Below are 144,179 nucleotides of genomic sequence, written 5' to 3'. Positions count from 1 at the left end.
AAGTCTCATGACTACCACGTGATTATGAGCAACTGCTTCCGGTTGCATTGAGGGGGCTTCTACCAGAAAACGTTCGATTAGCCATTGTGAAGCTATGTGCATTCCTTAATGCAATCTCTCAGAAGGTAATCGATCTAGAAATCATACCAAGGTTAGAGAATGATTTGGTGCAATGTCTTGTCAGTTTCGAGTTGGTGTTCCCACCATCCTTCTTCAACATCATGAAGCACGTCCTAGTTCACCTGCGAAGAGATTAACATTTTGGGTCCTGTATTTCTACACAATATGTTCCCCTTTGAGAGGTTCATGGGAGTCTTAAAGAAATATGTTCATAACCGTGTTAGGCCAGAAGGAAGCATCTCCAAGGGCCATGAAAATGAGGAGGTCATTGAGTTTTGTATTGACTTTATTCCTGACCTCAAGCTGATTGGTGTTCCTGAATCGCGGCATAAGGGCAGACTGTATGGAAAAGGCACGCTAGGAGGGGATCAAATAATATGTATGGACGGACATTCTCTCACTGAAGCACACTACACAGTTCTATAGAATTCCGCCTTGGTGGCTCCGTATATGGAAGAACACAAGAATTTGCTACGCTCCAAACACCCGGAGTGGTCTGATGACTGGATTACACGTGAACAAACCAGGAGTTTCGCCAGCTGGTTGCAGACACGTACCATGCATGACGCCTCTATTGAAGATGACCTGTACTTGCTGTCCCAGTTACCATCTTCGAATATAATGACTTTCAAAGGGTACGAGATAAATGGTAATACATTTTACACAATCGCCCAAGATAAGAAGAGCACCAACCAAAACAGTGGTGTCCGCTTTGATGCAAAAACCAAGACGGGAAAGGAAACATATTATGGTTATATACAGGACATATGGGAACTTGACTATAGACGTGGTTTGAAGGTCCCTTTGTTTCGGTGCAAATGGGTCAATATGACACGAGGCGGGGTAACGGAAGACCCGCAGTACGGAATGACAACAGTGGATCTCAACAATCTTGCGTATGCAGACGAACCATTCGTCCTAGCCAATGATGTGGCACAGGTTTTCTATGTGAAGGACATGCCTACCAAGCTGAGAAAAAGAAAAGATAAGGAAGCGAATGCGTCATACGATGAGCCAAAGCGGCACATAGTTCTTTCTGGGAAGAGAAACATCGTGGGAGTGGATGACAAGACAGACATGTCAGGAGATTATGAAAAGTTTGATGAAATTGCTCCATTCACAGTGAATATTGACCCGAGCATCCCGTTAAATGATGAAGATTTTCCATGGTTACGGCGCAAAGGGACACACGCGAAGAAAAAGTTTCACACCCAAAGATCTGGGATGTGATCGGCTTCACTATATATCATCACTTTCTTCTGTGTTTCACACCCAGGAGGGAATCTCTATAATAGTTAGGGGTATTTATGTGTTTTGGCATTTGAAACGCGAAGAAATTTTATGTGCAAACAAATTCTTTCATGCATTTACTGATTTTTTCAGCTAAATTGAAAAACACTTCAAATGAACTCTGAAAAGGTTGAAAGTTGGCATGGTATCATAATTTCACCCACATAGCATGTGCAAAAAAGTAGAGAGGGTTACGGCAAAAACTGGATGCACTTCGTGTACAAAATGGACAATCTCTTTTGAACTATCAGGGTTTCGGACGAAAACTCATCTGTTACAAAGGCATTTCATTTTTTAAATAACCTAAGCATTACCAAATTGAATATAATGATAAAACACACTAATATTAAACATAATAAAAAAGAATCACTGAAAAATGTATTTTTAAAGTTAAGTTATTCACAAACTAGTGATTCACACAAATTTCAAATAATTCAAAATTTAAACTATTCAAATTTGAAAACTACCGGCACTAACAGAAAGTTTCTAATTTTTTGTACCTAAAGCAAAAATATTCACAAAGAAACTCTAAATACAGCAAAAAACAACTAAAAATAAATAAAAGAAAATAAATAAAGCAGAAAAGAAAAAACTAAATAAAAAAGCCCACCTACTGGGCCACAGCGGCCTACATACGACTAGAAACCCAAATTCTAATTAGGCCAGGATGCAGGCCCGCTAGCCCAATAGGCCCATCAGGGCATAGCAGCAGACGTAGGCCCGGAAGGCCTGCTTATGAGAGGAGCTCGAGAGAGCTACCGCACTGGGGCTTATAAACCAGTGCGGGCACCCCTCGGCTAGCGAGGTGGGACTAAACTTGCCGCACCGCTCCTGCGCCAGCGCACCATCTTTAGTACCGGTTGGTGGCTGGAACCGGTACTAAAGGGTGGGTCTTTAGTACTGGTTCCAGCCACCACCCGGTACTAAAGGTGTGCTCTTCCCACCGCTTGGCCTGGCCAAAACAGGCCTTTAGTACCGGGTGGTGGCACCAACCGGTACTAAAGGTGTCCCCTATATAACAAACACTTCGAAAAATTTCAGCTTCTCATCTCCCACTTCTCTCTGCCGCCGCCCCGTCCCGCGCCGTCGCCGCCCCTGTCGCGCCGTCCCCGTCGACTCTGCGACGCACCCGCCCTTGTCGCATCATCCCCGTCGACTCCGTGCCGCCCCCGTCGCCGGCCCAGCCCCGTGGCCGCACCGGCCCGTCGCCGTCCCCTCGCCTCGTCGTCGCCGTCGCCTTGGATCGACCTCGCCGTCGCCTCGACCTTGCCCGCGCGCGCTGTGAGCCCCTCCCTCGGCCCCTCCTCCCTCCAATCGATCAAAGCCACCGCGCCGCCGGCGCCGGCCGTAGCTACTGCACACACGCGCGCGCGCGCACACACACACACACACACTACACACGCACACACACACAATTTTTTTGTTTTTAGTTTTTAGTTTTTTCTATTTTTCTGTTTTTCATACAAAGCTTTAGATGAATTAATTAATTAGATTAGATTAATGTCAAATAGTATATAGAAATGTTAGTTATAATATATATAATGTCAAAGGTTTTTTCTATTTTTATACAAATGTTATAGAAATGTTAGTTATATAGAAATTTTGGAAATGTTAGTTTTAGCTAGATGAATTAGATTAATTTCAAATTGTTAGACGATGATCGATGTTTTTTTAGTTTCTTATATTTTTAGTTATAAAATTTAGAATTTGCATATATGAAATCACAATCCATCATTTAAAAAATGCTACTTTACTTTTGCGGCATATATTATTTGTTGTCGACGATGCCCGGCCCGCATCCTCGCCGTCGACCCGTTCGCAATGACGTCCTGCTTCAGAGGACCCATGTCCGGGACTGGGCTCCGCCGGGCTGGCACTGGGAGGTGCTACCTTCAGGGGCGTGACGCTTGGTGAGGAACCCAGCCTCGGGTCCCGTCGTCGATCCTGATCTCCTTTGGTGGCGTTCGCGTGGGCCACTTTCGGTGCGGAGGGAGCCGGCCCCGCCGGAGGTGGTACGTTGTCGTGTTAGGGAGGAGGACGAGCACGTCCATCGCTACATGGTTGCTATGGACGTCAGGTTCTCCAATACCTGGCAGGTTCTTTGGGTAGATCACCCGAGCTATGATCCAGTGATGGTTCCTTCACTTTGGTTGTCCACCGCCCACGCCTCAGGAACCGCGAGTGGCCTAGATTACTCTTTAGTATTCGATCTTTATTAGCTAGCTAGCTAGCTAGTGATGTATTCGATATATATTATTCGAGACGATGTATTCAGGATTATATCTATTATTCGAGACGATGTATTCGAAATTATATTCGATGATGCTTATTATGTACTATGATTGATTCAGTTTTTCCTTATTAATTGATTGCATCCATGCATTGTAATTTGAATACTAAATTTTTTTATATTTCTTTTGGATTAGTTAAATAAAAGCTATGGCGGACAATACCGGCAAAGAGGGAGAAGAGACCCTATTCGATATCATACGCCATCCTCGCGGGCCAGATGATGATCAGAATGAAGAAGATTATGACTGCTCCGGATATCTAAACAACACCGGGGAGGGTGACATGATATTCGATCGTGACGACCGAATTGATGAAGTCATGAACTATAATTATGATATTGATGACGAAGAAAATGTTTATCTTGAAACAACAAAGACTGGCGAGGTATATTTATATAAGGAGGCATCTGGTGATCATCACATGTTTTAAATGACTTGAAGATATATTAACGAATCGATCTTTCTTCTTTCAGCCATCCGGATCGAGCAAATCTTCAGGCAGTAGGAAACGAGGCCCGAACAAAAAGTTGAAGGAGGGCGTAAAGTACAATATCGAGGCCATCAAACCTAATGGCAAACCATTAGCGCCTAAGAAGATTGCGGACAAGTTCATTCGTCAGTGCGGAGTTCTTGTGAAGGACCAACTCCCGATCTCCCTTCAAGAATGGAGAGAGCCAGCAAAGCCACGTCCAGATCTTACTTTTGTCGATGACAGACAAAAAGTTCTGCTTTGGGAAACTCTCATGGAACATTTCACCCTAACAGATGCAGATGTGGAGAAAGTCAAGGACCCTGCTCTTAGGAAGATGGCGGTTGCATTCAACAACCATAAGAATCGTGTATGGGACAAGTACGTTAAGGGAGGAAGGAAGACTCCAGTATTCGAGGGAACACTAGAGAAGCAAAGTGCTCATTGGGACGATTTCGTGAAATTCAAGGCTTCAGAATTATCTAAGGAACGGTCGAGAATAAACAAGTCCAATGCCGAAAAAAGGATAAGTTCCATAAGCTGGGGCTAGGTGGCTACGCGGTGGCAATGCCTAAGTGGGCTAAGTCTGAGAAAGAGATGGAGGATGCAGGTGTCACTCCAGAAACATTGAGCTGGCCCCCCAGGTGCAGGACTTGGTTCTATGCGCATGGGGGGAGTTGGACCCGAAGACAGGCAAAGTTTTGAAGAAGGCATGTCTGAACGGAGCCGAAGATAAGCTACTTGTTGCAATAGAAGAGGCTCGATTGGGGGTGTTCCAGCCCAACAGAGAGAACGACGAGCTTACGCGTGCCCTGGGAAATCATGAACACCCGGGAAGAACATGAGGCAAGGGCGCTATTCCGTGGTATGAGGGGTTTTCGGACTGGAACGCCGACTACAGAACCCGTGCGAGAAAGAAGATTGAGGAGGAGAAGAAGAGGAAGATGGAGGAGGAGCAGAGGAAGCTAGACTATGAACGCCTTCAAGGCCTAGAATCAGCACACGCGGACTTGGCAGTCAAATTCCAGCGGCAGCAGGAGCAGATCGACTCACTTAGCCAGCAAAGGAGGTCTCAGCATCTGCAGCAGCTAGCGGATGATCCAGCATTGGATAGCACCGTCCCATCCATGCCGAGAAGCAGCGTGGGTTCCGCCCCAGGCGACACATCATGAAGAACACTAACTGCGAGCTACACTTCAAAATGAAGAACATATCCATGAAGGTGGCGGACGCCGTTGCTTTTACAAATCCCCCCGAGGCAACCTTCCATTGCAACCTGATTCTAGCGGGTTGTGCTCGTGTCTTGGTTGATGAGGTGGTGGACCAATATTCGGGGCTAGAGCTTGACATTCCTAGAGGTGACGAGGAGCACACACTGGGAGAGGCCAAACATTGTATCATCCTATGGAGAAAGGATTGCATCATCTTTCGAAGGCCACCGACACCGCGTCAGCCGACTCCTCGTCGAAGTCCGCCATCGAGTTAGCAGACTCCCGCTCCTCCAAGTCCACCAACGCGTCAGGCCACTCCTCCTCCTCCAAGTCCGGCAAAGCGTCAGGCCACTCCTCCTCCAAGTCCGACACAGCGTCAGACCACTCCTCCTCCAACTCCGGCATAACTTCAGGCCACTCCTCCAAGTCCGGCACAGCTTCAGGCCACTCCTCATCGTCCAACTCAGCCACGTCAGCCGTCTCCGCTTCCTCAGCAATCACGGAAGAGAGCCGCTGCAGCTATGGTGCATAGCGGTACAAGTCGAGGTAGGACGGGAGGTACAGGCGGAGGCAAGCGGTTTCAATATGGTCCAAGCAGCCTCGCGCCTCTTCCGCAGAGGCCTTACGACAAGTCTGAGGAGGAAAACGCAGCCATATCGAAGGCCGAGGTGGAAGCCCATTTTGCACCGAAACTGCCACCGCCGCCAAGGGAGAAAGTGCCTGAGGAAAAGATTGACCACTTCATTCGTATGGCTAGACCACCAGCTCCCAAGCCTGTTGACACAGACTATGAGCGCCACCTCAGGAAGTTAAATCGAGCACGTCTACAGAATGAGGCAAGCTCGAGCTCGAGCAAATCAGCTGGCAAAAAATGCAGTAAAACTGTTCCCCAGCTGGGAGAACAGGCGGCGCAATCAATCCCCCCGCTTGTTGTGCCAACAACACATGAGAGTACGCGCGCCCAATATTATTATGGGCAAACCGTTAACGTTCCCCAGCTGGGCGATGTGGTAATAACCGAGTAGCATATTGAGCAGGCTGAAATGCTCAAGATCACTGTTGGACAACTCCTCGATATCTAGCCCATGTCTCCGCTTAGAGAGGATGAAATAAAATGGAAATATGTCTGAGGCCAACCTTTGATCGAGCCAGACGAGGTCAAGAAGCTCCCAACGAGAATGTATGAGTTGCATCAATGGTACATGGACATTACCAAGACTTCCAATCGAGAGTCCCTCATGGTGAATGTCAAGAAGGATCATTACTTCCATGAGAAAGCTGTGTCCGTTGAGTATTCAGAACTATTTCAGTTATACAATCAAGACGCACTCGACAAATCTATCGTCAGTTGCTATTGTCTGTAAGTGATTTCTTTCTGTAATTTAAGTCTCAAGCTAGCTGTAGTGATCATTTTGATCAATCCTTACATGTAATTATCCTCACTATATTATTTTCTGTGGTATTATGCAGGATGAAGATGTATGAAATGAAAAAAGGTGGACGCTATGGCATTGGGTTCATTGACCCAAATACCATTGATGAATACACATGGAAATTAGATGCATATTATGAAAAAAGTGTAGAGGAAAGCATGCTAGAGTTCTTCAAGCGCCTCAATACCAATGAAGATATACTACTTCCTTACAACTTCGAGTGAGTCACACTGTCTTGTACTACAAATTCTGTTTTTGCCTACTAGCTAGCTACATGTTTTTGCTTACATATGCCCGCTTAATTAAGACATGCAAACATGTGTGCATGCAGATTTCACTGGATCTTGTTAATCATTAAAGTTGATGAAGGAACAGTTGAAATACTGGACTCACTACTTAAAAAAGAAAGTGACTACACCATCTTGTTTGGGATAGTCAACATGTAATTTCAATCATTATTAACTATATCTCGGCCTATTTAGTTCGTCATTTCCTGATATGAACTATTTAATAACCCCTTTATTCATTTTCTTTGTCGGTGGGCAGGGCTTGGGCAAAGTTCATCAGCGTCACTCCAGGCCAATGGAAACGAAAGCTGAAATGGTATCGACCCAAGGTAAGTAATTAAGTAGTACTAGCTAGCAAGTTGCCATCTCTTTAATTATCATGCTTGATTAATTATTATCTGATCAAATTCCATTCTCGTAAAGGCCCTGAAGCAGGCGCCGGGGAATAATCCGTGTGCATACTACGTTTGCGAGAACATTCGCATGATGGCGTCTGAAAGGAGTAGATCTCAAAGACAGGAGTGGGTACGTTTATCAGAACACTATTCACAATTTTTACACCATTATCGATATCTAGTCACACAACTAATACACATGCATATTGATCTCATTCTTAACAGTTCAGAGAGGTGCGGGAACAGCTCCTAGCAGAGGAGCGCATAGAAGCAATTCAAGAGGAAATAGCGGGATTTTTGCTCGACCAAGTCATAGATCCCAAAGGAGAATACTATTACCCGCTACCGCCCCATGAACCACTTCCAATTGTCATCGTGCTCCGAAGGCACCAGTTAGGCTAATGCCACTGGCTCCGAAGGCACCAATTAGGAGAAATTGTATATAGCTAGCTAATTGTATATATATATATACATGTGTGTATATATGTGTGAATTAATGGTGGTTGTGAGACATTCGATGATATATATATATATGATCGGTTCTACTAGAAATTCTATTTATATATATGCATAACGTGTACAATATGTAGTACCGTAAAATACCAGCAAACAAAAAAGAATTAAATGGAAAACACAAAATTAAATGAAAAAAAATCATAAACCCAAAACCCCCCAACCTTTTAATACCGGTTGGTGTCACCAACCGGTACTAAAGGGCTCCCTGCCCCCGGAGCTGGCTCGTGCCACGTGGTTGCCCTTTAGCACCGGTTCGTGTTGAACCGGTACTAAGGGGCGGCCTTTAGTGCCCACAATTGCCCGGTTCTGCACTAGTGGATGGCGACGGATTCTCCTCTCCGGAGCCCCGAACAGACTCCAGATCTGCCCTCCCGAGAAAGAACATGGCTTGGCGGCGGCTCCGTATTGTAAAACACGATGAATCCTTCGCTCAGAATTTTTTCTCCCCGAAAGAGAATATATGGAGTTGGATTTGAGGTCAGTGGAGGTCCAGGGGGCCCACAAGGTCAGAGGGTGCGCCCCCACCCTTGTGGCAAGGGTGTGGGCCCCCTGGTGCTGATTATTTCGCCAATATTTTTATTAATTCCAAAAGTTATCTCCATGAAGTTTCGGGTCATTCCGAGAACTTTTTATTCTGCACAAAAATAATACCATGGCAATTCTGTTGAAAACAGCGTCAGTCCGGGTTAGTTCCATTCAAATCATGCGAGTTAGAGTCCAAAACAAGGGCAAAAAAGTTTGAAAAAGTAGATACGTTGGAGACGTATCACTATGCTATTCTGACGGTGGATGAAATAATGGAGGGATTTAAGGAGCTGGAGCTTTACTACCCTACAGGTGAAGGGGAGATTCATCTGGAAAATGCTTTAAGGAGTACCTGTCTATGGAGAAAGGAGTACATCAAGCTTCCAAACTGGACTCCGCCTCCTCCTCCGCCACCTCCGGCGCGTCAGCCGGATGAGGCCCCTCGGTAGAGTCCTCTTCCGCATCAGCTGTCTTCGGTGCGTCAGCGGACTCCGCCTCCTCCGGCGCGTCAGCGCACTCCGCCTCCTCAGACGCGTCAGCGGACTCCACTGCCTCAGTAACGGTGGAAGAGACACGTCGCCGCTCCGGCAGCTAGCAGTACAAGAAGCGGGAAGAAATACAAAATTGGTCCAAGCCTCAAGGCTCCTGCAAAGTTACCATATGAGAGGACTGACAAGGAAAACGAGGACATCAGTGCTGCCGAAGTGCAGGCCCATTTTGAACAAAAACGTCCACCTCCGAAGGAAACCGTAGATCCGGTGAAAGTGAAGCGCACTCTGGATGTGTCGGATTTCAGGTTCCGGCAGACCCTTGAGGTTCGAACACTAGGGTGTGCGCGGAGATTTCGCCTCCTACCTACCTGCACTTCTCCGCCATGCTAAGATCTAAACCAAGGAAAGAACAACACAAGAGACACAGTGTTTATACTGGTTCGGACCACCGTTGTGGTGTAATACCCTACTCCAGTGTGTGGTGTGTGTATTGCCTCTTGGGCTGATGATGATGAACAATACAAGGAAGAACAGCCTCGCGAGGGTCTGTTCTTGGCTGAGGCGATGAACTGCTGGGAGGAGTTCAGCCACCTTTCTCTCTCTCTCCCCTGCTGTGTGGGTGGCTGGTCCTATTTATAGAGGCCCTGGTCCTCTTCCCAAATATTGAGCGGGAAGGGAGCCAACAATGGCGGGCTAATTTAAAGGGGGACAGCAAGTATCAGCTATCCTGACAAAAGTAGTCTTCGCCTGCGCAAAGCTCTGGTGATGACGCCGTCTTGGGCTCCACGGTGACCTCCATCTCGTAGTCCTCCTGGTCTTGGTCTCGTTGCACCGAAATGGCAACCTTTGTCTGATGCCTCAGTACTCCGCGGCTGCGCTTGCCCCCTTTGCACCAAAGAGGAAAGGAGGACGCTGCGCGGGCTGGCACCCGCCTGGCGCCTTGAGTTGTCATGGCTTGCGTCATGGGCACCTCGTCACTACTAGAAAAAGGGCTATAGATGGGATTGACACTAATGGCGCACCAGACAAGCGGTGCGCCATTAGTATATACTAATGGCGCACCACCTTCTGATACGCCATTAGAGTTGAAACTACTAATGGCGCACCTGGCCCAGGGTGCGCCATTAGTATCAAAAAAAAATTTGAACTAGTGCGCCTGTCCAAACATACTAATGGCGCATCCAGACCAAGTGCGCCATTATTAGTTGTAACTAATAATGGCGCACCTGTCGAAAAGTGCGCCACTAATGTTGTTTTTTTTATTATATTTTTTATTCCTTTTTTTGCAAAACTACTAATGGTGCACTGTTCCACCGTGCGCCATTACTAGTTTAAACTAGTAATGGCGCACTGTGGAACAGTGCGCCATTAGTATGTTTTTTTTTTGCAAAACTGCTAATGGCGCACCACCAGAAGGTGCGCCATTAGTAACCTGGATTACTAATGGCGCATTTAGAGTTGGTGCGCCATTAGTAAGTGGACCAATCCATCCATCGTAACTCTGTCCATGGATTGATGACATGGCGTCCATCCATCCATCCATATCTCCATCCCACATCCATCCATCCATCTATCTACAGAAAAAAGAAAAAAGAAAAGAAAAGAAAAGGAGATACCCCCACCCGCAGGCCAAACCCTAGCTCAGATCCCCCCGTTGCCCCCTTCCTCCCTCGTCCCCATCTCCTCGCCGCCGCCCCCTCCCCGATCTCGATCTGCCCCCCCCCCCCCCCCGATCTCGATCATCCGCACCGCGGTGAGCCCCTCAGCCGATCCCCCTGTTTGGCATATCAATCGATCAACATGTGGAATTTTGGGCTCTGATTATTCTGAGAGAGGGATGGTACCATCTCCAAAATACATTTGTTTTCCATTGATTTGAACACCTGTTATGTGCCGTGATCTCAGTGCGTATCCACCATTTTTTTTCTTCAAATTTCTATTCTTCTACTTACAAACTACTAAATCTGTGAAGTGACCTAAAATGTCTTGCATTTGATTACATAGGGAGTAGCAGACAAGTGGATATGCCAGTTTGATAATTAGTACTTGACCATAATATTTAGGTGGTTATATGCAGCTTTGTTTTCTGACTTGTTTCTCTTAGCAAGTAATCATTTGTAATGATGTACCAAGTTGGCTCATTCAATTTTTTTACATTTCATATTAACCCAGATGGACATGGATCAACAGAGATAATATTATTAGAGCATGTTGAGGCAGAGAACTACATCTGTTATAGTTCTTCTCTTGGCTCTCTGGTTTAGAAACAGAGATGTAGTGTTTTATTTTGATGAATTTATGTAACTTATTTTATCCTTGTAAGATTCTTCGACTTATCTCAGGTTCATAATTGTTTTAGTAGTTACGCTTCAAGTGTTGCCGAAGATGGATGTTTGTATGCTGATCTAGATTGCTTCCAGTGCACTTGTTTAATCATTTCAAATGTTTATGTTGGTGACCTATGTGCAGGTAATGGGGAAGCAAAAGCTCAGTGTCAAGACTGAGGAGGACTCCAATCCTCGTGACTAGATGGTGGCAATGGTGGATCTGCAACTGCTCACTGACTTTCCACATGATTAGATGGATCTGCAACTGCTCAACTGTTCAATACTATGATATATCTTTTATTTCTAGTTCTTATAATCATTATAGGGCAGTAAATTGGTTGTATGGGCACTTCTTTGTTGTTAGCTGTTAGCCAAGAGATCAATTGTCCTGGTTGAAGTCATAGCCCAGAGGATTTTAGCTGTTAGCTGTTAGCCAAGAGATCAACTATCCCTCTATTGTATTCGATGAATCTGTTGTTGATGTGTGATGTCTATATTTTGTCCAATTATACATTTTGTAACCTGTGCAAAAAACAGAAAATTAAAAAAAACTAATATTCATACTAATGGCGCATCACATCATAGTGCGCCATTAGTATGCCAAAGGATACTAATGGCGCATCATTGAACAGTGCACCATTAGTATGTCGAAGTTACTAATGGCGCATCTTGTTGTTGTGCGCCATTAGTATGCCAAAGCACCTGGGTATACATGGCCCCCTGGGAGGCATACTAATGGCGCATTGTTGTATATACTAATGGCGCATCTGAGGTCCGCCATTAGTATACCAGATACTAATGGCGCACCAGTGGTGCGCCATTAGTAAAATATACTAATGGCGTGGCACTAATGGCGCACCACTAATGCTCCATTAATGGCCAAATTAGGTGCGCCATTAGTAGGCCTTTTCCTAGTAGTGCGTGAGGTACCCCTCCTTGATCTCTCCGCCTCCTCGTGAGCCAGCCTGACGAGGCCGTGCCTGAGGAAGCTTCGCATCGTCCGCCCCGCGAGGCTTGGCCCCTCGCGAGGGTCTTGGGTTTGTGTTGGTGAAGATGGGCCGTGCTGGGCCCCCCTTTGAGCCACTCCGCAGGCCACAGGCAGGCAAGTCTGGGGACCCCCGTTCCCAGAACGCCGACAGTAGCCCCCGGGCCCAAGGCGCGCCTGGACTTGGCCGTGCAGGGAGGCGGAAGGGCAAGAGCGAAGCGTCGTGGGCCCTAACAGCCTGCGGCCTTGGGCGCCGCGTGGCGGTTGATTGGACGTGGGCGTCTCCACTTCCCCATGGTGCCTTGGCAACTGCACTGACTGGACAAGTCCCTGCATGCAAAACGGGTCATCATTACCTGCGATCGTGGAGGTCGGCGGTTGGCCTCCGCCGGCTATAAGTACGGGACGGCGTGCGCCCTTCCGGTTCATCTCCCCTTGCTTCTCCTTCTTCTTCATGGCCCCGTCGAGGAGGTTCTCGGCCGCGGAGAAGGGGAAGGCTTGCCAGGCAGAGCATGCCTCTCCCTTGCCCAAGCGCGGCCGAGGGCGCCCCCGCAAACATCCTGTGGCCACCATGGCAGCTCCCTGCGGCCGCGGAGACGCCTTCCAGCACGGTGGTGGGCGGATTGCTACGGCCGGGGGGTGCGCTCCGGCTGCGCGTCCCCCTATGCCACGCTTTCGCGCTGCAGAGGTGCTGCCGGAGTTCGTCGTGTGGTCAGCGGAGCCGACTAGCACCCGGCTCCCACTTCCTCGCTTCCTCCTCGGCGAGCTCCCGGCCGGCGCCCCGGGCGGCCTCTGGCTTCAGGCCGACGGCTGCTGCAGTCGGGCCTCATGGGTTTCACTAGAGGTCTCCGCAGCCGGGAGCCTGGCCCTGGCCCGCGGTTGGCAGACGTTTGCCCGCGCACGTGGCCTGGGCCATCGGTGCACCCTATACTTCAGGTTCGACGGCGATGCCACCCTCTACGTGAGGGTGTTTGGGGAAGATGGTCGCCGCGCAGGGTGTTGCCCCGAGGGCGACGACCGCGGCTGGGAACCCGGCTCCAGCGATGATGGAGAGGACGGCGCTCGCGGGGCTGGCGGCGCTCAGGGTTCCTCAAGCTTCTCCGGTTCTTCTTCAGGTGGCGACTCTCCTAGTGGTGGCCGCAGCCAGCCCCCACGCCGTCGTATCTGCTTGGGGGGTGGTGGCGCGTCCGTCCACCGTCGCGCCCTGGTGAAGCGCGAGAGGGAGTCCGCCTGAGCTCCGGAGGCAGCTCGGGCTTCCCTGCGGGCCGGTGCGAGGCGAGCCGCACCAGATTTGTTTTTTTTTCTCTTCCCTTTTCCTGCATAAAGAAGGACAGCAGTGTGGTGCCCCGCGGGGGCGTGTATGGGTTATTGCTGTTAATTATCGTTTTGCTTTCTTCATTGTACCTTCCGACTATGTGCCCGCGCGTGGATGGTTCCCGGCCCCAGCTGTGGGGGCGACCGACCCAGGCCCTGTCTTTGTGTCGCGGTGCCCGAGGGGCACGGACTGGAGGGGTGCTCCTGCAAGGGGCCCAGGTCACGAACCCTTTGAGTGACTAGGATAGGAACACTCGCGAGGGCGCTCGGCTCTCCCCCTCGCGAGGCCTTGCACAAGATAAATCGAGGCAAGAGCGTGAAAAGCCGAAGAACCGCGAGCCAAAGACGGACACAACTTCAATAAAACTTCAAATGGAGAAGAACAAGCCAACTGTGGAAAACAAATGAAAAGCCGCGTCCGGCACCTAGTCTAGTCTTCGACGTCTTCTCACCAGCGCGGAGCTAAGTTCTGCCACTGGGCGTGGGAGGGAGCCCCAGGGCCTGAGGCCGGCGCTCCTGAGACTCCGGGGCGTGTACAGCCCCAACTCATTATTATGTGAGAGTGTCACGGGCAGCGAGCTTCACAGGCGTTCGCCTTGCTTCACAGGCTCCGGGCCTTTTCCAAAACGCGATAGCTTCACAGGCATTCTCCTTGCTTCACAGGCTCCGGGCCTTTCCCAAAACGCGATAGCTTCACACGCATTCGCCTTGCTTCACAGGCTCCGGGCCTTTTCCAAAACGCAATAGCTTCACAGGCATTCACCTTGCTTCACAGGCTCCGGGCCTTTTCCAAAATGCGATAGCTTCACAGGCATTCGCCTTGCTTCACAGGCTCCGGGCCTTTTCCAAAACGCGATAGCTTCACAGGCATTCGCCTTGCTTCACAGGCTCTGGGCCTTTTTAGGGGTAGAACCTCCGGAGGTGCTGGATGTTCCATGCGTTCTGGACCGGCACTCCCTCCTGAGTCTCCAAGCGCGCTGAGCCGGGCCTGGAAACATGAACAACCTTGAACGGGCCCTCCCACATGGGAGAGAGCTTGTGCAGCCCCTCCCTGGAGAGGACCCGCCTGAGCACGAGGTCTCCTACCTCGAGTGTCCTGGGGCGGATGTTGCGGCAGTGATATCGCCGCAGCGCTTGTTGGTACCTCGCCGCTCGTAGCGCGGCTTCTCGGCAACGTTCCTCCCCCGGCACGAGGTCCATCCCCCGCATGACGTCCTGTTGCACCTCGTTGAACGCCAGGACCCGCGCGGAGCGGTGTCTGACCTCATGAGGGAGGACCGCTTCGGCTCCGTAGACCAGGAAGAACGGGGTCTCCCCAGTCGGCTTGGTCGCGGTTGTGCGCATGGACCACAACACGGACTGAAGCTCGTCGTACCAACCTCTGCCGCAGGCCTCCAGCTTCTTCTTGAACGTCCTGGTCTTGAGGCCCCTCAGGACCTCTGCATTGGCTCGCTCGGCCTGGCCGTTGCTTCGGGGGTGCGCCACTGAAGCGTAGCATATCTGCGTTCCAAGGTTAGTACAGTATGTTTTGAAGAGGTTACTGGTGAACTGCGAACCGTTGTCCGTGATAATGCGATTGTTGGAAATATGCCCTAGAGGCAATAATAAATTGGTTATTATTATATTTCCTTGTTCATGATAATCGTTTATTATCCATGCTAGAATTGTATTGATAGGAAACTCAGATACATGTGTGGATACATAGACAACACCATGTCCCTAGTAAGCCTCTAGTTGACTAGCTCGTTGATCAATAGATGGTTACGGTTTCCTGACCATGGACAATGGATGTCGTTGATAACGGGATCACATCATTAGGAGAATGATGTGATGGACAAGACCCAATCCTAAGCATAGCACTAGATCGTGTAGTTCGTATGCTAAAGCTTTTCTAATGTCAAGTATCATTTCCTTAGACCATGAGATTGTGCAACTCCCGGATACCGTAGGAGTGCTTTGGGTGTGCCAAACGTCACAACGTAACTGGGTGGCTATAAAGGTACACTACAGGTATCTCCGAAAGTGTCTGTTGGGTTGGCACGAATCGAGACTGGGATTTGTCACTCCGTGTAAATGGAGAGGTATCTCTGGGCCCACTCGGTAGGACATCATCACAATGTGCACAATGTGATCAAGGAGTTGATCACGGGATGATGTGTTACGGAACGAGTAAAGAGACTTTCCGGTAATGAGATTGAACAAGGTATCGGGATACCGACGATCGAATCTCGGGGCAAGTGTCGTACCGATAGACAAAGGGAACTGTATACGGGATTGATTAAGTCCTTGACGTCGTGGTTCATCCGATGAGATCATCGTGGAACATGTGGGAGCCAACATGGGTATCCAGATCCCGCTGTTGGTTATTGACCGGAGAGTCATCTCGGTCATGTCTGCATGTCTCCCGAACCCGTAGGGTCTACACACTTAAGGTTCGGTGATGCTAGGGTTATAGAGATATTAGTATGCGGTAACCCGAAAGTTGTTCGGAGTCCTGGATGAGATCCCGGACGTCATGAGGAGTTCCGGAATGGTCCGGAGGTAAAGAATTATATATAGGAAGTGCTATTTCGTCCATCGGGACAAGTTTCGGGGTCACCGGTATTGTACCGGGACCACCGGAAGGGTCCCGGGGGTCCACCGGGTGGGGCCACCTGCCCCGGAGGGCCACATGGGCTGTAGGGGGTGCGCCTTGGCATACATGGGCCAAGGGCACCAGCCCCTAGAGGCCCATGCGCCCAAGGGACAAGAGGAGGGGAGAGTCCTAAAAGGGGAAGGCACCTCCGAGGTGCCTTGGGGAGGATGGACTCCTCCCCCTTGGCCGCACCCTTCCTTGGAGGAAGGGGCAAGGCTGCGCACTCCCCCTCTCCCTTGGCCCTATATATAGTGGGGGGAAGGGAGGGCAACCATACCTAAGCCCTGGCGCCTCCCTCTCCCTCCCCTGACACATCTCCCTCCTCCTGCGGTGCTTGGCGAAGCCCTGTTGGAATCCCGCTACTTCCACCACCACGCCGTCGTGCTGTTGGATCTCCATCAACCTCTCCTCCCCCCTTGCTGGATCAAGAATGAGGAGACGTCGCTGCTCCGTACGTGTGTTGAACGCAGAGGTGTCGTCCGTTCGGCGCTAGGATCATCGGTGATTTGGATCACGACGAGTACGACTCCATCAACCCCGTTCCCTTGAACGCTTCCGCGCGCGATCTACAAGGGTATGTAGATCCACTCCTCCCTCATTGCTAGATGACTCCATAGATTGATCTTGGTGACACGTAGGAAAATTTTGAATTTATGCTACATTCCCCAAAAGTGGTATCAGAGCTAGGTCTATGCGTAGTTTCTATGCACGAGTAGAACACAAAGTAGTTGTGGGCGTTGATTTTGTTCAATATGCTTGCCGTTACTAGTCTTATCTTGATTCGGCGGCATCGTGGGATGAAGCGGCCCGGACCGACCTTACACGTACTCTTACGTGAGACTGGTTCCACCGACTGACATGCACTAGTTGCATAAGGTGGCTAGCGGGTGTCTGTCTCTCCCACTTTAGTCGGATCGGATTCGATGAAAAGGGTCCTTATGAAGGGTAAATAGCAATTGGCATATCACGTTGTGGTTTTTGCGTAGGTAAGAAACGTTCTTGCTAGAAACCCATAGCAGCCACGTAAAACATGCAAACAACAATTAGAGGACGTCTAACTTGTTTTTGCAGGGTATGCTATGTGATGTGATATGGCCAAAAAGAATGTGATGAATGATATGTGATGTATGAGATTGATCATGTTCTTGTAATAGGAATCACGACTTGCATGTCGATGAGTATGACAACCGGCAGGAGCCATAGGAGTTGTCTTAATTTATTTATGACCTGCGTGTCAACATAAACGTCATGTAATTACTTTACTTTATTGCTAACCGTTAGCTGTAGTAGTAGAAGTAATAAGTTGGCGAGACAACTTCATGGAGACACGATGATGGAGATCATGATGATGGAGATCATGATGATGGAGATCATGGTGTCATGCTGGTGACAAGATGATCATGGAGCCCCAAGATGGAGATCAAAGGAGCTATATGATATTGGCCATATCATGTCACTATTTGATTGCATGTGATGTTTATCATGTTTTTGCATCTTGTTTACTTAGAACGACGGTAGTAAATAAGATGATCCCTCATAATAATTTTAAGAAAGTTTTCCCCCTAACTGTGCACCGTTGCGACAGTTCGTTGTTTCGAAGCACCACGTGATGATCGGGTGTGATAGATTCTAACGTTCACATACAACAGGTGTAAGATAGATTTACACACGCGAAACACTTAGGTTGACTTGACGAGCCTAGCATGTGTACAGACATGGCCTCGGAACACAGAAGACCGAAAGGTCGAGCATGAGTCGTATGGAAGATACGATCAACATGAAGATGTTCACCAATGTTGACTAGTCCGTCTCACGTGATGATCGGACACGGCCTAGTTGACTCGGATCATGTAATCACTTAGATGACTAGAGGGATGTCTATCTGAGTGGGAGTTCATAAGATGAACTTAATTATCCTGAACATAGTCAAAAAGGATTTTGCAAATTATGTCGTAGCTCGCGCTTTAGTTCTACTGTTTAGATATGCTCCTAGAGAAAATTTAGTTGAAAGTTGATAGTAGAATTATGCTGACTAGGTCCGTAAACTGAGGATTGTCCTCATTGCTTCATAGAAGGCTTATGTCCTTAATGCACCGCTCAGTGTGCTGAACCTCGAACGTGGTCTGTGGATGTTGCGAACATCTGACATACACGTTTTGATGACTACATGATAGTTCAGTTAAACGGTTTAGAGTTGAGGCACCGAAGACGTTTTAAGACGTCGCGAAACATATGAGATGTTTCGAGGGCTGAAATTGGGATTTCAGGCTCGTGCCCACGTCAAGAGGTATAAGACCTCCGACGATTTTCTTAGCCTGCAAACTAAAGGAGAAAAGCTCAATTGTTGTGCTTGTGCTTAGATTGTCTGAGTACAACAATCGCTTGAATCGAGCGGGAGTTGATCTTCCAGATGAAATAGTGATGGTTCTCCGAAGTCATTACCACCAAGCTGCTAGAGCTTCGTGATGAACTATAATATATCAGGGACATATATGATGATGCTTGAGATATTCGCGATGTTTGACACCACGAAAGTAGAAATCAAGAAGGAGCATCAATTGTTGATGGTTGGTGAAACCACTAGTTTCAAGAAGGGCAAGGGCAAAAAGGGATGCTTCATGAAACGGCAAATCAGCTGCTGCTCTAGTGAAGAAACCCAAGGTTGAACCCAAACCCGAGACTAAGTGCTTCTGTAATAAGAGGAACAGCCACTAGAGCAGAATTACCCTAGATACTTGGTAGATGAGAAGGCTGGCAAAGTCAATAGAAGTATATTGGATATACATTGTGTTAATGTGTACTTTACTAGTACTCCTAGTAGCACCAGGGTATTAGATACCGGTTCGGTTGCTAAGTGTTAGTAACTCGAAATAAAAGCTACGGAATAAATGGAGACTAGCTAAAGGTGAGCTGACAATATGTGTTGGAAGTGATTCCAATGTTGATATGATCAAGCATCGCACGCTCCCTCTACCATCGAGATTGGTGTTTGCGTTGAGCATAGACATGATTGGATTATGTCTATCGCAATACGGTTATTCATTTAAAGAGAATAATGGTTACTCTGTTTATTTGAATAATACCTTCAATGGTCTTGCACCTAAAATGAATGGTTCATTGAAATCTCGATTGTAGTGATACACATGTTCATGCCAAAAGATAGTAATGATAGTACCACCTACTTGTGGCACTGCCACGTAAGTCATATCGGTATAAAACGCATGAAGAAGCTCCATGTTGATGGATCTTTGGGCTCACTCGTTTTTGAAAAGTTTGAGGCATGCGAACCATGTCTATTGGTGTATATGCATGAAGAAACTCCATGCAAATGGACCGTTTGGACTCACTTGATTTTGAATCACTTGAGACATGCAAATCATATCACATGGGCAAGATGACTAAAAGCCTCGTTTTCAGTAAAATGGAACTAGAAAGCAACTTGTTGGAAGTAATACATTTTGATGTGTGCAGTCCAATGAGTGCTGAGGCATGTAGTGGATATCGTTATGTTCTTACTTCACAGATGATTTGAGTAGATGTTGAGTATATTTACTTGATGAATCACGAGTCTGAATTATTGAAAGGTTCAAGTAATTTCAGGGTGAAGTTGAAAGATCGTCGTGACAAGAGGATAAAATATCTATGATATGATCATAGAGATGAATATCTGAATTACGAGTTTGGCACAGAATTAAGACATTGTGGAAATTGTTTCACAACTAATACAGCCTGGAACACCATAGTGTGATGGTGTATCCGAACATCATAACTGCACCCTATTGGATATGATGCATACCATGATGTCTCTTATTGAATTACCACAATAGTTTATGGGTTAGGCATTAGAGACAACCACATTCACTTTAAATAGGGCACCATGTAATTCCGATGAGATGACACCATATGAACTATGGTTTAGAGAAACCTAAGCTGTCATTTCATAGAAGTTTGGGGTTGCGACGCTTATGTGAAAATGTTTCAGGCTGATAAGCTCGAACCCAAAGCGGATAAATGCATCTTCATAGGACACCCAAAACAGTTGGGTATACCTCCTGTCTCAGATCCGAAAGCAATAAGGGATTGTTTCTAGAATCGGGTCCTTTCTCGAGGAAAAGTTTCTCTCGAAGGAATTGAGTGGGAGGATGGTGGAGACTTGATGAGGTTATTGAACCGTCACTTCAACTAGTGTATAGCAGGGCACAAAGAGTTGTTCCTGTGGCACCTACACCAATTGAAGTGGAAGCTTATGATATTGTTCATGAGACTTCGGATCAAGTCACTCCCAAACCTCGTAGGATGACAAGGATGCGTTCTACTTCAGAGTGGTACGTAATCCTGTCTTGGAAGTCATGTTGCTAGACAACAATGAACCTACGAGCTATGGAGAAGCGATGGTGGGCCCGGATTCCGATAAATGGCTCGAGGCCATAAAATCCGAGAGAGGATCCATGTATGAAAACAAAGTGTAGACTTTGGGAGAACTACTTGATGGTCGTAAGGCTGTTAGGTACATATGGATTTTAAAAGGAAGACGGACAATGATGGTAGGTATCACCATTAAGAAAGCTCGACTTGTCGTTAAGATGTTTTCCGACAAGGAGTTGACTACGATGAGACTTTCTCACTCGTAGCGATGCTAAGAGTCTGTTGGAATTATATTAGCGATTACTGCATTATTTATGAAATCTTGCAGATAGGATGTCAAAACATTGTTTCCTCGACGATTTTCTTGAGGAAAGGTTGTATGTGATACAACCGGAAGGTTTTGTCAATCCTGAAAGATGCTAATAAGTATGCAAAGCTCCAGCAATCCTTCTAGGGACTGGAGTAAGCATCTCGGAGTTGGAATGTATGCTTTGATGAGATGATCAAAGATTTTGGGTTTATACAAAGTTTATGAGAAACTTGTATTTCCAAAGAAGTGAGTGGGAGCACTATAGAATTTCTGATAAATATATGTTGTTGACATATTGTTGATCAGAAATAATGTAGAATTTCTGGAAAGCATATAGGGTTATTTGGAAAGTGTTTTTCAATGGAAAGCCTGGATTAAGCTACTTGAACATTGAGCATCAAGATCTATAAGGATAGATCAAAACGCTTAATAGTACTTTTAAATGAGCACATTCCTTGACATGATCTTGAAGGTGTTCAAGATGGATGAGTCAAAGAAGGAGTTCTTGCCTGAGTTGTAAGGTATGAAGTTAAGACTTATAGCTCGACCACGGCAGAATAGAGAGAAAGGACGAAGGTCGTCCCCTATGCTTAAGACATAGGCTCTACAGTATGCTATGCTATGTACCGCACCTGAAGTGTGCCTTGCCATGAGTCAGTCAAGGGGTACAAGAGTGATCCAAGAATGGATCACAGGACAGCGGTCAAAGTTATCCTTAGTAACTAGTGGACTAAGGAATTTTTCTCGATTATGGAGGTGGTAAAAGAGTTCATCGTAAAGGGTTACGCCGATGCAAACTTTGACACTAATCCAGATTATTCTGAGTAGTAAACTGGATTCGTATAGTAGAACAGTTATTTGGAATAGCTCCAAATAGAGCGTGGTAGCTGCATCTAGGAGATGACATAGAGATTTGTAAAGCACACACGGATCTGAAAGGTTCAGACCCGTTGACTAAAACCTCTCTCACAAGCAAAACATGATCAAACCCCAGAACTCATTGAGTCTTAATCACATGATGATGTGAACTAGTTTAGCGACACTAGTAAACTCTTTGGATGTTGGTCACATGGAGATGTGACCTGTGAGTGTTAATCACATGGCGATGTGAACTAGATTATTGACTCTAGTGCAAGTGCGAGACTGTTGGAAATATGCCCTAGAGGCAATAATAAATTGGTTATTATTATATTTCCTTGTTCATGATAATCGTTTATTATCCATGCTAGAATTGTATTGATAGGAAACTCAGATACATGTGTGGATACATAGACAACACCATGTCCCTAGTAAGCCTCTAGTTGACTAGCTCGTTGATCAATAGATGGTTACGGTTTCCTGACCATGGACATTGGATGTCGTTGATAACGGGATCACATCATTAGGAGAATGATGTGATGGACAAGACCCAATCCTAAGCATAGCACTAGATCGTGTAGTTCGTATGCTAAAGCTTTTCTAATGTCAAGTATCATTTCCTTAGACCATGAGATTGTGCAACTCCCGGATACCGTAGGAGTGCTTTGGGTGTGCCAAACGTCACAACGTAACTGGGTGGCTATAAAGGTATACTACAGGTATCTCCGAAAGTGTCTGTTGGGTTGGCACGAATCGAGACTGGGATTTGTCACTCCGTGTAAATGGAGAGGTATCTCTGGGCCCACTCGGTAGGACATCATCATAATGTGCACAATGTGATCAAGGAGTTGATCACGGGATGATGTGTTACGGAACGAGTAAAGAGACTTGCTGGTAACGAGATTGAATAAGGTATCGGGATACCGACGATCGAATCTCGGGCAAGTGTCGTACCGATAGACAAAGGGAACTGTATACGGGATTGATTTAGTCCTTGACATCATGGTTCATCCGATGAGATCATTGTGGAACATGTGGGAGCCAACATGGGTATCCAGATCCCGCTGTTGGTTATTGACCGGAGAGTCATCTCGGTCATGTTTGCATGTCTCCCGAACCCGTAGGGTCTACACACTTAAGGTTCGGTGACGCTAGGGTTATAGAGATATTAGTATGCGGTAACCCGAAAGTTCTTTGGTGTCCCGGATGAGATTCCGGACGTCACGAGGAGTTCCGGAATGGTCCGGAGGTAAAGAATTATATATAGGAAGTGCTATTTCGGCCATCGGGACAAGTTTCAGGGTCACCGGTATTGTACCGGGACCACCGGAAGGGTCCCGGGGGTCCACCGGGTGGGGCCACCTGCCCCGGAGGGCCACATGGGCTGTAGGGGGTGCGCCTTGGCCTACATGGGCCAAGGGCACCAGCCCCTAGAGGCCCATGCACCAAAGGGACAAGAGGAGGGGAGAGTCCTAAAAGGGGAAGGCACCTTCGAGGTGCCTTGGGGAGGATGGACTCCTCCCCCCTTGGCCGCACCCTTCCTTGGAGGAAGGGGCAAGGCTGCGCCCTCCCCCTCTCCCTTGGCCCTATATATAGTGGGGGGAAGGGAGGGCAACCATACCTAAGCCCTGGCACCTCCCTCTCCCTCCCATGACACATCTCCCTCCTCCCGCAGTGCTTGGCGAAGCCCTGTTGGAATCTCGCTACTTCCACCACCACGCCGTCGTGCTGTTGGATCTCCATCAACCTATCCTCCCCCCTTGCTGGATCAAGAAGGAGGAGATGTCACTGCTCCGTACGTGTGTTGAACGCGGAGGTGCCGTCCGTTCGGCGCTAGGATCATCGGTGATTTGGATCACAACGAGTACGACTCCATCAACCCCGTTCCCTTGAATGCTTCTGCGCGCAATCTACAAGGGTATGTAGATCCACTCCTCCCTCGTTGCTAGATGACTCCATAGATTGATCTTGGTGACACGTAGGAAAATTTTGAATTTATGCTACGTTCCCCAACAGCGATTCGGCACCCCGAACCAGCTCACGATGCCCTTGATGAACTTGACCGCGGAACCCGCAGGAATGGTGTGGACAGCCTCCACTTCAGCCCACTTGGTGAACTTGTCTACAGCAACATAAAGGTAGTGGTAGCCCCCTGGCGCCCGAGGAAACGGACCCAAGATGTCGAGCCCCCAGACTGCGAATGGCCACGAAAGGGGGATAGTCTGCAAGCCCCCTGCCGGCTGATGGATCTGCTTGGCGTGGAACTGACAGGCCTCACAAGATTTCACTAGTTCAACGGCGTCATTGAGCGCGGTGGGCCAATAAAACCCACTGCAGAACGCCTTGCCGACGAGGGTCCATGACGATGAATGATGTCCGCAGTCCCCGCCATGTATATCTTCCAGTAGTTCCTTCCCTTGCTCCCTGGAGATGCAGCGCGGGGATACATCGTTTGGTCGCTTCCGGTAGAGCTCTCCATCTCTGATGCAGTATGCCGTGGCCTGGCGTGCCACTCGCTCTGCTTCCTCCTCCTTCTCCGGCAGGGTCCCTTGCGTCAAGTAGCTCCGGAGATCTGTGATCCAACATTCCTCCTAAGGTTCCATCGTCAGGAGCAGGCGTGCTCCTGAGGCTGGGCCACAGGCTGGAGCTCCGGAGGTAGGTGGCTGGGGGAGCTCCTCCCGGGGCTGAGCCGTGTTTGATAGTGACGACAAGGCTAAAGTCTTGAAGAGTCGTTCCTCGAAAACGCCAGGCTCCTGAGGTAACCGCCTGGACGCGCGTTTGGCAATGTCATCGGCCTCTTGATTGGTTCCACGGGGCACATGCTGCAACTCCAACCCCCAGAACTGCTTCTCCATCCTGCGGACCTCTGCAAGGTAGGCCTCCATATGCTCATCCTTCAGCTCGTACACCTTGTTGGAGAAATTGACAAGGAGCTGTGAATCGCCCTTGATGGTGAGGCGTTTCACCCCCAGGGCAGCTGCGGCCTTCAAGCCTGCTATTAAACCTTCATACTCCGCTATGTTGTTGGAGACCTTTTCGCCTTGCTGGAAACAAAGCTGCATGGCATAATAGAGTTTGTCCTGGGTGGGCGATATAAGCACCGCCCCAGCCCCTGCGCCGTGTCTGGAGAATGCCCCATCGAAGTACATGACCCAGCCTTCTGGAGCCTCGCTTCCCGGGGACAGGGACCGATCCTCGTCGGCCTTGAGGCCTGGCGCCTCCGTCCATTCTGCCACAAAATCCGCTAACGCTGCTCCCTTGATGACTCTGGTCGTGCTGAATTCGAGCTGAAACGCTTGCAGCTCTATGTTCCACTCAGCGACTCTCCCAGCTGAATTGGGGCTCCTGAGCACCCTCTCCAGGGGGTATGACGAGACGACCTTGATGGGGTGACCCTGAAAATAGTGCCACAGCTTGCGCGAGGCCATCAGTAGCGCAAGGAGGAGTTTCTGGGGCATAGGGTACCGCGCCCTTGCATCCCGCAACACTGTGCTGACGAAGTACACTGGGTGCTCAACGAGGTGGAGTGCGTTAGTGCTGGCGGCTTCCTTTGGAGACCATGGCGCCTCTTGAGACAATGAGGCCTCCTGAGACTGGCCACTTGGGAGAGGGGCCTCTCCTGCCTCTGGTGCACCCCTCTGCGGCGGCTGGTCCTCATCAGCTGTCGTGGCGGCTTCTGTGGGCCTTCCTCGTACCAGCTCTGCCTTATCCCGGGCTGCTGCCACGGTTTTGATTCGACGCTCCTCTCTGACTGCCACCAGGGCTGCGCTGGCGGAGTAGGGAGTGGCGGCGAGGTAAAGCACCAGGGGCTCTTGAGGGCGCGGAGCCACCATGACCGGTGGGCTGGTCAGGTATTTCTTGAGATCCTGGAATGCCTTGTCGGCCTCTTCAGTCCACTCGAAGGGCCCCTTTTTCTTCATTAGCTGGAAGAAGGGTAGCGCTCGCTCCCCCAACTTGGAGATGAAGCGCCCTAGCGCGGTCACGCGCCTCGTGAGCTTCTGCATTTCTCTGAGGGTCTTTGGCGGGCTCATGTCTTCCACTGCCTTGACCTTCTCCGGGTTAGCCTCGATGCCTCGGTGAGACATGAGGAAACCCAAGAGCTTTCCCGAGGGGACTCCGAACACACATTTCTCTGGGTTGAGCCGTAGGTTCACTGCGTTGAGGCTCACGAAGGTTTCCTCCAGGTCTTGTATCAAGGTCCTGGCCTCCTGAGATTTTACCACGATGTCATCGACGTAAGCTTCAACATTCTTCCCGAGCTGCGGGCCCAAGGTGATATGCATCAGCCGCTGAAAGGTCGCCCCTGCGTTACGCAGCCCAAATGGCATGCAGGTGTAGCAGTACACCCCACATGGGGTTAGGAAGGCTGTCTTCTCGACGTCTTCAACCGCCATCTTGATCTAGTGATACCCAGAGAAGGCATCCAGGAAGCATAGCAGGTCGCATTCCACAGTGGAGTCGACGATCTGGTCGATGCGGGGGAGCGGGAACGGATCTTGCGGGCATGCTTTGTTGAGGTTGGTGAAGTCGACACACATGCGTTCCTTCCCTCCCTTCTTTGGCACAACGACAGGGTTGGCCAACCAATCTGGGTATCGGACCTCGCGAATGACCCCAACGGCCTCTAATTTGTGGGTCTCTTGGACGATGAAGGCCTGCTTTTCTGTGGACTGCCGCCTGGCCTTCTGCTTCACAGGGCGCACGTTGGGGCATACGTTGAGGTGATGCTCGATTACACTCCTGGGGATCCCTGCCAACTGGTCTGGCTCCCAAGCGAATACCTTCTTGTTTGCGCGCAGGAACCCGACCAGGGCCTCCTCCTGCTCGGGTTTGAGGTGGGCGCCTATGGTGAAAGTGGCGTTGGTGGATCCGTCCTCATCGACGGGTATCTGCTTGGTTTCTGCCTTGTCTTGGGTGAACAACTGTTTCTTCTTGGCGGGCGCAGCCCCCTTGGGCTCGAGGGCCTCCAAGGCGGCGGGCTGTGCCAACGCTGCTGCCTTGAAGACGAGCTTGAGCACCTGCAGAGCGTCCCCAGTGTCCCCGTGCACGGTGAGGACACCGCTGCTCCCGGGCATCTTCATGAGGTTGTACGCCGGGTGCGTCGCGGCCATGAACTGGGCCAGCACCGGGTAGCAGAGGATGGCGTTGTAGGGGAGGCCGATGGGGGCGATGTCGAAGTCAACCAGCTCCATGCAGAAGTTGTCGTAGGTGCCGAAGGTCACTGGGAGCCAGATCTGTCCCAAGGAGCCGGACGACCTGCCCCCAACGCCTGAGAAGGGCCGGCTGGGCTGCAGCCGTTCCAGGGGTATGCAGAGGAGGTTGAAGGCCTCGACTGAGAGCACGCTGAGGCCTGCCCCGCCATCGATGAGAGTTCTGGTGACGGCCACCTGGCAGATGGTGGGGGTGCACAGCATGGGGAGCGCGCCCGAGCAAGCCGAGTTGGAGGGGTGGTCCTCCGAGCTGAAGCTCAGGCTGGTCTCGGGCGCCGCCCGATCCAGGGGAGCCCCCTGCCGCGTGGAAGCGGCGCTAACCCGGCGGATGAACGGCTTGATGTGGTAACTTGTAGGCGGCGCCTGCGAGCCTCCCAAGAGGGCCGCGACGACTGGGGGTGTCGGTGCAACGCGATAGGCGGGGTAGAGGTTGCGGGGGCCCATGGGCGCGCGGAGCGCGCAGGACGAAGAACCAGCTGGGGCGAGCGAGGGAGTTGCGGTGCGGCCGTCTTGGCGCACGGATGGATGCTGAGACGATGCTTGCCGCTCGTCCCCCGCCGGGCCGGTGGCGGCGTTGATGGCAGGTGACGGGGAACGACATGGATGCCCGCCGACAGGGGCCGTCTGGGCGACGCGGGAAGCGAGTGCGGCCCGGCGCTCGGTGCGGGCCCGATGAGCGTCAGACATGGGCGTGACGGTCGGAGGAGAACAGGGCGGTGGAAGACGAATTCCGGCGCACCCCTACCTGGCACGCCAAATGTCGGATTTCAGGTTCCGGCAGACCCTTGAGGTTCGAACACTAGGGTGCGCGCGGAGATTTCGCCTCCTACCTACCTGCACCTCTCCGCCATGCTAAGATCTAAACCAAGGAAAGAACAACACAAGAGACACAGGGTTTATACTGGTTCGGGCCACCGTTGTGGTGTAATACCCTACTCCAGTGTGTGGTGTGTGGATTGCCTCTTGGGCTGATGATGATGAACAATACAAGGAAGAACAGCCTCGCGAGGGTCTGTTCTTGGCTGAGGCGATGAACTGTTGGGAGGAGTTCAGCCACCTTTCTCTCTCTCTCTCCCCTGCTGTGTGGGTGGCTGGTCCTATTTATAGAGGCCCTGGTCCTCTTCCCAAATATTGAGCGGGAAGGGAGCCAACAATGGCGGGCTAATTTAAAGGGGGACAGCAAGTATCAGCTATCCTGACAAAAGTAGTCTTTGCCTGCGCAAAGCTCTGGTGATGACGCCGTCTTGGGCTCCACGATGACCTCTGTCTCGTAGTCCTCCTGGTCTTGGTCTCGTTGCACCGAAATGGCAACCTTTGCCTGATGCCTCGGTACTCCGCGGCTGCGCTTGCCCCCTTTGCACCAAGGAGGAAAGGAGGACGTTGCGCGGGCTGGCACCCGCCTGGCGCCCTGAGTTGTCATGGCTTGCGTCATGGGCACCTCGTGAGGTACCCCGCCTTGATCTCTCCGCCTCCTCATGAGCCAGCCTGACGAGGCCGTGCCTGAGGAAGCTTCGCATCGTCCGTCCCGCGAGGCTTGGCCCCTCGTGAGGGTCTTGGGTTTGTGTTGGTGAAGATGGGCCGTGCTGGGCCCCCCTTTGAGCCACGCCGCAGGCCGTAGGCAGGCAAGTCTGGGGACCCCCATTCCCAGAACGCCGACAGGATGCCCTTAAGCGACCACCCCTACCTCCGCCACAATCCAACTATGACCATTGTATTGAAAGGACATATGATGAAGCGCGGCGGTCGGGAAGTACTACGAGAACTGCAAGATTAGAAGCAAAAGGAAGAAGTGGGAAAACAATTCCCCAGCTCGGCTTACAGGAGAAGCAGTTGTGCCCCCCGCTCAAGGTGTCTAGCGATATTGCTAATCATATGGGGCTACTGCCCGGTACCACTCTTGGTGATTACGTGGGCGATGATGTATAGTTTGAAACGGCTGAGGTAGTAGAGATCTTTAGATACGAGCATGTGAAGCCTCTCCTGATATCAAGTAATCATTTTCTTTGCCTGGCAGGGTTTGGAAAAAGTTCACCGGAACGGTTCCGGGTCTGTAGAAGGAGCTGCGATTTACACACCCCAAAGTAAGTAGTACCAGCTAGTTCCGCGCATCTCTCATTGATTCTAGTTTCATCAATACCATTTTGTTGGGGAACGTAGTAATTTCAAAAAAATTCCTACACACACGCAAGATCATGGTGATGCATAGCAACGAGAGGGGAGAGTGTCGTCTACGTACCCTCGTAGACCGTTCGCAAAAGCGTTATATCAACGCGGTTGATGTAGTCGTACGTCTTCACGTCCGACCGATCCAAGTACCGAAAGCACGGCACCTCCGAGTTCTGCACATGTTCGGCTCGGTGACGTCCTCGCCTTCTCGATCCAGCAAGAGGGGCGAAGTAGTAGATGAGTTCCGGCAGCACGACGGCGTGGTGACGGTGTTGGTGAAGAACAATCTCCGCAGGGCTTCGCCTAACACTATGAAAACTATGACGGAGGATAAACTAGAGGGGACGGGGTTGCCGGCACACGGCTTGGTGTTTCTTGATGTGTCTTTGGTGCTAGCCCTACCCCTCTATTTATATGTTGAGCCCTGGGGTCGAAACTTGGAGTAAAAGCCTCCTCAAAGTCGGTTTCACCCGAAAGGCAAGAGTCCTTCTCGGACTCCAGGGCTAGACGCCAGGGTTCCCGGCGTCTACCCCCTAGACGCCAGGGTTCCTGGTGTCTAGCCTCTGGTCTCCGCAAAACTTCCTTTTGCACTTTCCAAAAGCCTCGTGGGCTTTCCCCTTTGGCCCAGATAAAGTGTTCTCGTGCCCAAACATTTCGGGAAACATCCGGAACCCCTTCCGGTGAATTCCGGAACCCTTCCGGAGATCAAACACTACTATCCCATATATCAAACTTTATCTCCGGACCATTCCGGAGTTCCTCGTCATGTCCGTGATCTCATCTTGGACTCCGAACAACATTCGGTCATCAACATACATAACTAATATAGTACTATATCGTCAACGAATGTTAAGCGTGCGGACCCTACGGGTTCGAGAACTATGTAGACATGACCGAGACACCTCTCTGGTCAATAACCAATAGCGGGACCTGGATGCCCATATTGGCTCCTACATATTCTACGAAGATCTTTATCGGTCAGACCGCATAACAACATACGTTGTTCCCTTTGTCATCGGTATGTTACTTGCCTGAGATTCGATCGTCGGTATCTCAATACCTAGTTCAATCTCGTTACCGGCAAGTCTCTTTACTCGTTCCGTAATACATCATCCCGCAACTAACTCATTAGTTGCAATGCTTGCAAGGCTTATAGTGATGTGCATTACCGAGTGGGCCCAGAGATACCTCTCCGACAATCGGAGTGACAAATCCTAATCTCGAAATACACCAACCCAACAAGTACCTTTGGAGACACCTGTAGAGCACCTTTATAATCACCCAGTTACGTTGTGACGTTTGGTGACACACAAAGTGTTCCTCCGGTAAACGGGAGTTGCATAATCTCATAGTCATAGGAACATGTATAAGTCATGAAGAAAGCAATAGCAACAAACTAAACGATCAAGTGCTAAGCTAACGGAATGGGTCAAGTCAATCACATCATTCTCCTAATGATGTGATCCCGTTATTCAAATGACAACTCATGTATATGGTTAGGATACTTAACCATCTTTGATCAACGAGCTAGTCAAGTAGAGGCATACTAGTGACACTCTGTTTTTCTATGTATTCACACATGTATTATGTTTCCGGTTAATACAATTCTAGCATGAATAATAAACATTTATCATGAAATAAGGAAATAAATTATAACTTTATTATTGCCTCTAGGGCATATTTCCTTCAGTCTCCCACTCGCACTAGAGTCAATAATCTAGATTACACAGTAATGATTCTAACACCCATGGAGCCTTGGTGCTGATCATGTTTTGCTCGTGGAAGAAGCTTAGTCAACGGGTGTGCAACATTCAGATCCGTCTGTATCTTGCAAATTTCTATGTCTCCCACCTGGACTAAATCCCGGATGGAATTGAAGCGTCTCTTGATGTACTTGGTTCTCTTGTGAAATCTGGATTCCTTTGCCAAGGCAATTGCACCAGTATTGTCACAAAAGATTTTCATTGGACCCGATGCACTAGGTATGACACCTAGATCGGATATGAACTCCTTCATCCAGACTCCTTCATTTGCTGCTTCCGAAGCAGCTATGTACTCCGCTTCACACGTAGATCCCGCCACGACGCTTTGTTTAGAACTGCACCAACTGATAGCTCCACCGTTTAATATAAACACGTATCCGGTTTGCGATTTAGAATCGTCCGGATCAGTGTCAAAGCTTGCGTCAACGTAACCATTTACGATGAGCTCTTTGTCACCTCCATAAACGAGAAACATATCCGTAGTCCTTTTCAGGTATTTCAGGATGTTCTTAACCGCTGTCCAGTGATCCACTCCTAGATTACTTTGGTACCTCCCTGCTAGACTTATAGCAAGGCACACATCAGGTCTGGTACACAGCATTGCATACATGATAGAGCCTATGGCCGAAGCATAGGGAACATCTTTCATCTTCTCTCTATCTTCTACAGTGGTCGGGCATTGAGTCTTACTCAACTTCACACCTTGTAACACAGGCAAGAACCCTTTCTTTGCTTGATCCATTTTGAACCTTTTCAAAACTTTGTCAAGCTATGTGCTTTGTGAAAGTCCAATTAAGCGTCTTGATCTATCTCTATAGATCTTGATGCCCAATATGTAAGCAGCTTCACCGAGGTCTTTCATGGAAAAACTTTTATTCAAGTATCCCTTTATGCTATCCAGAAATTCTATATCATTTCCAATTAGTAATATGTCATCCACATATAATATCAGAAATGCTACAGAGCTCCCACTCACTTTCTTGTAAATACAGGCTTCTCCAAAAGTCTGTACAAAACGAAATGCTTTGATCACACTATCAAAGCGTTTATTCCAACTCCGAGAGGCTTGCACCAGTCCATAAATGGATCGCTGGAGCTTGCACACTTTGTTAGCTCCCTTTGGATCGACAAAACCTTCCGGTTGCATCATATACAACTCTTCTTCCAGAAATCCATTTAGGAATGCAGTTTTGACATCCATCTGCCAAATTTCATAATCATGAAATGCGGCAATCGCTAACATGATTCGGACAGACTTAAGCATCGCTACGGGTGAGAAGGTCTCATCGTAGTCAATCCCTTGAACTTGTCGAAAACCTTTTGCAACAAGTCGAGCTTTGTAGACAGTAACATTACCGTCAGCGTCGGTCTTCTTCTTGAAGATCCATTTATTCTCAATTGCTTGTCGATCAACGGGCAAGTCAACCAAAGTCCACACTTTGTTCTCATACATGGATCCCATCTCAGATTTCATGGCTTCTAGCCATTTTGCGGAATCTGGGCTCACCATCACTTCTTCATAGTTCGTAGGTTCATCATGATCTAGTAGCATGACTTCCAGAACAGGATTACCGTACCACTCTGGTGCGGATCTTACTCTGGTTGATCTACGAGGTTCAATAATAACTTGATCTGAAGTTCCATGATCATCATCATTAACTTCCTCACTAATTGGTGTAGGTGTCACAGAAACCGGTTTCTATGATGAACTACTTTCCAATAAGGGAGCAAGTACAGTTACCTCATCAAGTTCTACTTTCCTCCCACTCACTTCTTTCAGGAGAAACTCCTTCTCTAGAAAGGATCCATTCTTGGCAACGAATGTCTTGCCTTCGGATCTGTGATAGAAGGTGTACCCAACAGTATCCTTTGGGTATCCTATGAAGACACATTTCTCCGATTTGGGTTCGAGCTTATCAGGTTGAAGCTTTTTCACATAAGCATCGCAGCCCCAAACTTTGAGAAACGACAACTTTGGTTTCTTGCCAAACCACAGTTCATAAAGCATCGTCTCAACGGATTTCGATGGTGCTCTATTTAACGTGAATGCGGCCGTCTCTAAAGCATAATCCCAAAACGATAGAGGTAAATTAGTAAGAGACATCATAGATCGCACCATATCTAGTAAGGTACGAGTACGACGTTCGGACACACCATTACGTTGTGGTGTTCTGGGTGGCGTGAGTTGCGAAACTATTTCGCTTTGTTTTAAATGTAGACCAAACTCGTAACTCAAATATTCTCCTCCACGGTCAGATCGTAGAAATTTTATTTTCTTGTTACGATGATTTTCAACTCCACTCTGAAATTCTTTGAAGTTTTCAAATGTTTCAGATTTATGTTTCATTAAGTAGATGTACCCATATCTGCTTAAATCATCTATGAAGGTGAGAAAATAATGATATCCGCCACGAGCCTCAACATTCATCGGACCACATACATCTGTATGTATGATTTCCAACAAATCCGTTGCTCTCTCCATAGTACCGGAGAACGGCGTTTTGGTCATCTTGCCCATGAGGCACGGTTCGCAAGTACCAAGTGATTCATAATCAAGTGATTCCAAAAGTCCATCAGTATGGAGTTTTTTTATGCGCTTTACACCGATATGACCTAAACGGCAGTGCCACAAATAAGTTGCACTATCATTATCAACTCTGCATCTTTTGGCTTCAACATTATGAATATGTGTATCACTACTATCGAGATTCATCAAAAATAGACCACTCTTCAAGGGTGCATGACCATAAAAGATATTACTCATATAAATAGAACAAGCATTATTCTCTGATTTAAATGAATAACCGTCTCGCATCAAACAAGATCCAGATATAATGTTCATGCTCAACGCTGGCACCAAATAATAATTATTTAGGTCTAAAACTAATCCCGAAGGTAGATGTAGAGGTAGCGTGCCGACCGCGATCACATCGACTTTGGAACCATTTCCCACGCGCATCGTCACCTCGTCCTCTGCCAATGTTCGCTTAATCCGTAGTCCCTGTTTCGAGTTGCAAATATTAGCAACAGAACCAGTATCAAATACCCAGGTGCTACTGCGAGCTCTAGTAAGGTACACATCAATAACATGTATATCACATATACCTTTGTTCACCTTGCCATCCTTCTTATCCGCCAAATACTTGGGCAGTTCCGCTTCCAGTGTCCAGTCTGCTTGCAGTAGAAGCACTCAGTTTCACGCTTAGGTCCAGATTTGGGTTTCTTCTCCTGAGCAGCAACTTGTTTGATGTTCTTCTTGAAGTTCCCCTTCTTCTTCCCTTTGCCCTTTTTCTTGAAACTGGCGGTCTTATTGACCATCAGCACTTGATGCTCCTTCTTGATTTCTACCTCTGCATCCTTTAGCATTGCGAAGAGCTTGGGAATCGTCTTATCCATCCCTTGCATGTTATAGTTCATCACGAAGCTCTTGTAGCTTGGTGGCAGTGATTGAAGAACTCTGTCAATGACACTATCAACAGGAAGATTAACTCCCAGTTGAGTCAAGTGATTATGATACCCAGACATTTTGAGTATATGTTCACTAACAGAACTATTCTCCTCCATCTTGCAGCTATAGAACTTATTGGAGACTTCATATCTCTCAATCCGGGCATTTGCTTGAAATATTAACTTCAACTCCTGAAACATCTCATATGCTCCATGACGTTCAAAACGTCGTTGAAGACCCGGTTCTAAGCCGTAAAGCATGGCACACTGAACTATCGAGTAGTCATCAGCTTTGCTCTGCCAGACGTTCATAACATCTGGTGTTGCTCCTGCAGCAGGCTTGGCACTTAGAGATGCTTCCAGGATGTAATTCTTCTGTGCAGCAATGAGGATAATCCTCAAGTTACGGACCCAGTCCGTGTAATTGCTACCATCATCTTTCAACTTTGCTTTCTCAAGGAACGCATTAAAATTCAACGGAACAACAACACGGGCCATCTATCTACAATCAACATAGACAAGCAAAATACTATCAGGTACTAAGTTCATGATAAATTTAAGTTCAATTAATCATATTACTTAAGAACTCCCACTTAGAAAGACATCCCTCTAATCTTCTAAGTGATCACGTGATCCAAATCAACTAAACCATAACCGATCATCACGTGAAATGGAGTAGCTTTCAATGGTGAACATCAATATGTTGATCATATCTACTATATGATTCACGCTCGACCTTTCGGTCTCAGTGTTCCGAGGCCATATCTGCATATGCTAGGCTCGTCAAGTTTAACATGAGTATTCTGCGTGTGCAAAAACTGGCTTACACCCGTTGTAGATGGACGTAGAGCTTATCAGACCCGATCATCACATGGTGTCTGGGCACGACGAACTTTGGCAACGGTGCATACTCAGGGAGAACACTTTTATCTTGAAATTTAGTGAGAGATCATCTTATAATGCTACCGTCAATCAAAGCAAGATAAGATGCATCAAAGATAAACATCACATGCAATCAATATAAGTGATATGATATGGCCATCATCATCTTGTGCTTGTGATCTCCATCTCCGAAGCACCGTCATGATCATCATCGTCACCAGCGCGACACATTGATCTCCATCGTAGCATCGTAGTTGTCTCGCCAATCTTATGCTTCCACGACTATCGCTATCGCTTAGTGATAAAGTAAAGCATTACAGCGCAATTGCATTGCATACAATAAAGCGACAACCATATGGCTCCTGCCAGTTGCCGATAACTCGGTTACAAAACATGATCATCTCATACAATAAAATTTAGCATCATGTCTTGACCATATCACATCACAACATGCCCTGCAAAAACAAGTTAGACGTCCTCTACTTTGTTGTTGCAAGTTTTACGTGGCTGCTACGGGCTTAAGCAAGAACCGTTCTTACCTACGCATCAAAACCACAACGATAGTTTGTCAAGTTGGTGCTGTTTTAACCTTCGCAAGGACCGGGCGTAGCCACACTTGGTTCAACTAAAGTTGGAGAAACTGACACCCGCCAGCCACCTGTGTGCAAAGCACGTCGGTAGAACCAGTCTCGCGTAAGCGTACGCGTAATGTCGGTCCGGGTCGCTTCATCCAACAATACCGCCGAACCAAAGTATGACATGCTGGTAAGCAGTATGACTTATATCGCCCACAACTCACTTGTGTTCTACTCGTGCACAACATCAACGCATAAAACCTACGCTCGGATGCCACTGTTGGGGAACGTAGTAATTTCAAAAAAATTCCTACGCACACGCAAGATCATGGTGATGCATAGCAACGAGAGGGGAGAGTGTTGTCTATGTACCCTCGTAGACCGTTCGCGGAAGCATTATATCAACGCGGTTGATGTAGTCGTACGTCTTCACGTCCGACCGATCCAAGTGCCGAAAGCACGGCACCTCCGAATTCTGCACACGTTCGGCTCGGTGATGTCCTCGCCTTCTCGATCCAGCAAGAGGGGCGAAGTGGTAGATGAGTTCCGGCAGCATGACGGCGTGGTGACGGTGTTGGTGAAGAACAATCTCCGCAGGGCTTCGCCTAAGCACTACGAAAACTATTACGGAGGATAAACTAGAGGGGACGGGGTTGCCGGCACACGGCTTGGTGTTTCTTGATGTGTCTTTGGTGCTAGCCCTACCCCTCTATTTATATGTTGAGCCCTGGGGTCGAAACTTGGAGTAAAATCCTCCTCAAAGTCGGTTTCACCCGAAAGGCAAGAGTCCTTCTCGGACTCCAGGGCTAGACGCCAGGGTTCCCGGCGTCTACCCCGTAGACGCCAGGGTTCCTGGCGTCTAGCCTCTCGTCTCCGCAAAACTTCCTTTTGCACTTTCCAAAAGCCTCGTGGGCTTTCCCCTTTGGCCCAGATAAAGTGTTCTCGTGCCCAAACATTTCAGGAAACATCCGGAACCCCTTCCGGTGAATTCCGGAACCCTTCCGGAGATCAAACACTACTATCCCATATATCAAACTTTATCTTCGGACCATTCTGGAGTTCCTCGTCATGTCCGTGATCTCATCTCGGACTCTGAACAACATTCGGTCATCAACATACTATATCGTCAACGAACGTTAAGCGTGCGGACCCTACGGGTTCGAGAACTATGTAGACATGACCGAGACACCTCTCTGGTCAATAACCAATAGCGGGACATGGATGCCCATATTGGCTCCTACATATTCTACGAAGATCTTTATCGGTCAGACCGCATAACAACATACGTTGTTCCCTTTGTCATCGGTATGTTACTTGCCCGAGATTCGATCGTCGGTATCTCAATACCTAGTTCAATCTCGTTACCGGCAAGTCTCTTTACTTGTTCGGTAATACATCATCCCGCAACTAACTCATTAGTTGCAATGCTTGCAAGGCTTATAGTGATGTGCATTACCGAGTGGGCCCATAGATACCTCTCCGACAATTGGAGTGACAAATCCTAATCTCGAAATACGCCAACCCAACAAGTACATTTGGAGACACCTGTAGAGCACCTTTATAATCACCCAGTTACGTTGTGACGTTTGGTGACACACAAAGTGTTCCTCCGGTAAACGGGAGTTGCATAATCTCATAGTCATAGGAACATGTATAAGTCATGAAGAAAGCAATAGCAACAAACTAAATGATCAAGTGCTAAGCTAACGGAATGGGTCAAGTCAATCACATCATTCTCCTAATGATGTGATCCCGTTAATCAAATGACAACTCATGTATATGGTTAGGAAACTTAACCATCTTTGATCAACGAGCTAGTCAAGTAGAGGCATACTAGTGACACTCTGTTTGTCTATGTATTCACACATGTATTATGTTTCCAGATAATACAATTCTAGCATGAATAATAAACATTTATCATGAAATAAGGAAATAAATAATAACTTTATTATTGCCTCTAGGGCATATTTCCTTCACATTTATCACGCTTGATTATCAGTTTGATTGAACTCTATTCTCGTAAAGTGCTTGTGACAGGAAGGCGGGAATAATTTATGTGGATACTATGTTTGCGAGTTCATTCGCCACTCGACCTCTGAGCGGGGCTACTCTGACAAACAATATAAAGTACACAAACAATATTCACAATTTTATTTTATTACCATCAATTGTGTTGAGTTTCATTCTTCATATATATGTATTGACCCCCTTCTTTAAATTAGATCTGGAAGATGTGGAATGAACTCTATCACATGATCGCATACGAACAATTCAAGAGGAATTAGCGGGATTCTTTCTTGACCACGTCATACATGAAAAGGAAGAATACCATGTGGAAATTCAAATGGATTTTCGGTAGATGATGTCAGGGATTGTAGAGATGTTATATTGTATATATGTAGTAGCGTCGGATATATATACGAAAACTTGTTGTTCGACCAAGCACGGAGAAAGAGAGGTCACTTCTCTCTATATATGTTCATGATCATGATATTGTGTAATTAATGGTACCTTCATTTGATTACTAGCTACCATTTAGTTCTCTCTATATGTAGTAGCTACCGTCGACCAAGCACGAAGAAAGAGATGTCACTTCTCTATATATGTAGTAGCTATAACTAACACAATATGAAACACCTAAACCCTCCAAAACCCCTAAACCCCCCTTTAAAAAAAACCAACGCCTGGAAGTTGCTGACGCGTGGCTACCTTTTAGTCCCGGTCGGTGTTACCAACCGGAACTAAAGGTCCTCCTCCCTGGGCGCCCCACAGCGGCCACGTGGAACTCCTTTAGTCCCGGTTCGTAAGAAAACCGAGACTAACGGTTTTGGGCATTAGTCCCGACAGTTTTGTCCTGGATCCAGAACCAGGACTAAAGGCCCTCTGAAACCGGGACTAGTACCTTGTTTTCTACTAGTGGGACGAGTCTGGCCCATTGACAGTGATCAACCTTTCGTCGTCATCGGAGGAGGAGTTCACCTCCGATCAAGAGGGGACCCTGGCGTATTGGAACACAGTCGACACCGACTATGTGTCGGACGACTAGAGTAGTAGTGATCTTTTATGTTTGATCAAAGTAGAATGGTGAAGTTTGTGTTTAAGGTTTAAATCTATACAATGTTTAGATGTTTGTTTGAATTGATTTATGCAATATGCTTTCAACAACAATAATTTGTTTTTAGGGCATCTACTAAAGTTGGCAGTCTTTGGTATTGTTTAAAAACAGTTTTGTGTGTTGCAAAATTTACTTGAGCCATCTTTTGGTGCCCTATTGGAGATGCTCCAAAGGAATAAGTGTAGAAAAGAAGAACACGAAGTAGGATGAATGTACAATTGTATTTGATCTTTGGAACATGCATTTATACTATAAGCATTATATATGTCCAGAGAGCACGGTTTCATAAGTCATGCAAGCGACGGAATTGCGCGGGATATTCAGCTATACACCATGTTCAGTAGCGGGAAAATGCATTGTATTCGAAGAAGGCAGCCCTTGAAAACGGTCTAATTCAAACACGATACATACTACGCATGCAATTCTGGCACGTGAATCGAAATTGATATTTCGTGCACGTACACATTCGCTTGCGTGTTTCTTTCCGCATTAGTATATAGTAACAGATGGCGCCTTCTTAACCCTAAGGTTAAAGGTTGCCAAACTTGTTGTGTTTCTTTCCGCATATAACATAGTGGGGCCTCCTTACAGTTAAAGGTTACCAAACTAGCTTTGTTTCTAACTTCCTATATAAGGGGAGCAATGTCGACGGGGAAATGCACCAGACACTCTCCTTACGGTTTCACCGGTCCCTCCCCTCTCCAATCACCATTCTCCACCTGCGAAGCAATCCTACTTACGTGCTCATGGCCTCCGCTGGCGCTGATGAGTCGAGCAACGTCATGACAAGCGGCGGCTCCACCTACCGCCACAACGACCGCACGGGCTCTGAGTCCGGCGGGGCGGGCAGCCGTCCGTCGCCCCAGCACAAGCGTGTACGCGGCCCCGGCGATCTCCTCTTCGGACACGTCCCGTTCGTCGCCGCCGGCTCTGCAGGTCCGTCCTCTCCTCAACACCATCACCAACGCTGCACTAGGCAGCACTACGATCCGGCAACGACATGGAAGCCCCAGCCTGTTGTTGAGAGCCCGGTTTTCAAGAACACAACGATAGTAAATATGATGAGGCACATGAACTACGAGGTCGGGTCCGGCTCTGGCCTCGGCAAGCACGGCCAGGGCATCACATCTCCTGTGAAGGTGGTGAAGCGGCCAGAGAACGCTGGTTTCGGTACGGTCGGCGCCGAGGGAGAAGGATCATACGACAACGGACTTCCCAACAAGGTCCCGGAAACCTTGCCGACCAAATGGGGAGCTGACCAGTGCGCGGACGAAATCTCTCAAGCGGTCTACAACGACTGGGAGATGGGCGACGCCGACGGATCGCGGCAGCAAGGCCGGGAGTTCTGCGAGAAAATCCTCGCTGAAGTGCGGGAGCTGCAAGATGATGCCCTGGACGACGGCGAGCATATGGTGGTGGACGCGGCGGAGGTGATCATCACGGTCGTGACGCTGGTGCACGAGAAAAGTGCATCGGGAGAGCTGACGGCGGGCGACCTCATCTTGGAGTTTTCAAGGCTGAGGAAGAAGTTCCCGGAGGAGTACCAGACGTACTGCCTCGCGAACATGGCGGGCGTGCTCGTGGCGCCGCTCATTCGCCCGGTGCTCCAAAGGTGGCAGCCTCTATGGGACCCGGCCATGTGGCTAGACGTGTTCGTCTTCCTGAAGAATTCACTGGACGACGGGTCGGCCATGTCGCCGTACGCGGAGCTCGTCTACGACACGGTGGTTCCGGCTATCCAGGCATCGGAGTTCAAGGCCACGGACTCCGAGCGGATGCGCCGCTTCCTGGCGCAGTGGAAGGACACGCTGCCTCCTTCCGCCGTGCAGCGCATCCTCGTAGAGCTCGTCATGCCGGAGCTGACCTCCGAAGTGGAGTCATGGGACCCGCGGGATGCCTGGCAGGCCGACTGCTGTCACCTCCTGCTTCGCCCGTGGATGCCGCTCGCCGGTCCACTGCTGGAGAGCCTGTGCGTCACCGTGAGAAGCAAGCTCGAGAAGGTGCTGCGGGAATGGGACGACGACAGCCACGCCTTGCTCTCCAAGTCCAACCTTAACCTGGTGGCGCCCTGGAAGAGGAAGACCATGTTCAGCCCGGCGAGCTGGGAGGAGTTCGTCGACGGGATCGGCGTCGTGCGGCACCTGGAACAGCGCCTGCGGAGCCTCCGGATCACGCCGCCGAAGCAGAATGACGACGCGTTCTGTGAGGTGATCATGAAGTGGGCGCCGCTCGCGCGGGCGGAGGACATGGTGCGGCTCATGGAGGCCGAGTTTTTCGGCAGGTGGCGGCACGCGCTCCGTCACTGGCTGCTGGCCGCGAAACCCGCCACCAGAGAAGCCGTCGAGTGGTGCAACGGGTGGGGACGCGCCTTCACGCCGGAGCTGCGCGAGGATGAACGCGTGCATGCCCGCCTCGAGGCTGGCATAGACATGGTCAACCGTGCGGCGCAGGGGCTGGAGATTTAGCGGCCATGATGAAGTTGTGCTGGGCGCTTCTGAACTTCGGATTCTTCTTTTTTTGGGAAACTTCGAATTCTTTTTATGATTACACATATAGTAGTGTAATTTTGTGTGTGTGGGCATATGTTATTTCTTGAGAAAAAATAGAGACATGAATGATCCAGACATCTTATTTACTTCAAAAGTCTGCCACTAATGTATGCGTGTGTGGTCAAATCTCAAATGCAAAACACATATTTTCTCTATCAAACTGCAGTATCAAGTTTGAGTACAGATTTTTCTTATGCAAAGTTTTCTTCATTATAGGCATGTATAGCTCAAATCTCAGACCTTGCATACACATTTCAGAAGAAAATGTAAGGCACCAAACAATGCAATGAACTCCTTCCAGAGCAAGTCTTATAGACAAAAAATAGCAGAAAGCAAAAGAGATCGACGCAAGAACCAGAGCGAGTCTTGTGATCCCAACTCTAAAGTAACACTTCCACATCAACGAAAATGCATAGGAGCTCTCGGGTGGTACACCCCCTTATATTCAAAAATAATTTAGTAATTCAAAAAAATCAAAAAATCCCGGAACTTTTTATGGAATCAAACCTGACCAGGTATTGCACTCGTATAAAAAGATTTAAATAGGAAATGACTTTTATTGTATCCGGGGTCAAAGATTTCCCAAAAAATGCTAGAAACAAGTAGTATTCATGCTATATTGTCGTCATAAATTTGTTTTTTTTTACCCTGAAGACAACGAGAATTATTCCTTGGCCAAACATTTTATATAAGTACAATACCTAGTCATATTTGGTTCAAAAATATATCCAAGATTTTTTTTGGCTTTTTTGAATTATTAAATTATTTTTTAATATAGGGGGTGGAGCACCCGAGTGCTCCTAATCCGCTTCCATCAACGAAAATGCATCTAGATACATCACTGCTATACACAATCCTCACATATGTACTCCCTCCGTCCGGAATTACTTGTCATTGAAATGGATGAAAATAGATGTATCTAAAACTAAAATACATCTAGATACATCCATATCTATGTCAAGTATTTCCGGGCCGAGGGAGTATAATATTATTACATGCAAATTGTGCTGGGGCTGGAGATTTAGCGGCGCGTGAGAAGGCAGCTCATGACTGGCCATGATAAAGTTGTTCTGGGCGTGGGAAATTCTGCAAAACTATACTTCTGAACTTCGAATTCTTTTTATGATTATTATACATGTGTGTGGGTATATATTATTTCTTGAGAAAAAACAGAGACATATCTGCAAACTTCTAAACTACAAATTCTTTTTATATGATTATACATATAGTATATATTTTGTGTGTATATGGGGGGGGGGGGGGGGGGGGGTATGTGTTATTTGCTGAGAAAAAACAACGACATGATCGACACATCTTGGTCACTGCAAAAGTCCGCAAACTTGGTGAATTAGCTTGTATCGTAATACGTGTGGCGTGTGGCTGCTAATCCTAGAGATTAGCATTGTAATGGTCAAAAGGCGCTGTACCCGACTTCTTTACCACTTCTTAATGCAAATGCGTCTGTCTATTCTAGAGAAAAGAAAAAAAACTGCAATAATGAATGGTCAAATGTCCAGGCAAAAAAAAGTGTGGTCAAATGCAAAACACATAAGTTCTCTCTGTTAAACTGCAATCTCAAGTTTGAGTACAGATTATTCCTATGCAAAGTTTTCTTCATTACAACTTACAAGGCATGTACTGCTTAAATATGAGAGTTTGCATACACATTTCAGAAGAAAATATACGGCACCAAGCAATAAAATTCCTTCCAGAGCGAGACTCATCGACATGAAATAGCAGAAAACGACATCCACATGAGCTGAATTCAGTTGATATCATTTACCATGGGATATTATTAACCATGTCGCAAATACCACCACAAGGGTTGCAAAACATTTTTGCCAATATGATCCTGACTCTAAAGTAACACCGGTGTCATTCCACATTCATATCCACATCCAGATCACTGATATACCATCACTAAAAATTATTAATATTACATTATTCTCAAAAAATTACATTACTATTTACATTTTGTTGCTTGCTTTATCCAATGTATCCAGCTTCATAATCATTACTCTATGCAAACAAGATCAGTCTCATGCTCATGACCTATTTGGATCGAAACCAGTCCGCTGATTTTCTCTAAAACAGATAAACAAGTTGGAGCATTCTTCATTACATGTATTAAGTAGAAAGAAACACTAGTCATTGCCAAATACTCCCTCTGTCTATTTATACAAGGCCACTTGCAACAGGGCATTGTTTTCTCTGAAGTACATTGCTGGATGTCTGGTAAACACTAAACCTGTGGAATTTGTCTGAAATAATAGCAGCTGCAGGAGATGATTACCACCACAGAAACCCTCCATTTTAATAATTTGGAGGGCTGGGAAACTTGCTGAGTTAAGCAGATGTTCACAAATTATTTTTTGCTCATGGATTTCCAGTGCCTGAATCTTTTGAAAGACCTGCGGCTTGCTAGCATGTCAGAATGGCAAGATGCTGAAGTGAAGGGGAATTTGTGGCTTCAGTTTCCTCTCCCATTGTTCCCAAACACACCATGTTTGTGAACTTCAGTATCTCCAACATAAGAAAGACTCTGTTATGCTGGATCCACGGCCACTGTAGCCAGTATCACCATATCTGTAAAAGAAACATTGATCTCACATTTTCTGCCTGCGAGTGATGGATCAAAAGATGTTCAAGACAAAGCAATTGACGAAGAAAGTCGGTTCATTACAATTCTCACAAGCATTCAACAGTAAAAAGGAAGCTAAGTATGTAACGATTCCCATGCAATAAGGAAAACCGAGGGCAGAAAGACCAATGATAACTAGTTACTCGTGGTCACTATGATGTTTAAGAATATCTAACATAGCATAGATGCCTCAACAGTCATCAGCATATATGAGTATTTGTCTTTGATCTTATGAGCTTGATTTTCTTTTATCTTTGATCTGGATGCTATCTTCTATAAGTATATGCACTCAAGCAATATTCTCAATTCATGAGATGCGTAGGTCACATCTAACCCTCTAAGCTTGACCAAGTCAACAGTTCTGCAACTACCTGAATCACTACCAACCTTGAGCATGCACATTCTTTGGGGATTTGATAATTCCCCAATTCCACATGGCATGCAGAAGTTCAAACTATCCAGGTATAGTTAAAGATGCAATATATCAGCGAGGAACTTCACCCTGTGAGCTGATTCGCTAAAACAGTTGGGACATCTGACCTTCATCATATGCAACTTGACTTAGCTCTGGCAGTGGCAGACACTTGATTTTGGTGTTCTCAGGAGTCAAGATGAGGTACATAAGATGTATCTGTTCACCAATAGAGTGTGGCAGGCCCTATGTGTTTCTATTACTCTAACCGGGAGTACCCAAAGACACAAATGACTTGAACAGATTACCGGGCAAGTTTATGCGCTACTATCATTTTCTTCAACCTTTCTATTAAGTAAAATAAATTTGTCATCATGTTGTAAACAACCAACAAGGTCCACAGGCAAGAGAGATTTGATTCTTTAATATTGGTTTTGGGATGCACGAAGTACAGGTTCACTGTAATGAGCCTCCTTTGGAGCTAATGATACGTATCAAAGATCTTCATCTACCTTGCACAGCATTGTAATTTCCTCTAGTCTAGCATACTCCTTGGTTGACACATATTCCACAAGCGATCATGCATGGCATAGTTGTCGTAGGAAGAAGTGCTAGGGTACCCTCTGAAGATTCTTAAAACAGCGTAAACCCTTAAAACAGGAATATCATTAGAGAATGTCCTCATTACCAAACATTAAAACATCATAACACCCACAAAGAGCATGATTAGCATTGATTGTCATTACCAAACATTAGACAAATTAAACAGTAGAAACATATAAATTGAAGAAAATATGGTTAGACGGTGCTGTCATAACCTAACATGAAGACAGGAAAGCATGAATTAGTAAAGCTACATAGGGAGATGCGTATGGCTAAGATAAGTAAATGTTGAGGCCATTCAGTTATAACCATATGGTGTGAACCTATGTAGCAGCAATAAAAATGCCAACTAATTCATTGGGTTGAAGAATGGATAGAACCAACATATGGAATATTATCAAAATGTGTCAATTTCAGTGGTGCTCATAATTACTACTCCCTCCGTCCCAAAATTCTTGTCTTAGATTTGTCTAGATACGGATGTACCTAATACTAAAACGTGACTTGATACATCCGTATTTAGACAAATCTAAGACAAGAATTTTGGGACGGAGGGAGTATCAGTGAGGACACAATATTAAATTCAAGGTCGGCCGCCTCGCGTTTTAGAACTATCTTGTATGTTTTTGTGGCACACCTCATGAACGCAAGGCGACCGGCCTTGTTCATGAGGTGCGCCTTCCAAGTAAAATAAATTTATCATCGTGTTTTAGAACTATCTTGTATGTTTTTGTGGCACACCTCATGAACGCAAGGCGACCGGCCTTGTTCATGAGGTGCGCCTTCCAAGTAAAATAAATTTATCATCGTGTTTTAGAACTATCTTGTATGTTTTTGTGGCACACCTCATGAACGCAAGGCGACCGGCCTTGTTCATGAGGTGCGCCTTCCAAGTAAAATAAATTTATCATCGTGTTTTAGAACTATCTTGTATGTTTTTGTGTCTACTGTAGATCGCATAATGTGTACTGCCCATGTGCCCGAACATGAATCAGAAACATGGCATGCTTCCAAAACTGCAGAACCTCTTATCAACTAGAAGACCTTATATTCAAAATCAATGAAAATTAATGGCCCACCATTAGAATAGTATATCTTGATGATTTTTATGTAGAAACAGTATTCTGAGTAATAGTCAATTTAAACCAACTATCATCAGATGCTGGTCAAAGCTTCTCATGTGTGTGCCATCTATTTCAATATTCTGTTTGGTTGGTTTCTTGGCAGAAATGTTTAGCATCCCCATGGGATAGGTTCAATCAATATACACATAGTTCAGCTTAATCAATATATCAATAATGATTTATCCTCAGGAAGATATCCAGTGCCCAGTGGAAACCACCCTCTCCATGAAAACTCCGCTGTTTATAAGTAATAACCTCATCATAGATGCACATTTTAGAAGTTTTTAGTACTTGTACACATGATTTTGAGAGTTTTCATGAGAAGGTGGTTTTCACCAGATATTTATAAAGCTTTTATCCATAGGATGATTGGGATAAGCCCTTGCAGAAATAAATAGTAACCTAACAATACCTTTCCGCAAGATGGCCACCTCTGAAAACTCTTGACAACGCCATCAGAGTAGATGAAAGCAATATCTTCAGCACCATCTTGTGCCTTGTAGTCTTACGCACACCATCTGGCCCAACTATGCAGTTAGTTCATCTCAGGTCCTCCAGCGAGCTACAAGACGTCAAACTGTGGCAGGCCCAGACCCACATCTCATTTCAGGCTCGGAGCTGGCGTTCCTCTGATCCTATCATTGTATAAGTTCTGAACTAGAGTCATAGTCTTGCCCGCACGATGACATGTACAACGGAATCGGCACTGTAGCCGCTGGCTTCTTCAGAGCATAGCAAGATATAATCACCTGCCTGCTTGGCTCTTGTCTCTCCCCCTTCCATGAAGCCGTCATTTCGTCAAACAGCTGGTCTGCGCCAACGGGCTGACCACCTGACGCCTCTTCCCGTTGCTACTTCAGAGTGACAGAGCCGCAGCCCGCAGCAACGCTCAATGCCTTGCAAGCTCGCCGTCGAGGCGATGGGGGGAAGGAGGGGAGCAGCGAGCTGACCATGCGCTTCGACTTGCCGGCGCCGGTGACTGCGAGCTGACCATGCGCGAGCGGTGTGCCTGGCAAGTGGCAAGTGGCAACGGCTTGAGGACGATTTGTTTTGGGTGTAATTACCGGACTGACCCTGTCTCTGCCCGTGTGCCGTGGTACACCAGCCAAGGGAAAAAGATACTCCCACAGAAGACAAGCGTATTTCGGTTTCCTCGATTGCCCCCAATCCGTGGCTGCGCGTCCGCCGGTGGCCGGGGGTTCTAATCCGAGCGATTCCCAATCCCAACCGCCGCTGGAAGACCCCGCAGCTCCACGACAGCGCGGGCAGACATGGCGCCCGTACTACCTGCGCCGGCGGCGGCGGCGGCTCCTCCCACCTTCTGCCGCGTCTCTCTCCCGGCCCGCAGCGCCTTCCCCTCCTCCCCCGCCAAAAGCCTTCGCAGGTTTGCGGCCAGGAGCAGCGGCGGCGGCGGCCGTCCCGAGCCCAAAGCAGGTACATCCACCTCCTCCTGATGCGCCCGCCGTCCTTTGGATAGTTCGAGAGGGGCATTTCGGGCTGGGTCGCTTACTCCATCCCCCGTTGTTCTGCTGCTCATGTGCCAGGTGATGACGAGAGCAAGGCCGTCCTTGACGCCTTCTTCCTCGGGAAGGCCTTGGCGGAGGCGCTGACGGAGAGGGCCGAGTCGGTGGTGGGCGAGGTATTCAGCGTCGTCGGGCAGTGGCAGGCGGAGCAGCAGAAGCAGGTCCAGGAATTCCAGGTACTGCACAGCCGCGGCCCTTGCTTTGCTCCCCATGGTTAGTATACTAGTGTTTAGCTTTACCTTCAACCTGGCTACTGGACAACCAGATATGTTCCTAGGCCAGCTGATGGCAGATAGGCCTGTGAATTCTCAGTGCCAACTTAGTAAGTTCTTGTACATTCAGATGTCACACAACTAAAAACTAAATGATGTTATTCTTCTACATCCAGAAGTGCACACGCTTTAGCTTTTTGAGGTCACATAATCTAACTGCTTTCCATGATTAATCATCATTGTTGATCGATTCATAGTTTATAGCTACAATTTATTGTGGACATACTTTTAATTTTCTTCTCTTAACCTCAAAGAACTGCACTCACTTCTAAATTGCATTTTGGGGGATAATTGTAACTACAGGAGGAAGTAGTTCAGAGAGCCCAAAAGGCTAAGGAAAGAGCTGCTGAGGAGGTCGTTGATGATAAGGGACCAAAGACTCTAAAGGGACCTTCAACAACAATCGTGACGCCTGCACCTATGTCTCCTCCTTCTCCTAATATTCCCACACAGGCAGAACAGTTATAAGCGGCGATGAAGAGTTAGTGCTGCATGTAGACTCACTTTTGTGCTCCAAGAAAGTGATGAAATTCTCCTATGAGATATGTATTGATCAAGTTGTCCTTTCTTTGATAGTGAATATCCAGAATATCAACTAGAAAAATCTATGGTACAGGTTCCGAGATGGGTGGAATAAAAATCTGTTAGTTTGCTACAGATTCTGAAAATAATAATTTTATTGCCTGTATGATGTCGTTCTATATAATAATATGTTCTCAGGAAACAGCTTCAAAGAACCGTTACAACCAGAAACAATAGTTATCTTAATTTACATTTTTCTTTCTTGAGAAAACTTCACAAAGGACATGTGAAAGGGTGACTGTAGCAGTAGAACTCCAAACTTGGACTCCTACTCCCTTTTACTGGTGGCCTTTTGCATCTGGTTCTTGGTGTCTTTATTCTGTCAAATAAACTGCTATTCAGTTCCCAGAGAAATTATGTGTGCACTGTGGCTAACTGAATATTCTCTTCGAGAGAAGTACTAGCTGGATTATGTATGCAACACATTTGTGACATGTGCTTTCCGTGATTTCAAGAATTTGTGTTGTGTCATAATGCTTTAGTCCATTATGAATAGTTAAATACGTACATAGAATGCAGGTCTTCAAGGGAAGAGCAGAACTGCAGACTATCGCAGATTATGTTGGGCGTTCTTGCCTAAAATGCAATGTATTCCAACTGATGCACTGAACTTGCCAAAATCATTGTGAAGATAGACAACAGGTAATTATGCAACTAAAGTATTCTTATTATTTTTTTTACGTACTATCATTAAATTGTAACTATTTTTCTTATACTCCTTCCGTTCCTAAATATAAGTCTTTTTAGAGATTCCAATATGGACTACATACGGAGGGATCTCTAAAAAGACTTATACTCCCTCCGTTCCAAATTACTCGTCGTGGTTTTAGTTCAAAATTTGAACTAAAACCACGACGAGTAATTTGGAACTGAGGGAGTACATTGCATACCTGCAGAACCGCGGATGAGAATGATGTTGCAACTTCTAGTTTGCTTTGTTGATTCTTTTTTAGATGCTTATGTGATGAATTGTTGGAGTTAGAGCATAGGTATACAGCGTTGTTAGGAATTTGCAAAGTAAATTTTTATATGAATTTTCTCTAGAGTAGAACACACCATTGGTCGTGCAGTTTAGTCACACAAGTTGCAGAATATTTTAAACTGGTTAAATACTTCTGATAATAAAATGTTGCAGTTTAGGGTGCTTTATGCCAAACTCTGTTAGATACTCTCTATCTGATTGGGCAAAGGCTGCGCTATGCATGGTTTATTTATAAACATAAATATCTCTACATTCTTACGATAACAACCTTAATATTGATCATTTGTTCACACGCATAAAGATGTCTTGCAACTCACGACCTTGCATAGTATTCAGGCACGGGAAATAAGGTACGCCTTTACATGATATTCCTGACACATATGGATGGTACAAGCATAACCAACCAATCCCCCCCTTGAGCAACTGTGAACTGGCTCAGTGGCTAGGGGAGGTTTTAACACCCAATACGTTGTGGGTTCGAATCCTAACTTGCTCATTTGTTTCGCAACTTCTTAGTATCCAGGATTACAAATCGTGAGCTGAATATGTGAAATGTCATTCATATATTTAGATGATATTGACGCGCGGGCAGAACCATCAGTGGCTCAGGAAGTATAGTACTGCTGCAGCTGGGATCCATTTTGAAACTCTCTCGACACAAGTGAACCTTTGAGGAACTCCCTGAACCATTCAGCTGATAATTTCGGCGTCCTCTTCTGCGTCTTAAAGTCGACATGGTAGAGCCCGAATCTGTCCTTGTATCCCGAAGTCCACTCGAAGTCGTCAAGGATAGACCACACAAAGTAACCACGTACGTCAGCTCCTTTCCTTCAAACATTTCAACAAGGTTGGTTGGTATTCAGAGACTGATGCAATAGTAGCCATAATCATAATTTGTAGATAACATAAGAGCATATCATCAGCTAACATTTCAACAAGGTTGGTTGGTATTCAGAGACTGATGCAATAGTAGCCATAATCATAATTTGTAGATAACATAAGAGCATATCATCAGCTAAGGTCTACCATATGGTAGGGTCAGCCCTGCATTGTATCGAATTCCCTTTTGCGTTCTCAAGAAATGGTTAAACGGCCACAGAACATGCCGGGAACCCATATAATATTCTAGTGCAAACAGTTGGAAACCAGATCTATGCATGAAGCGTCCACAGCATATGTTACCTTATTGCCGAGACTAAATAAGTGAGGTAGCCACTGATGTAATCAATTCTTTCTGTGTCACCGGTAAAATCCTTAGCAGTCATGCTGCTATTGCTTGCTTGAGCATAACCTGAAAATGTGAATTAGCCTCTACATATTGTTACACACATTATTCTCTGTAACAGAACAATAATAGACAGACTAGTGATGCTCTTTTTTTTAAAAGGAAAACCGTAGGGGAGGCCCGACAGTCCATGATATGTACAAGCAGGTGTGGAGTTAACAAAAACCAGCATAAGACCGACAAGGGATGGTCACAAATGATGGGCTCTTAGCCTCTAAGAGAAACACATAGCTTACTTTGGTGTGACTACTATATGATTCAAAATCTCTGAGTTTTTTTAGAACACACATCTATTGCACGTCACGTTGTATTAGAGAAAAAGAACACCAAGAGGCAAGAGGTACAGCTGTCAAACAACCTAACCCAGATATGACACAAGAATTATACCATAAGAAACATAATCGTTGGTTGACTGTTATTCATGCATATAAGCCACAAGCAGGCCAGTCTCTACTAACACTAGCTCTGATATCATTAGATGTAATTCTGGAAGGCCAGACGAAAAAATGATTTGTTTCCGAATGAGATAAAATGCTCCGATTGTTTATGAACATGTAGACATGTGCCAAATAGGCAGTGTCCTACTCAGACGACACTCGTCAAAAGTGTATAACAAGTTCAAATACTAATTATTTAAGCTTCAGAATATAGAAAAGACAGAGAGTCACACCGTTTTCTGTAATATATGTTGGGGTGTTGTTGTATCTTTGTTTGTAATACATGACCGCCTTTTCCATCCCATGTGGAACATCATAGAAGAATGGTGCTCCTGTCTGCATGAGTGAGACAGCAATCACTATTTGTTATTGTTCTTTTATTAATGACTTAACATGAATCAGTATTTAGCAATCTCATGTTTACCTCTTTACCGATAGGCACCCCATCTCGTTCTACTAAACTTAACACTCGCGCATCCCCATCCATAGGATCCATTTCACATGGTGAAAAGATGCAGTCCTTCGCATACCATGTCGAATAATGATTTAGTCCAATAAAATCCAGTTTGGTTGCATGTAGTTTCTTCTTCTGCTTTAATGTGAACTCAGGTAGGGTTGGACCCAAGATTTTGCGCATCTCTGCAGGATAATCACCAAGAATTATAGGGTCCAGAAACCTATCAAAAACAAACAAAACAGGTAAAGTAAGAAGGTAGTAATTGAAGATCATATTTATTTTGTTCCAAGAAATAATTGAAAAATAAATCTTTCAAAGTTCTGTTACAGAAAAGAGAGTCAGTTTCTCTGCCTCCGTGTAGTGAAACAAAAAATCATGGTGTTGCTGTGAATTATATCAGCCTGTTGGCCTGTTTGTTTGTATTAGACACATTTATTATCTTGTTTAAGAACACACTTGTTCTGAATTTATGAGGAAACAAAATGCTAATTATCCTGCAGCTATCATCTTATTGGATAGTATAGTATAGTACCTATTCACAAAAAAGAAGAAGGATGGTATAGTACCATGGAACATTGAAAGATATAGCCCGTTCAACTGCTAGTTGGTCGATTGTGGTATTTCGCAATGGTTCATACCATCTTGCGCTGACAGCAATTCCAATATATCCACCTTGTCTCTCCTATTAAGTGGCATAGATATTAAACCATACTAAAAATCCTCAGTTGATGGTGTTATATTATTAACTTCTATGGGAAAAAACACACGAGGTGATGGTGTACTCGTATCCAAGAAGGATCTAATTTGTACCTGATAGTTATTTCTGTAAATGCTCACAACGTTTGCGTGTGAAAGTATCATATTGTGACCTGCTATGTATGGCTCTATTGAAGAATTTCCAAAGGCACAATTCCCAAACGGCTCCGAACAATGACCAGGAGGGAACCATCCATTCAAATAAGAAAATTTTGCCAATAAGTTAGGCTGATTCATTGTAAGCCAGAATTTCACTCGATCGCCAAACAACTTGAAGCATATGTTTGCAAAGTAACCAAAGTCCTTCCTGAAAAGCACTTGGAAGTATGATAATTTAAGTTTTTCTTTTTTAATTCAGAGAAGTAAAACAAACTGAGGGGCACAGACATAGACATACTGGATTTCTGGACTCAACCATCCACCATATCGCTCTTCAAGCTCATGTGGAATGTCGTAATGAAATATTGTAACAAATGGTTGTATGCCTGGTTATGCATGCCATTAACAAATGCATATTAGAACCTTAAAAAAATTCTCCCGATGCCTGGAATTTTCTGTTAAATACCTTTGTGCAGAAGAGCATTGATGATGGCATTGTAGAATGCTACACCATCTGGATTTACATGTCCAAATCGGCCTCCTGCAGCAACAAACAATTTCTGGGACAGTCTATATATAACTTTAACAAATAGCATAATCCCTAAGAAAAGCAAATTACATTGAAGTCAAACTCACTTGGTAGAATTCGTGCCCATGCTATGGAGAATCTATATGAGTTCACTCCCAAGGAATGCATCAACTCGATGTCTTCCTGAAGTAGGGAAAAAAGTTATTCGTTAGTCTGCACAAGATGAATTGGAATAGAGATGCATCGAACAGTATCAACAGTATGCTTTAGCAGAAAACATACCATGTAACGATGGTAGTGATCAGCAGCAATATCACCATTGCTTCCATCCTCAATTGTGCCTGAACCACGGGATAAGCAAGAAAGGAAGAAAGACAGGTAAGAAGACATATAAAGAAATCAAGTTATTACAAGATAAAAGTGAACTATGTCTAGATTGAAACTGTGCAGTAATATGAATTCTGAATCTTCACCTTGCTTGTGGGTGTAGACATCCCAATTACTTAGGCCTTTCTTACCCTCCAAATATCCACCTTCAATCTGATGTTTGGAAACAACATGCTATCAGCAAACACTTGAGGTTGCCTAAAAGAGGCCGGTGTATTATGTAACTAGATAGCTCACATTACGAATTATAAATAAAAATTTAAAATGCACCAAAAGTCCAAAAGAGTGTACAAATTTCCCAGGCCTTTCCCAGCAATCAGAACAGAAGATTTTTCGTTTCTCACATCAAAAAATTGGTATCCCTTGACAATTGAGGGCGTTATTCATATCAGATTTGTTGATGTTCACCAGAGAGCCTGATAATGCGAACATTAGGTGTGCATTCCCGCTAAAAAGTTTTTTGCAGGGAAGTGATCATTCTCGCTAATTTTACAACCACTTCCAACAATCCATCAATGGACGACCTTGCACCGCATTTTCACGGGGAAGACGATAATCTTCTGGCTCTCGGAAACTTGGAAATCTAGATAAACTATGCTCCAAATTTTGAAGAAATAAAGTAAATCACTCAACTTGAAGGCCTCCGCTTTAGCAGATGCTTGCTCCCTCCTCCAATGCGCCTACCTCGTCGGTAGAGCAGGGCAGCCTCCTCCTCATCCTAGCGGTGATGGCTTTTCCTATTCCGCGCATAGGGTGTTGCTGGTCAAGCAAACGCGCACTCCGGTGTTGATGGCTTTTCATAATTTGTAAACATTTTTAAAAATCCGGGAACACTTCTCAAATTCATAATTTTTAAAAAAATTAATGTTTTTTTAAATCCATAAACTATCCTTGATTTTTTTAAATGGTGAATGTTTTTGAAATTCAGAAAAAATTCCAAAAACATGAATAATCTTCTAAATTTTAGAATCTGTGAATATTTTCCGAATTAGTGAACATTTTTAGAGGGGAAAATCAGGCATGGCAAACGGTTTGCTACACTAATGGCTAAGAAAACAGGAAATAAACTATTGTTAGGAAAGATAATGGGTCGAGCAATTAATGGGCGACCCATGGTGGGAGCGCCAAGGTGCACATTTGCTCCCTAGTAATGCCCTATGCACGGACTATGTGCTTCATCATAATGGTATCATGGCCCGCGCTGTCGTCCGCCATGACCGGAGCTCCGCCTCCACAAGCTCCTAGTGGCGCCCACGCCCCCTGCGCGCCCCTGGCCGAGCCACAGCCGCAGCGCCCAGCGCCCGTCTGCATCCGCCTGCTGCTGCTTTGGCCAACGCTGCCTAGCGCCGCTGCAGCGTCTCCGGCTAACTGCTGCTCTTAAAACTGCTCTGCCGATGCTTGCATTTGCTCTCTGTAGCCTGCTGCTTGCTAGCGCTACCGCCGCCGCTGCTAGTCAAGGCCGAAGCCCCGACAGCGCCCCCAACCCCACTCCTCGTGCCGCTGCGCCTCGCCGCGGCCCCGGTTTGCCGCGCCCGGGGCCAACGCCCGCGCTCCCCCTTCTCCTGGGGCTCTACTCGCCGCGGCGCCCGACGGATGCCCGCACCCGGTAGCCCGCCCCAATTGGCCTCTGGGCCAATGACAGTGGGGCCCAGCCCCTTAAAAATAGAAACAAAAATGTAAATAAAAAAGTATATAATTAATTAATTAGTGAATTAATTAACTTTATTAAAACTAGTTAATTAACATAATCACTTAGGTTAGTTAACAGGACAGGCAGGACTCACATATCGGTTTGACCAGTCAACGGTCAACGTTGACATCTGACGTCATGATGATGCAATAATAATTTTTTGAATTAGATTAAATCAATTAATAAAATAATATAACATAATCAGTAATTCGGATGAAAATACTTTATATATGAAAGTTGCTCAGAACGACGAGACGAATCCGAATACGTAGTCCCTTTGCCAGCCACACGTCCCTGGCATAGTGAACATGCAACTTTCCCCCTCCGGTCCGTTTGTCCGAAAATGTGAAACATCGGGAATACTTTCCTGGATGTTTCCCTCTTTCGCCGGTAGCACCTAGTACTGCGTTAGGTCACCCCTAGCACCGCGTATTGCCATGTTATGTTTTGTGATACTTTGATTGCTCTGTTATTTATTGTGTTCCCCCTCCGTTACTTCTTTCCGGTAGACCCCGAGACCGCGGTTGAACCAGTGATCGACTATTTCACCTTCGAGGGTTCATTTCTGTCTGCAGAGCAACCAGGGAAGCCCCCCCCTGATCACCAGATATCGCCTATTCCTTTCCTCTACTGCTTGCATTAGAGTAGTGTAGCATGTTACTGTTTTCGGTTAATCCTATTCTGTTGCATAGCCTGTCATTGTTGCTACAGTTGTTGATACCTTACCTGCAATCCTAAATGCTTAGTATAGGATGCTAGTTTATCATCAGTGGCCCTACATTCTTGTCTGTCTGCCATGCTATACTATCGGGCTATGATCACTAGGGAGGTGATCATGGGTATATACTATATATCTTATACATGATACATGTGGTGACTAAAGACGGGTCGGCTCGTAGAGTACCCGCGAGTGATTCACGGTTGGGGGCTGAAAGGACCTTTGTCTGACGGCCCTCTGGGTGAATCTTTGTGGCGGAGCGACATGGCAGGTTGAGACCACCTAGGTGAGAGGTGGGCTTGGCCCTGGTCGGCGTCCGCGGATACTTTAAATAACAGTCTTAACGAGATCTTGGTATTTGATCTGAGTCTGGTCACTGGCCTATACGCACTAACCAACTACGCGGGAACAACTATAGGCACTCGACATCGTGGTATCAGCCGAAGCCTTTTTGACGTCGCCGACTGAGCGGCACGCGCCGGGTTGGACTGGAACGCTTGCTCTTGTATTAGGGAGGCTAGGTCTGCTTCCGGCCGCGCTCGCAACGTGCAGGTGTGCAATGGGCGATGGGGCCCAGACCCCTGCGCGCATAGGATTTAGACCGGCGTGCTGAACTCTCGGTTGTGCCTAGGTAGGGCTGCGGCGTGTTGATCTTCCGAGGCCGTACATAACCCAGAAAAGTTTGCCCGGCCAGAGGGATCGAACGTGTTGGGTAATGTGGTGCACCCCTGCAGGAAAGTTTATCTATTCGAATAGCCGTGTCCGTCGGTAAAAGAACGACCTGGAGTTGTACCCTGACCTTATGACAGCTAGAACCGGATACTTAATAAAACACACCCTTTCAAGTGCCAGATACAACCCGGTGATCGCTCTCTAACAGGGCGACGAATAGAGGATCGCTGGGTAGGGTTATGCTATGCGATGATACTTGGTTAACTTACCATCTACTCTCTTCTACTGCTTCAAGATGGAGGTTGGCGGAAGCGTAGTTTTCGATAGGACTAGCTATCCCCCTCTTATTCTGGCATTCTGCAGTTCAGTCCACAGATACTATCCATTTCATTGATGCCAATGCATATGTAGTATAGATCCTTGCTTGCGAGTACTTTGAATGAGTACACACGGTTGCTTTGCTCCCTCTTTTCCCCATTTCCTTTCCTCTCGGTTGTCGTAACTAGATGCTGGAGCCCAGGAGCCAGACGCCACCGTCGACGACGACTCCTACTACACCGGAGGTGCCTACTACTACGTGCAAGCCGCCGCCGACGACCAGGAGTAGTTTAGGAGGATCTTAGGCAGGAGGCCTGCGCCTCTTTCGATCTGTATCCCAGTTGATGCTAGCCATCTTATGGCAACTTGTTTAACTTATGTATGTACTCAGATATTGTTGCTTCCGCTGACTCGTCTATGACCGAGCACTTGTATTCGAGCCCTCGAGGCCCCTGGCTTGTATGACTTATTTATTTTTAGAGTTATATTGTGATATCTTTCCGTGAGTCCCTAACCTTGATCGTACACGTTTTGCGTGTATGATTAGTGTACGATTGAATCGGGAGCCCTCGAGGCCGCTGGCTTGTATGACTTATTTATTTTTAGAGTTATATTGTGATATCTTCCCGTGAGTCCCTAATCTTGATCGTACACGTTTGCATGTATGATTAGTGTACGATTGAATCGGGAGCGTCACAAGTAAACAACCCAGATCATGAGTTAAGGGGTACTTCTTCTAAAGGTCACTTTCACCTTTTCAGACGTTGACAAATGGCGTACTACATGTGCGCAATTTGTTGTAATTTGAGAGTTTTTTTTATAAACTCATTTAAAATGTTTAATATTTTGAACATACGTCCAAATTCCGAACCATTTTCACGGTTAGATTTATCGCGTCGATCTTCGACGCTAGATCCCATGTTAATAGGTTTCAATGAACTTTTTTTTTCACAAAAAAATCGGATGAAATATAACCAGAGCGGCAAGAATGTTTTTTCCTTCATTTTTTCCCTTTCTGAAAAGCACAACTATGCTTCTCGCGGAAGCAAATTCATGCTTCTCGTGAAAATACATATTTTCCCTTTCTGTGAGGCACAACTATGCTTCTCATGGAAGCAAATCTGTGCCTACACGAGGAACAAATCTGTGATTCTAATGAAAACAAAAAAAACGCATTTTCTTCCTTTATGAGAGATACAGCTTCTTGCGAAAAAAATATGTGTGTCCACGAGAAGCGTATTTGTGCTTCTCATGAACGCAAAAAAACATGCTTTTTACCTTTTGCGAGAGGTACAACTATACTTTTCGAGGAAGCAAATTTGTGCTTCTCTTGAAAGCAAAAAAGCAAGTTTTTTCCATTTTCCAAGAGGCACAGTTGTGCTTTCTCGCGAAAGCAAATCTATAGTTCAACGAGAAACAAATATGTGTTTCTTGTGAAAGAAAAATATTTTTTTAAAAGCATAACTGTGCTTCTTGTGGAATCAAATGTATGCCTCCATGAGAAGCAAACATATGATTCTCGTGGAAGCAAAAATAAACCGTGTAATTTTTTCTGGAAATGTTAACTGGCGTACGTCAACCAAGAGCCAGGTTCTAGTGAACCCTCTTTCTCCCGTTGGACTTTTGTTGCATGAATCTTGACACATGAGCGAAGACACGTCAAACTTTCTAAAGTGTCCACTGAGGCACAAAAGCCGAACTATGGCCTTTCCAAAACCTCACCATCAAACCAAACTAGTTATGTTCCCGAGTCTACATCGAGGGGACTTGGGATCGAATACTAGTCTCAGCCTTTCTCATATTAACATGACAGGTTTTATTTTGTTAAGAGGATGTTTTCTCAGTTAGTTACATGGTAGTTTTAGTAAAAAAAAAATAACATGGCAGTTTTTATTTTTACGAAGATGATTTTTCACTTAGGTACATGACAATTTAACTAAAAAATTAATATGACAGTTTTTATAATTTTTTGTACGTGGCATTTTTTATTGTAAGAGGATGGCATTTTTATTATTAATAACATGACGTTTTTATTGTAAGAGGATGTCATTTTTATTATTAATAACATGACATTCTTATTGTAAGAGGATGGCATTTTTATTATTGGACTATGGCAGTTTTGTTTATAAGAGGATGGCAGTTTTGTTTATAAGAGGATGGTATTTTTAGTTTTATAATAGGATGGCATTTTTTAAAGAGAACGATATTTTTTATTTTGATATGTGGCATTTCTATTATTTTTAAAAGGGCGGCATTTTTAATTTGAGGGGATTGCATTTTTTATTACTGCCAACTTTTCCTGATTTTTGTTCATGGCATTTTCTCATAAAAAACAATTTTAGTGGGCTTTGGGCCAATTGGAGGTCGCCATGGCCATCCAGCTGGCGAATGAGCGAAACATTCGCTCGAGGACCTCTCCCCTAGCGAATGGAAACGTTCGCTGGAGGATCCCTCTCAGCTGACGTCTCCCTAATATGGGGGTCCTCTTTTTGAATTGTTTTATTTAAAACCTAGGAAAAACAAAAATTCATTTTTTTTGAAAAAAACCCATCTAAAATCCGAAAACGCATACAGAAAAATAAAATAAAATTCTGAGGAAGAGCCTAGCACGCGACACGTGGCGGTGGCTGGACACATCACTTTGCGCTTCCGGCCCAATAAAATGACCCTTGCGGGGTCCCGCATGGTACCCCTTGCTATCCAAAACGGCGGGAGCTCCTAATTGCTGCTTTAAGCGCCACCGAGCGAAACCGGCACTCACGCCTTCACTAGCGTGGGCCGGCCCATTTATGCTCTCGTGCGAGCAGGAGCTGCTGCGTTTGATAAAAAACCAAACCTGACTCGTTTGCTCAGTCAACAATCGACCCTGTTGATAGCTGACAGTTGACTTTCAAGAAAAAAAATCACTAAAGTCGAAAAAAGTTCACGAATTAAAAAAATCATGAATATAAAAAAGTTCATGAGTTTGAAAAAAGTTTGCTGATTTCAAGAGAAAAGTTCACGGATTTTGAATAACTCAATGATTTTTAAGAAAGTTCACAGATTTGAAAAAATTTCATTGACCTTCAAAACAGGCTCACAATTTTGAAAAAAATGTTCATGAATTTGAAAAATATACACAATTTTGAAAAAAGTTCATCAACTTTGAAAAACAATTACCGACTTTCAAAGAAAGTTCAGCAATCTTGAAAAAAAAAGTTATCGATTTTGAGAAAAAAGTTCATCAATTCTAAAAAAAGATCACAAATTTTCAAAAAGTTCATCAATTTTGAAAAAATTTAATGAACTTTTTAAAAAATAATCACGAATTGAAGAAGAAAAAAGGGAAGAAAGGAAGAAAACAAAAGAAAGAACAGAAACAGGAAAAGGGGAGAAATTATCACAACAGGTGTTGTGTTCTAGCTGGTTAGTGCAGCTTATCTACGAACAAAAGATCATGAGTTCGAATCACCGTGGCGCGCATGCTTCTCACCGTTTGACAGAGAAAATAAAGTTAAACGGGTTAGCCCACACAAAAGGGGGAAGGGGGCTATGCGTTCGAAATCACTAATTAAGGAGTACTCATCGCAAAGATCACTCCCACCTTCTCAAGTTGTAACAAGTGACGCGCCGCATGTGTATCACTTTGTCGAGAGTTTTTCCTTTTTTTCATACATCCTTTTATTCAAAATATTTTATCTCTTAAACCGTGCGTCTAAATCTCGAACTGATTTCATTGTTGAGATTTCTAGCCATGCTTATAGGTTTTGACGATTTGTTTTTCACAAGAAAAAGGACAAAAAAACCTAACTGGGAGCACGATTTTTTTCTCTTTCTAAAAGAGGCACGGCCGTGCCTCCCGCGGAAGCAAAAAAAAAATAAACGTGTTTTTTTCGTTTTCGAAAGGCACGGCCATGCCTCTCGTGAAAGCACAACTGTGCCTGTCGCGAAAGCAAAACCATGCCTCTCGCAGAAGCAAAAAAAATGCGTTTTTTTTCGTTTTCAAAAGGCACGGCTGTGCCTCTCGCGAAGCAAAACTGTGCCTCTTGCAGAAGAAAAAAAGAAAATGTGTTTTCTTTTTCATTTCTGAGAGGCACGGTCGTGCCTCTCGTGAAAGCAAAACAGTGCCTCTCGTGAAAGCAAAACCGTGCCTCTCGTGGAAGAAAAAGAACGTGTTTTTTTTGTTTCTGAGAGGCACAATCGTGCCTCTCTCAAAAGCAAAACCGTGCTTCTCGTGGAAGAAAAAAGCACGCATTTCATGCAAAAAAAATTTAATTTTTCCCAGAAGCTAAGGTCCAGTGAAAGGCCAGAATATACAAAAAAACCAAAAAAACCATTTAAAAAGCCGATAACACGTGCGAAAATAAAATTAAAGAAAATGTTCAGAACACGACACGTGGCGGGTGGCTAAGAGCGCGCCAAGTAACGCTGATCGTTGTGGGACTCCCGAAGGATCGCTCGTCAACTAGTTGCTTGCGGAAACTATATGAAAAAGGGCGCGCGCCCTGCTTTTGGGCCTCAAGTATTTGCGAGATATAAACAAGTTTCAGGTACAAGTGGAATCAGACTGTGCTGCTGACGTTGCGGCTGTGAATACAGAAGAAAGAAACAAATCTAAGTGGTGGGCTACTTATGAAGAAGCAAAGACTATAATGCGGGATTTCAGTTCGTGCATGGTGAGTAAAATTGGAAGAGAGTGCAATGTGTCCGCACATGAGATAGCAGCTCATGCTAGAGCTCATGGAGATTTTTATATACTGCAGCATGTGCCACTGAATGTCCTACATGTAATTGAGAATGACTGTAGACTTGCTATGAATGAATGAATGAGAAAGCTCTCTTTCCCCTCAAAAAAAAAAAGGGCGCGCGCCGTTTAGGACTCACCCAGTTTGGCTCGGGTTGGGTAGACAAATTGGAATGGGCTACATAGCTCAACTGGGGTTTGGTTGGGTACTCTGATGTTGGATGACAGGACCCAGCCCATAGACAGGGCCGGGCCAGCCATTCTTTTACGAGTGTTTTTTTTTTTCTTTTTGAGTTGCATTCCTTTACAAGCTGATGTGCAGCTAGATACCCAAAAAATAAATGTGCAGCTAGATATTTCTTCATCAGCGAGTTGTTCTATAGGGAAGCTATAGACACTACGGAGTTTTTTTTTTTTAAATGTATGGGGTTGCCTCTATCGAAGACGATGCTAGATTTCTTGAGGACTTCCCCAAATGGGCAGTTAAAATTTTCTTGAGCAACGTAGTGTGTAACGATTGCAATTAAACGCCTACTGATTACTGAATGTTTGGAAAAGAAGAGGATGCATCAAGTCATCCAAGTAGCCCCAATCGAGAAAAGAGGAGGACGCAGCCACTCGGTGCACAATTCGGGTGGGGGTACCTGGTAGGCAGCGGTGGATGTCCCAAACAGGAAGCTCGTCGGAGGAGGGAACTGGCCGCGATGGATCGCCGAAGCACGTCGGAGGAGCAGGTGAGCAGACAAGAGCAGGAGAAGCCACAGGGCCGCCTCGCGCGCCATCCGTCCACGGCCGGCGCACCCCCTCCAATGTGAGCTGCCTCCGCTCTCAAACCCAGCAGGCAGCAAGTGTGTGGAGTCTATTTTGGGGCGAGGCGATTGTAACGTCTAGGGTGTAGACTCATGAGACGGAGGGACGATGCACATGTTACGCCCACAGACCGGCAAATGTTGCGCCTGTGCGCACAGTCAAACAATGACCCTTGTAGGCGGCATGGTAACGACAGGCAGGTAAGGTGTTGTGCTCGCCTAGACTGTGTGTTGATTAAGCTGCCGCAACGACGTGTTTTGTTTTCTTTATAAGGTATATATAAGGCGATTTTTTTTATCAACTAATCGAGATCAAGACGTTTTACTCCGAAATGGTCTGGACGTGTACGGATATTTTTCAAGTGTTCACACGAAAATCATTAATTAAGGAGCATTTTTTTGCAAAGGTCATTCCTATCCCTCAGATTGCGACATGCAGCGCATTGCGACATGTGCGTCTTTTTTTTCGTTTCCAAGAGGCACGATCGTGCCTCCCACGAAAGCAAATCCGTGTCTTCACGAAAAGTAAACCGTGTCTTTCGCAGAAGGAAAAAGAAAAGAAAACATGTTTTTCGGAAGCAAATCCATGTCTCTCGCGAAAGAAGAAAAAAAACGCGTTTTCCTCATTTTTGAGAGGTACGGTCGTGCCTCTCGCAGAAATCAATCTGTGGCTCTCACAGAAGGAAACAACAGAAAACGTATTTTTTTCATTTCCGAGCGGCACGGCCATGCTTCTCGCGGAAGCAAATTCGTACCTCTCGTGGAAGCAAATTCGCGTCTCTCACGGAAGCAAAAGAACGTGGTTTTTTTTGCGCAAATTTTTTTGTCCAAAAGCGAGGGAGGCGGCGAGGGTGGGGAAGCTCAAGCACAAGCAAGACCGCGTCGTCCGGCGATTGCAAGGCTTCATCGTCATCTCCGATTTCTCCTTCTCCGACGGGTCGGACGGCTCCGACATGGACCCACCTCCTGCCGCGGACTCCTACAGTTACGCCGGCGACCGGAAGGGCAAATGCCGGCAAGGAAAGTGGTGAAGATCCGTCTTTATTTCAAGTTTTAAGTTGTAGTTTGAACTTGTCTGCTATATTATGTATTATGTGAACTTTGCCTATCTTTCATGATCCGACTGTGATCTTTTGATGAACTGATTGTGCATTTGTATGTCCGCTCATGATCTACGTAGTTCTTATCAACGTTGTATGGTTTAGTATGAATATAGGGGACGGAATATGAGATACGTGGGTGTGGAGACGCAGATATAGGGAATGCCCGGCCAGTGTCCGCGGACGCGCCGGCGTTTGAGGGGCTGGGTTTGCTGAGTCCGGCTGTAGATACTCTTACCCCAAAGTGATGACAATCTCCAGAGTTTGTAGTATACACCTTTAGAGCATATCCAACAGACATGCGGTAGCGCGGCACGCTAAAAAAGTTTTGTAGCACCGAAATAGTGTTTTGCGCGCGGGAGGTTTACCCACAAAAACATGGCGTCTAATGCGGCGGCCTCACATGCATCTGCTCGCGCGAACAATCCAACGCCCCAAATTTGCAGCACCGGAGACCGCGCTCACACCCATGCGCTAAAGTTTTTTTTAGCGCGCTCTACTTTACAGCGCCTGCTGGAGCGCTTTTTTTTGCCTCTGGCGCACAATAACGCTGGGGTTTAGCGCGTGTGGTAGTTTTGGGCGCCTGTTGATATACCAGGCAAAGACACTATTAGGGAAGTGTTGGAACGATGTGTAGCAAACTAGGAGTATCTGTTTTTTTCCTATAAAAAACAATATCTATATTCACTGGATCCGACAGTTTCATTTCAGGGGTAACCGGATCTGACAATATAATGGTTGCAAGCATCACGAATCTGCTCTTAGCGTCTGTGCTTGGTCGACCGGTCTAGAGCCCGTGAGGAAGTCTCGGTACCACTTCCCTGACATCTTTGGAGTCCTCTCTTGCATTTCAAAATCCACGTGATAGATCCCGAACCTCACGGTGAAACCGAAACCCCACTCGAAGTTGTCCATGAGGCTCCACACGAAGTAGCCACGCACATTTGCACCTCTCCTGTAATAAGCATGCCAGATGTTCCGGTGGATGTTGTGTCAGAAAAAAAGGTAACACATTCAGAATGCAGAGTTGCACGCGCTGATTCACATTTCTTCAATCTCCTTTTTTACTACATATGCTACTGAATGATTTACTATTTTTAGTAAGGTTTATGGTCTATTAAAGGTGCCACCGGTAGATAATGGAGTAAATTGCAAAAAACCACCACATTTGGGGACGCGAAATCAAAAAACCACCACCTTTCGTTTTTTTGCAAAAAACCGCCACTTTTGTGCTAACAGTTTGCAAAAAACGCTGATTACTCGATCAGTCCCGTTTGAGGGCAAACCTGACGTCCAGGGCCCGCTGTCAGGTGCCACGTGGCCTGTGTGCACACGGCGCCCATCAAGCGCCGTTAGACGGCGCAAGACAAACTGGTCGAACCCAACCGGGTCAGCCATTCCCCACTCCTCGCCTGTCGGACCCCGCCGCTCCCGCCCCGCCGTCGCACCTTGCCCCCGCCGCCGCCGACGGCGACCACAGCAGCCATGGTTTCCTGGAACGACGGCGAGACTAGTGACTCGTCTATTTCTCTCCCCTCGTACGAATCGGAGCCCTACGTGAGTTTTCCTCTCTGTCAGTTAGGGTTAGGGTTCTTCCCGAATTCAAGTTTGATTTCACCGATTTGATTTTGTATTTGACTGTCACGTTCTTCTCTGGTTCTAATAATGTAGATACCACGGACCACTGTGGATCCCGAATGGTGTGGCATTGTTTCTGGAGGCCCGATCTGCAGTCATAAGACGCCGGTGGAGAGGGGAGTTGCATTTCAAAGCATCCACACCGGCCGTAGGTTTTTGGGGTGTTCGGAGCAGGTTAGTAATTGTTAACTGTTAGTGATTATGTATACAACTCTGTTTTGCCTTCTACTCCTTACTGTTAGCAGTAGATGTTAACTGAAGAATTAGGATTGTTAACTGAAGCAATAGATGTTACAAGTGGTTTATTTAAATAAATTATGAATGGTCAAATCCTGAGTAATTATGTTTAATTGGCATGGTTTCTAGCTGCTTGTAGCAAGTAGTACACGCATAATTATGTTTGTTAACTATATGAACTGCTTAAATCCTGAATAAATGATTAGAATTTTTGTTGTAATATTTATTTGGTTAATCAGGGAGGTTACAGCTGTGGTCTTGTTGAGTGGGTTGACCCAGAATGGCCAGAGCCACTTAAGAATGCCCTGCGCAAGCTTTGGGATATGTATGAGCAGAGCCAAGAGCAGATCAAGGTTAAAGAAGATGTGATTGCCCTGCTAGAAGAAGAGAAGCGTCTGTTGCAGGCAAAACAAAAGAGTGTTCAGGAAAGTGGCGCTGATCAGGTTGCACCTGATGCTAATGAAATCAAGACTGATCTTGAGAAGGAGAATATGTCACTGAAGGGAGATGTAGAGCTGCTGAAGAAGATCCAGGCCACTCAGGCTGAACTCATTAGCAAATGGAGGAAAGATGCACATGTTGATGAAGTCAATCAGCAGAAGAAAAGGCTTGAGTTTGCCATATCTGACCTTTTAAAGGATGGAGAGGCCAACAAGTCTAAGCTGAAGAGAATCAAGGCTATATGTGATGAGTGATTGCAATAATTATGTATGGTGCTTATTTATAATAGTAGGATGGCACTGCTGTAATAGAAGGAGGGGGTTGGAAAATTATGTATGGTGCTTATTTATGGTACTTGTTGTAATCCAAGATTTGGTATTTGATGGCACTGGTTCCATTTTAATCTGCCATGTGATGCTACTTGTTGTAATCCAAGATTTGGTATTTGATGGCACTGGTTAAATTTTAATCTGCCATGTGATGCTACTTGTTGTAATTCAAGTTTTGGTATTTGATGGCACTTGATAAAGTTAATATGAATTATGATGGTACTTGTTAAAGTTTAATATGAATTTTGATGGCACCGTCGAGGATGCCACCAACTCATGTAGGGTTAACCCTACCCCTCGGCAACCGTCGAGGATGGCCTCAACTCATGTAGGGTTAACCCTACCCCTCGACAACCGCCGAGGATGGCCTCAACTCATGTAGGGTTAACCCTACCCCTCGACAACCGTCGAGGATGGCCTCAACTCATGTAGGGTTAACCCTACCCCTCGACAACCGCCGAGGATGGCCTCAACTCATGTAGGGTTAACCCTACCCCTCGACAACCGTCGAGGATGGCATCAACTCATGTAGGGTTAACCCTACCCGTCGACAACCGTCGAGGATGGCATCAACTCATGTAGGGTTAACCCTACCCCTCGATAACCGTCAAGGATGGCATCAACTCATGTAGGGTTAACCCTACCCCTCGACAACCGTCGAGGATGGCATCAACTCATGTAGGGTTAACCCTACCCCTCGACAACCATCGAGGATGGCATCAACTCATGTAGGGTTAACCCTACCCCTCGACAACCGTCGAGGATGGCATCAACTCATGTAGGGTTAACCCTACCCGTCGACAACCGTCGAGGATGGCATCAACTTATGCTAAAATCTAGCAACACCATGATCATTTCAGCATGGTCATTTAAGCAAGATAAAGTATCATATGGATCGTAATAACAGTGCATAACATCATATGGATCATAATAACAGTGCATAAAGTATCATAACAACAAGATCGTTACATGAGTTTCTTGCTCCATAACATCAGACCAACATAAGTTGTTCCAAAATAACAAGTTTAGGCAGACCAACATCAGACCAACATGAATAATGATCAACAAGGAAGCATTAGCTCCCTGAAGCATAAAAGTAATCTCTGAGCCTGGATGGTTTTTTCCTCTGTCTTGGTGGCAAGAAGGGTGCTGCTGGGGTAGCTGCTGCTGTTGAAGCTCTCCTTGTTGCTGCACCAGATGTGCTTGCCCTTGCTGCTGGAGGTCTTGAGCTGCTTGCCCTGCTTGCTGGAGCTCTTGAGCTGCTTGCCCTGCTTGCTGGAGCTGCTGAGGTAGCTGCCCTTGGTGGTGCTCTCCCAGCTGGTGATCCAGCAGATGGAGCTACAGCAGAAGATGGTGCAGCCCTTGGTGCAGAAGATGGTGCACCCCTGTTTTCCTGCAACAAGAATAAAATGGCAGATCAGAGCATTAATGGTACAATTTGGAAATCTATCTAGGGTCACATGTAATGCAAGGTACCTTGTGTTTGTTCTTCCTAGCAACAAGTGCTGGCTTCAAAGCATCCTCACAATTTGTGTATCTGTGGCCCTGCTTGCTGCAGTTACTGCATGTAATTGTCCCCATCCTTGATGTTTCCTTAGGTTTAGGCACTTCAAACCTGCCCTTCCTCCTCTTTGTTTGTTTCCTACCCTTCTTCTTATGGAAAACAGGAGGGTCAATGTCTCTTGTAGCAGTTTTTGTCCATAGATCAGGTCCAGGAACAGGGTATATCATTGGCTTGTAGGCTTCCAAATACATTTCCTTCTTAAAGAACTGATGCACAAAATCTTCTGAATGCTGTTTGGATTTATAAATTGCAGAGACAGCATGATTGCAAGGTATGGCTGTCATGTCCCATTTTCCACAGCCACAAGTCCAATCCTTTAAATTGACTGCATATGATTTCTCCCCACTATTGACTTGATACAAATCTGGGCCTGCCATCAAAGCTTTGCAGTTCCTAGCCCATTCCTTGGACTGTGCCAGTTTTTCTGAATATGTAGGGGTAATTGTCCATCTAGCAATCTCTCCCCCAATTCTCTTTTCATTAAACTTGACCATCAACTTAGACCTTACTCCTTCAAGCATTGTTTTAATGGGTTTTCCTCTAATATCTAAAATCATCCTGTTGAATACCTCACTAATGTTATTAACTACTAGGTTAGTTTTACAATTCTTGTCCATAGCATGTCTAGCCCATGTTTCAACAGGAATTCCCTTTAACCAAGCCCAAGCATCCTCACTTTCTTTCCTCATTTCTTCCATTGCAACATTAAAACCATCCTCAGTGTATGAATATGCAGCTGCATCCATATATTTCTTAAGTTCATCTCCTCTAAACCCAGCATTTTGGAAATTTGCATAAATGTGCCTTAGACAATATCTTTGTGGGCAGTTGGGAAAAATGTGTGTTATGGCATTAAGAAGGCCCTGGTGAAACAATTAATACCTAAGTTAAGATGCTAACTAGGTGGTCAAACTAAGGTTGCAAAGAATAGCAATCTAAGGTTAAGTAAATTTGCAAATGGAGCAACTCACCTTCTGCCTGTCTGAGATTATTGTGTAGTACCCAAACTGTCCACATTCTCCACCAATAGCAATCTTTAGTTGAGTTAAAAACCATGACCAACTTGCGGTGTCTTCCTTTTCAACCACTCCAAAGGCCAATGGAAAGATGTTATTGTTTCCATCTCTGCCTGTAGCAGCCAATATTTGTTGTCCTGTATTCAGCTTCACAAAACATCCATCCAGACCTGAAATCAACATGGTTTAATAGAATGCAGCAGAACAAATTAAAAATGCAATGAAAGAGAATAAATGAAGTGGAATAATTCTGACAAGAACATACCAATGAAAGGTCTACACCCTTTCAAAAATCCTTCTATTTGTGCTCCAAGACACATGAAAAGTCTATGAAATCTTGGATTGGGACTAGGGTGCTCTCTCACAACTCTTGTGGTGACAATGCATCTGCTCCCAGGGTTGGTGTCCAACACAGTTTGTAGATAGTCTCTGATCCTTGTGTATTGTGCTTCTTGATCACCTTGGACAACTAAAAGAGCTTTCTGCCTTGCCCTATAGGCCTTGTTCTTTCCAACCTCCACACCAAATTTCTCCTTTGTCTTCTCTATGACAGTTTCAACTCCTGCTCTAGGATCTGTCCTCATGCTATCCTCAATTGCTTTTGCTACAAACCTTGTTGGTACCTTGCAGTTCTCACCAGATGGAGCACAGGTGTGCTCTAGTTGCAATTTCCTAATACAGAAAGTTTTTTCATTACCATATGGAGCACAGGTGTGCTCTAGTTGCAATTTCCTAATACAGAAAGTTTTTTCATTACCAATTACAGAAGCAACCATGTGAAAGGGGTATCCTTTCTCAACACAGTCAACTATAATCCTGTCTTTGTTGTTTCTGTGGTAATGAAAATTCCTCCTTTGAGTCACATGCAAGTTAACCAAAGCTCTTCTGAACTGGTACACATCCAGAAAACACAAATGCCAGCAAATTTGCTCTTGTGGGGTTAACCTGCTCTCATCATACCATTGCCTGACCTTCCTCTTCTTTGCCCTGGATTTTCTACCACTTGAGGGCAAATAAACCTCCACTTCTACATCAGAATCATCTGGATGTGGCTGATCTATATCTTCATCACTTGAGGGGATATAGTCAGCCTCAAGTGCAGATTGAGAGCTGCAATGAGATCTACTTGTTGGGCCCCTCCTCACTGGCAATTTAAGCAAAGGTTCTGGTGGAACAAATTCCTCTTCCTCTCCAGACTCACAGAACAAGTCCTCTGGCTCTGAATCCCCTTCAAATTCTCTTTTCCTCTTCAAATCTTTTATTTTCTGGTGGAGATCAGCATCATCATCCACTTCCTCTCCAGCTACATCCTTCCCCATGCCATAATCAGATTCTGAACTCTCATCATCACCTTCAGAGCTGTCAGCATTTGTAACTTCTTTCTCCACAAACATTTCCTCCTCCTCCATTTGAACTTCTTGCACTACTGGCATGTCATCAGCAAACTCATTGAGAAATGCATCTAGCTCATTGACACCTGCAATGTTCTTCCCCTTTCTCACATTGCAGCTCTCCTGAGTGAAAAGGTAATCTCCAATAGAATCTTGTGTATAAACACTTATAGTAGGAACAGAGCACTCTGCTCTTTCACTGGACTGACTTGGATAGAGCACACCTGCATCATCTATATCATATACTTTAGGTGAACCAATCTCTGAAATAGGTATCTGCTTCTCAACTTCATCTCCATTGTTGATGTGCAACTGTGGCCTAAGTGATGTTCTTCCTTTCATAACTGTGATAGTGATACACCTTTTCTCCTCATATAATTCCAGCATTTCTTCTACATCTTCAGTACATTTAATCAGCTGCATTCCTTCAATTCCTAAACCATCTTCCTTCACATAGTACATGGAGTCCTTCTCATCATACCCCTCTGTCCCAATAAGAGCTAAAAGATTGATGTAGGTAATATCTGACTGACATAAGTGATGGGTTTCGTAGTAATTTCAAAAAATTTCCTACGCACACGCAAGATCATGTGATGCATAGCAACGAGATGGGAGAGTTTTGTCTACGTACCCACGCAGACCGACTGCGGAAGCGTTGACGCAACGTAGAGGAAGTAGTCGTACGTCTTCCCGATCCGACCGATCAAGCACCGAAACTATGGCACCTCCGAGTTCGAGCACACGTTCAGCTCGATGACGATCCCCGAACTCCGATCCAGCAAAGCATCGGGGAGGAGTTTCGTCAGCATGACGGCGTGGTGACGATCTTGATGTTCTACCGTCGCAGGGCTTCGCCTAAGCACCGCTACAATATGATCGAGGTGGAATATGGTGGCAGGGGGCACCGCACACGGCTAAGGGACGATCTCAAGGATCAACTTGTGTGTCTAGAGGTGCCCCCTGCCTCCGTATATAAAGGATCCAAGGGGGAGGGGGCCGCCGGCCAGGAGGAGGGCGCAGGAGGAGTCCTACTCCCGGTAGGAGTAGGACTCACCCCCAATCCTAGTTGGACTAGGATTCCCCGAGGGGGAAAGAGAGAGAGGGGGGCCGGCCACCTCTCCTAGTCCTAATAGGACTAGGGGAGGGGGGAGGCGCGCGGCCACCTTGGGCTGCCCCTTTCTCCTTTCCACTAAAGCCCATTAAGGCCCATATGGCTCCCGGGGGGTTCCGGTAACCTCCCGGTACTCCGGTAAAATCCCGATTTCACCCGGAACACTTCCGATGTCCAAATATAGGCTTCCAATATATCAATCTTTATGTCTCGACCATTTCGAGACTCCTCGTCATGTCCGTGATCACATCCGGGACTCCGAACTAACTTCGGTACATCAAAATGCATAAACTCATAATAACTGTCATTGTAACCTTAAGCATGCGGACCCTACGGGTTCGAGAACAATGTAGACATGACCGAGACACGTCTCCGGTCAATAACCAATAGCGGGACCTGGATGCCCATATTGGCTCCTACATATTCAACGAAGATCTTTATCGGTCAGACCGCATAACAACATACATTGTTCCCTTTGTCATCGGTATGTTACTTGCCCGAGATTCGATCGTCGGTATCCAATACCTAGTTCAATCTCGTTACCGGCAAGTCTCTTTACTCGTTCCGTAATACATCATCTCACAACTAACATATTAGTTGTAATGCTTGCAAGGCTTATGTGATGTGCATTACCGAGAGGGCCCAGAGATACCTCTCCGACAATCGGAGTGACAAATCCTAATCTCGAAATACGCCAACCCAACATGTACCTTTGGAGACACCTGTAATGCTCCTTTATAATCACCTAGTTACGTTGTGACGTTTGGTAGCACCCAAAGTGTTCCTCCGGCAAACGGGAGTTGCATAATCTCATAGTCATAGGAACATGTATAAGTCATGAAGAAAGCAATAGCAACATACTAAACGATCGGGTGCTAAGCTAATGGAATGGGTCATGTCAATCAGATCATTCAACTAATGATGTGACCTCGTTAATCAAATAACAACACTTTGTTCATGGTTAGGAAACATAACCATCTTTGATTAACGAGCTAGTCAAGTAGAGGCATACTAGTGACACTCTGTTTGTCTATGTATTCACACATGTATTATGTTTCCGGTTAATACAATTCTAGCATGAATAATAAACATTTATCATGATATAAGGAAATAAATAATAACTTTATTATTGCCTCTAGGGCATATTTCCTTCAGTCTCCCACTTGCACTAGAGTCAATAATCTAGATTACACAGTAATGATTCTAACACCCATGGAGCCTTGGTGCTGATCATGTTTTGCTCGTGGAAGAGGCTTAGTCAACGGATCTGCAACATTCAGATCCGTATGTATCTTGCAAATCTCTATGTCTCCCACCTGGACTAGATCCCGGATGGAATTGAAGCGTCTCTTGATGTGCTTGGTTCTCTTGTGAAATCTGGATTCCTTTGCCAAGGCAATTGCACCAGTATTGTCACAAAAGATTTTCATTGGACCCGATGCACTAGGTATGACACCTAGATCGGATATGAACTCCTTCATCCAGACTCCTTCGTTCGCTGCTTCCGAAGCAGCTATGTACTCCGCTTCACATGTAGATCCCGCTACGACGCTTTGTTTAGAACTGCACCAACTGACAGCTCCACCGTTTAATGTAAACACGTATTCGGTTTGCGATTTAGAATCGTCCGAATCAGTGTCAAAGCTCACATCAACGTAACCTTTTACGATGAGCTCTTTGTCACCTCCATATACGAGAAACATATCCTTAGTCCTTTTCAGGTATTTCAGGATGTTCTTGACCGCTGTCCAGTGATCCACTCCTGGATTACTTTGGTACCTCCCTGCTAGACTTATAGCAAGGCACACATCAGGTCTGGTACACAGCATTGCATACATGATAGATCCTACGGCTGATGCATAAGGAACATCTTTCATATTCTCTCTATCTTCTGCAGTGGTCGGGCATTGAGTCTTACTCAACTTCACACCTTGTAACACAGGCAAGAATCCTTTCTTTGCTTGATCCATTTTGAACTTCTTCAGAATCTTGTCAAGGTATGTTCTCTGTGAAAGTCCAATTAAGCGTCTTGATCTATCTCTATAGATCTTTATGCCTAATATGTAAGAAGCTTCACCGAGGTCTTTCATTGAAAAACTCTTATTCAAGTATCCCTTTATGCTATCCAGAAATTCTATATCATTTCCAATTAGTAATATGTCATCCACATATAATATCAGAAATGCTACAGAGCTCCCACTCACTTTCTTGTAAATACAGGCTTCACCGAAAGTCTGTATAAAACCAAATGCTTTGATCACACTATCAAAGCGTTTATTCCAACTCCGAGAGGCTTGCACCAGTCCATAAATGGATCACTGGAGCTTGCACACTTTGTTAGCTCCCTTTGGATCGACAAAACCTTCTGGTTGCATCATATACAACTCTTCTTCCAGAAATCCATTCAGGAATGCAGTTTTGACATCCATCTGCCAAATTTCATAATCATAAAATGCGGCAATTGCTAACATGATTCGGACAGACTTAAGCATCGCTACGGGTGAGAATGTCTCATTGTAGTCAACCCCTTGAACTTGTCGAAAACCTTTTGCGACAAGTCGAGCTTTGTAGACAGTAACATTACCGTTAGCGTCAGTCTTCTTCTTGAAGATCCATTTATTCTCAATTGCTTGCCGATCATCGGGCAAGTCAACCAAAGTCCATACTTTGTTCTCATACATGGATCCCATCTCAGATTTCATGGCTTCAAGCCATTTTGCGGAATCTGGGCTCACCATCGCTTCTTCATAGTTCGTAGGTTCATCATGATCTAGTAGCATGATTTCCAGAACAGGATTACCGTACCACTCTGGCGCGGATCTTACTCTGGTTGATCTACGAGGTTCAGTAGTATTTTCATCAGAAGTTTCATGATCATTATCATTAGCTTCCTCACTAACTGGTGTAGGTGTCATAGAAACAGTTTTCTGTGATGTACTACTTTCCAATAAGGGAGCAGGTACAGTTACCTCATCAAGTTCTACTTTCCTCCCACTCACTTCTTTCGAGAGAAACTCCTTCTCTAGAAAGTTTCCGAATTTAGCAACAAAAGTCTTGCCTTCGGATCTGTGATAGAAGGTGTATCCAATAGTTTCCTTTGGATATCCTATGAAGACACATTTCTCCGATTTGGGTTCGAGCTTATCAGGTTGAAGCTTTTACACATAAGCATCGCAGCCCCAAACTTTCAGAAACGACAACTTTGGTTTCTTGCCAAACCATAGTTCATAAGGCGTCGTCTCAACGGATTTTGATGGTGCCCTATTTAACGTGAATGCGGCCGTCTCTGGAGCGTATCCCCAAAACGATAGCGGTAAATCAGTAAGAGACATCATAGATCGCACCATATCTAGTAAAGTACGATTACGACGTTCGGACACACCTTTACGCTGTGGTGTTCCGGGTGGCGTGAGTTGCGAAACTATTCCATAATTTTTCAAATGTACACCAAACTCGTAACTCAAATATTCTCCTCCACGATCAGATCGTAGAAACTTTATTTTCTTGTTACGATGATTTTCAACTTCACTCTGAAATTCTTTGAACTTTTCAAATGTTTCAGACTTGTGTTTCATTAAGTAGATATATCCATATCTGCTTAAGTCATCTGTGAAGGTGAGAAAATAACGATATCCGCCACGAGCCTCAATATTCATCGGACCACATACATCTGTATGTATGATTTCCAACAAATCTGTTGCTCTCTCCATAGTACCGAAGAACGGCGTTTTGGTCATCTTGCCCATGAGGCACGGTTCGCAAGTACCAAGTGATTCATAATCAAGTGGTTCCAAATCTCCATCAGAATGGAGTTTCTTCATGCGCTTTACACCGATATGACCTAAGCGGCAGTGCCACAAATAAGTTGCACTTTCATTATCAACTCTGCATCTTTTGGCTTCAACATTATGAATATGTGTGTTACTACTATCGAGATTCAACAAGAATAGACCACTCTTCAAGGGTGCATGACCATAAAAGATATTACTCATATAAATAGAACAACCATTATTCTCTGATTTAAATGAATAACCGTCTCGCATTAAACAAGATCCAGATATAATGTTCATGCTCAACGCTGGCACCAAATAACAATTATTTAGGTCTAATACTAATCCCGAAGGTAGATGTAGAGGTAGCGTGCTGACCGCGATCACATCGACTTTGGAACCGTTTCCCACGCGCATCGTCACCTCGTCCTTAGCCAATCTTCGCTTAATCCGTAGTCCCTGTTTCGAGTTGCAAATATTAGCAACAGAACCAGTATCAAATACCCAGGTGCTACTGCGAGCATTGGTAAGGTACACATCAATAACATGTATATCACATATACCTTTGTTCACCTTGCCATCCTTCTTATCCGCCAAATACTTGGGGCAGTTCCGCTTCCAGTGACCAGTCTGCTTGCAGTAGAAGCACTCAGTTTCAGGCTTAGGTCCAGACTTGGGTTTCTTCTCTTGAGCAGCAACTTGCTTGCCGTTCTTCTTGAAGTTCCCCTTCTTCTTCCCTTTGCCCTTTTTCTTGAAACTAGTGATCTTATTAACCATCAACACTTGATGCTCCTTCTTGATTTCTACCTCCGCAGCTTTCAGCATTGTGAAGAGCTCGGGAATAGTCTTGTTCATCCCTTGCATATTATAGTTCATCACGAAGCTCTTGTAGCTTGGTGGTAGTGATTGGAGAATTCTGTCAATGACGCAATCATCTGGAAGATTAACTCCCAATTGCATCAAGTGATTATTATACCCAGACATTTTGAGTATATGCTCACTGACAGAACTGTTCTCCTCCATCTTGCAGCTATAGAACTTATTGGAGACTTCATATCTCTCAATCCGGGCATTTGCTTGAAATATTAACTTCAACTCCTGAAACATCTCATATGCTCCATGACGTTCAAAACGTCGTTGAAGTCCCGATTGTAAGCCGTAAAGCATGGCACACTGAACTATCGAGTAGTCATCAGCTTTGCTCTGCCAGACGTTCATAACATCTGGTGTTGCTCCAGCAGCAGGCCTGGCACCCAGCGGTGCTTCCAGGACGTAATTCTTCTGTGCAGCAATGAGGATAATCCTCAAGTTACGGACCCAGTCCGTGTAATTGCTACCATCATCTTTCAACTTTGCTTTCTCAAGGAACGCATTAAAATTCAACGGAACAACAGCACGAGCCATCTATCTACAATCAAACATAAACAAGCAAGATACTAATCAGGTACTAAGTTTCATGATAAATTTAAGTTCAGTTAATCAAATTAATTAAAGAACTCCCACTTAGATAGACATCCCTCTAATCCTCTAAGTGATTACGTGATCCAAATCAACTAAACCATAACCGATCATCACGTGAGATGGAGTAGTTTTCAATGGTGAACATCGTTATGTTGATCATATCTACTATATGATTCACGCTCGACCTTTCGGTCTCCGTGTTCCGAGGCCATATCTGTATATGCTTGGCTTGTCAAGTATAACCTGAGTATTCCGCGTGTGCAACTGTTTTGCACCCGTTGTATTTGAACGTAGAACCTATCACACCCGATCATCACGTGGTGTCTCAGCACGAAGAACTTTCGCAACGGTGCATACTCAGGGAGAACACTTCTTGATAATTTAGTGAGAGATCATCTTATAATGCTACCGTCAATCAAAGAAAGATAAGATGCATAAAAGGATAAACATCACATGCAATCAATATAAGTGATATGATATGGCCATCATCATCTTGTGCTTGTGATCTCCATCTCCGAAGCACCGTCGTGATCACCATCATCACCGGCGTGACACCTTGATCTCCATTGTAGCATCGTTGTCGTCTCGCCAAGCTTGTGCTTCTACGACTATCGCTACCGCTTAGTGATAAAAGTAAAGCATTACATCGCGATTGCATTGCATACAATAAAACGACAACCATAAGGCTCCTGCCAGTTGCCGATAACTCGGTTACAAAACATGATCATCTCATACAATAAAATTCAGCATCATGTCTTGACCATATCACATCACAACATGCCCTGCAAAAACAAGTTAGACGTCCTCTACTTTGTTGTTGCAAGTTTTACGTGGCTGCTACGGGCTTAAGCAAGAACCAATCTCACCTACGCATCAAAACCACAACGATAGTTTGTCAAATAGACTCCGTTTTAACCTTCGCAAGGACCAGACTTAGCCATACTTGGTTCAACTAAAGTTGGAGAGACAGTCGCCCGCAAGCCACCTATGTGCAAAGCACGTCGGGGAAACCGGTCTCGCGTAAGCGTACGCGTAATGTTGGTCCGGGTCGTCTCGTCCAACAATGCCACCGAACCAAAGTATGACATGCTGGTAAGCAGTATGACTTATATCGCCCACAACTCACTTGTGTTCTACTCGTGCATATAACATCAACATAAATAACCTAGGCTTGGATGCCACTGATGGGTTTCGTAGTAATTTCAAAAAATTTCCTACGCACACGCAAGATCATGTGATGCATAGCAATGATATGGGAGAGTGTTGTCTACGTACCCACGTAGACCGACTGCGGAAGCGTTGACGCAACGTAGAGGAAGTAGTCGTACGTCTTCCCGATCCGACCGATCAAGCACCGAAACTACGGCACCTCCGAGTTCGAGCACACGTTCAGCTTGATGACGATCCCCAGACTCCGATCCAGCAAAGCGTCGGGGAGGAGTTTCGTCAGCACGACAGCGTGGTGACGATCTTGATGTTCTACCGTCACAGGGCTTCGCCTAAGCACCGCTACAATATGATCGAGGTGGAATATGGTGGCAGGGGGCACCGCACACTGCTAAGGGACGATCTCAAGGATCAACTTGTGTGTCTAGAGGTGCCCCTGCCTCCGTATATAAAGGAGCCAAGGGGGAGGGGGCCGCCGGCCAGGAGGAGGGCGCAGGAGGAGTCCTACTCCTACCGGGAGTAGGACTCCCCCCCAATCCTAGTTGGACTAGGATTCCCCGAGGGGGAAAGAGAGAGAGGAGGGCCGGCCACCTCTCCTAGTCCTAATAGGACTAGGGGAGGGGGGAGGCGCGCGGCCACCTTGGGCTGCCCCTTTCTCCTTTCCACTAAAGCCCATTGAGGCCCATATGGCTCCCGGGGGGTTCCGGTAACCTCCCGGTACTCCGGTAAAATCCCGATTTCACCCGGAACACTTCCGATGTCCAAATATAGGCTTCCAATATATCAATCTTTATGTATCGACCATTTCGAGACTCCTCGTCATGTCCGTGATCACATCCGGGACTCCGAACTAACTTCGGTACATCAAAATGCATAAAATCATAATAACTGTCATCGTAACCTTAAGCGTGCGGACCCTACGGGTTCGAGAACAATGTAGACATGACCGAGACAAGTCTCCGGTCAATAACCAATAGCGGGACCTGGATGCCCATATTGGCTCCTACATATTCAACGAAGATCTTTATCGGTCAGACCGCATAACAACATACGTTGTTCCCTTTGTCATCGGTATGTTACTTGCCCGAGATTCGATCGTCGGTATCCAATACCTAGTTCAATCTCGTTACCGGCAAGTCTCTTTACTCGTTCCGTAATACATCATCTCACAACTAACATATTAGTTGTAATGCTTGCAAGGCTTATGTGATGTGCATTACCGAGAGGGCCCAGAGATACCTCTCCGACAATCGGAGTGACAAATCCTAATCTCGAAATACGCCAACCCAACATGTACCTTTGGAGACACCTGTAATGCTCCTTTATAATCACCTAGTTACGTTGTGACGTTTGGTAGCACCCAAAGTGTTCCTCCGGCAAACGGGAGTTGCATAATCTCATAGTCATAGGAACATGTATAAGTCATGAAGAAAGCAATAGCAACATACTAAACGATCGGGTGCTAAGCTAATGGAATGTGTCATGTCAATCAGATCATTCAACTAATGATGTGACCTCGTTAATCAAATAACAACACTTTGTTCATGGTTAGGAAACATAACCATCTTTGATTAACGAGCTAGTCAAGTAGAGGCATACTAGTGACACTCTGTTTGTCTATGTATTCACACATGTATTATGTTTCCGGTTAATACAATTCTAGCATGAATAATAAATATTTATCATGATATAAGGAAATAAATAATAACTTTATTATTGCCTCTAGGGCATATTTCCTTCAATAAGGTCCTTTCCAAATTGTCACAGCCATGGAAATGAAACCGAACATCCCATATGTCATCATCCAGACTGCAAACACAAAACAGAGCACATCATATTACGTTAACAATATATTCAGCTCATTGTAATTCAGTTAACAGTACATTACATCAACACCAAATAAGTTAACTGACAATTCAATCTACTCTAAATTCAGTATATACCATATTCACATAAATGTAGTTAACAGTACACTGAAGCAATACCAAATCAGTTAACTTATATTTCTCTCCAATTTAAGTTTTCAATATTGCAGAATCAATAAATTGATTAAATTCAGTTCAGTTAACTGAAATCTAGTGAACCAAATTACAGTAATTATCCTCAACAAAAAATTTGGACAGCTTGTTCACATCTGAAACCAATATTTCTAAACCCTTGTTCCTAAACTGTAGAAATAGCGACACAGATTTATAAACCATAGTTCGTAAACAGCAGTGACAACACAAATTTATAAACCATAGTTCCTAAGCAGCAGTGGAAACCCTAATTTCTAACACATAGTGCAAATAAATGTACAGACAGCGACACCGAACTCACTCTACGCCGCCGAGACCAGAAGTGAAGTTGTGGCTGTTATGCGGATTCGCCTTCCAGAGCTGCGCCAACCTTGCCACCGCTGACATCTCGATGTCGTAGCTGCCGGGTTCCTGGGGGCGCTCATCTCCAGCGTCGCACGCGGCCGCACCAGGGACGAGCGTGCGTGCACACTGAACGTGGGAGAAAGATTTGTCCCCGTCGTCGAGGGAAGAGGAGTTCCCGCGGTCGTCCCTGCCATCTCCGGCAGAGCCGCCGCCGCCGCCGTCGGCGGCCATGGGTGAACACGACGGGGGTGAGCGGGAAGGAGGCGGCGCGGTGGGATTTGGGGGGAGTGGGGGGAATGGTCGACCGGGTTCGACCCGGTAGGGTTTTCTCTTGCGCCGTCTAACGGCGCTTGACGGGCGTCGTGTGCGCACAGGCCACGTGGCACCTGACAGCGGGCCCTGGACGTCAGGTTTGCCCTCAGACGGGACTGATAGAGTAATCAACGTTTTTTGCAAACTGTTAGCACAAAAGTGGCGGTTTTTTGCAAAAAAAAAAAAAAACGAAAGGTGGTGGTTTTTTGATTTCGCGTCCCCAAATATGGTGGTTTTTTGCAATTTACTCGTAGATAATGTTAATGTGCATGATGATCGCAAATGGTTGCACATCTCACCTGACTGCTGAAGAGATACATGTGAGATAACCCTGCAGGTAGTTCACCCTTCCAACGTCATTGATCAAATCCTCCGTACTGTTATCGCTGGACTGCGAGTAGCCTGGAATAAATAAGGCGTAAGGGAACACATGGTCTTTGCAAACATGCAGAAGCAAATTAGGAGGCGCCGGAAACTTTTCAATCTTCAGGCATTCTTCTGAACGCATTGTGAATTCCTAATTGCCCTCCCTTGCCAGTCACCATTTTCAGTAACGTACACAGGCGTGTTCTCGTATCTCTGACTGACATACTTAACGATCAGCTCCATACCTTCCGGAACATCGTAGTAACCATGGAATGCAGTCTGCAAGGTTGATCACCATATAAACAAACATGTCAAAGAGAGAAGAGAATGTATAGGATGGTAACGGATGGAGGCAGTTCTTACTGGTCTTCCAATTGCCACACCGTCCCTTTCACCTACAGCTTGGACCAGCGCATTTCCCTCGTAACTCTTAAGGTCGCATGGAGAAGAGACGCAATCCTTGGCATAGATTGCCGTGTAATGGTTTACCCCAATAAAATCCGCCTTGTTCTGCAGTAACCTCTTCTCCTCGGAGGTGAACTTTGGTAAGTTTGATGACAGCATCTCACGCATTTCTCTTGGATAGTCACCAAAGAATAACGGATCCAAAAACCTGTAGAAGAAAAAGGAACATTAAAAATGTCATAGTACTAACAAAATTTTTTTGGGTGTAAAGCTATTGTGAACATTAAAAATGCCATGCTTCATGTTCTTTTTTTGCGGGAAATGCTTCATGTTGCACAGAAGGTGAAAGAAGGAAGGACCTACCAGTCCACCTCAAAGGACAACGCCTGTCTTGCAGCCAGGATATCCTCTGTGGAGTTGGTCAGCGGCTCATACCATTTCATGGCGATGACGATCCCGATCGAACCGCCTTGGGTTGCCTAGCATGTATCAGAAGTTCAGAACAGCTAAGACAAAGGCCCACTGAAATGGCCATCCAGTGCCAATAAAGCCCTCGGCGACAGAGCAAGTATGTCTGTTGGGTTCACCTGATAATTCCTCTTGTAGTTGTCGACGGCGGCGGCATGTGACATGATCATGTTATGGGCGGCGACGTAGGGCTCCCGATGAGAGTTGCCGCTGTTGCAGTTCCCGAACGGCCGGGAGCAGTGCTTGGGCGGGTAGTGGCCCAGCATGTAGGCGAACTTGGTGAAGAGGTTGGGCTCGTTGAGCGTGGTCCAGAACTTGACCCGGTCGCCGAACGCTTTGAATCACACGTTCGCGTAGTAGTCGAACTCCTCCCTGTGAAGGAACAAAATTAGTTTCGAGAGAGCTTAGTTAATTACTAGACCGCCAAGACCGTGACCGTGGCTAAGTCAAGCCACAGGGAGCAGAGCATGGTGCTTATGGACAAGGAAGAGGAGGGGTTTGTCTTTGAAGATCCAAGTCCGCAAGTCCGTAAGGATTACCGATGGTCTGCTGCAGGTAAAGTCTGTTCTCCCCATCCGATGAAGATGTCAGTAGTTGAGAAGACAATGTCGAGAGCTTGGGGTCTGCATAAAGAAGCTAAATTTGCGGAGATCGGCCCGAATATCTTTGAAGTGCACTTTGGATCAGAGGGTGACTACAGGCATGCCATTTACAATGGCCCATGGCAGTTTGATTTTAGTGTCCTGGTGATGAAGAAGTATGAAGGAAATAAAAGACCGTCTGAGATGATCTTTGATAAAATTGATGTGTGGGTAAGGATCTTGGATCTGCCACCGGACAAGAGGACGGAAGTGTTTGGTAAGGCCTTGGGAGATTGGTTGGGAGAGACAGTCAGAGTTGATGTGGATAAAGATGGCATTGCTAGAGGTCAGTACTTTCGTGTACGGACTAAGATCTCTGTGTTTGAACCGTTGGTTAGGGGCATCTATCTGAAGAAGAAGAAGGATGATAAGGAGAAGACATGGTTTGACTTTTACTATGAGAAAATCCCGCATTTTTGTCTTGACCGTGGAAGACTTGTTCATGAGGGGGGGGGGGGGATGTGAGCCCCCAGTTGACTCGTCGTTTCAATGGGGGGGGGGGGGGGCTGGCTTAGGGCTTCTCCACGGAGGAACAACTCAGGCAAAGAGGGGTCGAAAGGAGGAGGGACGTGTAGCAATAACAGGCAGGGTAGCTCTCACGCTGGTGAGGTGGCTAACAACAACCCCGTGCATTCCAGAGCTAGGGACGTGCCTACAAAGAGGAATCTGCAGTCTAAATTCTCACGTACCTCGGACGGTCACACTGGCGATCGCTCAAAACAAGGGGGTGGTGAGGTAACTAGTCCCAGCAGAGCTAGAGGCAAGATGGAAACGAGGCGAGGGCATGACCTCAGGGACAACCTTGAAGCTAGGAGGGAGAAGGAGATGAGGAGTAAGCTCATGGAACAGCGCCCGGGAAGCCAGAGAGGTGGCCACATGGAGGCGGGGCGCGAATGGAGGGAGCAGGAAAGAAGCAATGATTATAGCAGGATTCACGTGGGGGGTGGCTCTAACGGGCGCCATGCAGAAGCGGATCGGGTCGACCCACTGGGGGGGCGACATGCATGGGACCCTAGGCCGACGTCATGGCTATTACGTGAGAAAGGAGAGGTTAGACTATCGTCAGAGATACCAATCGGAGCCATACACGTGGAGGGATGGTGGCAGTAGAAAGAGGGGGCCGAAGCAGGTGTGGAGAGCGAAAGGTGAAGTAGAAGTGAGGAGTGGGGAGGATGAGTTAATTCGTGATACAAGGCAGAAAACTGCCTCAGTGTTTGATCGCATCCGGGACAGAGACGATGAAGCGTCGGACCCTGGTGCTCAGGGACGCCGAACACAATGAATCTCCTTGCCTGGAACTGTCGGGGATTGGGGTTGGACTCAACAGTTGGCGAACTTCGAGATCTTATACGATCTCACAACCCAGCGGTGGTTTTCCTTTCAGAAACAAAAAAATCAGCGAGAGCGATGGAGCGTTTGAAATGGAGTTTGGGTTTCACTAGTGGAGTTGCTGTGAGTTGCAATGGAAGAAGTGGGGGTTTGGCGTTGTGGTGGAGGGATCATGTTCAGGTTAAGGTGAGGCCATGGTGCCAATACTTCATTGATGCAGAGGTGGTTTGGGAGGGTAAGCTCCATAGAATCACTAGATTCTATGGGGAGCCTAAAATGGAACTTCGTAAAAAATCACGGGATGCCATTCGTTTCTTGCGTGCCCAAGACAATCTACCCTGGCTTTGTGTTGGTGACTTCAACGAGGCCCTCTTCCGCGTGGATCAAGTTGGGGGAAATCCAAGGTGTTTCAATCAAATGAAGGATTTCAGAGACTGTCTTGCCGACCGCGGCCTGGCTGATCTCGGTTTTACTGGGTACCCCTATACATAGGACAATAGAAGAGATGGACAGGATAACATTCAGGTCCGGTTGGACCGTGCTACTAGCAACGATGGTTTCTTAGGAATATTTCCTGAGATGTCTGTGGAGCATCTGCTTTCTGAAGAATCGGACCACCAAGCCCTCCTAGTGCGGATAATGGAGACGGCTCCAATTCGTACCGGAGTGGGGGACAGACCGTTTAGGTTTGAAGAAGCCTGGACCCGTCATGAGCAGTACGAGACGATGATCGCATAGGCTTGGGAAGCATCAAGCACAGGAGAGGAAGGAGTGAGGGCGGTATGGGAAAGACTGGGAAGAATGACGGGGTCTATTCAGCGGTGGGCGAGAGAGGTGTTTGGTTCAATCAGAAGGAAAATAAAACAGTTGAAAGCACAACTATTGGAAGCAAAGGAGCGAGCGCTCAAGTCTGGCTATCAACATGAGGTCCGGGAATCGGAAGAGCAGCTAAGGGAAGTGTATGAGAGAGAAGAAATAATGTATAGACATCGCTCGAGAGTGGATTGGCTTAAAGCGGGAGATAAAAACACTAAATACTTTCAGAACCGGGCTTCGCATCGTAAGAGGAAGAACACGATCAAGGCATTGAGGCGGGCAGATGGAACAAGATGCACAGTGGATGAGGAGATGAGAGCTATGGCAGCATCATTCTATGAGGATTTGTTCACTTCGGAGGGGTCGGTAGGGGCGGAGGAGGTGCCGCAGAATATCCAATGGGCAGTTACTGAGGAGATGAACACAACACTGTCCGCACCGATTTCGGACTCTGAAATAGAGACGGCTCTATTTCAGATGGGTCCGACTAAAGCTCCGGGGCCGGACGGGCTCCCCGCGCTCTTTTATCAGCGACACTGGTCATTGCTTCGTGATGATATCTGTGGGGCAGTTCGTGATTTTCTGAGTGGAACAGCTACCCCAGAGGGTTTTAATGCTACAGTGATTGTCATGATTCCTAAGGTCAACTCTCCGGATTTGCTATCCCAGTTTCGGCCGATTAGTTTGTGTAATGTGCTTTATAAGATTGCAACAAAGGTTCTTGCCAACAGGTTAAAAAGCATCCTGCCAGTTCTTATCTCGGAGGAACAGAGTGCTTTTGTGCCGGGGCGCCTCATCACGGATAATGTTTTAGTTGCTTATGAGTGTGTTCATGCCATTCGCCATAGGAAGAGGAAAAAACCTCTATGTGCAGTCAAGCTAGATATGATGAAAGCCTATGATCGAGTGGAATGGGACTTCCTGCAATAGATGATGGAACGGTTCGGTTTTGCCCCGACATGGATAGTAATGATTATGCGTTGTGTGACGACAGCGAGCTTCTCGGTTAAGCTGAATGGTGCCTGCTCTAGGTGCTTCTTTCCACCCCGAGGGCTTAGCCAGGGTGATCCTCTATCACCATATTTATTCTTATTTTGTGTTGAAGGTTTTTCTGCGCTTTTGAGGAGAGCACAGTCAGAAAATAAAATGAAAGGTGTTACATTTGGGAGCACTGGCCCCCATATTACCCATCTTTTATTTGCCGATGACATCATCGTGTTCTTGGAGGGATCCCCGGAGTACCTACAGATTCTAAAGGAGATTTTGGTAACATATGAGGCGGCTTCGGGCCAGAAGGTTAATCTGCAAAAGTCATCAATCTTTTTTGGCAAAGGATGTTAGTGTGACGTCCGGATAATTAGGCTACAGTAATCCCGCATTAATGATGCCACGTCACGCGGTCACTGTTGTTAAACTCGCGTTATTTCAAAATTGATTCAAATTCAATTTTGGATTTAAGTCAAACAATAAAAGTTTCCAAACATTAGAACTAAAATGCTCTAAACGTGCCAAATAATGCATAGGTAATTATGGTGAAGAAACCCCATTTTTATAAAATGTTTAAATACCCTTCGGTGAATAAAATAGTAGCAAAAACCAATATTTAAATGTTTTTATAATTAACAAAATACTAAACTAAATTGTTTTGGGTAAAACCTTTTGTTGTAGTGGGTTTTAATGTATTACTAAATTAGGGATCATTTTAATATTAGATAAAAACTAAATGAGAAAGAAACTAGAAATAAAATAGAAAGGAAATAAATAAAAGAAAGGTAAAATAAAACAAAAAAGAAGAAAGGGAAAAGAACCCCCGGGCTCCGGCCCAGTTGGCCACAGCCGCCCGAATGGGCCGGCCCACCCCTGCACCCCATAACCTCCACCACTCCCCCATTCGCCCACCGACACCCCACTCCTCCCCCCCGAAATATCTCCCCCTCTCTCCCGATTGGATCGGGATCGAGAGGAGGAGGCCGCCGCCTCGGACCGCCATCGCCCGCCGCCGCCTCCACCTCGTCTGTCGTCGCCTGGAACGCCGCCTCGGCCACCTCGTTGTCTACCCCGCTTGCCTGCCTCCCCCTAAGCACGTCGTCCCCAACCTCCCCCCCGAGCATCATTGCCCCGTCCCTACGAACCCGACGTGAGCTGCGCCCCTCTCTCCTTCCTATGTTCCCGCTCATCGACCGCGGCCGCGGCCGCGCGTGGCTGTGCCCTCGCGTGCCCCTCTGCCGCTCCCCGCACGCAGTCCTGCTCGCCAGCGCCCCTCCTTCGTCCGGCCGCGCCCGCCCCCGCTCTTGCCTCTGCTCGCCACGACCGCCCCTCTCCCTCACCCCGCGGTCACCGCGCTCTGCCTCCTCCGTGACCACGCCGCTAGCTCGCCGGCCGCGCCCTCGCCCCTGCTGCTTGCACGCTGCGCTGCTGCTGCGGTTGCGGCGACGGCTGCTACGGCCTCGCTCCGCCCTGCCGCCCGCACCCCCTGCTGCAGCCGCGCCCGCACCACTGCGCCCGTGCTCGCGCCGCCCGAGCCTCGCCTCCGTCGCCCTGCTTCCACTCCGCCACGGCCTCTCCCCCGTCCACGGCCACCGGGACCAAGCCGCGCGCCTGCCTCCGCCACTCGCCTGCGTAGCTTCCCCTGCCTGCGCCGTCTGCCGTCCTGCGCCCGCGGACTCACCTTCCTGCTCGCCCATGGCGTCATGCAGGCTCTGCCATCGCCAGCGACCTCGCCTCGCACCGGGCGGGTTGCACGCCAGCGCCTGGTGCCCATGCGCCTGCGCCCGTAACCACTGCCTAGCGCCCGTTAAGGCCTATGGGCCAATGACATATGGGCCCCGCCCACAAAACGATTAAAAAAGAATTAAAAATATAATTAATTAATTAATTAATCCTGTTTAATTAATCTAATTAACTAGTTAGTTTAATTAAACAGTAATTAGATTAGTTAAACCCTAATTAGACTAAACAATCAATGACGAACGGGACCCATGCGTCAGTTGACCAGTCAACACCTCTATTGACTGCTGACGTTAGCGTGCACTGTTCTGGATAATGTTGAATTATAATAATTAAATAAATGCTAAAATTAAATTAAATCTTTTTAAAATTAATATAAAATAAACCGTAGCTCAGATGGAAAAACTTTGTAAATGAAAGTTGCTCAGAACAACGAGACGAATCCGGATACGCAACCCGTTCGTCCTCCACACATCCCTAGCATAGCGAACACGCAACTTTCTCCCTTTGATTCATCTGTCCAAAAACGGGAAACACTAGGGATGTTTTCCCGGATGTTTCCCCCTTCATCGGTATCACCTCATACCGCGTTAGGGAACCCCTAGCACTGCTACTTGTCATGTCATGCATCGCTATGCATCTGTTTGCATTATATTCATTGTTTCTTCCCCCTCTTCTCTCCGATAGAATACGAGACTGATGCCGTGGCTGGTGCCCCGATCGACTACGCTGTTGACGACCCCTCTTTCTTGCCAGAGCAACCAGGCAAGCCCCCCACTTGATCACCAGATATCGCCTATTCTTTCTCTACTGCTTGCATTAGAGTAGTGTAGCATGTTACTGCTTTTCGTTAATCCTATTCTGATTCATAACCTGTCATTGTTGTTACAACTGTTGATACCTTACCTGCAATCCTAAATGCTTAGTATAGGATGCTAGTTTATCATCAGTGGCCCTACATTCTTGTCTGTCTGCCATGCTATGCTATCGGGCCGTGATCACTCGGGAGGTGATCACAGGTATATATTATATACTTTATACATATTACATGTTGTGATTAAAGTCGGGTCGGCTCGTTGAGTACCCGCAAGTGCTTCCGATGTTGGGGGTTGAAGGGGCAGGTGGTTCCACCCAGGTAGTGGTGGGCCTGGGTTCCCGACGGCCCCCGACTGTTACTTTGAGGTGGAGCAACAGGGCAGGTTGAGACCACCTATGAGAGAGGTGGGCCTGGCCCTGGTCGGCGTCCGTGATTATGTCAAAATAACACGCTTAACGAGATCTTGGTATTTGATCTGAGTCTGGCCACTGGCCTATACGCACTAACCAACTATGCGGGAACAGTTATGGGCACTCGACGTCGTGGTATCAGCCGAAGCCTTCGTGACATCAGCGACTGAGCGGCGCGCGCCGGGTTGGACCGCGTAACGCAACTTCCTTTGTAATGGAGGTTGCTAGGTCTGCTCTCCGGCCGCCCACGCAACGTGCAGGTGTGCAATGGGCGATGGGCCCAGACCCCTGCACCATAGGATTTAGATCGGCATGCTGACCACTCTGTTGTGCCTAGGTAGGGCTGCGACGTGTTGATCTTCCGAGGTCGGGCATGACCCAGAAAAGTGTGTCCGGACAAAGGGGATCGAGCGTGTTGGGAAATGTGGTGCACCCCTGCAGGGAAGTTAATCTATTCGAATAGCCGTGATCTTCGGTAACAGGACGACTTGGAGTTGTACCTTGACCTTATGACAACTAGAACCGGATGCTAAATAAAACACACCCTTCCAAGTGCCAGATACAACAGGTGATCACTCTCTCACAGGGCAACGAGGAGAGGATCGTCGGGTAGGATTATGCAACATGATGCTACTTGGTGAACTTACAATCTACTCTCTTCTACATGCTGCAAGATGGAGGCGGCCAAAAGCGTAGTCTTCGACTGGACTAGCTATCCCCCTCTTATTCTGGCATTATGCAGTTCAGTCCACATATGTGATACGTCTCCGTCGTATCTACTTTTCCAAACACTTTTGCCCTTGTTTTGGATTCTAACTTGCATGATTTGAATGGAACTAACCCGGGCTCACGCTATTTTCAGTAGAATTACCATGGTGTTATTTATGTGCAGAAACAGAAGTTCTCAGAATGACCTGAAACTTCATGGAACAAATTTTCTGAAAATATAAAAAATCCTTGCAAAAGATGAAGGCCAGGGGGCACACCACCTGTCCACGAGGGTGGGGGTGCACCCCCTACCTCGTGGCCCGCCTGGAGCTCCTCCGACCTCAACTCCAACTCTATATATTTGGTTTCGGGGAGAAAAAAATCAGAGAGAATAATTCATCGCGTTTTACGATACGGAGCCACCGCCAAGCCCTAAAACCTCTCGGGAGGGCTGATCTGGAGTTCGTTCGGGGCTCCGGAGAGGGGAATCCATCGCCATCGTCATCATCAACCATCCTCCATCACCAATTTCATGATGCTCACCACCGTGTGTGAGTAAGTCCATCGTACGCTTGCTGGACGGTGATGGGTTGGATGGGATCTATCATGTAATCGAGTTAGTTTTGTTAGGGTTTGATCCCTAGTATCCACTATGTTCTGAGATTGATGTTGCTATGACTTTGCTATGCTTAATGCTTGTCACTAGGGCCCGAGTGCCATGATTTCAGATCTGAACCTATTATGTTTTCATCAATATATGAGAGTTCTTGGTCCTATCTTGCAAGTCTATAGTCACCTATTATGTGTTATGATCCGTTAACCCCAAAGTGACAATAATCGGGATACTTACCGGTGATGACCGTAGTTTGAGGAGTTCATGTATTCACTATGTGTTAATGCTTTGTTCCGGTACTCTATTAAAAGGAGGCCTTAATATCCCTTAGTTTCCATAAGGACCCCGCTGCCACGGGAGGGTAGGACAAAAGATGTCATGCAAGTTCTTTTCCATAAGCACGTATGACTATATTCGGAATACATGCCTACATTGCATTGATGAACTGGAGCTAGTTCTGTGTCACCCTAGGTTATGATTGTTACATGATGAACCACATCCGGCATAATTCTCCATCACCGATCCATTGCCTACGAGCTTTCTATATATTGTTCTTCGCTTATTTACTTTTCCGTTGCTATTGCTATCATCACTACAAAATACCAAAAACATTACTTTTGCTATCATTACCTTTTATAATCGTTACCACTACTATCATATTACTTTGCTACTAAACACTTTGCTGCAGATACTAAGTTTCCAGGTGTGGTTGAATTGACAACTCAACTGCTAATACTTGAGAATATTCTTTGGCTCCCCTTGTGTTGAATCAATAAATTTGGGTTGAATACTCTACCCTCGAAAACTATTGCGATCCCCTATACTTGTGGGTTATCAAGACTATTTTCTGGCGCCGTTGCCGGGGAGCATAGCTCTATTCTTTGAGTCACTTGGGATTTATATTTGCTTATCATTATGAAGAACTTGAGAGATCCAAGAACCAAGATTTATCCCTCAACTACGAGGGGAGGTAAGGAACTGCCATCTATCTCTGCACTTGATTCACCCTCTGTTTTGAGTAAGCTTGCAACACCTAAACCTGCTTCTACTATTCGTTCTGATATGTCGCATGTTATTGATGATGCCACTTTTGCTATACATGATACTTATGATGAAACTACTTCTTTGCTTGATACTACTGTGCCACTTGGTGAATTTCTTAACGAACAACTTGCTAGGGCTAGAGAAATTGAAAATATTGAATCTGATAATACTGATGGAAGTGATGATGAAGACTTGCCCGTTATTCCTAAGGGTTATGTTTTTGATAAAGAAGCTTCTTTAGATATTTTAGCTTGCAAAGATAGATACGAACTCAATAGGTTATTAGCTAAATGGAATCAACAATCTCTAAATGCTAGAATGAAACCTGACCCTGCTTTTGCTACATCACCTATCAGTGTTACTGATAAGGATTATGAATTCTCTCTTGATCCTGATATAATTACTTTGGTTCAATCTGATCCTTTTCATGGCTATGAATCTGAAACTGTTGTGGCACATCTTACTAAATTAAATGATATTGCCACCCTGTTCACTAAAGATGAGAGAACTCGTTACTTTTATATCCTTAAAATATTTCCGTTCTCATTAAAGGGTAATGCTAAGATATGGTTTAATTCTCTTGATCTTGGTTTTGTGCGTAGTCCCCGGGATATGATTTATTACTTCTCTGATAAATATTTCCCTGCTCATAAGAAACAAGATGCTTTAAGGGATATATATAATTTTGTGCAAATTGAAGAAGAGAATCTCCCACAATCTTGGGGGAGGCTTCTCCAATTACTTAATTCTTTGCCTGATCATCCTCTTAAGAAAAATGAAATACTTGATATCTTTTATAATGGACTAACCGATGCCTCCAGAGATTACCTGGATAGTTGTGCTGGTTCTGTTTTCAGGGAAAGAACACCGGATGAAGCTGAAATTCTATTGAATAATATGTTGACAAATGAAAATAATTGGACACCTCCGGAGCCAATTCCTGAGCCTATTCCTAAACCAACTCCGAAGAAGAGGGGTATTCTATTTCTCAGTCCTGAAGATATGCAAGAGGCAAAGAAATCTATGAAAGAAAAAGGTATTAAAGCTGAAGATGTTAATAATTTACCTCCTATTGAAGAAATACATGGTCTTAATTTACCGCCTATTGAAGAAACATATGATCTTAATCCTTTACCCATTGAAGAAACTCATGGTCTTGATAACCCGACACAGGTAGTAAAGGTAAATTCTCTCTATAGATATGATAAAGCTGAAATCCCATTTACTAAGTTTGCTAGCCCATGCTTAGATGAGTTTGATAAATTTATGGCTAAGCAAGAAGATTTTAATGCTTATTTTGGTAGACAGTTGAAATACAATTCAAATATGCTTGAACACTTGGGTGATTATATGGCTAATGTGAAAGGTAAACTTAAACTTATTAGTAAACATGCTTCTATGGTTACCACTCAAGTAGAACAAGTACTTAAAGCTCAAAATGATTTGCTCAACGAATTGAATAGTAAGAATAATGATAATGCTGTTAGAGTTATGACTAGAGGTGGTAAAATGACCCAGGAACCTTTGTATCCTGAAGGCCACCCTAAGAGAATTGAGCAATATTCTTAGAGAAATAATATAGATGCACCTAGTCCTTCTAAAAGGAAGAAAAAGAAAAATGATAGGACTTTGCATGCTTTTAGTGAACCTATTACTGAAACACCTGAGAATCCAAATGATATTTCTATTTCTAATGCTGAAACACAATCTGGTAATGAACCTGAAACTAGTGATAATGTCAATAATAATGTTCATGATGATGCCCAACCTAGTAATGATAATGATATAGAAATTGATCCCGCTGTTGATCTTGATAACCCACAATCAAAGAATCAACGTTATGATAAGAAATACTTTGTTGATAGGAAACACGGTAAAGAAAGAAAACCATGGGTTCAGAAACCCATGCCTTTTCCTCCCAAACCAACCAAGAAAAAGGATGATGAGAATTTTTAGCGCTTTGCTGAAATGATTAGACCTATCTTTTTGCGTATGCGATTAACTGATATGCTCAAAATGAATCCTTATGCTAAGTATATGAAAGATATTGTTACAAATAAGAGAAAGATACCGGAAGCTGAAATTTCCACCATGCTTGCTAATTATACTTTTAAGGGTGGAATACCAAAGAAACTTGGAGATCCCGGTGTACCAACTATACCATGCTCCATTAAAGAAACTATGTTAAAACTGCTTTATGTGATCTTGGAGCTGGTGTTAGTGTTATGCCTCTCTATTTATATCGTAGACTTGATTTGAATAAGTTGACACCTACTGCAATATCTTTACAAATGGCTGATAAATCAACTGCTATACCTGTCGGTATTTGTGAGGATGTTCCTGTTGTAGTTGCAAACGTTACTATTTTAACGGACTTTGTTATTCCTGATATTCCTGAGGACTATAGTATGTCTATTATTCTTGGAAGACCCTTTTTGAATACTGCAGGGGCTGTTATTGATTGCACTAAAGACAATGTCACTTTTCATGTTAATGGTAATGAGCATACGGTACACTTTCCGAGGAAACAACCTCAAGTTCATAGTATCAACTCTATTGGAAAAATTCCATCGATTATATTTGGAGGTTTTGAATTTCCTCTTCCTACTATCAAGAAGAAATATGATATTCTTATTATTGGGGATGTGCATATCCCCGTTGAGGTAACGTAGTGTTATTCGAAATTTCTCCGGTTCCATGTTATTCGGAATGAGTTCATTAACAAGACTTGATCAACCTTGTTAGTGGATTCCTTTTGATGATCATGAGATGGATGAAACTAGAAGGCACAACCTTCTATACCTTCATTTTACTTTCTGTTATTTATATTAAATAAAATAAAAATAGTATTTTCTGTCTGTTATCTGATTATCCGTGCAATATAAAAATACCCTGAAAATAAAAGTTCTCCAAATGCCCTGAAATTTAAATATGATTTTTCTAGAATATTTGATAATATTTGGCATTGAGAACACAGCAGGGGGGTCACCCACCTGCCCACGTGGGTGGAGGGCACGCCCCCTGCCTCGTGGGCCCATGGTGACCCTCCTCCACTTATTCTTGCACCCACACACTTCTTCTTCCTCCCACAAACACGAATATACAGCTCCAGCACGAGTTCTAGCTCATCTTGCTGCCATTTTCGATCTCCTTGCTCAAAGCACCTCTCACAAAACTGCCTGGAGAGATTGTTCCTTGGTATGTGACTCCTCCATTGGTCCAATTAGTTTTTGTTCTAGTGCTTTATTCATTGCAAATTTTTGTTGCTTACGTGACCCTATTCTTGAGCTTGCATGTCAAATTTATATCGTCAAAAGTAGTTTTGATGCATGATATAGGCCCTAGGCACTTGTAGGAGTAGTTGCTATCAATATTATTGAGTTTGGTTTACTTTTATCTTGAAGTTACTAAAAATTTGAGAATTTTTCAGAAAATAATGAAGATACTTTTGAGGGGCTCATCGAGCCGAAGCTCGAAGGAAAAGGCACCGAAGCCCAAGTATAATCTGCCTTGCACCGCGAAGGTTCGGTCGTGTGAATGGCCTTCCGATGATTTCTTGAGAGTAGCTGAGATTTATGAAGATTTTTATGAATTGGCTAAGAATGCAGGCCTCACCACTTTCCTCCATGACCAACGCGATCAATATCTCTTACTCACAAATATCTTTGTGCAAAACTTTCATTTCCATTCTAGGAGCTCACCACCTACGGTGGAGTTTTATTTATATGATGAGCATAAGGAGATGTCACTTTATGATTTTTGTCGGGTTTGTTTGGTCCCTTTCGAGGGCACGACAGAGGAACCACATTGCAGCGATGTGGATGGGTTTATTGATATCATAATTGTAGGGGAAACGAGGAAGGTTTCTGATGCACGAATAACTAGCATACATTTTCCTGTTTTGTACTATTTTGCATTATTTTCTAGTCGTTGCTTAATTGGTCACGGAAACTGTGGAAACCTTAGTGTTCCTGATATTATCATTTTGCTCCATGGCTTATTCAGTGATAACTCTGTTAGTATGGGCGGCATTATTGCTAAACAGTTAAGTCTGAACCGTACAAAGGGTCCCATCTTTGGAGGCATCTATGCTTCACGCCTAGCTGCACATTTTAATATACCTATTAGGCATTATGAGAAGAAAGAAAAAGTGTTGCCTCGTGTTTATTTAGATTATAAGAGTATGGTAGCACATGATTTTATTGTTAAGAATAGGGAAGGAGAGCTTAAATACAAATTGTTCTTTGATAAACATCATCCTGAGACGATTACTCTGCCTGCTCCTTCCTTGTTTGGTTTATCTGCAGGCCAGTACCTTGTTCCGTTAGAGGCTATTCACGCCTATCAGAACCCAACATCAGCCGCAGAGCCAGAGCCGGAACCACGAGTTGATCCTCCACGACAGTCTAATTACCAGTGGGATCCGGAGATGATTGCCAACCAGTGGCAATCGGAGTCTTCTTCATCGCAGTACGACCCCAACTACTATTATGGATAGCCGCCAGGCCAGCCGTGGCCATAGACCAACTTAGGCCAAAAGCCTAAGCTTGGGGGAGTACGTATTTCTCACCGACATTACATTTATGTTCACACACTCATTACTAGATGTTGGTGCTCATAGTTTTTCATTGTATCATCCATGCTAGTTTATTTTCCTTTTTTATGCTTTCTTCTTATGTGTTTGATAAACCTTAAGAAAAACCAAAAAAATTATTGTAGCTTTTAATTAGTTTACTCTCCATGCTTGTAGTAGTAATTAAAAAGAAAACCCAAAAAGATTTCCTGTTCTTCTTTTGCTTGTCGGGAACTCTCCCGTGTAAATAGTTTTATTTCTTTTCTTTTCTTTGGGGGTCGATAGGAGAAGACCATAATTAAATTGTTGAAGTGGCTCTTATATGCATTATTGTTGATCTGACAAAAGAGCCCATATTGCCTTGTCTTCTTTTGTTTATTGAATGCCTGCAGATTCCAGCTTAGTCCAATGCACGCGCACTCTTATTATTATACACATCATTCGGTCGTGCAAGTGAAAGGCAATAATGATGATTATACGATGAACTTATTGATATGAGAAAATCTGGTATGAACTCGACCTCTTTTGTTTTTGTAAATATGATTAGTTCATCGTTCCTGATTTAGCCTATTATGAATAAACATGTTTGCAATGACAACTAGAGATCATAGTTCTTGTGCCATGCTTGATTAGCTAGGAGCTTATAATGGTTTACCTTGCGTGCCAACATGCTATTAAAATGGTTGTGATGTGGTATGATAGGGTGGTATCCTCCTCTGAATGATTTAAGTGACTTGACTTGGCGCATGTTCACGCATGTAGTTGAAACAAAATCAACATAGCCTTCACGATATTTATGTTCATGGTGGATTATATCCTACTCATGCTTGCATTCGGTGTTATTAATTTTAATGCATGTTCATGACTGTTGTCGCTCTCTAGCTGGCTGCTTCCCAGTCTTTTGCTAGCCTTCACCTGTACTAAGCGGGAATACTGCTTGTGCATCCAACTCCATAAACCCCAAAGTTATTCCATATGAGTCCACCATACCTACCTATATACGGTATCTACCCGCCGTTACAAGTAAATTTGTATGTGCCAAACTCTAAACCTTCAAATAAATATCCTGTTTTGTATGCTCGAATGGCTCATGTATCAACTAGGGCTGTCCGTAACTTCCATGTTAGGCGGGTTATTCTCAAGAGGAGTGGACTCCGCTCCTCACTCACGAGAAAGTGGCTGGTCACCGGGATGCCCAGTCCCATGCTTTATGCAAATCAAATCAAAATAATTGCAAACAAAACTCCCCCTAGGACTCTTGTTAGTTGGAGGCACTCGTTGTTTCGAGCAAGCCATGATTGATGCTTGTTGGTGGAAGGGGGAGTATAAACTTTACCATTCTGTTTGGGAACCGCCTATAATGTGTGTAACATGGAAGATATTGCCATCTCTTGGTTGTTATGTTGACAATGAAAGTATACCGCTCAAAATATTATTCATCTCTATTTAAAAACCGAGCTCCGGCACCTCTACAAATCCCTGCTTCCCTCTGCGAAGGGCCTATCTATTCACTTTTATGCCGAGTCATCATCTTCTTATTAGAAAGCACCAGTTGGAGAGCACCGCTGTCATTTGCATTCATTACTATTAGTTTACATTGAGTATGACTTGACTGGATCTCTTTTACCATGAATTACAATGTCTAGTCAGTCCTTGGTCTTTAAAGGTGCTCTGCATTTATGTTTTGCGGTCTCAGAAAGGGCTAGCGAGATACCATCTTGTTATATCATATTATGATTGTTTTGAGAAAGTGTTGTCATCCGAGATTTATTGTTATTGCTCGCTAGTTGATTATGCCATTGATATGAGTAAACTTGAGACCTAAGCGTTATTGTGAATGTGGTTAGTTATAATCTTTGCTGAAAACTTGAATGCTGGCTTTACATATTTACAACAACAAGAGCAAACAAAGTTTGTAAAAGTTTTTCTTTATCACTTTCAGTTTATCAACTGAATTGCTTGAGGACAAGCAAAGGTTTAAGCTTGGGTGAGTTGATACGTCTCCGTCGTATGTACTTTTCCAAACACTTTTGCCCTTGTTTTGGACTCTAACTTGCATGATTTGAATGGAACTAACCTGGACTGACGCTGTTTTCACCAGAATTACCATGGTGTTATTTATCTGCAGAAACAGAAGTTCTCGGAATGACCTGAAACTTCATGAAACAACTTTCCAGAAAATATAAAAAATCCTTGCGAAAGATGAAGGCCAGGGGGCCCACCACCTGTCCACGAGGGTGGGGGGCGTGCCTGCCCACCTAGGGCGCGCCCCCTACCTCGTGGGCCCCCTGGAGCTCCTCCGACCTCAACTCCAACTCTATATATTTGGTTTTGGGGGAGAAAAAAATCAGAGAGAAGAATTCATCGCGTTTTACGATACGGAGCCGCCGCCAAGCCCTAAAACCTCTCGAGAGGGCTGATCTGGAGTCCGTTCAGGGCTCCAGAGAGGGGAATCCTTCGCCATGGTCACCATCAACCATCCTCCATCACCAATTTCATGATGCTCACAACCGTGCGTGAGTAATTCCATCGTAGGCTTGCTGGACGGCGATGGTTTAGATGGGATCTATCATGTAATCGAGTTAGTTTTGCTAGGGTTTGATCCCTAGTATCCACTATGTTCTGAGATTGATGTTGCTATGACTTTGCTAAGCTTAATGCTTGTCACTAGGGCTCGAGTGCCATGATTTCAGATCTGAACCTACTATGTTTTCATCAATATATGAGAGTTCTTGATCCTATCTTGCAAGTCTATAGTCACATATTATGTGTTATGATCCGTTAACCCCGAAGTGACAATAATTGGGATACTTACCGGTGATGACTGTAGTTTGAGGAGTTCATGTATTCACCATGTGTTAATGCTTTGTTCCGGTACTCTATTAAAAGGAGGCCTTAATATCCCTTAGTTTCCGTAAGGACCCCGCTGCCACGGGAGGGTAGGACAAAAGATGTCATGCATGTTCTTTTCCATAAGCACGTATGACTATATTCGGAATACATGTCTACATTACATTGATGAACTGGAGCTAGTTCTGTGTCACCCTAGGTTATGATTGTTACATGATGAACCGCATCCGGCATAATTCTCCATCACCGATCCATTGCCTACGAGCTTTCTATATATTGTTCTTCACTTATTTACTTTTCCGTTGCTATTGCTATCATCACTACAAAATACCAAAAACATTACTTTTGCTATCATTACCTTTTATTATTGTTACCACTACTATCATATTACTTTGCTACTAAACACTTTGCTACAGATACTAAGTTTCCAGGTGTGGTTGAATTGACAACTCAGCTGCTAATACTTGAGAATATTCTTTGGCTCCCCTTGAGTCGAATCAATAAATTTGGGTTGAATACTCTACCCTCGAAAACTGTTGCGAGCCCATATACTTGTGGGTTATCAATATGTTATCCCTTTTCCATTTAATACCAATGCATGCATATGTAGTGTAGCTCCTTGCTTGCGAGTACTTTGGATGAGTACCCACGGTTGCTTTGCTCCCCCTTTTCCCCCTTTCTATACCCGATTGCTGCGACCAAACGATGGAGTCCAAGAGCCAGACGCCACTGTCGATGACGAATTCTACTACTCGGGAGGTGCCTACTACTACGTGCAGGCCGCTGACGACGACCAGGAGTAGTTTAGGAGGATCCCAGGCAGGAGGCCTGCGGCTCTTTCGATATGTATCCCAGTTTGTGCTAGCCTTCTTAAGGCAAACTTGTTTAACTTATGTCTGTACTCAGATTTGTTGCTTCCGCTGACTCGTCTATGACCGAGCTCTTGTATTCGAGCCCTCGAGGCCCCTGGCTTGTAATATGATGCTTGTATGACTTATTTTATTTGTAGAGTTGTGTTGTGATATCTTCCCGTGAGTTCCTCATCTTGATCGTACATGTTTGCGTGTATGATTAGTGTACGATTGAATCGGGGGCGTCACAAGTTGGTATCAGAGCCGACTGCCTGTAGGAATCCCCTTCCACACTCCTTGGTGGAAGTTGAGTCTGGTCGATGAAAACTGTTTTACTAACATGGCTGTGCGGCCCATGGGCCCACGTCGCCATTGGGTGGTATTAGGATCTTTTACTTCTCGTCTATACTCTGGGACTCTGATCTCTCTCCTATTCGGGTTAAATGATTTGCTAACTCTAACTCTAGGTTCTCGTAAATACTTTCTCCCAGAGATCCCCTCGGTCCGAACGATCGACTGGTTCAACAGAAGATTCCAACAATACTCTCAGATGTTCTCCCGAGACTTGTGCCATCACTTTTGCAATTCCATTCCATCGATAAACCCTATGGATAACCACGTATACTTTCCATTCATTCAATCATCCTCTGTTGATCTTTTTATTACAAGATACCTTGAAATTCTCTCTATTGTTGTTCCGAGAATACTGTGTGCCTACTGCCTTACAATTCCTAGCCACATGAATACCCTTACGGATAATTCCTCGCACTTATCGAGTATCCGCTAATTCCCAGTTGTTCATGTGTTTCACCTAGGTCTTCGAAATACCATTCGATCTTCTGAAAATCCTGAGCAGGATATTCCTCTTGAAATTCTTGCCTACTTGCATTATGGTTAATTCCATATGTCTAGTAGTCCTCGTTGACATCCCTTGTCCTTGCCATTTTGAGCCTAATGAATTATTGTCTGTGAATGCATGCAATCATTAATTGAGCCTTATAAGTTATCCTTCCAGGTCAGGCATCATTTTAAACATGAGCTGGATCTCGACCAATCAAATTGCCATCTATTGTACCCCTAAGGCTATTCTACCTATCCTTCCCTAATTAGAGCTTTGCTTCTGAACCCTTTTCTTGGAATTCATAATTCCTTTGCATTTGAGCTTTGAGTTAGTCAGTTGTTTCTATAATCTGATCTCCTTGCATTCTTTCTTCCTCTGATTGAGTACCGATGCTCACATCAGATCCCTTGTGGACCACCAAACCCTTTGTCGGAAATTTATCCGACAACATCCTTCATATTTAATAAGCTTGTGCGCTTTTCCTCGGCTACATAATGCCTTTTGGTAAATCGTGTCTTATGCCTTTGGAAACTTGTATCCTATGCTTTGTCAACCGTGCTCCACTTTTGAGCTTGTATTAATTACTCCTACAGTTTGTCGTATATGTTCCTAAGATGCCTCGATGGGTTGAACATATGCCTTCCCTAATCTATGTGATCCCAAGAGTTATGCGGGTATACCCTACTGATGCTTCGTCAGATAACTTTTAAACACTAGAATTTCGAAAACGGGAGGTTAATGTAAGGTTATGCATTGAAGAAGTGGGAGTCGACCTTGAACTTTGTGTTCATGCCCATGGACACGATGTAGATCCTATCGTGGAAGCTTCTTGTAATAATAATTACTTCCTTGATATAATATCATATGGTATCGGTGGATTGATCCTTTGCAATCGTGGTTCCGACCATATTTTTTCCTTGATACCATTTCTCGGACAAGTTTAAGTACTTGTCTTCTGTGGATCAATACACCAGTCCAACCTTTACTTTGATCTTTCGTCGAGTATTACACTCTGGTATCTCGAGAATATCACAGAACTGCATAACTTCTTATGAGTTCTTCATCAACTATTATTCTCATCGATTCCATCTTTCCAACGGGTTCTGAGTTGTTAGAACCCCTCAAGGACACCGACAACTGAATCGAGTCTGCAATGCGATTCAACAACTCTTAGTAATCTTCATTGCTTACGAGTTTGTACTCGATCGTATCATTCCCAGCTGATTGACTACATCATCGTCGTCAGGCTGACTGCTTAACCATTCTACCTATGTCCTTCATCCTCGGGACACAATCCCGATAGTGCTCTACGAATATATCGAACTTTCACCATCATATTGTTTGTTTTGAGAGACAATTCTGAATTCTGAGATAGTATCTTATCTATGGATATAATATCCTTTTGCTTCACCATTCCCTTGGCTTCATGTCGTCACCGAGCGATTGCATCTTCATGGAGCCTCTCGACAAAATTTGTCATGATCACCATCAGCATTCTGAGCTCTTCCAGGATATCAATCGAACCCATAATGACAAATACCATCCTTGCCCTCGACGATTTGTGTTATCATCGACCACTTTATTGCCTTCCGTTCAACACAAACTTGTTCGTGTTTCGTGATATACCTTGAGATCCTTGCTATCCAACATATGTTCTTTACCTTGGAGTATTACCATCTTTTATGTCAAGAATGTCGTGAGAATTTCACCATCTCTTAAGAATTCTTGGTACAAGTGATACTTCTTGCCATATCTGTTCATTCCTTGGTCCCCGTGTTGTTTCTAACCAGAAAACCGACAATTGAACTATGATGTGTGACTTCAAAACTTCTAGCAACCCTATTGCTTTGAAGTCAATGGTCGATATTTCATTCTTAGACCATTGGTTATCGAATCACCATTCTAACATTGATCATGCTACCTAAGCCCATATTTCGGGTGCACCTTTCAACCAATGTTTAACTGTGTATGTTTTCCTCAAGCATACCTCATTATATCATTTGATGTGACAAATGTTATCTCCTTGTTCACATAAGTGTGGAAATCCATCTTTTGAAAATCTCAATGAATTGTCGCTGAGATCATCAGCCACCTCCTCATACTCTCCTTGGTTTAATGATGAACTCTTGTGTCGGAACTCGCTCCCATAGTTCATTTCTCGAGAATCTTACATTGTCATCTCGTCAATTTGTGTTGCGCCTTTTCTCCTCAGGCATACTAAGTCCGAGTTATCCTGACACCAATCAGATATGAATCTTGGTCAGATATAATGGTTGGAACATATTTCCAATAGTTATAACATTGGTCTTTATGTGACCCGGTAAGGTGATGTCGTGCCTAACACACCTGGCCGGAGGCCCTATTATTATAGCTTCCTTTTTAGGAAGGATATCCATTCTTCTGTGAGGAAGTTGTAAAACTTATTCTACAAGTTGTTCCTGATGGATCCTTCGTCCATCCAAATTCTGAACCTTACTTGATGACCATGTCAATACTATCTCGAAGCATGTTTGAGGTACTCCGATTTTCAACAAGAACATTTGAAGCCCAATGCTAAATGTTTCCTGCTCAATTATCCAAACACCGCTATATGGGTAATGTCATGAAATTTCTCTCCCATACCTAAAGAATTTTCTACATTATATCCTGCCATGGATATCATGCTCTGTTTGTCGTTGAGAAGGTATACCCTGAAATATGTGTTTAAACACATTGGCCTTTCCATTGTTCTATTTAATATGATGATCACCTTTTCCTTTCCACAGTTTTGTTTAACCTTACTGGTGACCTATATGATCTAAGCAGTAATATCCTCCTGCTTATGTAAAACACCTTGGTCTACAACCATGTCAGTAAGACCCTGTTGCTTTTGTTGATAGCATTCCGGTAACCCCCGATGGACGAGAACTTTGCCTATTGGTCTGCCTCGTTCAATGAGCAGGAAAATGGTTCTCTTCGTCCCTCGCCCTTGGTACCGATGTTGTTGCCGACATAACCGACAGACTATCCTCTGACATGCCTTGCTTTCATGATCGTGCAAGACGTCACCGCCCTTCCTGCTTTTAACCCAAATGGTGGGCCTATAACCCACAGTTCCACAGGATCGAAACCTGACTCTCCTGTACACCCCTGGTCCCAAAGTTATTCCTCGCGCGTGGCCTCGTGTGTAATTCACGAGCCACCTTCCGATGAGATCGTCAATCTGGTATCAGACGCAGTACTTATTCCCATTGCTCTGAACCCCTTTCGCACTTCGCTTCAGGCAATGAACGATTGCCTATGCGCTTGAAAGTTCTATTTTGCACCTTCTTACTTTGCTCTCGATATTGTCTTAAATTTCAATTCGAGAGTTACTTTCCGCCACCTTCCTCGTTGTTGTCTACCAGATAGTCTACCCTGCAGAGGTCCATTCTTCCGGTATACCCCCTTAATCTTTCGTTAGTATGATGAAGACTCCGAAGGAAGGATGGCCACTTCATCATGATGACCTCGAGCAGAGAAATGAAGACATCACCAAAAGGGATCAACTACTTTGGGAAGAGCAACCAAGACCGAGAAGATTCGTTAGAATTTCGTAACCAGACGTTTCCCCCTTAGTCCCCCTCTTAAATCTCGGGACAAGATTTCTTGTAGTGGAGGAGAATTGTGACGCCCGGATAATTAGGCTACAGTAACCCCGCGTTAATGATGCCACATCACACGGTTACTGTTGTTAATCTTGCGTTATTTAAAAACTGATTCAAATTCAAATTTGAATTTAAGTCAAACAATAAAAGTTTCCAAACATTAGAACTAAAATGCTCTAAACGTGCCAAATAATGCATAGGTAATTATGGTGAAGAAACCCCATTTTAATAAAATGTTTAAATACCCTTAGGTGAATAAAACAGTAGCAAAAACCAATATTTAAATGCTTTTATAATTAACAAAATACTAAACTAAATTTTTTTGGGGTAAAACCTTTTGTTGTAGTGGGTTTTAATGTATTACTAAATTAGGGATCATTTTAATATTAGATAAAAACTAAATGATAAAGAAACTAGAAATAAAACAGAAAGGAAATAAATAAAAGAAAGGTAAAATAAAACAAAAAAAGAAGAAAGGGAAAAGAACCCCCGGGCTCCGGCCCAGTTGGCCACAGCCGCCCGAATGAGCTGGCCCACCCCCGCACCCCATAACCTCCCCCACTTGCCCACTCGCCCACCGACACCCCACTCCTTCCCCTCGAAATATCTCCCCCCTCTCTCCCGATTGGATCGGGATCGAGGGGAGGAGGTCGCCGCCCCAGACCGCCATCGCCCGCCGCCGCCTACACCTCGTCCGTCGTCACCTGGAACGCCGCCTCGGCCACCTCGTCGTCTACCCCGCTGGCCTGCCTCCCCCTAAGCACGTCGTCCCCCCCTCCCCCCCCCCCCCGAGCACCACTGCCCCGTCCCTATGAACCCGACGTGAGACACGCCCCTCCTCTCCTTCCCCTGTTCCCGCTCGCCGACCGTGGTCACGGCCGCGCACGCCCCCTCTGCCGCTCCCCGCGCGCAGTCCTGCTCGCTGGCGCCCCTCCTCCGTCCGGCCACGCCCGCCCCCGCTCTTGCCTCTGCTCGCCACGACCACCCCTCCCCCTCACCCCGCGGTCAACGCGCTCCGCCTCCTCCGTGCCCGCGCCGCTGGCTCGCCGGCCACACCCTCGCCCCTGCTGCTTGCGCGCTGCGCTGCTGGTGCGGTTGCGGCGGCGCCTGCTACGGCCCCGCTCTGCCCTGCCGCCCGTATCCCCCTGCTGCAGCCGCGCCCGCACCACTACGCCCGTGGCCGCGCCGCCCGGGCCTCGCCTCCGTCGCCCTGCTTCCACTCGCCACGGCCTCTCCCCCGTCCACGGCCACCGGCGCCAAGCCGCGCGCCTGCCTCTGCCGCTCGCCTGCGCAGCTTCCCCTGCCCGCGCCGTCTGCCATCCCGCGCCCGCGGACTCACCCCCTACTCGCCTGCGGCGTCATGCGGGCTCTGCTGTCGCCAGCGACCTCCCCTCGCACCGGGCGGGTTGCACCCCAGCGCCTGGTGCCCACACGCCCGCGCCCGTGCCCGTAACCACTGCCTAGCGCCCGTTAAGGCCTATGGGCCCCGCCCACAGAAAAATTAAAAAAAGAATTAAAAATATATTAATTAATTAATTAATTAATCATGTTTAGTTAGTCTAATTAACTAGTTAGTTTAACTAAACAGTAATTAGATTAGTTAAACCCTAATTAGACTAAACAGTCAATGACGAATGGGACCCACACGTCAGTTGACCAGTCAAGACCTCTGTTGACCTCTGACATCATGCTGACGTCATGCTGACGTCAGCGTGCACTCTTCTGGATAATGTTAAATTAAAACAATTAAATAAATGCCAAAATTAAATTAAATCTTTTAAAATTAATATAAAATAAACCGCACCTCGGATGAAAAAACTTTGTACATGAAAGTTGCTCAGAACAACGAGACGAATCCGGATATGCAGCCCGTTTGTCCGCCACGCATCCCTAGCATAGCGAACACACAACTTTTCCCCTCCGATTCATTTGTTCGTAAACGCGAAACACCGGGGATATTTTCCCGGATGTTTCCCCCTTCACCGGTATCACCTCATACCGCGTTAGGGCACCCCTAGCACCGCTACTTGTCATTGATATGTCTCCATCGTATCTACTTTTCCAAACACCTTTGCCCTTGTGTTGGACTCTAACTTGCATGATTTGAATGGAACTAACCCGGACTGACGCTGTTTTCAGCAGAATTACCATGGTGTTATTTATGTGCGGAAACAAAAGTTCTCGGAATGACCTGAAACTTCACAGAACAACTTTTCGGAATATATAAAAAATCCTTGCAAAAGATGAAGGCCAGGCGGCCCACCACCTGTCCACGAGGGTGTGGGGCGCGCCCCCTACCTCATGGTCCCCCTGGAGCTCCTCCGACCTCAACTCCAACTCTATATATTTGGTTTCGGGGAGAGAAAAAATCAGAGAGAAGGATTCATCGCGTTTTACGATACGGAGCCGCCGCCAAGCCCTAAAACCTCTCGAGAGGGCTGATCTGGAGTCCATTCGGGGCTCCGGAGAGGGGAATCCGTCGCCATCGTCATCATCAACCATCCTCCATCACCAATTTCATGATGCTCACCGTCGTGCGTGAGTAATTCCATCGTAGGCTTGCTGGACGGTGATGGGTTGGATGGGATCTATCATGTAATCGAGTTAGTTTTGTTAGGGTTTGATCCCTAGTATCCACTATGTTCTGAGATTGATGTTGCTATGACTTTGCTATGCTTAATGCTTGTCACTAGGGCCCGAGTGCCATGATTTCAGATCTGAACAAATTATGTTTTCATCAATATATGAGAGTTCTTGATCCTATCTTGCAAGTCTATAGTCACCTATTATGTGTTATGATCCGTTAACCCCGAAGTGAGAATAATCGGGATACTTACCGGTGATGACTGATACGTCCATTTTGCATCATGCTTTTATATCAATATTTATTGCATTATGGGCTGTTATTTCACTTTATGTCACAATACTTATGGCTATTCTCTCTTATTTTACAAGGTTTACATAAGGAGGGAGAATGCCGGAGCTGGAATTCTGGGCTAGAAAAGGAGCAAATATTAGAGACCTATTCTGCGCAACTCCAAAAGTCCCGAAACTCCACGGAACGTCTTAAAATAAATAAAGAAAAATCCTCGCCAAAGATGAAGGCCAGGGGGCCCACACCCTGCTCATGAGGGTGGGGGCGCCCCCCTACCTCGTGGGCCCCCTGGTGGCTCTCCGACGTCCATCTTCTCATATATGAAGTCTTTCGATGAGAAAAAAATAAGAAGGAACTTTTCGGGACGAGACTCCGCCGCCACGAGGCGGAACCTTGGCGGATCCAATCTAGAGCTCCGGCAGAGCTGTTCTGCCGGGGATACATCCCTCCGGGAGGGGGAAATCATCACCATCGTCATCACCAACGCTCCTCTCATCGGGAGAGGGCAATCTCCATCAACATCTTCACTAGCACCATCTCATCTCCAAACCCTAGTTCATCTCTTGTATCCAATTCTTGTCTCAAAGTCCGGGATTGGTGCTAGTAGGTTGCTAGTAGTGTTGATTACTCCTTGTAGTTGATGCTAGTTGGTTTAATTGGTGGAAGATCATATGTTCAGATCCTATATGCATATTGTTACCCCTCTGATTATGAACATGAATATGCTTTGTGAGTAATTACGTTCGTTCCTGAGGACAAGGGAGAAGTCTTGCTATGAGTAGTCATGTGAATTTGGTATTCGTTTGATATTTTGATAAGATGTATGTTGTCTAGCCTCTAGTAGTGTTATGTGAACATCGACTACATAACACTTCACCATTATTTGGGCCTAGAGGAAGGCATTGGGAAGTAATAAGTAGATGATGGGTTGCTAGAGTGATAGAAGCTTAAACCCTAGTTTATGCGTTGCTTCGTAAGGGGCTGATTTGGATCCACATGTTTCATGCTATGGTTAGGTTTACCTTAATACTTTTGTGGTAGTTGCGGATGCTTGCAATAGAGGTTAATCATAAGTGGGATGCTTGTTCAAGTAAGAACAGCACCCAAGCACCGGTCCACCCACATATCAAATTATCAAAGTATCGAACGCGAATCATATGAACTGATGAAAACTAGCTTGACGATATTCCCATGTGTCCTCGGGAGCGCTTTTCCTATTATAAGATTTTGTTTCGGCTTGTCCTTTTCTACAAAAGGATTGGGCCATCTTGCTGCACTTTATTTACTTTTGTTACTTGTTGCTCGTTACAATTTACCCTATCACAAAACTATCTGTTACCACTTACTTCAGTACTTGTAGAGAATACCTTGCTGAAAACCGCTTATCATTTCCTTCTGCTCCTCGTTGGGTTCGACACTCTTACTTATCGAAAGGACTACGATAGATCCCCTATACTTGTGGGTCATCAAGACTCTTTTCTGGCGCCGTTGCCGGGGAGTGTAGCGTCTTTGGTAGGTGGAATTTGGTAAGGAAAAATTTATATAGTGTGCTGAAATTTACTGTCACTTGTTACTATGGAAAGTAATTCTCTAAGGGGCTTGTTCGGGGTATCTTCACCCCGTCCAGTAGAGCAAAGATTTGCTCCTCAACCTACTGAACCTATTGAAAATGAAACTCCTTTTGAATTTCCTTCGGGTATGATGGAAAACTGCTAGCTAACCCTTTTACAGGAGATGGTACAAAGCATCCTGATGAGCACTTAATATATGTGGATGAAGTTTGTGGATTATTTAAGCTTGCAGGTATACCCGATGATGTTGCTAAGAAGAAGGTCTTCCCTTTATCTTTGAAGGGAGACGCATTGATATGGTATAGGCTATGTGATGATATGAGATCATGGGACTATAAAAGATTGAAGCTGGAATATCATCGGAAGTATTACCCTATGCATCTTGTTCATCGTGATCGCAATTATATATATAATTTCTGGCCTCGCGAAGGAGAAAGCATCGCTCAAGCTTGGTGGAGGCTTAAATCAATGTTATATTCATGCCCCAATCATGAGCTCTCAAGAGAAATGATTATTCAAAATTTATATGCTCGGCTTTCTGATAACAATCGCACCATGCTCGATACTTCTTGTGCTGGCTCTTTTATGATGAAGACTACTGAATTCAGATGGAATTTATTGGATAGAATTAAACGCAACTCTGAAGATTGGGACCTCGACGAAGGTAAGGAGTCAGGTATGACACCTAAGTTTGACTGTGTTAAATCTTTTATGGATACCGATATTTTCCGTAAGTTTAGCACTAAATATGGACTTGACTCTGAGATAGTAGCTTCTTTCTGTGAATCTTTTGCTAGTTATGTTGATCTCCCTAAGGAGAAGTGGTTTAAATATCATACTCCCATAGAAGTAAAAGTAGCTGCACCTATTAAGGTTGAAGAAAAGACTGTCACTTATAATGATCCTATTGTTCCTACTTCTTATGTTGAGAAACCACCTTTCCCTGTTAGAATAAAGGATCATGCTAAAGCTTCAAACGTTGTTCGTAAAAGCAATATTAGAACTTATACACCTCCTGAGAAAGTTAAAGTAGAACCTAATATTGCTATTGTTAAAGATCTCTTGTCTGATAATATTGATGGGCATGTTATTCAGTTTGAAGGTGAAACTGCTAGAATTGCTAAACCTTGTGATAAAGATAAACATAGACCTGTGGTAGGCGTGCCTGTTATTTTTGTTAAAATAGGAGATCATTGTTATCATGGCTTATGTGATATGGGTGCTAGTGCTAGTGTAATACCTATTGACTTATACGAAGAAATTAAGAATGAAATTGCACCTGCTAAGTTAGAAGATATTGATGTCACAATTAAACTTCCCAATAGAGATACTATTTCACCAATTGGAATTGTTAGAGATGTTGAAGTCTTGTGTGGGAAAACTAAATATCCTGCTGATTTTCTTGTTCTTGGTTCCCCACAAGATAGCTTTTGTCCCATTATATTTGGTAGACCCTTCTTAAATACTATCAATGCTACCATAGACTGCACAAAGAATGTTGTTACTATTGGCTTGGATGATATGGTTCATGAGTTTAATTTCTCTAAATTCAGTAAACAACATCGTGAGGAAGAATTACCTAGTAAGGATGAAATTATTGGTCTTGCTTCTATTGCCGTACCTCCTAGTGATCCTTTAGAACACTATTTGCTAGACCATGAAAATGATATGTTCATGAATGAAAGAAGAGAAATAGATGAAGTATTATTTAAACAGGAACCTATTCTGCAACACAATTTGCCTGTTGAAATTTTAGGGGATCCTCCTCCACCCAAGGGTGATCCCGTGTTTGAGCTTAAACCTTTGCCTGATAATCTTAAATATGCTTATCTTGATGAAAAGAAGATATATCCTGTTATTATTAGTGCTAACCTTTCAGAGCATGAAGAAGAAAGATTATTGAAAACTCTGAAGAAGCATCGTGCTGCTATTGGATATACTCTTGATGATCTTAAGGGCATTAGTCCCACTCTATGTCAACATAAAATAAATTTGGAAGCAGATGCCAAACCAGTTCGTGATCCTCAACGACGTCTGAATCCTAAAATGAAAGAAGTGGTAAGAAAAGAAATACTAAAGCTTTTGGAGGCAGGTATAATCTATCCCGTTGCTTATAGTGAGTGGGTAACTCCTGTCCATTGTGTCCCTAAGAAGGGAGGTATTACTGTTGTTCCTAATGATAAAGATGAATTGATTCCACAAAGAATTATCACAGGTTATAGGATGGTAACCGATTTCCGCAAATTAAATAAAGCTACTAAGAAAGATCATTACCCCTTACCTTTTATTGATCAAATGCTAGAAAGATTATGCATACATACACACTATTGCTTTCTAGATGATTATTCTGGTTTCTCTCAAATACCTGTGTCGGCTAGAGATCAATCAAAGACTACTTTTACATGCCCTTTTGGTACTTTTGCTTATAGACGTATGCCTTTTGGTTTATGTAATGCACCTGCTACCTTTCAAAGATGCATGATGGCTATATTCTCTGACTTTTGTGAAAAGATTTGTGAGGTTTTCATGGACGACTTTTCCATCTATGGTTCCTCTTTTGATGATTGCTTGAGCAATCTTGATCGAGTTTTGCAGAGATGTGAAGAAACTAATCTTGTCTTGAATTGGGAAAAGTGCCACTTTATGGTTAATGAAGGTATTGTCTTGGGGCACAAAGTTTCTGAAAGAGGTATTGAAGTTGATAAAGCCAAGGTTGATGCTATTGAAAAGATGCCATGTCCCAAGGACATCAAAGGTATAAGAAGTTTCCTTGGTCACGCTGGATTTTATAGGAGGTTCATTAAGGACTTCTCAAAAATTTCTCGGCCTCTGACTAATTTATTGCAAAAAGATATACCATTTGTCTTTGATGATGATTGTGCAGAAGCATTTAAAATACTTAAGAAAGCATTAGTCACTGCACCTATTGTTCAACCACCTGATTGGAACCCACCCTTTGAAATTATGTGTGATGCTAGTGATTATGCTGTAGGTGCTGTTCTAGGGCAAAGAGTTGATAAGAAATTAAATGTTATTCATTATGCTAGTAAGACTCTAGACAATGCTCAAAGAAATTATGCTACTACTGAAAAGGAGCTTTTAGCAGTTGTATTTGCTTGTGATAAGTTCAGATCTTATATTGTTGATTCTAAAGTAACTATTCAAACTGATCATGCTGCTATTAAATACCTTATGGAAAAGAAAGATGCTAAGCCTAGACTTATTAGATGGGTTCTCTTGCTACAAGAATTTGATTTGCATATTGTTGATAGAAAGGGAGCTGAGAACCCTGTTGCAGACAACTTGTCTAGGTTAGAAAATATTCTTGATGACCCACTACCTATTAATGATAGCTTTCCTGATGAACAATTAAATGTTATAAGTACTTCTCGTAGTACTCCATGGTATGCTGATTATGCTAATTATATTGTTGCTAAGTTTATACCACCTAGCTTCACATACCAGCAAAAGAAAAAGTTTTTCTATGATTTAAGACATTACTTTTGGGATGAACCACATATTTATAAAGAAGGAGTAGATGGTGTTATTAGACGTTGTGTACCTGAGCATGAACAGGAACAGATCCTACGCAAGTGTCATTCCGAGTCTTATGGAGGACACCACACTGGAGATAGAACTGCACATAAGGTATTGCAATCTGGTTTTTATTGGCCTAATCTCTTCAAGGGTGCCCGTAAGTTTGTCTTGTCTTGTGATGAATGTAAAAGAATTGGTAATATTAGTAGATGTCAAGAAATGTCTATGAATTATTCTCTTGTTATTGAACCATTTGATGTTTGGGGCTTTGATTATATGGGACCTTTTCCTGCCTCTAATGGATACACACATATTCTAGTTGCTGTTGATTATGTTACTAAGTGGGTAGAAGCTATTCCAACTAGTAGTGCTGATCATAACACTTCTATTAAAATGCTTAAGGAAGTTATTTTTTCGAGGTTTGGAGTCCCTAGATATTTAATGACTGATGGTGGTTCACACTTTATTCATGGTGCTTTCCGTAAAATGCTTGCTAAATATGATGTTAATCATAGAATTGCATCTCCTTATCACCCTCAGTCTAGTGGTCAAGTAGAGTTGAGGAATAGAGAGCTGAAATTAATTTTGCAAAAGACTGTTAATAGGTCTAGAAAGAATTGGTCCAAAAAACTTGATGATGCATTATGGGCTTATAGAACTGCATACAAAAATCCTATGGGTATGTCTCCGTATAAAATGGTTTATGGAAAAGCATGTCACTTACCTCTCGAACTAGAACATAAGGCATATTGGGCTATTAAAGAGCTCAACTATGATTTTAAACTTGCCGGTGAGAAGAGGTTATTTGATATTAGCTCACTTGATGAATGGAGAACCCAAGCTTATGAAAATGCCAAGTTGTTTAAAGAAAAAGTTAAAAATGGCATGACAAAAGGATACAAAAGCGTGAGTTTAATGTAGGTGATTATGTATTGCTATACAACTCTCGTTTAAGATTTTTTGTAGGAAAACTTCTCTCTAAATGGGAAGGCCCCTATGTTATCGAAGAGGTCGATCGTTCCGGTGCCATAAAGATCAACAACTTCGAGGGCACGAATCCGAAAGTGGTAAACGGTCAAAGAATTAAACATTATATCTCAGGTAATCCCATAAATGTTGAAACCAATATTATTGAAACCGTAACCCCGGAGGAATACATAAGAGACACTTTCCGGAATGTTTCAGACTCCGAAAAGGAATATGTATGTGGTACGGTAAGTAAACCGACTCCAAAACAATTTTAAGGCAATATTTCTCCGTTTTGGAATATTTATAAAATAGAAAAATAAGTAGCAGTTCGGGAAGGACACGAGGGCCCCACGAGGGTGGTGGGCGCGCCCCCTACCTCGTGAGCACCTCGTGTGCCTTCCGGACTCCGTTTTCTTGCACGATACGTATTTTGGTCGGTAAAAATTCATTATATAACCTCCCGAAGGTTTTGACTCCCGTATCACGCAAATCTCTTCTGTTCTTGTTTCGGGCTGTTTTCTGTCAGGGTTTTCCAGGCTAAGCATCATGTTGTCTCCCTCCTCCAACAATGGTGACAACGATGCTTTGCTAATGAAGATAGATCCGAAGAGGAAAGAACCCACGAGGGTCAGCAAGGATGAAAGGATCAAGAAGGCCACGGAGGATCAAGCTCCGGCAGCAAAAGACATCCTTCAACTAAATCATAACCTTCTTACCCCAACTGAGATCGAAGCTTTCAAGATGATTGAGTTAGCTCGTATACAAAACAAGTATCTCACACAAGAAAATATTTTGTTGAAGGAGCATATTGTCGCACTCAAGGGCATTATTCGCAAGCTGGAGGACCTCTTACGCTTGATGTGTGATTATCCGTCACCTCCACCTTCTTCACCGACAAAGGAGACATAATCACATGGGTATGGGCACTCCCCTTGGCACTGCCAAGCTTGGGGGAGGTGCCCCGGTATCGTATCACAATCACAACTCCTATCTTTACCGTTTTTCTTAGTTCGATCCTATTAGTAGTATCTTGATCTAGTAGAATAAAGTTTATGGCATGATCTAGTTTTGAGTTTTGCTTTATGGTCTCCCTTTGTAATCGAGTCCATGAGCTATATATAATAAAGATTAGTGTTGAGTGAAGAGCTTGATTATTTTGCCATGATCTTGGGTGAATAAAAGAAAGAGAAAAGGAATAAAAAGAAACAAAAAGTTCATATTGATCTTATTGAGAGTAATGACTTCACATAGAAAGAGTATGATGATTAAAAGTTGTTGGGAGTTGGCAAACATAGCTTTGGTCATTGTTGCAATTAATAGGAAGTAATAAGGAAAGAGAGGTTTTCACATATAGATATATTATCGTTGACATCTTTTATGATTGGGAGCACTCATTAAAATATGACATGCTAAAGAGTTGATTTTGGACAAGGAAGACAACGTAATGAGTTATGTCTCTCTTATATCTGAGATAAAGTATGTTTTCATGGATCCTCTAACTTGTTGAGCTTGCCTTTCCCCCTCATGCTAGCCAAATTCTCAACACTAAGTAGAAATACTACTTGTGCTTCCAAAATCCCTAAACCAGTTTTGCCATGAGAGTCCACCATATCTACCTATGGATTGAGTAAGATCCTTCAAGTAAGTTGTCATCGGTGCAAAGCAATAAAAATTGCTCTAAATATGTATGATTGATTGGTGTGGGAGAAATAAGCTTTATACGATCTTGTGATGTGGAAGTAATAAAAGCGACGGACTGCATAATAAAGGTTCATATCACAAGGGGCAATATAAAGTGATGTTCTTTCGCATTGAGATTTTATATATCCAACCATAAAAGCGCATGGAAACCTCTGCTTCCCTCTGCGAAGGGCCTATCCTTTATTATTATCTTCTACATTATGCAAGAGTCATGGTGATCTTCACCTTTTCTTTTTCATTTTATCATTTGGCAAGCTCGGCATGTTGGAAAGAACATGATATCTATATCTAATTGGATGTAGGGGAGCATGAACCATTATTGTTGACATTACCCTTGAGGTAAAAGGTTGTGGGGCAAAACTATAAGCCCCTATCTTTCTCTGTGTCCGATTAAAACTCCGTAACCACAAGTATCGCGTGAGTGTTAGCAATTATGGAGGACTAAATGATAGTTGAGTATGTGGACTTGCTTTTTAGCTCTGACATAGACTCTTTCCGATGTTATGATAAATTGCAATTGCTTCAATGACTGAGATTATAGTTTGTCGGAGCCCAATAAGGTTTATGATTTATACTTTTGCATTGTGAATAGATCATCACTTGAACATAAGTAATCATATGACAAAATCTATATATGTTGTTGTTATGAGAATAATCATGATGCCTTCATGTCCGTATTATATTTTTATCGACGCCTCTACCTCTAAACATGAGGACATATTTATTGTTATCGGCTTTTCGCTTGAGGACAAGCGAGGTCTAAGCTTGGGGGAGTTGATACGTCCATTTTGCATCATGCTTTTATATCAATATTTATTGCATTATGGGATGTTATTTCACGTTATGTCACAATACTTATGGCTATTCTCTCTTATTTTACAAGGTTTACATAAGGAGGGAGAATGCCGACAGCTAGAATTCTGGGCCGGAAAAGGAGCAAATATTAGAGACCTATTCTGCGCAACTCCAAAAGTCCCGAAACTCCACGGAACGTCTTAAAATAAATAAAGAAAAATCCTCGCCAAAGATGAAGGCTAGGGGGCCCACACCCTGCTCATGAGGGTGGGGGCGCCCCCCCTAGGGCGCCCCCCTACCTCGTGGGCCCCCTGGTGGCTCTCCGACGTCCATCTTCTCATATATGAAGTCTTTTGATGAGAAAAAAAATAAGAAGGAACTTTTCGGGACGAGACTTCGCCGCCACGAGGCGGAACCTTGGCGGATCCAATCTAGAGCTCCGGCAGAGCTGTTCTGCCGGGGATACATCCCTCCGGGAGGGGGAAATCATCACCATCGTCATCACCAACGCTCCTCTCATCGGGAGAGGGCAATCTCCATCAACATCTTCACTAGCACCATCTCATCTCCAAACCCTAGTTCATCTCTTGTATCCAATTCTTGTCTCAAAGTCCGGGATTGGTGCTAGTAGGTTGCTAGTAGTGTTGATTACTCCTTGTAGTTGATGCTAGTTGGTTTAATTGGTGGAAGATCATATGTTCAGATCCTATATGCATATTATTACCCCTCTGATTATGAACATGAATATGCTTTGTGAGTAATTACGTTCATTCCTGAGGACAAGGGAGAAGTCTTGCTATGAGTAGTCATGTGAATTTGGTATTCGTTTGATATTTTGATAAGATGTATGTTGTCTAGCCTCTAGTAGTGTTATGTGAACGTCAACTACATAACACTTCACCATTATTTGGGCCTAGAGGAAGGCATTGGGAAGTAATAAGTAGATGATGGGTTGCTAGAGTGACAGAAGGTTAAACCCTAGTTTATGCGTTGCTTCGTAAGGGGCTGATTTGGATCCACATGTTTCATGCTATGGTTAGGTTTACCTTAATACTTTTGTTGTAGTTGCGGATGCTTGCAATAGAGGTTAATCATAAGTGGGATGCTTGTTCAAGTAAGAACAACACCCAAGCAACGGTCCACCCACATATCAAATTATCAAAGTATCGAACGCGAATCATATGAACGTGATGAAAACTAGCTTGACGATATTCCCATGTGTCCTCGGGAGCGCTTTTCCTATTATAAGAGTTTGTTCCGGCTTGTCCTTTGCTACAAAAGGATTGGGCCATCTTGCTGCACTTTATTTACTTTTGTTACTTGTTGCTCGTTACAATTTATCCTATCACAAAACTATCTGGTACCACTTACTTTAGTACTTGCAGAGAATACCTTGCTGAAAACCGCTTATCATTTCCTTCTACTCCTTGTTGGGTTTGACACTCTTACTTATCGAAAGGACTACGATAGATCCCCTATACTTGTGGGTCATCAATGACCATAGTTTGAGGAGTTCATGTATTCACTATGTGTTAATGCTTTGTTCTGGTACTCTATTAAAAGGAGGCCTTAATATCCCTTAGTTTCCGTAAGGACCCCGCTGCCACGGGAGGTAGGACAAAAGATGTCATGCAAGTTCTTTTCCATAAGCACGTATGACTATATTCGGAATACATGCCTACATTACATTGATGAACTGGAGCTAGTTCTGTGTCACCCTAGGTTATGATTGTTACATGATGAACCGCATCCGGCATAATTCTCCATCACCGATCCATTGCCTACTAGCTTTCCATATATTGTTCTTCGCTTACTTACTTTTCCGTTGCTATTGCTATCATCACTACAAAATACCAAAAACATTACTTTTTCTACCATTACCTTTTGCTAATGTTACCACTACTATCATATTACTTTGCTACTAAACACTTTGCTGCAGATACTAAGTTTTCCAGGTGAGGTTGAATTGACAACTCAGCTGCTAATACTTGAGAATATTCTTTGGCTCCCCTTGTGTCGAATCAATAAATTTGGGTTGAATACTCTACCCTCGAAAACTGTTGCGATCCCCTATACTTGTGGGTTATGAAGACTATTTTCTGGCACCGTTGCCGGGGAGCATAGCTCTATTCTTTGAGTCACTTGGGATTTGTATCTGTTTATCATTATGAAGAACTTGAAAGATCCAAGAACCAAGATTTATCCCTCAACTACGAGGGGAGGTAAGGAACTGCCATCTAGCTCTACACTTGATTCACCTTTTGTTTTGAGTAAGCTTGCGACACCTAAACCTGCTTCTGCTATTCGTTCTGATATGTCGCATGTTATTGATGATGCCACTTCTGCTATACATGATACCTATGATGAAACTACTTCTATGCTTGATACTATTGTGCCACTTGGTGAATTTCTTAACGAACAACTTGCTAGGGCTAGAGAAATTGAAAATATTGAATCTGATAATACTGATGAAAGTGATGATGAAGACTTTCCTGTTATTCCTAAGGGTTATGTTTTTGATAAAGAAGCTTCTTTAGCTATTTTAGCTTGCAAAGATAGATACGAACTCAAGTGGTTATTAGCTAAATGGAATCAGCAATCTCTAAATTCTAGAATGAAACCTGACCCTGCTTTTGCTACTTCACCTATCTGTGTTACTGATAAGGATTATGAATTCTCTGTTGATCCTGATATAATTACTTTGGTTCAATCTGATGCTTTTCATGGCTATGAATCTGAAACTGTTGTGGCACATCTTACTAAATTAAATGATATTGCCACCCTGTTCACTAAAGATGAGAGAACTCGCTACTTTTATATCCTTAAAATAGTTCCGTTCTCATTAAAGGGTGATTCTAAGATATGGTTTAATTCTCTTGATCCTAGTTGTGTGTGTAGTCCCAAGGATATGATTTACTACTTTTCTGCTAAATATTTCCCCGCTCATAAGAAACAAGCTGCTTTAAGGGATATATATAATTTTGTGCAAATTGAAGAAGAGAGTCTCCCACAAGCTTGGGGGAGGCTTCTCAAGTTACTTAATGATTTGCCTGATCATCCTCTTAAGAAAAATGAAATACTCGATATCTTTTATAATGGACTAACCGATGCCTCCAGAGATTACCTGGATAGTTGTGCTAGTTCTGTTTTCAGGGAAAGAACACCGGATGAAGCTGAAATTCTATTGAATAATATGTTGACAAATGAAAATAATTTGACACCTCCGGAGCCAATTCCTGATCCTATTCCTAAACCAACACCGAAGAAGAGGGGTCTTCTATTTCTCAGTCCTGAAGATATGCAAGAGGCAAAGAAATCTATGAAAAGAAAAAGGTATTAAAGCTAAAGATGTTAAGAATTTACCTCCTATTGAAGAAATACACGGTCTTAATTTACCGCCTGTTGAAGAAACATATGATCTTAATCCATTACCTATTGAAGAAACTCATGGTCTTGATAACCCGACACAGGTAGTAAAGGTAAATTCTCTCTATAGATATGATAAAGCTGAAATCCCATTTACTAAGTTTGCTAGCCCATGCTTAGATGAGTTTGATAAATTTATGGCTAATCAAGAAGATTTTAATGCTTATTTTGGTAGAAAATTGAAATACAATTCAAATATGCTTGAACACTTGCGTGATTATATGGCTAATGTCAAAGGTGAACTTAAACTTATTAGTAAACATGCTTCTATGGTTACCACTCAAGTAGAACAAGTACTTAAAGCTCAAAATGATTTGCTCAATGAATTGAATAGTAAGAATAATGATAATGTTGTTAGAGTTATGACTAGAGGTGGTAAAATGACTCAGGAACCTTTGTATCCTGAAGGCCACCCTAAGAGAATTGAGCAAGATTCTCAGAGAAATAATATAGATGCACCTAGTCCTTCTAAAAGGAAGAAAAAGAGAAATGATAGGACTTTGCATGCTTCTAGTGAACATATTACTGAAACACCTGAGAACCCAAATGATATTTCTATTTCTAATGCTGAAACACAATCTGGTAATGAACCTGAAACTAGTGATAATGTCAATAATAATGTTCATGATGATGCCCAACCTAGTAATGATAATGATATAGAAATTGAACCCGCTGTTGATCTTGATAACCCACAATCAAAGAATCAACGTTATGATAAGAAAGACTTTGTTGCTAGGAAACATGGTAAAGAAAGAGAACCATGGGTTCAGAAACCCATGCCTTTTCCTCCCAAACCATTCAAGAAAAAGGATGATGAGAATTTTGAGCGCTTTGCTGAAATGATTAGACCTATCTTTTTGCATATGCGATTAACTGATATGCTCAAAATGAATCCTTATGCTAAGTATATGAAAGATATTGTTACAAATAAGAGAAAGATACCGGAAGCTGAAATTTCCACCATGCTTGCTAATTATACTTTTAAGGTGGAATACCAAAGAAACTTGGAGATCCAGGTGTACCAACTATACCATGCTTCATTAAAAGAAACTATGTTAAAAATGCTTTATGTGATCTTGGAGCCGTTGTTAGTGTTATGCCTCTCTATTTATATCATAGACTTGATTTGAATAAGTTGACACCTACTGAAATATCTTTGCAAATGACTGATAAATCAACTGCTATACCTGTCGGTATTTGTGAGGATGTGCCTGTTGTAGTTGCAAACGTTACTATTTTAACGGACTTTGTTATTCTTGATATTCCTGAGGACGATAGTATGTCTATTATTCTTGGAAGACCCTTTTTGAATACTGCAGGGGCTGTTATTGATTGCACTAAAGGCAATGTCACTTTTCATGTTAATGGTAATGAGCATACGGTACACTTTCCGAGGAAACAACCTCAAGTTCATAGTATCAACTCTATTGGAAAAATTCCATCGATTATATTTGGAGGTTTTGAATTTCCTCTTCCTATTGTCAAGAAGAAATATGATATTCTTATTATTGGGGATGTGCATATCCCCGTTGATGTAATGTAGTGTTATTCGAAATTTCTCTGGTTCCATGTTATTCGGAATGAGTTCGTTAACAAGACTTGATCAACCTTGTTAGTGGATTCCTTTTGATGATCATGAGATGGATGAAACTAGAAGGCACAACCTTCTGTACCTTCATTTTTACTTTCTGTTATTTATATTAAATAAAATAAAAATAGTATTTTTCTGTCTGTTATCTGATTATCCGTGCAATATAAAAATACCCTGAAAATAAAAGTTCTCCAAATGCCCTGAAATTTAAATATGATTTTTTTCTAGAATATTTGAGAATATTTGGCACTGAGAACACAGCAGGGGGGTCACCCACCTGCCCACGAGGGTGGAGGGCGCGCCCCCTGCCTCGTGGGCCCACGGTGACCCTCCTCTACTTATCCTTTCACCCACACACTCCTTCTTCCTCCCCAAACACGAATATCCAACTCAAACCCGAGTCCAAGCTCATTTTGCTGCCATTTTCAATCTCCTTGCTCAAAGCACCTCTCACAAAACTGCTTGGGGAGATTGTTCCTTTGTATGTGACTCCTCCATTGGTCCAATTAGTTTTTGTTCTAGTGCTTTATTCATTGCAAATTTTTGCTGCTTAGGTGACCCTGTTCTTGAGCTTGCATGTCAAATTTATATGGTCAAAAGTAGTTTTGATGCATGATATAGGCCCTAGGCACTTGTAGGAGTAGTTGCTATCAATATTATTGAGTTTGGTTTACTTTTATTTTGAGTTTACTAAAAAATTTCAGAATTTTTCAGAGGAAGAAATATGCTTAGGAAAATGTTCCAAGGTGGTTCTTCAAGGAAGCAAGGACCCAGGCTTGCAATGCGTGATGCTGATGAAGAGACACCAAGAGACGCTCCAGTGCGTCCTTGTGAATGGCCTTCGGAAAATTTTATAGATCGAGCGGGCATAAAAGAAGAATTTAACGCATATTTGCGTACGCCGATCTGGTGAGCTTCGAGGAAGAAAAGTGCAGCCAGTATCATCATCTCACTAGTTCCTTTTGAGGAGGTTTGAATTTTCATCTTCACGTAATTCTCCAACTATCCTGTTTGATCTGTATGAAATTCTTACACTATGGACTTAGAGGATTTTACCACTGCTTGCAAACTTCCACAATGGGGTAGTATCAGGGATCCTCGCAAATCTGAATTTAGAGATTTTCTTGCTAGTATAACTGTGGGAGAATCTAGAGATATAACACAAGCCACTATAGGGAGCATTCACTTTCCTGCTATACATTATTTTTCTCTCTTCATAGGTAGATGCATTAATGTTAAAGATGAGGCATGTCACATGTGTGTTCCTGACCTTAGTATTCTTAGGAGTGCTGTGTTAGGAGATAAATTTTATAATTTGGGAGCCATTGTTGCACGTAGGTTGCATCTTAATAGATTTAATGGATACTTCTTTGGTGCAATTTATGCAACCCGCATAGCTAATTTTCTTGGTATAGCCATACACGAAGATGATATTGAATTACCCCTGCTTACCTAGACTTTAATGCTATGGTTCACCACCAGTTTGTAAAGAGGAATGAATCACCTCTCCAGTATCGACTAATCTTTGACAGACGCCGTGCTGTCCATATTACTCTCCCTGCTCCTGCCTTCTTGGATTATCACGCAAAAGGAATACATGTTATTACCAGAGAGGAGGCAGATGAGTACGAGAGGAGGGCGGAGGCCGCTCGTCGCCACACTGTAGCTTAGGAGGCAATAGCCGCTGCATCGCAGTATGACCCCAACTACTATTATGGATATCCGCCAGGCCAGCCGTGGCCATAGACCAACTTAGGCCAAAAGCCTAAGCTTGGGGGAGTACGTATTTCTCACCGACATTGCATTTATGTTCACACACTCATTGCTTGATGTCGGTGCTCATACTTTTTCATTGTATCATCCATGCTAGTTTATTTTCCTTTTTTATGCTATCTTCTTGTGTGTTTGATAAACCTTAAGAAAAACCAAAAAAATTAGTTGTAGATTTTAATTAGTTTACTCTCCATGCTTGTAGTAGTAATTAAAAAGAAAACCCAAAAAGATTTCCTGTTCTTCTTTTGCTTGTCGGGAGCTCTCCCGTGTAAATAGTTTTATTTCTTTTCTTTGGGGGTCGATAGGAGAAGACCATAATTAAATTGTTGAAGTGGCTCTTATATGCATTATTGTTGATCTGACAAAAGAGCCCATATTGCCTTGTCTTCTCCTGTTTATTGAATGCTTGCAGATTCCAGCTTAGTCCAATGCACGCGCACTCTTATTATTATTCACATCACTCGGTCGTGCAAGTGAAAGGCAATAATGATGATTATATGAACTTATTGAGATGAGAAAAGCTGGTATGAACTCGACCTCTTTTGTTTTTTGTAAATATGATTAGTTCATTGTTCCTGATTCAGCCTATTATGAATAAACATGTTTGCAATGACAACTAGAGATCATAGTTCTTGTGCCATGCTTGATTAGCTAGGAGCTTATAATGGTTTACCTTGCGTGCCAACATGTTATTAAAATGGTTGTGATGCGGTATGATAGGGTGGTATCCTCCTTTGAATGATTTAAGTGACTTGACTTGGCGCATGTTCACGCATGTAGTTGAAACAAAATCAACATAGCCTTCATGATATTTATGTTCATGGTGGATTATATCCTACTCATGCTTGCATTCGGTGTTGATTAATTTTAATGCATGTTCATGACTGTTGTCGCTCTCTAGCTGGTCGCTTCCCAGTCTTTTGCTAGCTTTCAGCTGTACTAAGCGGGAATACTTCTTGTGCATCCAACTCCATAAACCCCAAAGTTATTCCAGATGAATCCACCATACCTACCTATATACGGTATCTACCTGCCGTTCCAAGTAAATTTGTATGTGCTAAATTCAACCTTCAAATAAATATCCTATTTTGTATGCTCGAATAGCTCATGTATCAACTAGGGTTGTCCGTATCTTCCATGTTAGGCGGGTTATTCTCAAGAGGAGTGGACTCCGCTCCTCACTCACGAGAAAGTGGCTGGTCACCGGGATGCCCAGTCCCATGCTTTATGCAAATCAAATCAAAATAATTGCAAACAAAACTCCCCCTGGGACTCTTGTTAGTTGGAGGCACTTGTTGTTTCGAGCAAGCCATGGATTGATGCTTGTTGGTGGAAGGGGGAGTATAAACTTTACCATTATGTTTGGGAACCACCTATAATGTGTGTAGCATGGAAGATATCGCCATCTCTTGGTTGTTATGTTTACAATGAAAGTATACTGCTCAAAATATTATTCACCTCTATTTCAAAACCGAGCTCTGGCACCTCTACAAATCCCTGGTTCCCTCTGCGAAGGGCCTATCTATTTACTTTCATGCCGAGTCATCATCCTCTTATTAAAAAGCACCAGTTGGAGAGCACCGTTGTCATTTGCATTCATTACTATTAGTTTACATTGAGTATGACTTGACTGGATCTCTTTTACCATGAATTACAATGTCTAGTCAGTCCTTGGTCTTTAAAGATGCTCTGCATTTATGTTTTGCGGTCTCAGAATGGGCTAGCGAGATACCATCTTGTTATATCATATTATGATTGTTTTGAGAAAGTGTTGTCATCCAAGATTTATTATTATTGCTCGCTAGTTGATTATGCCATTGATATGAGTAAACTTGATACCTAAGCGTTATTGTGAATGTGGTTAGTTATAATCTTTGCTGAAAACTTGAATGTTGGCTTTACATATTTACAACAACAAGAGCAAACAGAGTTTGTAAAAGTTTTTCTTTATCACTTCCAGTTTATCAACTGAATTGCTTGAGGACAAGCAAAGGTTTAAGCTTGGGGGAGTTGATACGTCTCCGTCGTATCTACTTTTCCAAACACCTTTTCCCTTGTTTTGGACTCTAACTTGCATGATTTGAATGGAACTAACCCGGACTGACGCTGTTTTCAGCAGAATTACCATGGTGCTATTTATGTGCAGAACCAAAAGTTCTCGGAATGACCTGAAACTTCACGGAACAACATTTCAGAATATATAAAAAATCCTTGCAAAAGAAGAAGGCCAGGGGGCCCACCACCTGTCCACGAGGGTGGGGGGCGCGCCTGCCCCCCTAGGGTGCGCCCCCTACCTCGTGGGCCCCCTGGAGGTCCTCCGACCTCAAGTCCAACTCTATATATTTGGTTTCGGGGAGAAAAAAATTAGAGAGAAGGATTCATCGCGTTTTACGATACGGAGCCGCCGCCAAGCCCTAAAACCTCTTGGGAGGGCTGATCTGGAGTCCGTTCGGGGCTCCGGGGAGGGGAATCCATCGCCATCGTCATCATCAACCATCCTCCATCACCAATTTCATGATGCTCACCGCCGTGCATGAGTAATTCCATCGTAGGCTTGCTTGACGGTGATGGGTTGGATAGGATCTATCATGTAATCGAGTTAGTTTTGTTAGGGTTTGATCCCTAGTATCCACTATGTTCTGAGATTGATGTTGCTATGACTTTGCCATGCTTAATGCTTGTCACTAGGGCCCGAGTGCCATGATTTCAGATCTGAACCTATTATGTTTCCATCAATATATGAGAGTTCTTGATCCTATCTTGCAAGTCTATAGTCACCTATTATTTGTTATGATCCATTGACCCCGAAGTGACAATAATCGGGATACTTACCGGTGATGACCGTAGTTTGAGGAGTTCATGTATTCACTATGTGTTAATGCTTTGTTCCGGTACTCTATTAAAAGGAGGCCTTAATATCCCTTAGTTTCCATAAGGACCCCACTGCCACGGGAGGGTAGGACAAAAGATGTCATGCAAGTTCTTTTCCATAAGCACGTATGACTATATTTGGAATACGTGCCTACATTACATTGATGAACTGGAGCTAGTTCTGTGTCACCCTAGGTTATGATTGTTACATGATGAACCGCATCCGGCATAATTCTCCATCACCGATCCATTGCCTACGAGCTTTCCATATATTGTTCTTTGCTTACTTACTTTTCCGTTGCTATTGCTATCATCACTACAAAATACCAAAAACATTACTTTTGCTATCATTACCTTTTGCTACCGTTACCACTACTATCATATTACTTTGCTACTAAACACTTTGCTGCAGATACTAAGTTTTCCAGGTGTGGTTGAATTGACAACTCAGCTGCTAATACTTGAGAATATTCTTTGGCTCCCCTTGTGTCGAATCAATAAATTTGGGTTGAATACTCTACCCTCGAAAAATGTTGTGATCACCTATACTTGTGGGTTATTAGTCATGTCATGCATCGCTATGCATCTGTTTGATATTCATTGTTTCTTCCCCCTCTTCTCTCCGATAGACTACGAGACTGACGCCGCTGCTAGTGCCCCGATCAACTACGCTGTTGACGACCCCTCTTTTTTGCCAGAGCAACCAGGCAAGCACCCCCCCTTGATCACCAGATATAGCCTATTCTCTCTCTACTGCTTGCATTAGACTAGTGTAGCATGTTACTGCTTTCCGTTAATCCTATTCTGATGCATAGCCTGTCATTGTTGTTACATCTGTTGATACCTTAACTGCAATCCTAAATGCTTAGTATAGGATGCTAGTTTATAATCAGTGGCCCTACATTCTTGTCTGTCTGCCATGCTATCCTATCGGGCCGTGATCACTCGGGAGGTGATCACGGGTATATATTATATACTTTATACATATTACATGTTGTGACTAAAGTCGGGTCGACTCATTGAGTACCCGCAAGTGATTCCGATGTTGGGGGTTGAAGGGGCAGGTGGTTCCACTCAGGTAGTGGTGGGCCTGGGTTCCCGACGGCCCCCGACTGTTACTTTGAGGCGGAGCGACAGGGCAGGTTGAGACCACCTAGGAGAGAGGTGGGCCTGGCCCTGGTCAGCGTCCGCAGTTATGTCAAAATAACACGCTTAATGACATCTTGGTATTTGATCTGAGTCTGGCCACTGGCCTATACACACTAACCAACTACGCAGGAACAGTTATGGGCACTCGACGTCGTGGTATCAGCCGAAGCCTTCGTGACATCAGCGACTTAGCGGCGCGCGCCGGGTTGGACTACGTAACACAACTTCCTTTGTACTCAAGGTTGCTAGGTCTGCTCTCCGGCCGCCCATGCAACGTGCAGGTGTGCAATGGGCGATGGGCCCAGACCCCTGCGCCATAGGATTTAGACCAGCGTGCTAACCTCTCTGTTGTGCCTAGGTAGGGCTGCAGTGTGTTGATCTTTCGAGGCCGGGCATGACCCAGAAAAGTGTGTCCGGACAAAGGGGATCGAGCGTGTTGGGAAATGTGGTGCACCCCTGCAGGGAAGTTAATCTATTCGAATAGACGTGATCTTCGGTAACATGACGACTTGGAGTTGTACCTTAACCTTATGACAACTAGAACTGGATGCTAAATAAAGCACACCCTTCCAAGTGCCAGATACAACCCGTGATCGCTCTCTCTTAGGGCGACGAGGAGAGGATCGCCGGGTAGGATTATGCTACACGATGCTACTTGGTGAACTTACCATCTAATCTCTTCTACATGCTGCAAGATGGAGGCGGCCAGAAACGTAGTCTTCGACAGGACTAGCTATCCCCCTCTTATTCTGGCATTCTACAGTTCAGTACACATATGTTATCCCTTTTCCATTTAATACCAATGCATGCATATGTAGTGTAGCTCCTTGCTTGCGAGTACTTTGGATGAGTACTCACGGTTGCTTTGCTCCCCCTTTTCCCCCTTTCTATACCCAATTACTGTGACCAGACGATGGAGTCCAGGAGCCAGACGCCACTGTCGATGACGACTGCTACTACTCGGGAGGTGCCTACTACTACATGCAGGCCGCTGCCGATGACCAGGAGTAGTTTAGGAGGATCCCAGGAAGGAGGCATGCACCTCTTTCGATATGTATCCCATTTTGTGCTAGCCTTCTTAAGGCAAACTTGTTTAACTTATGTCTGTACTCAGATTTGTTGCTTCCGCTGACTCGTCTATGATCGAGCTCTTGTATTCGAGCCCTCGAGGCCCCTGGCTTGTAATATGATGCTTGTATGACTTATTTTATTTGTAGAGTTGTGTTGTGATATCTTCCCGCGAGTCCCTGATCTTGATCATACATGTTTGCATGTATGATTAGTGTACGATTGAATCAGGGGCGTCACAGTCAGGATACCACTAAAGAAGAGCTCAAGTCGGTGTTGGGTGTGTCCTCGGAAGCACTAAGTGAACGGTACATCGGTCTCCCAACACTGGTTGGATGATCGAAAGAAGGTACATTTCAGTATGTCACAGAGAGCTCGAAAGTAAAATGTAGTGGATGGAAGGGTTTGGGTCTGTCTAAGAAAGCAAGGGAGGTTCTCATCAAGTCTGGTCTCCAATCAGTACCAACTTTCACCATGAGTTGTTTCTACCTCACAAAGAAAACGTGCCGGAATCTGAATTCTATCTCTTCGAAATTCTGGTGGGGGGCAAAGGACGGTGAGCGAAAGGTACATTGGATCTCCTGGCAGAAAATGTGCACTTCCAAGCGGGATGGATGTATGGGGTTCCATGATCTGGTGGCATTCAACCAGGCCCTACTAGCAAAACAAGCCTGGCGAGTGCTACAATGCCTGGAGGCTTTGGTGGCGAGAGTGCTCAAGGCGCGTTACTTCAAAGACGATTCCATCCTGAGTGCGACGTGCCCTTTGACAACCTCATACACTTACATGAGTATTCTGCACGGGAGAGACCTCCTTAGAGAAGGGATAGTTTGGCAAATTGGGGACGGCTCCAATGTTAATATACATCACAATAACTGGATTCCGAGGAACGGTTCCATGAAGCCACTTGGTCAGATCTATATGCCAGGGGTGACAAGGGTGGCTGACCTCCTTGAGGCGGATGGTAAAACATGGAACCGAGACCGGGTCTTCGAAATGTTCTCCCCGGATGATGCAAACGACATCCTACATATTGTGGTGGGTGGTGTGGGCATTGAGGACTATCAAGCGTGGAACCACATGAAAAATGGAGTTTTTTCGGTACGTTCTACATATCATTTGAGAATGGCCATGTTGAGAACGAGCTCTAGACGGCCGGAGTCTTCTAGCTCAGTGAACAAACATAAGGGGTATATGGCACTATGGGACACCAACGCACCGGGGAAGGCCAAAATTCATCTATGGAGACTGGTTTCAAATGGATTGGCAGTTGGGTCGGAGCTACACAGGAGGAGGACTAAGCCTGGAGTCTTTTGCGCCGTATGTGGTCATGAGGAAACCATTATTCATCGGTTTTGGTCGTGTCAACACTCTATACAGTTTTGGCAGCTATTTCGCTCGGAGATGGGAGATATGGTGGCGATCCCACCATGCTAGTTTGACTCCCAGGGAGAAGTAGCGCGCTGGCTACTGCAGTGTCTAGCGGAAGCATCTGACAACGCGAGACATGCGATGGTGCAACCGCTATACGACCTTTGGCTTGCCAGGAACGAGGCGCAAGATGGAAAGAGGATCAAGGCACCACATGAAATATTGGCCACTATGTTGATGCACATGGAGGAGTGGAGGCTGGCACATCCCACTTCAAACAACATTCAGACCCGTCAGCCACCACAGCCATGGGAACCGCTAGCCGAGGGGTGGACCAAGGTTAACTCAGACGGTGCAACGTCAAAATTGGGAAGCAAGGCAGGCGGAGGTGCTGTGCTTAGGGACCATATGGGGGCGTTCAGAGCGGGGGTGTGTCATCTTTTTCCGGCATCGCTGATCCCGAGGTAGCAGAACTTCTGGCCTGCAGGCGAGCTCTCGAGGTGGCGAGTGATATAAATGTGCAAAGAGTCCATGTGGAGTTAGACTCCAAAGGAGTGGTGCGTATGCTGCAGAATCAAGCAAAGGAGCTATCAAGTGACAGGACCATTAGTGGAGGAGATCAAAACGATGCTGTGATCTTTTGATGAGTTTAAGATTTCGTGGGTTCGACGTTCAGCAAATGTTGCCGCGCATAAGTTAGCTAGAGTAGGTGTGGGTGATGAACTTTGTAAGGTTTGGTTGGGGGCTCCCCCAGACTTCGTTCTTTCTGTTTTGTCGGATGAGATTCCGAACTTCGTAAGTTAAATAAAGCGGCAACTTTTGACCCTCAAGAAAAAGAAGTCGCATGCAGGTACCTCATTCCGGCACCCAGCCAACCGCCATACCGGGTCTCCAGATCATGCGGCAGATCGAAGTGATGCAGCGTCACGAACGGCTCTATCCCTGCTTGACATTTTTGGCAATTATTAGTACAACGTGCGTTTTAGGATTCCTCTTGGTTGAAGATTACCACTAGCATGAGTTGAATTTGCTGCAGATTAAACTCTACGTTTAATTAAAGAGAAGGCCAAACTTTGGGTCAAAGCGGGTGTGAAGAAGTTAAGGAATTTAAATTTGGGAGAGTAACAACATTGGTTGTAACGGCGTCGCTGTAACACAAACTCATTCTTCTCCTTAATTAATAGATGAGGCAAAGCTTATGCCACCGTTTCGAAAAATATCTGCTGCAGATGTGTGGCGTGTGGGACTACCTTTCTCAAGGAGCGCAGCGATCAGGCGGTCATAGAAAGCGATGGCAGCTGAATTAACTCCTCCAAGCCAGCCTCCTACGAGGACGATGTTAATGCCCCATATGTAACCTGCCATATTTGTATTCCAACTCTTGCCATTTTCGGCACTAAGTTATGATATTTCCTCGTTGTCGGGTTTTTGTCTCCGTGTTGCTTTTGTATTTGTCATGCATCTCATATCATGTCATCATGTGCATCGCATTTGCATACGTGTTCGTCTCATGCATCCGAGCTTTTCCCCATTGTCCGTTTTGCATTTCGGCGCTCCTATGTCCTCCGGTGTTCCCTTTTACCTCTTTTCGTGTGCGGGTGTTAAACATTCTCGGATTGGACCAAGACTTGTCAAACGGCCTTGGTTTACTACCAGTAGACCGCCTGTCAAGTTTCGTGCCATTTGGACTTCGTTTGATACTCCAATGGTTAACCGATGAACCGAGAAGGCCTAGTGTGTGTTGCATCCCAACACCTCTCCAAATTGGCCCCAAACCCAGCTAAACCCCCTCCATCATCTCGTCCGTTCGATCATGATCGCGTGGCCGCAAACCGTGCTCAATTTGGAGCCTCCTAGCCCCCTCTACCTATAAATAGAGACTCTCCCCCTAAATTTCGGATCAAAACCTAGATCCCTCTCCCCTCCGCGCGGCCGGACGTGTCCGCCCGCCGCCGCCACGTGGCACGCCGCCATTCTCCCGGCCGCATCCCTCCACCGCCGGCCCGCCGAGCCCAGGGCGGGCCCCCGAGGCCCACGCCGCCCCCGCGCCTCCCCGGCTCACTGCGCCGCCCGAGCGTCGCCCCGCCGCCGCAGCAGCTCCGGCGAGCCCGCGCCGTCTCCACCCGCGCCGGCGACCGCGCCCGCGGTCCCCTTCCTCACCGCCGCGCCGCCCAGACCCCAGATCCGGCCGGTCCCGTCCATTCCGGCCACCTCCGTCCACTCCAGCGCGTCTCCGGCGAGCCCCCTCTGATGAACCTCAGAGACCGTGCCTGATCTAGATCTGGAACTCGAGGGTTGACCTAATTTTTGCCCTAAGTCCCAGTAATTTTTAGCATTTTTCATCATGCCATAACTTTGCATCCGTGGCTCCGTTTTGGACGTGTAGCATATCAAATTGTTTGCCTCGACGAGTACTTCATTTCATTCCATTGCACCATGTTCATTTGAGTTCATATTGATGCCTTAAATGCTGTTGCAAGAGTGCTATGTAATGTTAGTTTCAGTTTTTATCAGAGATTGGACTTTTGTCATTTTTGGCATGTTTAAGGTGTGCCTCCTATGAACTTGAGCCCTACATGTGTTTTGAAGTATGCCATGCCATCTTTACAGGGGTGTATGCCATGTATTTTGTGATCTTTGTGGTGACTAGCACAAGCATGCAAAGTAGCTCTCGTATTGTTGCTAATTTCAGGGATTTAGAAATCTTCTAAGTTTTTGCCCTGTTAATATTTTTATACCATGTATTCTTGTTGCTACAGAGTGATCCATGCCTCTTTTGAGCATGTTCAGTAAGGATCATTTTGAGATATGGTTATGCTCTATCCATCCATGTCTTTTTTGAAATTATGGAGCACCCTATCATGACTCAATCGAGCTCTACTTTTGCTATGAAATGTTCCTGGCAGATTGTTACGTGTTAAGCAATTTTGCCGAGATTGTTGTAGTTGATCCGTGCATGCCATGAGGTTGTTCTTGCCATGTTTAGCTTCTATGCCATGTCTACTTGCTGGGTGTATGCTTAGTTTGTTAAGCAATGCCTTGTGGCGAGTGCATCGAGCTCGTAAACATGCCTACGTGAATCTATTTTGCGATGTTCCAGTTTTATGTTAAGTCTGAATCTGTTAACGAAAGTTGCTATGTTCACATGGTTGCCACTGTATTTTCTGATCCCTTTTGGCTTATGGTCAGTAAGGGACTTTTGTAGTATGCTTTGAGTAGCTTCATGCCATGCCTTGCTTTTCCATGATATGTTCCTGTAGCATGTTGTTATCTTGTTCTAAACATTGCTTCCTGATGTTAAATTCCTGACATGTTATTTTCTCTAAGTCTGTAACCTGTTATCTTTTGCACTTTTGCCATGCTTGTTTGAACCTGCTATTGAGTGAATTAGCCATAGCTCAGTGTTCATCTTTTGTCAAGAATCTTGAGTGGATCCCTGCCATGTACTTTGGTGTTGTGTTAGAGTGCAGTAGCTTGTTGTTCTTGATGCATTTAGATGGCCTCGTGATGTTATCGCAGATCGGTGCCATATTTGTTTTGCTTGCCATTTGCACACCGTGCATCTGATTCCGGTGATCTTTATATCGATTTCGACCGAAATCAACTCATCATTCCAGTGGCACTCTTGGTTTTCCAAGTTGAGGCCAGTTTCAGTCTTTCCTTTCCAAAACATGCATATGCATCGCATATCACATCCCGCATATCATGCCATGTCTTGCATCATGTTGTTTGCGCATTGCACCGTGGTTGATTGTGTCTCCCTTTGCTTGTGTTCTTGCTTTGGGTAGAGCCGGGAGACGAGTACGTGATCGAGGAACCCATTGAGTACGCTTACGAGGATCAAGCTAAAGTCAACTCGGAGAACTTTGCAGGCAAGATGACCATACCCTCAAAATCACTTCTATCTTTGCTTGCTAGATGCTCGCTCTTTTGCTATGCCTATGCTACGATACCTACCACTTGCTTATCATGCCTCCCATATTGCCATGTCAAACCTCTAACCCACCTTGTCATAGCAAACCGTTGTTTGGCTATGTTACCGCTTGCTCAGCCCCTCTTATAGCGTTGCTAGTTGCAGGTGAAGATTGGAGTTTGTTCCTTGTTGGAACATGTTTATTGTTGGGATATCATTATTATATCTTGTCTATTTTAATGCATCTACACACTTGGTAAAGGGTGGAAGGCTCGGCCTTATGCCTGGTGTTTTGTTCCACTCTTGCCGCCCTAGTTTCCGTCATACCGGTGTTATGTTCCTTGATTTTGCGTGCCTTACACGGTTGGGTTATAATTGGAACCCCTTGACAGTTCGCCTTGAATAAAATTTCTCCAGCAAGGCCCAACCTTGGTTTTACCATTTTCCACCTAGCCTTTTTTTCCTTGGGTTTCGCAGACTCAAGGGTCATCTTTATTTTTAACCCCCCCCCGGATCAGTGCTTTTCTAAGTGTTGGTCCAAACTGAGCGATGTCCGGCGCCCCCTGGGCAACAAGGGTCTATGCCAACCCGACGTCTTGCCCATCCGGTGTGCCCTGAGAACGAGATATGTGCAGCTCCTATTGGGATTTGTCGGCACATTCGGGTGGCTTTGCTGGTTTAGTTTTACCATTGTCAAGATGTTTTGTAACCGGGATTCCGAGTCTGATCGGGTTGTCTTGGGAGAAGGAATATCCTTCATTGACCGTGAGAGCTTGTGATGGGCTAAGTTGGGACACCCCTGCAGGGTTTTGAACTTTCGAAAGCCGTGCCCGCGGTTATGGGCAGATGAGAATTTGTTAATGTCCGGTTGTAGAAAACCTGAAACTTAACTTAATTAAAATGAATCAACAGAGTGTATGGCCGTGATGGTCTCTTTTCGGCGGAGTCCGGAAAGAGAACACAGTCTCGTGTTATGCTTGACCATAGGTTGTTCTAGGATCATTTCCTGATCATAGTTTCTCGACCGTGCCTTGCCTTCTCTTCTCGCTCTCATTTGCGTATGTTAGCCACCATATATGCTAGTGCTTGCTACAGCTCCACCTCATACCTTTTACCTTACCTATAAGCTTAAATAGTCTTGATCGCGAGGGTATGAGATTGCTGAGTCCCCGTGACTCACAGATTCCTTCAAAACTAGATGCAGGGACCGATGATACCATCCCAGGAGATTCGACTGAGCTCAAGTGGGAGTTCGATGAGGACTCAGGACGATACTACGTTTCCTTTCCAGACGATCAGTAGTGGAGCCCAGTTGGGTCGATCGGGGACATTATGCATTTGGGGTTGTCTTTATTTTGGTTCCGTAGTCGGACCTTGATTGTATCTGGATGAATGTAATGTTATATTTCACTACTAGGGAAAAGCCTAGCAGCAGCGCGGGTTTTGGGTGTATCAGTAGCGCGGGTGCCCGCGCTACTGATACGGCGCCACAGCTAACTTGTAGCAGTAGCGCGTGTTGACACACGCTACTGCTATACATGGTTAGCTGTAGCGTGTGTTGCAAACAACGCTACTACTAATTAGCTGTAGCGGGTCTTATATCCCGCGCTACTGCTATTACTTTCAAAAACAAAAAAAAATTCTCGATCCCGTGCGTGTTGTCAATGGTAGCAGTGGTTCGATCTAGCGATGTTTGGCGTCGCAGGAGGCATGAACGGACAGCGGAAGACCAGATCCAGCAGTGGCTGTTGGAGAGGGCCCGTTTCTATGGCAGAGCTAGGCCGCGGCGTGGGACTCCTCTTCCTGACCATGCCAGATAGCTCCGGGTGGTCCATGGCGACGACCTGCACGGGCATGAACATGGTAGGGTGAGTCAAACCAGAGGGAGAGAGAGGAAAGGAAAACTGAGGAAGAGAGGAAGGTGATGTAGGGAGCAGCGGAGCTAGTCACCGATGGTGAGGTGCTCCAGTGTGGTGGCACGGGGCGGCGGCCTCCTAGACGTCGGTGGAAGACCGGCGAGCTCCTAGACGCCGGTGGCGTGAGGCGGCGGCCTCTTTCGGCGCCACGGAGATGGATGGGCGCATGGGTAAGAGGTCCATGTGAGAGCGTATGGAAAGTGAGAGGAGAGAATGGTGGAAGAGAGGAGGGATTTGGGAGAGGAGATGGGGATTCGGCTGAGTATATGGCGACTTCACCTACCTCGTACTTATTAGTAGCGAGGGGTATAAAACCGCGCTACTACTATCAACTTAGTAGTAGCGCGGGTTTATACCCCCCACTACTACTATGGCATGTGTCGGGGGGCACGGTAGAGACCGCTTAGTAGTAGCGAGGGTTAAAACCCCGCGCTACTACTATCAACTTAGTAGTAGCGAGGTTTAAAAACCCGCGCTACTGCTAATTAGCAGTAGCACTTCTTTTTGTGCCGCGCTGCTGCTAAAATTCTATGTATAAGGTTTTCCCTAGTAGTGTTTATGCATTGTGTGACGTGGCGATTGTAAGCCAACTATGTACCTCTTTTCTTATTCAGTACATGGGTTGTGTGAAGATTACCCCACTTGCGACATTGCTTACAATGCGGTTATTTCTCTAAGTCGTGCTTCGACACGTGGGAGATATAGCCGCATCATGGGCATTACACGATAATTCAACGACAGTTAGTTAGCTAAGCAATAAAACCTGAACACTAATAAACCGCAAAAACTCATTAGTGCTATTTGTGTACTGGTTCTTCTTTGCATGCGTACTTGGTAGGAGTCTCGCCCATGAGATCGAGAATATGTAGGAGTTGACACTTGACACCCAGATCATGCATGATCTCCACGTCTTCCTGCTCAACAACAAGGTAGTGTCAATGGTTACATGCATGGGCAAGCACAGTAAATTAAGAGATGCGTAATCACATGACAAGTACTACTTGTGATTGCTTGTTGGGCTAATCAACTCTGTACCATGAAACGGTGGTAATGGTCGTCCGCCACGTCCCCGTTCCGCCCATCGTTGATCTCCCTAGCTGTAGCAAACCAAAACATTTTGAGAGCAAAGAAGCTTTGCCTAGCTTTTAAAATAGAGGATCACATGACGCGTTACCTGATATTCTTTCAGAATATATGCAGATCCGCACGACAGAAATTGCCATATAGAACACGGATAAAACGCAAACAATTCTATGGCCACTCGCACTATTATCCGCAGACTGTTGCTGCAGTTGTGGCATCGCTGTCGCATAAGAACGCACGCCTACTGAATAGGTGATATATTCAAATCCCACTTGGAAGAGAAAAGAAAATGCTCCAGAGAGCGACGCCGTTTCTTTCCAAGTTATCCTATAAGCTCGAGGAAAAGGCGATGTGTTTGCCCGGCACACCTGCATCGGTGACAGTGAAATGGGTGCTGGCCTCCGTATCTTTCCGATGTCCGGCCTAGGGATCTCACTACTCAAACCTGAATCTTTCAAGGTTAACATTTTCGGACCCTAGCAGTACTACGACATGGCTGGCTTATGTTTCTATCTTGCTGATAATTTGCCAGCAATGAAGTAATCTAGCTTCATGATTACCGTACATGGTAAATTAATCAGTGAATTGTTATTTACGGCCTTATGAGCTATCGCCATCTGATATCTTTCTGCTTCGGAGAGCGTAAGCATCAGTTTGAGCTTTGTCCTAAGCAACAGGGATGAATCGGAGAAAGGCAAGAAAGAAGAAAACCATGGGGGAGATGATCGCTTAGAGCATTTCCAGCCGCGCCCCAACAGGCTCCCTCAGACCACTTTTTTAATGCCGGCGTGAAAAAAACGCACCATTCGCGTCTCCAGGACGCTAAAAATTGTCGGTTCGGCCTTTTTTTTCGCCTGGCGGTCACAGGCCGAACCCGGCGCACTGGGGAACAGTTAGGGGCTCCGGAGCAAGGGAAAAGCGTGGCTGGCCCACACCGTCAGGGAAAAAAGTTAAGGTTTTCTTCCCCGACTCGCCTCCCACCCTCCGCGCCCTCGGCCACCAGTAGCTATATCCCGGCGCCGCCGCCCGCCCTACACCGCTAGATAGCCATTCCCCGCTGGAAAAATAGCAGCGCTTCGCCGCGGCAGCCCCTCCAACAGCAGCTGGGCGTTTCCGGCCGCCGTTTCCGACCGCGGAGGCGCGGTTTAGCGGTGGGTACACGCCCACCGAGCGCAAGGTGTTCGGCGACTTGCCTGCCTCGGCGATGGACTTGGATAACGAGGAAGCGCTCGCCCCGCTGCTGGAGGAGGAAGCCGAGGCCGACGTCCAGGAAGAAGAGCATCTCATGGTGCTCGCCGCCCTCGCCCAGCTGCTGGCGAGCAATGAAAAGCCGCGGCGAGGTGGCTTGGCGCCTAGGCGGGTGAAAGCAAAGAACCGGCATCGTCTCGAAGGTTATTGCATGCTCTACTCTGACTACTTCGCCGATGCTCCACTTCACGACGAGAAAACATTTCGGGGTCGTTATCGGATGAGCCGAAAGCTCTTTCTCAGGATTGTGAATTCCATCCGGGAGTTTGACAACTACTTCAAGTGCAAGATGGATTGCACCGACGCTCTTGGATTCACCTCCATCCAGAAGTGCACGACAGCGATGAGGATGCTTGCATATGGAGCTCCCGGTGATTCACTCGACGACTATGGACGCATGGCCGAGTCCACCAGCGTAGAGTGTTTCTACAAGTTCTGTCGTGCAGTGGTGGCAGTGTTTGGACCACAATACTTGAGAACACCCAATGCGGAAGACACTGCTCGGATCCTAGCACAGAATGCAGCAAGAGGATTTCCTAGGATGCTTGGAAGCATCGACGGCATGCATTGAAAATGGAAGAATTGCCCATTTGCTTGGCAGGGGATATACAAAGGCGCCAAAGGCGGTTGCAGTATGGTGCTTGAGGCGGTGGCCACACAGGACCTCTGGATTTGGCACTCCTTCTTTGGTATGCCAGGAACTCACAATGACATCAACGTGCTGCAGTGCTCTCCTGTCTTTGCCAAGCTTGTTGAAGGTCATTCTTCTCCGGTGAATTTCGAGATCAATGGGCGGCACTACAACAAGGGGTACTATCTAGCTGATGGCATCTATCCGAGATGGTCGACATTTGTGAAGATGATCTCAAACCCTGTGTCAGGAGGCAAGAACGCCTGGTTTGCGAAGGTTCAGGAGGCTTGCAGGAAGGATGTCGAGCGGGCATTTGATGTGCTCCAATCTCGATTTGCTGTTGTCCGGTACCCCGCTCAGACCTGGTTGAAAGATCAAATGTGGGAGATTATGACTTGTTGTGTCATCTTGCACAACATGATCATCGAGAGCGAGCAAAAAGACCCAGTGTTTGACACTGAACCATACTACAGGCAGGGTCCTCTAGCCGAAGTTGATCACCAGCTATCGGCAACCTGGACTGCCTATCTCAGTATGCGTCAGGAGATCCGAGACCCATAGGTGCATCATCAACTGCAGCAAGATCTGATAGAGCATCTATGGAGGCTCAAGGGCGACGCCGGACGCGACGTGTAATGAAATATGAGTTTTTATTTGTTGAACTATATAATTTGTATTGAACTATTTGTTGTTGTACTATTTTGTTAATGTATTTAATATTTTTTGATGAAATATGTGATAAAAGAATTTTATGTGCATAATTGAACGCCGAACAACGGTGAACCACGTCGAATATAGGCCTATTGTCGCCCATATGGACCCTTTATTCGCCGAAATGTGACTGAAAAATGGGCCAATTTCGACGCCTGGGAGCGAGCTGGGGGCGACGACTGGGCGCGAAACTGCTCCAGCGCCGATTGCATTGCCGGCTCACACTCAAGGAGTGATTTTTATGCGTCTTGAGGGATCGAACGGCTGAAGATGCTTTTACACTGCGTGTGGGTGAAAACATCCCAGTTGCTGAGGCCCTTGCCGTCCTCCAGGTACGCGCCCTCGATCTGGATGCCGGAAATCACAGCACGTTGGGAACGAATGGCATCTCAGAGAGAAGTACGACGACGACGGTGAAGCCGGCCAAGCTCCACCAGTTACTAACCTGGTAAGAAGAGGTGGCGGCGCCGAAGAGGAACCCGGGCGGGAACTCGGCGCGGTCGAGCCCTCTCGCCGACGGCGCAAGGATCGCCAGCGCCGCCAGCATGATGACCATTGCCATCGCCGCGGCCATTTCCTCAAGGTAGCTAAGCTTAGCTAGAAAGGCGACGCCTGCCTCTTCGTTTCTACTCCCCTGGATCAGACCAAGCTTATTTAAAGGCAACAGCGAAGTGCGCCATGTCCCTGTCACCTGTCACTATATCTAATCATGCCTCGGGCCGCTGCCGATATACGAAGTGAGTACGTACGGCACCGCCGATATTTACCGCGCCGGCCGGCTCATCGTCACCGCCCACAAGGCCAGGCCAAGCTTTGGTCGGGGACTTGGGGTAACTGAGATCCACATGGTGCGCGCGAGAGCGACGTGTGAAGGGCGATAATGGATCCATCTCTGACGTACGCGCTGGCTTGGCGGACTAGACGATGCCCGTCGAATCAGCTCTACCAAAGCGCCGGGTCCTCGATGGATCCATCTCTGCTCTTGCTCGTGCGTCCTCCGATGCGTCGTCCGCGGGAAGAAACAAGCCGTCGAAAGCAACCTGACCGGCACACGACATGGTCGTCGCCTCACAGGGTAGGTAAGCACGGCTCGGCGCGCGCTGATCCCGTCTGGTCGAGCTCTGGTGCGGCTCTGGATGCTGCCGGTGGATTTGTGCGCGGCCCGGCGGCGACATGTGTGACTCACGTGGGGTTGGGCGGCGTCTCGCCAGAGTGATTTTGCGAAAGGGAAGACGTGGCCGCGCGTGGCGAGCCACCAACCCGCCGGAATCGGTTCATCTTTATTATTAAAGGAGAATCGAACGTCGTAATGGTTCGATCTCCCCCCATACGATCCCTGGTTCGACCTCCCCTCGTACGACCCCACGCTAGAAAAGATCGCAACCCACATTCGAGTATAGCGGGAAAAAAACATCTGGCACGATCTCCACCTCCTCCCCGACCTTCCCGTTTGCATCCCAGATCTCTCTCCCCAAACATGATCCGTCCGCACCTCTTCTCCCGGGACCACCCAGCGCCTCCGATGGACGCAGCAATCTCCGGCGACCACCCGACTCCTCCTCTTCCCGTGAGTGTGACTCCCCCTCTATGGCAATCTATTATGTGCCGCCCTGGCCATGGACTTTTCGCCATGGGCGCCTCCTTTTGCCATGCCCGCAAGGTATGCATGGTCGGGACCGGCACCGCACGGTGGAGACAGCGATGAAGGTCTAGGATGGGAGGCACGAGAGCTGCAGCGGTGGAGGCGGCGGCGGAGATCGAGGAGGAGTGCTCGGGGAAGTGTGTAGGGTGCTTGCCAGAATACCTACGTCGCCGATGGGCACCACCACTCTCCCCGGCGGGTTCAAGTCCGTCGTCTACTCCAGCGGCATCACCGCTGCCGCGCTCTACCGAGTCATGGCATCACCGCCCTCAACGACTCGTTCAGGCACGATGGGTGCAATGACTACCTCCACGGCGGGTGCCACGCCGTCCGCCCTCGACGACTCGTTCAGGCACGGCTTCCACGTCAAACAGTCCAAGCTCAACCTGGGAACTTCACCATCCGTCTCGGACACTGCCCAATCAGTACGTGCTTGCCATTGTCTTGAATTCTCACACCTGGACGGATTTGTACTCGGACGACGACTCACACCCGACATGTCTCCTCCTCCCTCGCTGCCGGTAGGCAACTTTACCTTTCTGAATTTCTTCAGCAATGTTAGACGCATGGTTAAACATGTGATTTTGGCTATGGCTAGCTTGATCATCTGTCATGTGTGATGATGCACAGCGCCCAATAGAGTCGCTCTACTTGTCTATATGCTTTCCGGAAGTTAATTTTGCAGGCACCCCTAATTTCTTGCTTAATGTGCTCAATTAGTTTTTGCGAAAAGGTGTGATGGAACCCGGGTGTCCCGACACCCGGTTATCTCGTCCGTTCGCCGAGTACAAGATTCGTACCAGTTACTTTTACAGGTGCAGAATCTTTACAATACCAGGCTACTTAGCAGGCTTTATTTAAGGAGACAAAGAGCTACGGGAGGTGAGACAAGGCTGGCAGGACTAGGCCTTGCAGCCCACGCGCTGCTTGTTGAAGTGACAGCACAAAAAGACGACGGTGCATGCGCTCAGCGGCCTCACATGAGATTCCCTTGAGTACACCAAGCTGATGGATGCGCCCATTCATACTACAAGAGATTCCCATTTGCCACCTCTCCGTTCAGCTTGCTTCCTCTCCTTTCAGCTTGCTCATTTAGCTTTGTCAGAAGAACGCATAGCCCCATCTTCTAGCTAGGTCACTGTTCAGCCACTAGATGAGTCAAAGCTCGTCGCATTATTTCACCCGACTAGCCAAAAGTTACCACTTTACCCGTATACACTGGACTGGATTTTTTATCCCGTGCCCATCGTTGCAATTTTTTACCCGGATGGGAAACAGAGAGGGTGGAAAGATTTGGGGCAAAATACTTTTTTTTGATGGGCAAAATACTGGATGGCCGAGGGATTTGATGGCGACACGTCCCGTCGTTGTTTTATATTCTAGCAGGCCATGGTCTCATCTGCCATGTTTTGTTTTCTAGGTGGAACCAGCCCACGAAAAGCAGCGCTAGACTAGGCCCAGCTTGTTTGTTTTTTTGTCCTTATGCATACGCTTAATGAAGCAACAGTTCTGCTAATGCTTCTGCTAGCTACAGTGTGACGCACAAATCTCGAGACATCATATCTGAATGAATGGTTGAGATAAGGGGGTGTCTAGGCACCCGGGAGCTGAAAATCCACTCTGTTAGTTTTTGTTGTATGTTACTTTTGATGGATGGATCAACATCTAACTTGGATTGACTTTTGTATGAACTCAAGGTGTACTTGTCAGCTACCTTGGAACTTGTCATCCTTGAATTTTTATCTGAAGAATTAGAACTACATACGAACTATGCGTCTGCCTCCTGTGTCATCATTGGTGCTGACCCGAACCAACATTTTTGCTACCATCTCGCTGCCCCTGGTACAACAACGACGGGGCAACTGATGCCTTGGCGAATTACGAGACGGACGACGAGGACGGCCCTCGATCAGCAACATTATTATCATACCATGAATTACTACTTGTTACTTTCGGTAAAATTCAGAATGATGTCTTTTTCTATCTCTTGTGTGGCGCAACACATGTGCGCAAGTCCTCTCTGCTGTAGCTAGATAATTGCATTCCCTACTTTTTTTTTGACTGGTAATTGCATTCCCTACTTGGGTAACATTATTTCCATTTCTAACTTTTCTTTCTACTTAATTGATTAATTCTCATGGTTATTCATTTATCTTTGTTTTTCCCATGAGCAGAGCAACTTCCTTGTGGATGACAAAAGAAATCAGTCCGCAAAATATTTTTAATTCATTCTTTCTACTAAGAAGTTTCACTTTTTTACTAATGCACATCAATTGGTAAGGATGAAACGATGCCGGTTTGCTTTACGTTGGTTATACATGTGCATACTTTGCTATGTTAGATCTAGGAGAGAGTTATTTTATTCGCCCACCCATCTCTACGTTTTTTTGGTAATGCTGATATGTTTTTTCATCTTCCGATCTAGGAGTACTTTGCTGCACTTGTGCTCTTGTTACTTTGTTTGCAGGTCAGCGGGACTGAATTTTTCATGTTAACACGAGTCATGGTAGTAGGCTATTGCGACACTTAACTGGGAGCCCCCCTAGCAGAACAAATTGAAAATGGTCCCATCCTCCTATCCATGCTTATCTTAAATACTTCGCTATGGTTTAATGTGTATTTTAATGTTGTAGCTTACTAGCTTTCTACTTTTGTGTACAGTTCCAATTCGGTTCAACCCATTTAGCTTGACTATAACTGAAAGTGGATAAAAGATATGCATCAGTTTGTCAAAATGCACACTGGTTATATTATGAATGAGTATATCTATCACCAGAGCATAAGCAAATATCTTACTTTTTTCATGAAGCAAACTCATATTATATTTATCACATTTCGATATTGGAGCAATGGTAGATTTGAATAGATGATTACTGTAGTCCACACCTGTCCTTAGCACTTGCGTTCGTGTGCTTCCTAATTTTTTGATCACAAAAACTGAGCTTACATTGTGGTTGTAGAGGTAGGAAAAAGCAATATATATTTGGACCGAGTGTGGTTTGCTTTACAATTCCATATTTTTTTCATATGCTAAATAATTCCTCACCGTATCTTGGTAAACTATGCTGGAATAGGTCAATCGCAGTTGGCACACAAGAGCCTCACCTTTCAACTGAGAATGTTAATAGTGACATAGCCTGATCCATGGTGAGTGTAGATTCTGTACACTCTGCATCTTGATGGAAAGGTAAATGAAGTTGGGTGTTATTATGCACACACATGATCTGCTAAGCCTATTTTTTAGCATGTGCATTCTTTTTAGTTTTGTAAATTTTATTTTGAATGCCGTCTTGGTGCAAGGAAATTTGCAAATATCTATTGCTTGTTCATAGCAATGTGGATGGTGCATTATGCAAATGTTATTTGGTTGTGTAGTTAACTATATGGAATCGACGAGGATGAATGAATGGGGTTTTCAGATATAGATCTGTGTTTGATGCAATATGCATTTACATGAAACCTGTGAATCTAGCACATCATGTTGATATATGCACATTATTACAGGTGAGTCTATAGAGCGGTTGGATTGGTGGGGAGGCATGATAGACAGTGAGGGGTGGACGAAGAGGCAACATATGCCTGAGGAGAAGGAAGGCTCGTAAAAAAATAAGTAAAAAACAGGGGAGTTAGGAGAGGAATTTGGTACTGTATAGGGTTTCAGTACCATGCCGCAACGGACTGAGTTTCTCGGCTCCATCGCCACCATGATAACGTAAATATGCTAAGCATATTTTTGTTTGCATGTGCGTTATTTTAACTTTTCTAAATTTACTAGGAGTGCAGTTTTGGTGCAAGAAAGTCTGCAAATGTTTATATTGGTGGATGCCTAGATTATGGTTGGTTTGCAACATTTCAGTATGCATGTGACAGCTTATAGAGAATATAATTGCTTCACTTCAAATTGCATTTTTCTCTCCTTCCACTCTTAGATAACAGATATCATCCTAGCGAGGATTGTGATGACGTGTTAATACATTTGTTTCCAAGGCTCTTCTCTTTGTATCTAGCTTATCCCCTCAGTGTCTAGCTTCTTTTGTTTTGGTTACGGGTATTTTTGTTTGCACATCAGTTAATAGAAAACCAAAAGTAAAGTTACTAATGTATGCCTACTTTCAAGTCTGCTTTCAGAAGTACACAATGAAAGACTTTTTTTTCTTTTCTATTTTGACATAAATTGGTGTGCCTAACAGCTATGCCAAGTGTGCTTTGAAAAATACTGCACCCAACCTAACATGTAGGTTCCATGAATTTGGTATTTAGTTACAAAACTGTGCCAATACGGATTTGAGAATACACTATGACCTAACAACTTTCAACTGTATCTATTCCAAGTTGCAACTAAGATTTCCTTAATGTATACTGAAATGCCCCTTGTGCTAGATTTTCTATGATCGGTGGAGGTGAGGACTTGATGCGATGGAGATTTACTTTACGAGATTAGTTCCGATGTGTATGTGGGTTTAGTAGTGTGGTTGTTCTTGTCTTTCCTTCACTCCAAAAACTTGTGTTGTGCCTTTCGTATGTGGTTTTTCACTGATTTTTCTAATTAATTAGGAAATCTTTCTTGCCCCTTTTAAGGTGCTATATGACCAAATCTTAATATATTTCAATAGTTTTTTATACATTTTAAATTACAGGCATGTTCAATCAATATTTGCATGTCTAATTTTACTGTCCCGTGGCAACGCGCGGGTATTCAACTAGTCATCTTAGTTGCTGCAAGAAGCCAGAGTGATTATGACCATGCCCTAGGCTTTCCCCATGTGGCGTGAATTGAACTAGGATGAGGAGTGGCAAATTGAAGT

The 144,179-nt window shown here is 45.1% G+C and overlaps 3 protein-coding genes and 2 pseudogenes across 3 annotated transcripts; 3 read left to right on the top strand and 2 right to left on the bottom strand.

The window, feature by feature from the left end:
- Window positions 1-39,726: 39,726 nt before the first annotated feature.
- Window positions 39,727-41,036, top strand: LOC125537510 (uncharacterized; annotated as a pseudogene).
- Window positions 41,037-41,064: 28 nt separating this feature from the next.
- LOC147986212 (septin and tuftelin-interacting protein 1 homolog 1-like) lies at window positions 41,065-41,445 on the top strand. Its single transcript, XM_087541918.1, has one exon. The coding sequence runs from the start codon at window positions 41,065-41,067 to the stop codon at window positions 41,443-41,445; it is 381 nt and encodes a 126-aa protein (XP_087398044.1).
- Window positions 41,446-47,435: 5,990 nt separating this feature from the next.
- LOC125539181 (uncharacterized) lies at window positions 47,436-48,761 on the top strand. The gene is made up of 3 exons (XM_048702551.2): window positions 47,436-47,743; window positions 47,854-48,008; window positions 48,408-48,761. The coding sequence occupies exons 1-3, from the start codon at window positions 47,581-47,583 to the stop codon at window positions 48,570-48,572; spliced, it is 483 nt and encodes a 160-aa protein (XP_048558508.1). The 5' UTR covers window positions 47,436-47,580; the 3' UTR covers window positions 48,573-48,761.
- A 1,209-nt stretch (window positions 48,762-49,970) lies between these two features.
- LOC125539180 (putative inactive beta-glucosidase 14) lies at window positions 49,971-62,679 on the bottom strand. The gene is made up of 12 exons (XM_048702549.1): window positions 62,384-62,679; window positions 53,705-53,771; window positions 53,514-53,572; window positions 53,339-53,414; window positions 53,169-53,243; window positions 53,001-53,088; window positions 52,658-52,910; window positions 52,414-52,529; window positions 51,815-52,067; window positions 51,624-51,726; window positions 50,851-50,959; window positions 49,971-50,496 (listed from the first exon to the last, which is right to left on the bottom strand). Exons 1-12 carry the CDS (start codon window positions 62,519-62,521, stop codon window positions 50,274-50,276), a joined length of 1,560 nt encoding a protein of 519 aa, XP_048558506.1. The 5' UTR covers window positions 62,522-62,679; the 3' UTR covers window positions 49,971-50,273.
- Window positions 62,680-64,395: 1,716 nt separating this feature from the next.
- On the bottom strand, window positions 64,396-138,306 carry LOC125533780 (beta-glucosidase 16-like; annotated as a pseudogene).
- Window positions 138,307-144,179: the final 5,873 nt, after the last annotated feature.

The sequence above is a fragment of the Triticum urartu genome, chromosome 2A, assembly GCF_056163025.1.
Source record: "Triticum urartu cultivar PI428250 chromosome 2A, HENAU_Tu73, whole genome shotgun sequence".
NCBI classification, from domain to species: domain Eukaryota; kingdom Viridiplantae; phylum Streptophyta; class Magnoliopsida; order Poales; family Poaceae; genus Triticum; species Triticum urartu.
This window is presented reverse-complemented; position numbering and strand designations above follow the sequence as displayed.

Coding starts and splice junctions, on each gene's coding strand:
- LOC125539181 (XM_048702551.2), top strand. CDS start 47,581: ATGGCGCCCGTACTACCTGCGCCGGCGGCGGCGGCGGCTCCTCCCACC. Junction 47,744..47,853: donor CCGTCCCGAGCCCAAAGCAG/GTACATCCACCT, acceptor CTCATGTGCCAG/GTGATGACGAGAGCAAGGCC. Junction 48,009..48,407: donor AGCAGGTCCAGGAATTCCAG/GTACTGCACAGC, acceptor TTGTAACTACAG/GAGGAAGTAGTTCAGAGAGC.
- LOC125539180 (XM_048702549.1), bottom strand. CDS start 62,521: ATGGCGCGCGAGGCGGCCCTGTGGCTTCTCCTGCTCTTGTCTGCTCAC. Junction 53,772..62,383: donor CATCCACCGCTGCCTACCAG/GTACCCCCACCC, acceptor TCCAAACATCAG/ATTGAAGGTGGATATTTGGA. Junction 53,573..53,704: donor TGTCTACACCCACAAGCAAG/GTGAAGATTCAG, acceptor CCCGTGGTTCAG/GCACAATTGAGGATGGAAGC.
- LOC147986212 (XM_087541918.1), top strand. CDS start 41,065: ATGTTCAGCCCGGCGAGCTGGGAGGAGTTCGTCGACGGGATCGGCGTC.